This window comes from Alosa sapidissima, chromosome 3, assembly GCF_018492685.1.
Source record: "Alosa sapidissima isolate fAloSap1 chromosome 3, fAloSap1.pri, whole genome shotgun sequence".
In the NCBI taxonomy this organism is placed as follows: Eukaryota; Metazoa; Chordata; class Actinopteri; order Clupeiformes; family Clupeidae; genus Alosa; species Alosa sapidissima.
The window spans coordinates 2348862-2470757 of record NC_055959.1 but is presented as its reverse complement, the minus strand read 5'-3'; the positions used below and the strand labels follow the sequence as shown (position 1 = coordinate 2470757).

Below are 121896 nucleotides of genomic sequence, written 5' to 3'. Positions count from 1 at the left end.
CTACAATATAAGTTTATATAAGTACTACAACAATATAAGTTTATAGTTTATATGAATTCCAAAATATGAAAAAGAAACCTATGACAACCATCACTTTCTCTCTCTCTCTCTCTCTCTGTGTGTGTGTGTGTGTGTGGAGGGTCAATCAAATTCTAGGATTGCCACTGATGTGAATGATCTCACAAATCATACAAACCAAATCAAATTTTAAAAAATCGCAATAGTATTGAAATCAAGATTCTTCACTTGCTATTGGTATTGAAACAATAATGTTGGTATCGTGACAACAGGAGTTGTGGATGTGTCCCCACCAAAGCTGAGACCAAACCTACGCCCTTGCCTGCATCACTGTATGAAACATTACAAAAACATGAAACATGACATAACATAGAACTGTAAATCGTCCGATCATCTAATATTATCAGATATCTAGGCTATATATAACATTTATTTTATATTTGGCCTGTTATGAAATCATGTATTGAACAATTTAGGCACAGCTCAGCTTTAAGAAACTCAAATAGCCTAGATGCATGCTTAGCATTTTGTGAAGGCTACTTTCACAAACTCTTAGTCAGCTGTCCTCTGATTTACCAATATCTAGGCGATATTTGTAACATTTATTTTGTATTTGGCCCGTTATGATAATCATGTGGAACAATTTAAACACATTGTAAAACTTAAAGCCCAAATTTGGAGACATCCATGTATGTCGAACTTTACTGCAAATTCAAAACTGGATTACTCTGGAACGGCTAACTGTACAGGGGACTGCTTTACACCTTTGTGTTCGGTAAGGTCTCCTGTTTATTCTGATATATGGTTTGTCATGTGTTCAAAGAAGGGTTCGTAAAGTATTCCACCGAGATGAATGGGTAGGGAGATCATGGGACGCAACCTTCAGTAGAATGTATGATTAAATTTAATTATATTATTTACTTTTCTCGCGAACCGTTCAACACAGCAATTATCGGCTAACATCGTTTAAAAGCTGAGAAAAAGCTCTTCATGTGATACTTGTGATGTCTGTGTGATGAATAGGCTACTTTGCGAGTAGTTCAACTGAGAATGGGTGAATTTGGACGCACTTTCTTTCTTGCGCTGTCACTTTCTCCACTGCGTAAAAGACTAAATTAATTGTATTTAGCACAGGCTAAATAAAAATCGCTATTAGTAGGACGCAAAGCAGAATATTGAAAGAAGGGGGCACAAAGGCCACCGTGGCCTGTAAACCTCTGATTTTCAAAGGGGCCTCACGGCCAACGCAAGGGGCTACGACGTGGCCGCCGTGAAATTCCTACCCTGCTTCTATTCCAGAGCTGTTCTATTCCATTCCAAAGTGTTCCATTTTATCCCAAAGTGTTCTATTCCATAACAAAGTGTTTATTGTCCAACATGTTGCCATGTTAGAACATTTTCTTTGATTGAAGGCAATGTCCTAATTATGTGTGATGTTTGTGTAAGATATATGTTGTGTGTGTGTGTATTGCCTTGGGTATGAAAGCTTTTGTGTATAGTGACTTGTTGGCCAGAGACACATGGGGTGGGAGGGGTACTGGAGAATGGAATTTGATCTCCTTTCCACTGCCTGAATGTACAGATCTGATAGCTGCTGGAGGCGATGCAGAAGTGTGTTGATATTTACTGTATGAAAAGTCCATGAATAAAATCCTGACAAAGGAGAGACTGGTGTCCTCCACATCTTGGTTTGTAAGCGAACTGCAACGGATCCAGACTCTCTCTCCAACCATAGTGGTGAGTTCTTCTGCAACAACTCTCTCCATGCATTTGCAGAGAATAGAGGTGAGTGCCACAGGTCTGAAATCGTTCAGGGCTTTGGCATGAGGCCTTTTGGGAACAGAAATGATGGTAGTCTCATTCCATTCATTTGAATAGGAAAATAGCTGCCCAAAAACAAGCGGGGAAAACATGGAAATGAAAGATAATCCTCAGGTCCTTAATCCTTCTGGGGGTCAGTTTGGGATATACAAGCTATGAACTAAAACCAGCCATATCTCTGGACTCATCGGGAAGGGGAAGGAAGTAACCTGGTGACTGGCAACGCCACATTTACAGTAATATTCAGAGGATGGCAGTGCATTTAAGTACATATCACCCCCTGTGGGGGCAGTGCCTGACTTAATTTTGGCATGTAAATGTGTAAATGCATATTTGCTCTTTAGGTGGATTTGTCTCATTTGGTTACAGGGAAATTCAGCAGAGTTGCCACAATTAAAATCATATTGGAAAACCACTTGTATTATATTCAGTGTGATGGCCATCATATCACATTGCAGGCAGATGGCAAGCCAGGAAATCTGACGCGCTGTTTGTCCAAAGGCTCTCACCGTAGAGGATGACACAGACATAGCCTGATTTCTCACATAGCTATCAGCAGCGGCCTGGAATGTCTGATATGTCTGCTCTCACCATGTGGTACAGGGAGAGCACCCAGCAATGATGACTACATCACATGAAATGAAAAAAAGCAACAGGCGCGAAAGCACATTGGAAAGTCATCGTGCATTCGAAATCAAAGCTTAAGATAAGCCTGTAGCGTGTATGTCACATGCTTTATCGTACTCCTCCCGGTAAGGTATGGACTTTGTGGTTGTGGCGAGAAAATTATAATAATAAAAAAAAGTAAGAAACACAGATAGTCCTCTGCATGAGTGCACACCACTGTGAGTGATTTACAGTCCTGGGAAATATGGGAGTGCTCTGGTCTATGGTTGTCCCCTACTCTAGAGCCCCCCCTGTCTGCTGAGCCCAACATATGAGGCCATGGTTGTCCCCCCCCCCGTCTTCTGAGCCTTACATAAGAGGCTACACGCTTCATTACATACCAAAGCACAACACGACTTCTCAATCTGCCACAGCGACATGTCCAGTGATGGCAAAATTAGGTCGCAAAAACCAAAAGACAAAAATAACGTTAACGTACGTGTGGTGTGGGTTGTTGCTACATCTCAAGCGAAGAGGCCAAGTGCTTGACCTTTCATGAGGGCTTTTGTGTTAATGCTGTGGGAATTTTTCCCGGTCTCGTTCTGAGGCACTGCGAATGTTTACTGCAACAAAAGGTGATGGGCTTTAATTACACACAACAAGCGTGCAGAATAGCAGCTCTGGCCTGGCAGGGAGAGAAGTGGACAAAGAAGTGTGTGTGTGTGTGTGTGTGCCAACTGTGTTGACTCATTAGGTGGTATAGCGAGAGGCCCTGGAGTGTTGGGGCCGGTGATGCCAACGCGGTTTGTCAGAGTCCCCCCGGAAGCCCACACAGAAACAAATGCCCTGGGGCTGGAGTCGGTGGTGGCAATGGTGGTGTTGAGGACTCCCAGGGACGCGGAGTGTTTGGAGTGGAGGAGGACAAGGGTGGACTTGTGTTAATTGATCACTATCATTGGATCGCAAACAAGCTCAAGTCATAGAGGATCAAAACACAGAGGTCAAACAGCAAGGAGTAAACACTGGGAGTGCGTGAGACAGTCAGCAGTCAGATCCTGAAGTGCACACACACAGCACAACACAGAAAGGCTTCAGGGTGTACCGTCTCTAGAGCCCACACACACACACACACACACACACACACACACACATCCTTATCAAAATACATCAGAAGAAAAAAAAAGCAACAAAACCCAAACATACACACACGCAGACAAGTAGATGCAAATACAAGGGAAAGCCTCAACAAACAGGGTAAAAATAGAATGGCATGAATTAATGACTTGCGTGTGTGTGTGCGCGCGTGCGTGTGTGTGTGTGCGTGGTGGCATAAGTGTATTATGCCACAAATAGTTCTGTACTCAGCATGCCACTATGTTGTGGCTTTGACCTCTAAAGACCTGTCTAAGATCTCTGATCATGTAACATGCCATTAACTTGATGAGGCTGTTCCTCTAAAACATCCTAACCCATTGAGTCCATACTACTCCCTGGATACTTTGACTGAATGAGCTCACCGTGATCTTTTTCTGCAGAAGAATGATTCATAACCAATCATAGCACAGAAATCATAGCATTGCAATACACCATATTCACAATAAAACTCACTGGTATGTGGCTTAGCTTGTTTTCGATAGATAGATAGATAGATAGATAGATAGATACTTTATTGATCCCCAAGGGGAAATTCAAGGGTCTCAGTAGCATACAGACATCACACACAACATGCACTTGCAGCAGAAATGGTAAACATAAGTATAAACATATAACTAAACTCCACTGTACAATAAAGACAGTAGAAGATAAGAAAACTAACAAAACTAAATACTAAATACACTATATAAATTAAATTAAGAAAGTCCAATGTGCTTGAGGGTGATCAAGCATAAGACGCTTGTAGTGACAGGGCCGGGACTGGTAAGGTGCTCAAGAGAGTGAGTGTCATGGTGAAGGTGCAAACAGTAGTCCAACATTAGTCCAACCATAGTCCAACAGTGCAAGAATAAGGTCTAGAGACCAGCATAAATAATATGGACAAATAGGAGAGTAAAGTATAATGTAGACAAGGTAATATAAAAAACTATGTCAGTGCAAGAACAGGTTGAGGTAATAGGGTTATAGCCATTCATTCATTCAGTATTGTAGCAGAATCCTGACCGCAGCCATTGATCATGTGTGCTAATATAGCATGAAAAACAGTGTAGCAGTAAAACAGTAGTGAAAACATTAGGCTGTGGACATTAGTAAAACAGTAGTAAAACAGTAGTAAAGCAGTAGTGGGCAGTCAGTACTCAAACATGGAGAGGGTGGAGAGGCAGACAGACTAAGCAGAGAAGTCTATCTCTCCTCTTCCCTTTAGAGAGGCATTGAACAGTTCAATGGCCCTGGGGACAAATGACTTCCTCAGCCTTTCAGTTGTGCATGGCAGTGAGCGAAGTCTCCAGCTGATCAAGCTCTTTTGCTTTTTGATAGTGCTGTAGAGTGGATGACATTCATTGTCCAAGATGTTGATCAGTTTGTTCAGGGTCCTTTTGTCAGATATTGAAGTGATGCACTCCAGTTCAGCTCCCACTACAGAGCCAGCCTTCCTTACCAGCCTGTCAAGTCGCTCAGCATCCTTCTTCTTTGTGCTTCCTCCCCAGCATACCACTGCATAGAAGAGGACGCTGGCCACAACAGACTGGTAGAACATCCTGAGGAGCTTGCTGCACACATTGAAGGACCGCAGCCTCCTCAGGAAGTACAGCCTGCTCTGTCCTTTCTTGTAGAGTGCATCAGTGTTGGCTGACCAGTCCAGTTTATTGTCCAGGTGGAGACCCAGATACTTGTAGGTGCTTACCACCTCCACATTGACCCCATCAATGGAGACTGGTAGCAGAGCGGGCTAAGACCTGTGGAAATTCACCACCATCTCCTTGGTCTTTGAAGTGTTGAGTTGAAGGTGATTGAGTTTGCACCAATGCACAAAATCCTCCACCAGGCTCCTGTACTCCTCCTCTTGCTCGTCCCTGATACACCCCACAATTGCAGTATCGTCAGAAAACTTCTGCATGTGACATGACTCAGTGTTGTAGCAGAAGTCAGATGTGTACAGGGTGAACAGGACTGGAGAGAGCACAGTTCCCTGTGGCGCTCCGGTGCTGCTGATCACAGTGTCAGAGAGACAGTTCTTCAGTCTGACGAACTGTGGTCGCTCGGTCAGGTAATCTGTAATCCAGGTTATCAGGTGAGCGTCCACACCCATCTGCAAGAGCTTGTCTCCCAGTCTGAGGGGTTGGATGGTGTTAAAAGCACTTGAGAAATCAAAGAACATGATTCTCACAGCACTTTTCCCCTTGTCTAGGTGAGAATGTGTCCTGTGTAAAAGATAAGTGATGGCATCGTCCACGCCCACTTTCTCCTGGTATGCAAACTGTAACGGGTCTAGTGCATGGCGTACCTGGGGTCTGAGCATACCTAAGACCAGCCGCTCCATTGTTTTCATCACATGTGATGTTAGAGCGACAGGCCTGAAGTCATTAAGCTCGCTGGGGTGTGGTGTCTTGGGGACGGGGGTGAGACATGATGTCTTCCACAGTGTTGGAACTTTTCCGAGACGTAGACTCCAGTTGAAGTTCAGCAGCACAGGCCTTGAGCAGCCTTGGACACAGTCTGTCAGGCCCGGCTGCCTGTTTTCGTCAGTCTATGTCTGTGTGCGTAGTGGCAAATTGTATTCTTAGAGTCCTTTAGTTCAATCCTTTTCCATCTAGATTATTCATTCTTGGAAGAGAGCCTTTTTAGCTTGATCAAGACAATTAATTAAACACCATCTCAAAATCATTTCTCAGATGAGATTAGATTATCCAATCATTGTCAGGCTAAACTCCCAAATCTCTTGGGAACATGGCAGATGCATATTGTGATTCTGTATGTGTTCCGTCTCTTTAACATGGGAAGCAGAGAGCAAAGATGGCTGTAGTCTGTCTATGTCGATGCACTGGCCGTGATGAAACCCCAGTGCTTCCAAATTAAGGAAGAATCGAAGACAAGCGGCTCCCTTCAATGTGTTTATGGGAAAAAGAACAGATTCCTTTTGTTGAGAGCAAGACAGAAGCCTTAAATGGGACCCAAAGTAAATAGGGGGATTAATACGGCTGCCTGGACGAGGCTATTTCAATGTTACACATACACTTTTTTTCAGAGTTCACACATTTACTCCTCATCCAAAAAGTCCATTCCGTGTATTAAGTAGACATAACAAATTGTGAGTTCATAAGTCAAAGTTCAGAACTTGGTGCAAGAGTCAGTGCTTTTCATGTCAATGTTGTCTAAAACATTGCTTAAAAACACTTTGTGAGTAAATATGTAGATGCTTTGTCTAGTCTTCCTTGATTTATATTGTGGGTGTTATTCCTGTGTTCTGTGATCTGTAAACAATATTTAATTAATGCTAAACAGTATGGTACATGGTTTGTTTTCCGTCTTTCCTCTTGTGATGTCAGCCTGAGCTCACAGCTGATGGTTGGTTTCCACAGTTACTGTACTGCGCATCTGTAGTGGTAAAATAAGAGGTGGGTAAACTATGAATTCTGTGATCACGGTAAGGTGGGCTGCACTATGTGAATAATAGAGTGTGATTTTTTAATGTTAAAAGTTGCAATTGGTGAATAAACTTTTTTGAGAGGTGGATAAACTTTAATAAGTGGTGGATAAACTCCATTTCTGAAATTTCAGGGGTGGATAAATTATGTTAGCCTCCACTACAGCTCTGTGCGCATCCTTCCGCCAGGTCTCAGTGCCAGTGGTCTCTGGTCTCAGTGCCAGTGGTAACTCGGACAAGCGTTCGCATAGGAGAACCTGATGGAGTCTCGACACCTGTAGTCAGTGATCCGGTAGAAGACAACAACTCACCCCTGGCACTCAAAGCCTCCTGTGTTGTTATGTAAGTGCATGGAGTTCAACTCAGGCTTCAGAGTTGGAATTACATGACATTTATCTTAGGAATGTTACTAGAAAACAGGTGTATTCTTTTACATCTTTTTTCCCTATTTAGAAAGAGAGAGAGAGAGAGAGAGAGAGAGAGAGAGAGAGAGAGAGAGAGAGAGAGTCCCTCTTAGCAGTTACCCATCTTGCCAAAAAGGCTAGTGTTACACTGATAAGTATGACAAAGGGAGTCTTCTTTACTCACGTGCCAAAGTTCATAACAAGCCTGTTCCGTCAAACACATTTAAAATAATTGCTGTCTGACATGTTTCAACAGTTGCTCAACTGCTGTCAAACAAAATATATATGTTTGTCTTTTAGTCCATAACAAGCCTTTTTAAGTACTGTTTTAATCAAACCTTGTGTTTATTAACTGTTCTCATGTATCATCTCATAAACTGAAATGAACTTCATTTTAATTATGGCTATTTTGGGTGATAGCACAGGCATGATGACAGCACATTATATTCTCAATGAACAGTTTGTTTTCTTCATTGTTTATTAGCATGTTGGTACCAATGATCACATTCATGAGATGCAAAGACATTTACATGTTTGTACATGACTTTATTCTCACCATGTTGACAAAATCAACACAAAACAGCACAGGAAGCGAAATGTCTATATACAGCAAAGTCTGTTTTTTCTTTGTTTCTCCATACAGCCTTATTAGATGCCATCAGTACAGGTCTGGGATCAGCTGAAATGTGACATACCCATACAAGGACTGCTAGAGTATAGTGGGGCCATTGAGGGCAGACTGTGGGAAAAGTCTGCAGCGTGCACAAGTTTGGCCACATGAAAGTGGCTCTCTCCATTATAACGTAATGTACAGCAGTGTCCATATTGGGAAAGGAATCCAAAGTCTGCGTTCCAGGCTCTGCATTAATTTGTTGTATTCAGGCGGCGGCCATTGTGTATGTGTAAACCAAAACGTGGCTACAGGGTACGCTGACTATATGCATTTTCACTACCTACAGGCGAATGTATAGAACACAACAATCCTATGGTTTGTGTACCCTGTAGCCATGTTTTGGTTTACAATGGCCGCCCCCTGAATAAGGCGAATTGTGCTGCTGTCTGGCCTTGTAGATATTTATCAACAGGGAAAGGGCATTCATCGACTGGTGAAAAGAGCAAAGGAGAAACATAGGAGAGAGAAAGACAGATAGTGTTGATTGTTCTGATTGGTGCGGTTCCTTGACAGATGCACTGGTGATGTAAATGCGCTAGGTTTGTTGTCTCGTCAATCCACCGGGCGTCATGCGTGCCAGAGGGCAAACAGAACGGCCGGATGCAAATTTGTCTGTTTTAGCACAGATTCTGTGAGACCGCGTGGAATGGGACCATGATCTGTCACGCCAGTCTAACAGGCTATTAGTAGTGGTTATGAGATATACTGATGTCAGAAAGGGAAGTGAGAACTTCAAGGGGAGAAGTTAAGGGCGGGTATAAAATGCATTGACTCACATTCAACCCCCTAGGCCTGAAAGGCATTTGGTGATGGCTTTATGTTTTTTTTTTTTAAATCAACAACAACAACAACAACAAAAATCTCATGATCCACTGATAATCCAGAGATATTACCAAAGTCTTGTGGTGGTCTGTCTCCTTGTTCATAAAAGTGTTACTCTTTTGAAGCCAACAATTAACACATACAATTACCAAGAGTGGCATGAACAAAACTCCCTATTACATGTCATCCATCTATGTCTATAGTGCCTTTAAGGCAGAGGAAAGCTAAAGCACTCAAACTGCACCTCTGAGATCCATGGGCAAGCTCAGGCTTGCTGGGCACGATCAATATTATCCTAGATCCGCTCTGTCACAACACAGGCCAGCAAGCAATAGGTATTCATATGGTCCCCATCACTGATCATTTATACACATCCAAATGCACACACACACATACACACACTCAAGCTTGCTCAGTTACTTCAAAACACAGATGAAGACACTAGCCCTAAATCTCCAACGGCATATGCAAATATCTACATATTTAACAAGTATAAATTAAGGTTGTGCAAATAGCCTTAGAGTAATTGGGAATCATTCTCCGTGCGTGTTTGGTGATGCGTTTCAGGAGGGGAGGAAGGCTGCTCCTCCTCCACTACATATGTTCATAAATAAGGGTCATTTCAGCTCAGAATGCTGCTGGGTTACCCTTCTGAAGACCTTTGACCTTGGTACTGTGTAACAGACTAGGCTCACAGAACAGCAACCACATCTCTCCACCAATCTACTTTTGATCAACTCACTACTGCGTCATTTGTTCAGCTGGATTTGACACAGTAGCCTCCCCTCTCCACTTCAACAGTAGGATTAAAAAAAAAAGAAAGAAATAATGCAGAAGCTCTTGTCAATCAAATATGCCCAACAATCTGCGCTCTGCCTCACCTGTGACCCGATGCAGACCTGACCAGATTGGCACCTGCATGACGCTCCTTTTAGAAGCTGGGATGGTGCCGCTCTTTACTCAGGCCTGTTCTACACCGCGTCCACAAGTGAAGTGCTCTTTTCATGGAGCGTAAAAATAGTTTTAGAAGATTAGTTTTATGCGCTGCTGTCACGTCTGGTGTAGCCAGTTCTATTGATTACAGATAACTGTTGCAGCTAACCTTGCAGCAGACGCTCCGTGAACAGAATGCTTCAGTTACATGTCTGGTGTAACCTCCCTGTCAGGAATGGGATGTGACAAGCTTTCCCACCGAGGCTGTGACCCCAACTCTAGGCGGGCGGGGCCAGGCTAATGCACGAGAGCCCTGACTATTTTTTCTTTCGAGCCTGACTGCTTGGCAAGCACGGTCACCGGTCACGCGTGTTTGCTGTGACGGTCACCGGTCACACGTGTTTGCTGTGACGGTCATCGGTCACACGTGTTTGCTGTGACGGTCATCGGTCACGCGTGTTTGCTGTTACTTCTGTTTTAGCCCCCTGTGGCCTCACACTATTGAGGATCACTGCGATCATTGATGAAATGTGTGCTTGAACTACTACATTTGATCGCACATGAGAGAAAGAGAAACATATCAGACACAAAAAAAATTATAGCACAACACTGCTTGGAGAGCCAGGGATTTGGGTCTGTGTGTGTTCTGGTCTTCTGGATGCATTTGGCATGTCCTATAGTGTTTGTGTGTGGGTAGCCAGGTGCGTTTTTAGATAGGGGTCTGCTTTTGTTTTCACAATAGCAAAAACATACCCCTGGGCTTTTGTCCAGAGCAAATAAAGGCACACATTCAGCATTACTGGCTCAGACCTCCCTCCCCCACTCCACATACGGTGTCAAAACCTCCTCACACAGCGCATACAATACAGCAACAATAAACAGTATATTACAAAATAGAAATGTCCCAGCAATTCATATAGCTAGTCTAAATCAAATGATCCCAGCCAAGCCCCAACCCCTCAAGTGATGGCAATTGATAAGGATGAAAGGAAAGGGGACGACGTGTTAACACTGATTTGTTCGGCCACTCTGGACACACACACTTGAAAGAACATTCTAGGGACTCTTTGCTATGGGGACAGAAAACAGCTGCCGGGGAGATCTGTCAGTCCAGTCCAGTGTCCAGTGCAGTTTCAGTTCAGCACCAAAAGCGTGTGCATGACAGTGGTAACGGTGGTGGTGGGGACCAGAGACCAGAGGTATTAGCAAGTTAGTCCTCTGGCCTGTTCAACTCCACTGCCATCATGTCTCCATCCATCCATTCAAAAATGATCTTTTCAGGCAGGTCTTTTGAGAGCGTCCTCTTCTGTTTTGTTGTCGTTTGTTTTCCCCCTGTTTTGGTGTGTGTTTCTGAACTGTTGATGCATGTTTTAAAATCACTACTACAGCAAGTTGATGAAACATCTACATGTAATGTCACAGGTTTTTTTTTTATAGCTGCAACCATGTTGTCCACATAAGATTTGTTTCTTGATACTGTCAATTATTTTACAGCTTATTTTTTTCAGTCTTCCGCTCTACATTTATATAAATGTGGTAAATGCAGCAGATTCGGACAGCGTCTATTCTGAACAAGCCAGAAGTGTCTGGAGCACGTAACATCTTGGGATGCAAGGATTAACATTCGATGGACACCACTGGACACCAGTGGCCCTGTTCCTCCTGTGAAGACGTGGAGTTGGTAGAGCTTCCTCGGTGCTCTCAAACACACACCCTAATACACAAACACACGCACGCACACACACACACACTCACACACCCTCATACACACAAACACACGTGCACACACACACACACACACACACACACACACACCCTCATACACACAAACACATGCACACACACACACACACACACACCCTCATACACACAAACACAGGCACACACACACACACACACACACACACACACACACACACACACACACACACACATCAACACGCTCGCTTGTGTGTTAGGGGCAACTTGCTCGACCCCTCAGCTCCATCCTCCAGTCACACCCACGGCTGCCTTGGGGCTGGAAGGGAGTTGGAGGAGGTGTGCTTGTGTGATGGTCGAGTAAGCGGTGCAGGTGGACACCCTGCAGATCGCACTACAGGAACACACTTCACCATCCCTCTCTCCTCCCTCACCCCCTCCCCCTCTCAGAGGTTGCTCTCTCTGCTCCCTAGTGGAGGCTCGTGGCACTGCGCCTTGTCCACCAACAGGATATCGTCCTGCAGTGTGCTCTCGCAGACGGTGCGGTCGAAGAGCGATGGCGCCCCTCCTCCAGCCATCCGGCGGTCCATGCCGTTCTGGCAGCCCACCAGCGTGTGCTTCTCCTCGGGCCTGCCGGTCAGCATAGTGCTAGTGGCTGAGGTGGAGATGTTGGTGGTGGTGGTGGTCACGTCGGGGAAGTGCAGGGGCAGCATGGAGGGCTGGGTGACCAGGCTGCCTCCGCGCAGGTGCACCGTGTGGCTGTACGTGTGGCGGTACTCCTCCTCGATGTTCCGGCCCAGCTTCCAGCGCTTCCACTTCTTCAGGATCTCCGACTGCACCTGAGGGCCAGCATTCATGGGGCAGATTGTGTGTTTTAGGACAAGCACTGGGATATTCTCACAATCCACACAACAGATGAGATGATTGATCCTCTGTGAGCTCACGGATGTGTGTGTGAGTCAAACTTAAATATACAACAGGAAACCTCCAGAAACAGGGCATGTCTGAAAGTGACATCATCTTTGGGATAAAGTGTGAGCATGTGTATGGCAAGGGACTCACTCACCTCTTTGTTGACAAAGCAGTATAATATGGCCACAAGTAGACCCTGTGGACACATCAAAGTGTACATGTTAGCAGCACAATGACATTATTATGATACAGGATAATTTCTAACACTACCATGGAGTGCAAATAGCATCAGTGTGGCACAGCAGGAGAGAGGAAGTGATGTCAGGAGAGAGGGAGCAATTGAAGTGTGTCAAAGCTGAAGAGTGCTTGCACATAAAAAATAAACTGATCCAAAACTACTTCAAGAATCTCCATTGAATGCTGCTGTTCAATATTTTAACACTTTCAAACTATTGCCCTGCTATTGCTTTTATATTACCTTGTGTGTTTTAGGTTTTCTTTTTATGCTTTTGTTTATGTAAATCACTTTGAATGACCTCTGTGTATGAAAAGCGCTATATAAAAAAACTTGACTTGACTTGACTTGACAAAACCCCTTGCTTACCCTTGAAAGCACTCTGAAACTGACTAAACCGAAAAACCTGACCAGCAGGACAGAAACGACATTAACACAGCAAGAGCTAGTCTGGCCTCAATAATATGTAGGATAGTAGACTAGGTCAAATTGAAGGAATATTGCTTGAATTCTTCTGCATCTTTTACATCAAACACTAGAGAGCTAAGCTGTGCAGATGGATGTCTAACACATCACATCAAGCCTGATGGAATTGGAGGAACAGTCATTCCCCCACTCTCACTCATCCTGTGCATGAACTCGTCTTCATTGTGGCAATTCTACTCCTGGGATGATGGAAGCTCGACACATTCCATCTGAGCTCCTCTTCAATTCTGCTGCCTATTACTTGGGAAATGAGTCAGGCAAGTCGTGGTGTGTAGTTTTTTTTAGGCTTAATTAGTCCTGACACAATAAAAAAGAATGAATCCGCACCTCGTCTTCTTGTCTGAGCGCAGTGAAAGGGCACGATGAGGAGATCGACCCCCTCGAGCCACATCTTTTTACAGCTCATTGAGCTCGAGCATATGGGGCTGCTTCTTTTTTTAAAAACGACATACTGTCTGCGATTATGACAGCTTTGAACCCTACGTAACCCTGAACTTAGGGATACACGATATTGGATGTCTGCCAATATTCAATGTTTTACCCGATTGACAATATTGATACTGATATATACACATCTTTTTTATTTCCTTTAAGGGTCTCTCATGTACTAGAATAAACTATTCCTCTTATTTTGATAAGGCCTAGTTGTTGCAGATACAGGCATAAAGAGTCATTCACTCTACCCTAAATTAATATAGACACTCTCTTGTGAAAGATAAGCAAATCATTGCAACACAGTGTAGATATAAAGTCTGCAATATGACGTGACATTTTCAAATAAATAATAGATCTCATCCTATTTGATAAAATTTGTATGATGTTTTTTCTGAAACCCTAATAGGTCGTGCTTATTATAGTCTTTATCTGACAGAAATGTTCATACCTGCAAATACGATGATACAATTATTAAGCTGTTAACTACTGACACCAATGTCCTACTGACGATATCTTGCATGCTCACTATGAGACTAGACTTGGTGGACATGGGCATGTGGGAGATTACGTAAGATGGTGGTGATGGTAGCAGTGAGGTGTTGATAGTCACCGCCTGACCTGGAAGGAGCTGAACAAGAGGTCGATGAAGAGTTTGGTGAGGCGCAGTCCTAAGGCGCGATCTGAGGTAGACTCGTCGGTGACGAAAGAGAACAGGACTGGATGGATGCCAAGGAGGGGGATGAGGGTGAGGGTGGACTTAGCCAGTCTGTGGATGAGAGAGGTGTTACAGTCCAGTTATTCAAAAAGCAAACAATTAAAGAAATACACACATACTTCTATGAGTATAAATTACTACATACATTTCTGAATGTAAATAAGACAACATTATATGGAATAGCATGACAAATATGAAATAACAATATTTTTGTGTAGCATTTAAGAATGGCCCTTACCGAAACTTGTAGTCTGAATATCTCATTTGGTGTGCTCTCAGTTTAGATACGAGGATCTTAATGATGTGGATGAATATGAAGAAGTTAATCTGGAGAGAGTAAAGCAAACACAGTCAGACAAAACAGCTTTAGGCATGCTTTCCTGGTGAAGTATGGTGGTGAAGTCAAAATGTTTTGCAAGTGTGCAATTAAAATATGCCATTAGTAAAATGTTTTTCTTTTTACACCACATTCCCATCTGTCCCTAAAATAGTGCTGCAGGGGTGGTAATAGTGAACAGTGATTCCGTAGGATACGTGTTGAGAATGCAGGAACTGAGCTGTGCACTGAGAGGCATCTCAAACACAGGAATTCCTGTGTGATAGGACCTATCAAGATGACCATGGAAAGCATGCGTTACGTAAGGCCTTCACAAGAGGCCGATGTTGATCACCCTGTGAGTGACTTTGTGACTCAGAGTCTGGAGGGAAGCTCTGCTTCCTCGAACCAGCAGTGTCTGTCTCACTGTGCTACTCCAAACTAGAATCACCTCAACCCCAAACGGAGGAAGTGGAAGACATAACTGGGCTTCGATTTGTATACTTCTGTACTTACCATACCTAATGTTCCACTCATATTAGGTATTGTCAGTACAGACGTATGAGAATTGGAACACAGTCATACAGTGATCTTGATTTAGTGCACTCACAACCTACTTTCCACAGGCAATCCATTATGGAGATCTTTTTAATAATGTATTGGATGCTAATGCGAGGGGCAAGCACCAGCTAACTAAGTGTGACGGAGTGAAACAGGGTATAGAGGTTGAGGGTAAGTACTTGAGCAGATCTCTGGGCACCTTCCTACAGTTCAGCTTTAAACACATTATAAACACAACACTCACAGTCATCATCAGAAAGAGAGAGAGAGAGAGAGAGAGAGACATTAAAAAGGCTTGTAAGGAAAGGATTGAGAGGAGAGAAGCAGAAAAGAGAAGAGAAGAGAAGAAAGGAGAGTATCTCCTGTCTCTCACCAGCACTGAGAGAAGTATGGGCGAGCGTATGATCCACCAGTACTCCATGTTTATGTTCTGCTCCCAGCACCTGAAACAAGCAATGATGCAGAGTGTCAACACATTAAAGAGACTCTTTGATTGGATATTTTCTCACATGGTTTGTATAAATGGGTCCACTAACTGTTAAATGGGTCCACTAACCATCCATCCAATTCCGAATAGGAAACAGAGCAGAAGTTTCCCAAACAGAGTAGAAGTTTCCCAAAATGTCTCAAACCACAGCTCCTTCTTCTAAATGTTTTGAGGTCTTCCTCCTGCTCTTACTCCTCAATGTCTCTATCCTACTCTCCCTCCCTCCCTCTCTCTCTCTCTCTTCCTCTCTCCCTCTCTCTCTTTCCCTCTTTCTCTCTTGCTTTATCTCTCTCTGGTAATGGACTCATATTTGTTAAAGTAGCACAAAGTGTGTGGGCAGTCAAGGAGCCTTAATCTGTGTCCACAGGGCCAAGGATCAGACAAAAGCTATGTCATCCAGGGTCAAATTATGAACAAGGAAGAAAAAAGAGCAAGAGGAGAAGCAGCCAGGTTAGCTGGTTGAGGTAGCACACGAGGAAGACTACTCGCTGCTGGGGATGGGGCTGCCTGAGGAAGACCAATAAGCAATGCCTTGGTACAAAATAGACGATCAGCTAAGGTGTATTTGGATTTGTTTGTTGTTCTTGAAAGTCCTTTTTTATTATCATGTACATTTCAACAGTTCTAGGTGTCAGTCCAGTAAAGTCCATAACAGGTGCTGAGGCTTCAGCTACTGTTGGTAAAATGACCAACATTAGCCATGAGATGCTTGCTGAAGGCATTAGTATTGTCCTCTCTTATCTGCTGTTCTTATTCATCCTGTTAGTTTTGTGATGCTTTGTGTGTGTTTTCTGTGTTGATGTGTTTGCCTCTGAAAAGACCCTGGGGACTCTATGCCACAGAGATTGAGGTGCAGAGATACAGTGTAATGCAGCAGGCCAGGCGGGGACATACGCCTGTCCTGATATGAGCCCCGCACAGGAAAAGAGATTACGGGTCGCAAACGGCGACAATTGTGGGATGAAACAAAGTGTTGAGCGCTAAGCTCTGCCCTAGCTGTAGTCGGAGGCGTGTAGGCTATACTACCCCACTCTATTCCACTACCAGGAGTATCACTTGAGCACTAAGCTCTGCCTTAGCTACAGTCGGAGGCATGTATTTCACTCTATTCCACTACCAGGCATAACATTTGCTAGGAGGCCTAAGGATCAGTCTCACGCCAACAAGTGTAATTTGCCACTTCACCAAACTGGCCCAAGCGTGGCCACACTCACACCCACTCTAGTCAATTCATATATTGTCCAATCTGCCGGAGTGCAGGTTAAGAGCGCATACGGAACATGTCACACTTTAGAGTGCTGCCCAGTTGACCGCGGCACCCTTTTAAAAAAGCTGAAATGCCATTGTGCTGTGACCTTATAAGGCAGAGGGTTCCGGAATGTCTTTTCTGGAATATGAGAATTTGACAGTAACAGCTGAGAGGAGAATAAACCCTTGTGGGCACTCGTGCCAAGAAAAATGTTCACAGGTCGATAAATATGTCCGTGTCAGCTGCAATGGCCTGTTCAATAGACTAAATGACATCTTGGGAAGGCCAGACAAGACAGTTAAGTGAGGAACACTTACTCCTCATTCTCATACAGATACTTCACAATCACCCATGGAAACACGAAGATCAGAGGGATGCCTGTCAGCAACAGAGAAAAGCAACATGGCACAGATTAGTCACCTAATCTATTATTACTACTACAACTAATATTACTACTACTGTTACTTCTACTACTACTACTACTACTACTACTGCTACTACTACTACTACTACTACTACTACAACTGTTACTTCTACTACTACTACTACTGCTACTTCTACCACTACTAATACTACTACTACTTCTACTACAACTATTATTATTATTATTAATAATAATAATAATAATAATAATACATTCATATACTTCTTTGAATTGCCAAATGCAGTTCTCTAGGGTGGTCTTAACAAACAAATGAATACAATATCACTTATATCAAAATTAAAATAAACTTTAAATAAGCTGGACATTTAATTAATTTGATCAATAACATGAAAAGGAAGGGGAATTTCTTTCCATCCTTCACTATCCTGCTCACCCCAGCCAATGCACAGGTAGACACCGAAGTAGTTCCTCTCAGTGAGCACCGTGACTACCAGCAGATTGTGCAGGTAGATCCCCTCTACCAGGAGCCAACAGCTGTTAGCCGTGATGCTGTACTGCATCATCACCACGGCAACCCGACAACCAACCGCTGTCTGAAACATGAGCATGGCACAAACATACATGTTACAGGCTACACACTCTTCAACACACTTTAGAAGCAGAGAATAAGAAAGAGTAGAATGAAAATCTTCTGCTAATAGAATTTCCAACCACGAACCTTAAGGGCCTGTGTCAACCAATCACATTTTTTGCGCCGACGGCGGCTATTTTCTATACAAATCCCATGAAGTTCAGTGTTCACAGCGTTCAGCGCCCTCGGCAGAAAAGAGCCCTCGCCGCTGACCATTTTTTTCCGCAGCGCTCAGAGCGCTGAACGTTTAAATTTGTTCAACCAACCGACCAATCAGAACTTAGCAACAATAAACACTTGACTGAAGCGCTCTAAAATTGAGGTTGAAGGCGCTGTCAGCGCAAACATTGGTTGGTTGATTGGTGGACACGGGCCCTAATGATGCTCATTTGGTATCCTATTTCCAGGTTTGACTTGAAATTTAATGAGGGTGCACACTTGCGGGCACATGTAATCCAATTACCATCAGATTCAAGGCTCACTTGGAATGATAATCACTCATATAAACACGTTGATTGGCATAAACTGCCTGAAATCTGATTGAACAGCCATGTAGACACTGAGGGCCAGATGTACGTACATTTGCGAACATAGCGTTATCAGCGCCATGGACACACCGCAGATTACGAACGCTGTCAGACCCAAGTTTCCGTTGTATTTATCAATCGTTCAATCCTTAGTGTAAACTGCGCCTTTCTCTGCTTTTCTCCGCCCATAAACGCAACGTCCACAACGTTTATGAACGTCCACAACTGAATGGCAGCGCCTACATACAACCGCAGTTGAATGAAGTTAACTGATGACAACATTAAAAAGAATCAAACGTTTAGCAATCATGAAATAATACCATACATGATGAGATGTAAACAAGCAGGGAGATAATGAAGATCAGTAGTTCTACTCAAACTACTTGTGCACGTAGGCTATGGAAGATTGGTCAAATCTAGCAAGTAGGAAATGACATGAAAGTGAAAGTAAGACATTCGAAAGGCCAACGAAAGTTAAGGTTGCTTTTGGTAGTACAAATACTTTCACCACAAAAACTGGTGCTCTAAATAGTGATTCTGTTGTCTTTGAAAGGTTCTCTTATTGACGCATTGAACTGCAATTTGGATAAACACCTGCTTTTACAAGGCGGAAGTATTTAGGCGCAGAATAGACGTGCGCTTTCAGGAGCAGTCTTAGTACATACCGCGGAATACATAATTAGGCGCTCTTTACTCTTCCCCTCCCATCTTTTTATGCTAAACTCCCACTTTCCCCTGGATCCTCCCATGAATGCATATGCATGACATGACAAACGTAATCTGCCACTTTCAGCTCCCGTGACAGGCAGATTTTACACGCACATTGCGAAATAAATACGCCTGAAGTGGGTGCAAAAGCGTTAGTACATCTGGCCCTCAATCAGATGCCACAATACACTCCTAGTGTGATTATGTTTAAGTAGCCAAAGCAATTATGATGCCATCTACGAAGATCTAAAACCTATCTATTATTCCACTCTTTGTAATTCAATGGCAGGACTCTACAGTGAGGGTTAACATTAAAATGCAAGTGTTAGGATCAGGGTTACGGTTTAGTCTGGGTCTCTCTGTCAGGGTCAACTGACCTCGTTAGTGACCAGCCAGTCCACTTCGTAATCAGTGTTGATGTCTTGGCCGATGTGGAGGAATGGCCTCTCAATAAAGGCATCTTTGATAAGGATGGACATCGCTCTCAGGATGAAGGAAGCAAAAAGGTTCATGTGAATGTTGTTCCTGGTGCAGTGAAGCTTCCTGTGCACAAAGCCCAATGAAAAATGTGCAGAAAGAAAACAGCTTTGTTCATCTGCTAATTAAAGGGGAACAATGCAACATTTTCAACCAGCCTTGCAAGATCTGCACTAGCGTCCCGTCAAATTGTGAATCAGGAAGTCTTGTGAGAAGTGAGAACGAGCGAGAAACACAAAATGCTTTAGAGCAATTCGACATACACACGCCGCCCTCAAGAATCGGTTAGCCATGCCAGCTAGCTATAAGAACAAGCAGCGATGGCTTCATTTTTTAGATGTACACTACCACAATCCAGCTGAGATTAGTTGCATTGTTTTTTTGTTTTTTTTATCAAACTACAGCTCTTTTGGATAAGTTGCATTGGACTCATTGGGCTTCTACATACTCGACGCACCCGACCGGTAGCGCGACACCGTGACGTCAAAATGACGTAGATCTTGCTGGCATGCCAGGATTTTAGCCAGGTAGCGCGAGGTAGCGCACCACTCATTTTTTTTCAGACGAGCGCGACAAAGCGGAAACAGGAAGATGGACTAGTTCGAGGGCAAGCGAGAGTTGCAGTGTTTTGTTACAGTCGTGAATTTTTAATAGTTTGCTGGATAAGTTAACAAAGTTACCAGCGAGAGTTACAACACATGGAATTAAGAGGAAAGAATAGAAACGATTTATTTTCAAACAAAGGATATCTATTAAGGCCTGAACAAAATCTCTTTCCACTTCAGGAAATTACACAAACTCATCCAGCTGCTAGCTAGCTAGCCAGCTAACTAAACTGTTTAAATTATTAAAATTTCCCTCGGGATGACTAAAGTATCTATCTATATATCCATCTATCTATCTACCTGTGCGCACACCTTGGAAACTAGATGATAATGATGGTGGTAGTTGTGAATAGTAGCAGAGCCCGTCTACGGAGAGCCTTGGCACTTCCTATTAAGCCTCATTGTATCGACATTGGTTGCAGTTCCATTAGAATTCCACTGGGGGGGATCGCGGGTGAGTGCAGGTTGAATGGGGGTCTATGGAGCTAGACGGCTAAATGTATCTCTTTCACCTGCTTGTCGTAGAAGAATCGTAGATTTTATTGTAGTTTATGCAAGTTCAATATAGATTTTAGATCTAAAGTTGAATGAACGAGTACTTATGTCCTTTTCATTTCTTACAGGTTGGGTCGTTGTTGCCCATATCACGCTAGCATTGTGCTAATGAATGACATCATTGACATATTTGAAAGGCTTTTTAGAAGACTTACGTGACTTCAAAAAATATAACAATCAACAGTGTGTATTTTCTTTGCCTCTCCTAGCAAATGCAACATTCAAATTACTACTCAACAAATTATATCCAGAGAAAAGTGGATATTGATGGGTAAAGCTCCATAGACCTCCATGCATTCTGCACTCGCCTGCGAGCGCCCTCAAGTGGAATCTGAGGAGGAACTGCAACCAGTCCAGAAACCGGAAGTAACCAGACAGTGCCAATTCTCTTCCTATTAGACATTCTCTAAAAGTAGCAACCAAAGTCTGAAGTACCATCACAGAGGCTAGATAATAGCAGAGCCCGTTTACATTCTCTGCTACTAGTGTTTCTTAATGCAGCTTCTTCTGCTGTGTAACGTAGTTAGCGTTAATCTTTTCACAACAGCGACACCTCTGTTCATGAGAATATTGCAACTAGTGTCGTGACCACGACGCGCGAGTATAAATGGTTACGGCGCTTCTGTGACGTCACATTGTCGCGCTACCGGTCGGGTGCGTCGAGTATGTGGAACGTAAGGACTAAGACATGGTGCTTCAGGAGTCCCAGAGGATGAAGTGTTACCTGAAAGCCATGAGGATCCCCAATGCCAACACCAGAGCGCCCAGAGACAAGGAGTACCCCACAGTGTACATGGCTCGGAACATACTGAGGATCTTCCCGTGCTGTCATACACACACACACACACACACACATACACGACACAAACACACAGGGAAAGAAAGAGAGAGTGAAAGATAGAGAGAGAGAGAAAGAGAGAGAGAGAGAGAGAGAGAGAGAGAGAGAGAGAGAGAGAAAGGAGTAGAGAAGAGAACAGGGATAAGACAGCACAGAGGAAAGAGAGTGAGAGAGTGAGAGAGAGAGAGAGAGAGAGAGAGAGAGCATAAGTTGATACAGTACATAAACTCAGGTTAAGTGAAAATTGAATGAGGGGACCTCATGTTGTGTTTTCACATAAAATGTCATGAATGGACTTCATGTTGTGTTTTCACATTAAAGGATAATGTCATACCCTCTCGGCCCCGTGCTGGTCATCTTGCTCACACTCGCTTGTGTTCTTCTCTGGCAACCACTGTCCATCAGCACCACACTCCCGATACACAAAGCCATGCCGCACTGCAAATGGACACACAGAGACACCCTTTACAAAAGTCACATGTACTATTTTACAACCTAGTAAACTCTTGTCTAACATTGTTTTTTAACTTCCTAAAGTCACCTAGGACTGTTCTATAACCTAGTAACTATCAGAGCCTAGTCCTCTATCATCTGGGATTGTCCCAGAACCCAGTCATCACTCCTCTTGGCCTGTTCTCTTCATCTAGAACTCTTCCAGAATTTTGTCCACCTAAGTCTGTTCCAACACTGAGTCTAAGACTTGTTCAGCACAAGCTCAAGTTCAAGTTCAAGTTCAAGTAGTTTTATTGTTATTTACTTATAAAATTATTATAAGTAATGAAATTATTAAGCTCAAGAGCCAGCTCAACTTAAAATAATAAATTAAATGGTGCGTATATGTGTGCCTGAGCCTGTTGTAAAGCTAGTAAGGAAAATAAAAAAGTAAAGCTGAAAACATTCTTTTTTTGAAATTCATGTCATCCTTGTCTGACAGACAATCATGCTCGTCAACCAAAGGTACCATGCTCTGCATGCTACCAAATCACATGTGCCCCATCTTATTTGGAAGTAATGTGTAGATGTTTGCCTTCATCCTTGGATTAGTAGATAAAGCAGTTCACATTTCCATGTTATCTTAATTGGTAATGCATTATATAGTGAATCTTGAAGTGAAGCTAAACTTACATCACAAATTCTGTCAGAAAAATCACAATTAAATATTTTCCCCAAATCGTTAAAAGTTAAGAGCTTAGACAGTCATCCAACAAGTCCAGTGGGACTGTACCCTGCAGCTCTTAACATGGTGGATTTAGTAGTGTGAGGAAAAACTTGGTCACCGCACACTCAGTCGGGCCGAAACGTTGGGATACATAAAAGGAAAAAGAGATAGAGTGTGCGGTGACCAAATTTTTCAATTACAATGTCGATAATACCTGTAATCATATAATTAAAATCAACATTAATTTAAATCACAAATTCTGTCGAAGAAAAGTCGCAATTAAATATTTTCCCCAAATCGTTCAGCTGAGCTAAGTAAAGAGCTCAGTCATCAATCAAGTCCAGTGGGACTGTACCCTGCAAAGGTCAACAGCTTCAGCTCCACCACACATGTCCACTCTGCAGGGCTCTTATCTCACTTACCGTCCGAATACCAGGGCAAGTACCAGGGGCAGGCCACACTCACAGTGGTGTTGGGCACTCCGTCCGGCCAGCAGGCATACCTGTCAAATGTTCTGTTGCACACAACACCTGACCACAACAGAAAGGAAGGAGGAGAGTGGTGACAGAGAAAGAGCAAAAGAGAGGGGGGGGGGGGGGGTAAATGCCCATATACAGTATAAGTGCTCTTTTCAATTACCGCCCCTATCTTTCCCATCTTCCCATGCTTTTATCGATTTGTTCACTTTTGTCAAAAGAACTAAAATTCTGCCTATTTTTGGTCTTTGTTTTGTCTTTGCTTGTTATCAGGCTGTATGGTGTCTGTATGGAAGGTTAATGACAAACAGTGTATCCTTTCATCTCTGCTTCAAACATATATGACTCACACAATGCCTTACAGGATAGCTTATCCATTTACATCAGAGAACAGGCTTTCATCTTCAAGCATGCCCCTGCATTAAGACTGGCAGTGAGTCTACGGTGAGGCCCTTTGTGGTGCACTGGTACTGCAGGACTAAGGACTTACCGGTGACTGGAGGGTGTCTGCTGATGTTCTGGATGCACTGGTCCTGATACATGGTCCATTTCTCCAGTAAGATTTTCAACTGTCTAGCAGGAGACACCTGTAAGGGGTACAGGGATGTATGGAAATGCCTAAACGAGCCATATGCATATTCACAAGGTGTGACTAGTGTGACCACCGTGGGCTTGTCAGCTACTTGGTCCTTCTGGCCATTTAATTACTGGCACTGTTCTCACCTCTCCCTGTCCCTTTACATTTCCTCATTTAGGCCCATACCAGCAGAAGGGAAGGGCAGGCGTGCACCCTTTCCTTCTCCTTGTTTTTCATAACACAACACTACTATTTATGCATCCATTCATTCACCTGCATACCGATTACTGACCACTCACTGATATTTTTGTCTAACTGCTTTTGTATTACAGTACTTTTGTTGAATTGGTTAATAAATTCTTAAATTTAAACATGTGTATCCTCCTCTTTTTGTTGCGACCTGGAGCCAGGTCATTACAAAATGGGGGCTCATCTGGGATATCCAGTGTTGTGCGTGAACGAGTTATAAAGTAATAAAGAACTTGAACGTGAATTAGTTCACATATGTGTCATCAGGGGCGCAGCTACCCATTTTTTGAGGGGTATGCAACAACAAATTGGTGCCCCCCCCCCCAAAAAAAAAAAAAAAAACACAAACAACTAAAGTAAAACAAAAGGCCAATAACTTACATCATTTATTAGTGTAAATTATTATTTTTTAAGAAATTCTGCCAATTTGAACTTGAAGTATTGTCAAATGGTGCATTGTCACTTTAAGACTTTAAGAGAGTCTAAACGGTTCTCATAACGTCCTTTTGCCAGCTGTTTATCACAAAGGATAAGGCTGATCCAACTCTAGCCTTTGTTTGCCACATTATCAGCACAATATTAAGCTATTAATATTAGGATTGTTAGGAAATGGAAACATGTAATGAGTTGTTGCTAGCGTGACATTTCTGTTTGCAGTTTGCCATTAAAAGTTCAGTATGAGCATGGTAGCCATCTTAATGGAATAGGTTAATGTTTCAATCGGTAGAAGCTATGCTTAGCAAACGCTAGTCTGTTAACATGAATATTTGCAAGCCTCCAAGCACAGACGTCATACTTTAAATCCTACCTGTTGCTTTTCACCATCCACTTATTTAACTACTGTGCATCCCTTGACATGCCATCTCATTTTCCCTCTTTCTTTTTTTGCTGTATCCATCTTTCATAGACGAAAACTCACTACTGGTACCTGCTCACTCAGCGCTCACGGCGCCCCCACTCCCTTTTCTATGTCAAAATTCTATGATGGAATCTTATGAGATAGGCTAGGGCGCCTACTCTAGCCTGTTAGTCCTCTAAAATGTTATTTAACATTGAGGAAATGCAGAAATGATTTAGAAACGTACAACAGTAACTACATATAGAATATACCAAATATTATTATTATTATTTTTACCATCGCTTTGGCGCCCCCACGGTGCTGCGCCCCTATGCGCCGCATATAGCGCATACCCACTTTTTGCGCCACTGTGTGTCATGAACGGCAGACATCACTGTAAATGAACGTTGGAATTTGTTTTCCATTGAAAACTGAGTAACATCTGTTTTCTCTTTTGAAACGCAACGAGAGAAAGTTCCTCCCTCCTGTATTCTCGCTGGTGCCGCTTAAATCATGTATCACCAGACAGAAATGGTTTTGACATTGTGTGCGCAATGCCTTGCGGGCAACGTAGTGTCCGGCTGAGAATAGTTGAATAGCATACTGGCTTCCGCACAACGTTACCCGTGATGAATTGCAGCAGAGCGGGGTAGGCATAGCAACGCCGCGTAGCAGGCAACGACGAGAGCGCGGAGGGCTGGAGGAGCGAGAGAGAGAGAGAGAGAGACAGAACAATGACGAGAGTGAGAGAAAGCATATAGAACTGGTCTACCTTGTCTGTACTGCTGCAAGTTTCATCACCTGGTAAGAAACCCACAATTGCAGTGACATGAGCAAATGTCTACAATGAGCAGCTTCAAAGAACGTATTGTGATTTCTAGCTCGTAGTGTGAAAAAAAGTATATATTTGAATATCTCACGAAAAAAGTAAAATGAACTGAACTTTGAACTAGTTCAGAATTAAAATTGTGAACTTTGAACGTGAACTGTTCACTTTGAGCATGTATGAACTGAACTTGAACTAGTTCAGAAAAGCTGTGAACTGGCACAACACTGGGGATATCTGAATTCTGTGTGGAAACAAGAGCATCATATGGCTTGGTGCCATGTAGCGTAAATGAGCACAAGATGGCTGGTTGGTTTGGTTGGATGGATAGTTAATGGAATAGTCATTTTTTCGGCCGCAAAGAAATTAACACAAAACAATGCACCCAAGAATACATTATACCATGTTACATATTGCATCATGGAGCTAAATGTGAACTGCCATATTCTGTTGTGTATTTCAGATGAAATGGGTCAGGAAGGCTTCTCATGCCTCATCTAACACTTCAGCAGAGTGCATAACATAACATCATCTGTTCGCTTGTTTTGACTGCGTTTAAATGTGCCACAGTACCCTGCCCCCACTGCCCTCCCCCCCACCCCTGAAACCTTCACATTCCTCAGATTAGCATCACGCTCTAGTTCGATTGCCACGAAGATGCTATGTTTAGATGCACACACGGCCCCTAGCTTTCATCAACCCCCGGCGTTGGCTCTGGGAACACTTGTGTTTGTGTTCTTAACATGGTGGATTTAGCGGCGCTTACAGCATTACAGAGCCACGGCAACAGTGGACCAGACGAAGCTCAGCCCTGCCAGATATAATACTCCTGCCATAGGGCCATTTCATGGGCTCTGAATGTGTTCTCAAGCAGCCACTGCACTGCACTAAGCCTGCTGGAAGTTTGCTAGAATACAATGTCGATCTATGATCATTTAATTATAATCCATGATGACGCAATGTTCTGAACGAAACCCAGAATAGGTAGTAAATTAACAGATGTCTGAAATTGAGCATTCCAAAACATAAGCTTCAGGCCTGTCGCTAGAAGGCAAGCAAACCAAGCAATTGCTTGGGGCCCCGAGCTGGCCAGGGGCCCCAAGACAACGACTGGTTAAGAATTAAATGCAACGACAAACTGTGAGCGCCCCTTTGATAGTCAATGCAGTAAAGTGCAACGACACTGTTACCAATACCGGGATCCCCCTCAAGGGGGCCCCTCTCAGTAGTCACTGACAGCAGCCAGCCCAAGGGGGCAGGCGAATTCCCGGAAGTAGAAGAATCGACGTAGGCTGGAGGGACCACCTCTCTGCTAACTCCCATAGAAGTTCATTCATTCTAGGATTTTTTTGAAATACCATAACTTCATATAACATATATCCTGTGCCGATATTGTAGCTTCTGTGTAATCTACATAAACACTACAAAGGCAAAACAGACTCCATTACCTCGTCCGTAACGTTGGTTATCCGTAAGAAGAATAGTTAGCTTGTTCGGTTGGAGGGAAGCTAGCTTTGATGTAATCTCTCTTTCGCGCCGTAGGGAGATAACCGTATTGTTTGGATAAGAAGCTCAGTCCACCTTACTGTCTATGACGGTAACTCATAAGCAAAACCCATAGATATATCTATGAGCAAAACCTAGCATACACAACCGTATGTTAAGGTAAAGCATTACACAGAGGCAACCTAATAATAATAAAAAAAAGTAAACCTAATTTTTTTTTAAAAACAGCACTAATCATTTCAGAGGTTTTCGATGGATTGACCGTAGGTCGGAAAAGTGGAAAGAAGATTAGCTTCAAGGCTATAACTTTTTTGTTTTGTTTTAGCATGACTGTTTTTGAAGATGATCATGTATGGTAGCTTCAACATTAACACGACTTGGTGAGAATGATAATAATACATAAATAAATGTTTAACTTTGATGACTTTGAAGGCGAAGGAAGTGTGAGAAGAATTTCTGTGTATCTATCATATGAGTTACAAGATTCAGTTCGATGGCTAACGTCACGAAGTTAAGTGTGAGTCTGCGCAGTACTGGGGGGACCAACTGAAAAATCGTTCTATTTGACTCAGTGCCCTCCCATTGAAAACGACGGAGTCTGTTGGTCCATTTCTTTTACTGTCTATGAGCCAGCCAGCCAGGTTTGTGATCTCTGCTGCCGGCAAAATATAAAACCTCGGCAGTCATAATGACCGGAAGCCAGAAAAGAAAGAAGAGAAAGCAAGAGGATGACAAGAAAAAACAAGATAGTGGTAAGTGATAAATTACACTGGATAAAATAGCTCTACTTGTCTTGTACAAATGGTGTAATGTCGCAGCAGGAAGGCTAGCCTAGCAAAAAATGTTTATGTTAACTACATGCCTGACAGTCCATGCTGCTTGTAACAAACTAGAACAGTTAGCGCAACTTTTTTTTCCGAACAGACGGAATATGGTTACATACTGTAATATGTTTATTAACGGGATAAGGAAGACGCAGATCTGTTCCAGAATCACTGTTTATCGTATTTAATGACATAACATTGCTATAGCTTTGTAATAGGTTTTGATGAAAGTGTCATAGCCTCTCTGCTATACTAACTATTCGACCTTGATAATCTATTTACCAAATGGGGGTTAGGAAAACCACACGATAAATTCCGTGCATCAAAGCAGACTGGAACATTCATGTCTAGCAGTATTCATGCACGCCAGCTGTTTACTGTCTTTAAAGCACCTCAAACAGCAGAATGCTTAAATGATATGTTAAGCTACAAGTAGGCCTAGGTCAATGTATAACATTAGCTTGGGATGTTTTTACAGTAAGCATTGGTAGTTGTGAAAGCAGCTGCATCCCTTCTAAATATCAAAATATGGAAATGCTAACATATCTTTTCTTTCTCCCTCAAGGTGCTTTGCTTAAATTTCTCAGCCCTCAGGCTCTTCCTAAGGATACCTCCACTGATGAAGGTAGAGTGAATTTCTCTCACTGAGCTGAGCTGTTAATGACCTTTTCCAATACGCTTGCAGTGAAATGGTCAAACGTACTTCACAGGTAATTTCAGATTTTTTTCAATTATTTTCCCAGGTACACCATCAACTTCATCCTCCATTCATGAGGAAGCTGACATTGGATTTTATGGTACGGTGGTGTTTTTGCAGATGTTCAAAATGTTCAAAACTAATGCACAGTATATATATGCAACAGCAGTATTTGCACTGTCAACATTTTTTATTTATATAAACTGTGGGTGAACTTAAACTGTATGGCTATGCGGTGGTTCCTCTAGGCCTTCATGTCCATTTTGCTTGGGGCCCCCAAATTCCTTGAAACGGCCCTGATAAGCTTAAGTTAAGTTTAAAGTCAAGTTTAAAACTTAAGTTGAGGACTAAAATGAACTTCTATTGATAGTTCTTACAAGCATCACTAGCGGGGTCTCAGTTTAATCCCAGTAAAGTATGAAGTCCTTTCTTCAAAAACAAGTAATTTATTATCATTCTACCCCTCTCATTCTTTGTCTATAAATCACCACTAGTTAACATCTCATGAGTTTATTCTTCCAAGACTTTTAATGTTAGTAATAACATTCTAATTGCATAATTTAAGATGCCACTCTGCAACAACTTTGGTCTGACCCCAGACATACACACAGATGTTTCTTCTTTGATGTTAGCTAAGGAAATCCTGTCATAAAACTGAGAGTATTACTGTAACTGACATATCTCTCCCTGTTGGTACATACAGTATGCATTCGCATGCCATTGTTTGACAGGCTGTGTATGTGTGTGTATATATATATAAGTCTGCCCCTCCCTGTTGGTGCATGTGTGTGAACATGTTCATGTGACAGTAACGTGTGTGTGTGTGTGTGTGTGTGTGTGTGTGTGTGTGTGTGTGCGTGCGTGTGTGTATGTGTGCTTAAGACTCCACTAAGCAAATCCAGTCAAGAGGGTGTGTGTGTCTGTGTCTATGTCTGTGTGTGTGTGTGAGTTTGCATGTATGAGTGTGTGTGTATATGCTGTGTATCCATAGCTCACCTGGATGCTAGAGGAGAGTGTGAGCAGGGTCAGAAGTAGGAAGGCCTGTGACATCCCTTAGTCCTGCAGCTGCCGCCGCTGAGGGGGGGTGAGAGGGGTGTGGGGGCACTCAGCTCATACGAGGGCTTCACCTGGGCTCTCTACGCGGCCTGGACAACACACACAGGGACATGGCCGTCAACACACTCCCCACACATACATGCTCTCTCTCTCTCTCGCTCTCTCTCTCTCTCTCTCTCTCGCTCTCTCATACACATTTTCAGGCACAGTTTGCACACATGCATGGATAATATTTTAATATTTCATGAGCACACACACATGCATACATACATAGCCTACATAACACAGACAGATATCGGAACTCCCCCTATTACCGTCGGTCCCGTATTTCCGCCGTCTTGCGTGTATGTGTCACTTAATATCCATTTCTATACAAACCAAGACAGTGGTTTCCTAAAGAAATGCAAGCACCCACACCATAGGTGTATCTAAATTAGCTATGTACCAAAAATGACATTTTACCGTGACTCGAAGAGCTGTAAACAGTGTTGTAAGGCTGCGTGTACACATCCGCTTGGAGCTCCAGTGGAATTTTAATTTCATGACGAGAATTCTCGGTCTAACCGTTCATGTGCCGTTGAAACGGCGTAAATAGGCGACCCATCAGGCCAGCACTATAACTCTGAGCGTGGTAAACAAAATCGGATATTTCAAGCAGTAAATGCTCCCGTTAAGAACCAAACCAGATTTGGTTCAAATCTACACACGGATGGCTACTGGAAAATGTAAGGTTTATTTAGCAAATGTTATTTTGAATATTTTGTTAAAAAACATTATTGTTTTAGAATTTCCAAACAAAGTGGTGATAATTGGGGGTGTTGGGGGTTACGATACATACTATATATTTGCACACTAACACACACACAAACTCACAAGGAAATGCAAAGTAACTAACATGCATAAATGGTCCTTGTGTTATTTAAATGTACTAGTTCTTAAGAACACTGAACCGCAACATCACCCAAACAACAATTTAAAAAAATGATATATTTGAAGATCAATGTGGACTTGTAGAAAAACCACAAGTATCTCAAACCCAACAGGATGCACTGCTCTCTGTTTCCTGTTTTCAACTCAGTGCAAAATACATCACTGTCTCGTGAGTGAGACACACACACACACACACACACAAACAAACAAACACACACACACATACAGAGTTCAGCAGCTTCTGATGTTTACCCAATTAGAGCACAGCAGAGTTCGGGGGGGGGGGGGGGGTGCTGGGGAATTACAGCACAGAATAGGGGATCATGAAAGTGAAGACTGAGTCCAACATTAAGAGGAAATCCTGTTTATATACACTGAGGAATGGCAGAGCCTTCCTCAAAATTACATATGCATTGCAATGCCGTGTGTGTGTGTGTGTGTGTATGCGTGTATATGTGGGAGTGTGTGTGCATGTGTGTATATTTTTGTGTTTGTGTTTGTGTGTGTGTGTGTGCGTGTGTGTGACCTCTGGTGCTCCTTAACTCATGGTCACTCACCCAGGCATCGATCTCATTCCTCGTCCCTCGCTCCAGCCGATGTCGGAGAACGGAACGAAATCTGAAACGTTTCTGCAAAAAACACCTTTACCATGGAAACATTTTTGGCTAAAACGTTTCAAATTCCATTCTGTTCCAGTCTCTCCTGGCGCAGTCGAGGGCAGGTGGCAAGACACCATATCCTGTTGTCGTTGCTTTTGTTTGTTTGTTGTTTGATTTTGATGTAGGGAGTGACCTTGTGGTGTGTTTTGAGGTACCATTCGCATATACACACAGCAATCAACACACTTCATATCACAACACACCAGTGGTTGGTTGTTAAGAGAAATCCCAAACAAAGGGTTTCAAGCTCAAGCCAGGCTAAGAGGCTGTCAGACTAACCACATGGGGTTGAGTAGGGTTGCGAGAAGCGGCCATCAAACCAATCAGTGTCACATTTGGAAGGCTGGAGTAAAAATAACTCGGTTCATTCACAAGCAGCATATTTTTACTGTGTTGTTATTATTATTCACCCCTGGGATACAGACAGCCAAAGCAACCCAGTGCGTAGACCATGTTCCTCTGGTTCAACTGGTAGAGAAATGGTAAAGCATGGCATTAACAACACCAAATTCATGGACTCAGTTCGCTTTGACTAAATAAATGAATGAATGAATGAAAGAATGAATGCAAGTGAAGATATCAAGGAGGCAGTTGTCAGAAATGGCATTGTTGTTACAGTACATACTGGCCTTGTTGCAAGTTCTATCATACCGTTCACTTCCATGTAGCCAAGTACCCTTTCGAAACAACTTTGTATGCCAATGAAGTGGTGAAAGACAGACTATCAGCACGTTTTCATGGCAGGAATAATGCGTTTTGAATCAGTTTATTGCCCAAATTCTGTTTAAATGTCAATATTCTATTTAATCTGTTTACAAGCAAGTAGAATGTAACATTTTGAGCATATTTCTGTTTACATACAGTAGCAATCAACATCATTCCGAATAAGTCACCGACGCAGCCTACAAATAGGCTTCCAACGTCATGACGTAAATCTCTTTTGGCTACGGATGGGGGGGGTGATGGGGGGTGTGGTGGTCATAATTATGCATATATGAGGATAATGGCAAGTACATTATGCAAAGTTTAGCCTATCTGCTGGGCGAATTTCCATTATACGATCCAGCATATGATGTCCCCATAATTTTAAGAATTCATGTTTCTTTGTCACTAGATCTGACTGCACAGTTCACAGCCCACACCCCTTTCAGTGCACAGAAGCACAGAACACAACCCATGCTCATCCACCCGTCATTAAACATGCTTCACCAAGGCAGAAAGCTTTCTCTGGAGACCATCTTAAATAAATGAAAAAAAGAATAGAATTTCAATGGTGGTTGTCGAGGAGCATATTTGTGTAGGAGGATTTAAATACTCACCATGAGAGAGATGCAGGGCTGCCGCTGGGGTCTCAGACCCTGTGGCCTGTTAGCAGGTTAGGGGTGTGTGTGTGTGTGTGTGTGTGTCCAGCCGGCCAGCAGGACTAGTCATCCCACACATAACCTCACAGAAGCACGCACACACACACGCGCTCTCTGCCAAACACACACACATTTGACACAGTTACACATGTATGCTGATGCTTTCTTTCTCTCTCTCTCTCTCTCTGTCTCTCTCTCTCTCACACACACACACACACACACACACACACATGCCAACGATTCAGTCCAGCGCACATAGCTTAGTTGGCGGCACACTAGCCTACTTAGGACCAGTTTTCGCCTTGCTTGCAGATATCAAGTAGAATGATTAACTAGACACACAGAGAGGGCCTGAAAGGAGAAGCCCTGTGTAAAAGAGCAAAAACAGGGTTTGGGGGTCAATCTTTAAACGCATGTAAAAACACCCTGATGGACACGGCAAGGGCGAGGGTACTGTCATGGATCTGGAGTGACCACTTATTAACTAAAGCAGAGCCTGTGGGTCAAGGACGGCATGGCGGTGTGATGTAACCGACATGGGGAAATAAACTGGCGTAACAGTTCAAGTCCTGCGATGACTCGGGGAGTAAACTGAACAGGTCGAATTTGCTGATTGAAGAGTTACATACAAAGCAGCCTGTTTTTGACACCAGAGGGAAAAAAATATACATGAGGAAAACAACCCGACGCATTGTTAGGTTAAGGGTCAAAATAACTCAAAGTCGTAATGATTTGACAAATTCTCAGTGATCTTATCTTTCACATGCAGTTGGTCAGTATTAAGCTTTAAGACCTGTCTAATATAAATGTGGCACTTATTGCTGACAGGCATCTAAATTGCCCTACTAGAGACCTTACACTGCCATCTGTTCAAACACTAGCGGTAAAGATAGCAGCATTTCTGTAGTTCTTGGAAGCCCTCCATTATCTTCACCATGAGGTGTCCAAACAGAGCTATGTTTGGACGCATTAGCATTAGCAAATTGCTCATTCAACAATTAAACAATTTTGCAGTGATTGGGGACTAGCATTAAAGCACATACAGTATAAATCTATCAGCATTAAAGCATTTGAAATGTGAAGTGAGGTAAGGGTTTAAGTATGGATGTGACATTTGTCGCGACGGAACACACGTAGGCCTAGAGAGCAGTTCTCCATTCACACATTGCATCAGCATGCTCAACAGTACAAGCTGAGTCACAATTTCACTTCACATTTTTAATGTCTCATAAATCATAAATATCTGCCTATGTCTGACAAAGTATGAAACACACATTCCACCCACACAGACAGGCCTAGTGCTAATCCGGTACAGAGTTTTTTTTTTATTTGAGATGTCTTGAAGCCCTGTAGTCTAAATCTATGAGGCTACAAGTGTATTGTTTCACACAGCTATCAGCTGGTCTATATCTAAAGCAATATCTCACACTGTTAGCGACAGCAAAACAGCATTTGTGAACGTCCCCTTGAGACCTTTACACAACAATTCATATTTCATGTCATGTAATGTTAAATGAAACATAATACATTATACAATATATTATGCAATGACATTTCCATAAACCTAGGTTTCATCTGGGTTTGGGTTATGGTTAGGCTTAAAACTCACTGTGACAAATAGCATGTAATCCGAAGGTTGTAAAACATTAGATTGATGCTATTGTCTTGTAGCTAATTATGCAATCAGTTCAGCAAATCTTGACATAGCAGTTATGCTGCTGAGTCGTATCGCATATTCTAGTTTAACAATACATGTCTATATATAGTAAACATTTGCACAGTCTGACAGCTCATCTAACGGCTGTCAACTTGTGTGTTTGCAATTGCACAAAGTGATTAGCGTTTCATCAAATACAAAGGCATAAAAGGCTTTTTTACCACTATCAAAATCAGACAATATTAATATTCAAGTTCACAAATAAACAGTACATACTGTAGCAGTTCTGGGAGCCAAATGACCAGTGGGATAATTGCCTCAGACAGCCAATGTCTCACCTACGTTCTATGTTCTCTATACCTTTGAGCTCTAATGTATGTGTGTGTGTGTGTGTGTGTGTGTGTATGCATGTGTGTGTATTTGTGTGACTTGTGCTGATGTGGTTGCCTATGCACTTTAAACACCCTGGCAAACGTGTGACTTGTGTAATGCGATCTGTCTCTTAAAAGGACCCTATCTCAGGGCTCTCAGTTTGACAGTGCAGCGGCGGGGACAGCAACACGTTAGGCTGCGTTTAGGCCTCCCTCTGAAAGGCCATGCTAATTACAGGTCTGCCACCACCACCGGTCAGTGGCACTAATGGCCAGGGATCACAGCTGATGCAGTTGATGCAGTTAGCGCCATACATGAAGAACACCAACACCTGACAAACTATTACTTCCTATTTAGGCCTGAGCCTGTGGCGGTGCATCTGTTACTGTAATTCCTGCGTGAAGAATTACGGGCCATTTTAAAGTGATAAAACAAAGTGGCCGCTGCACTGATTTTATCCACAAGGCATCAAAGCCTCAACGAGCTGGTGGTCTGTTCTTGAATGACCTCCTGTGTGGGGGTATTTACTGTATCCTCTCTTCTGTACTCAGGGATGGATTACTGCACGGGCCTACCAGACCCAGGGGCCCAAGGGGTCAGGGGGCCCTGAAGCCCAAGCCTTTGCATGGAATCACTGCCTCAATATCAGCAAATTAGGATGTAGGCTATTAATCTGATTGAATTAAAGTATTGGCCATCCCCAAAATGCACCAGAATACAGGAAATCACATCAAACAAATAAAAAAATGTCTGGGGGAGGACCCCCAAATCCCCCCTCCCACATATGCGACAATTAGTGGGGGGCCCTTAATACATCTGGGTCCAGGGGCCTGAAAGTTCATAATCCGTCCATGTCTGTACTGTATCAAAATGTAGGATCTAATTGCTTTAATCCCTTCTGCTCCACAGCATTCTACAACATTGCGTTTTCAAAGTCCTACTCATGCAGCCCCCTCTTTTCACACTTGGCCATCTCTTCTTTCGACAATGTGTGTTTCCCCTGGCTAAACGGATGGGAATAATTACAGCGGCGATAAGTGTACAGGCTCTGTGTGAATAAAGCCAAGAGTACCCGAGTGCAGGGCAATTACGCTGGAGCATGTGTGTTTCAGGAGCGCCAGCTTTTGTTTCAATGTTTGAGAGGGAACGAGAGTGTTTGAGTGGGAGCAGACCAGAGCAAACCTCTTGTGACTCAAGCATAGAGTGCCGTCAGCCAGCACCGTAGCCACAGCTCACAATGGACACGCAAGTACGGTATGAGTGCTGGGGCTTGCATAAAGTAGGATGCTGTGTACAGTATGTGTATGTGTATGTGTGTGTGTGTGTGTGTGTGTGTGTGTGTGGGGGGGGGGGGGTATCCAGAGAATCCAGACGCTCTTGGCTTGGCAAGGCCCCGTGCGATGAAATCACATGGGATTTATGTGTCTGCTGTGGTCCTCCTGACCCTAATGTGCAAAGCTGCGTCACTGTTTGAGGGGAACTATGCCGTGGCTGTAATCCATCGGCTGCCTTACGGTGGTGGGATTGGGAGCGGATGAATATGGAATGTGGGGAATGAGATGATGGGCTCTGACCGGACGGATTCAGGACCAGACTGGTGGCAGCTGTAGAGCAGGCCGAGGAATACACTTGAGCATGCTAGAATCTGCTGTTATGCAATTGCAAGTACATACATTTTAATCTATGTAGCAGGATTTAGGTGAACATCTTCCCTGAAGATATTTGTGATCAATGCCTGCTACAGACAGCAAGTCTGAAGTTAAAATAACTTCTTCTGCTATTCTGTATCTAAAAAGACAGCATTTGGCTCTTGGCAACAAACAGACTAAAAATATGATGCTTGACCATTGCTGACTGGAACTGACTGTCCAAGATGTCACGGAATGGGATGAGAGCAATTTTCACACATCACATCAGCAATCACAGGCTGACACACCGCCGTAACTGACGGCCCCCTACTCCCCCGTGCTTTTTCAGTCACGTCAGAGTAGCTGCTTCTCAATCCTCCGCCTCGGTCACTTAACCGACAACCTTGGCCGCCGTTCCCCGCGGCAACAGACTCGAGTGGTTCCCCCGCGCTACACGGGGATCCAAGCGACTCAGCGGGACAGGCAGCTTCTGAGCTGATAGGAGGGTGAAACAGAGTTGACGGAGACGGACTGTCCTGCCTCTCCTGCTCAGACATTCCTGCTGGCGTGCTGCTGCTGCTGCTGCTGCTGGGTTTGCTGAGGGAGGAATGCTTCGGGGTAAACCAGGCAGTTTCTTATCACCAGCACAGGGAGAGATTCATGATATGGGGTGATATGTTCTGTACATGCAGGTGTGCACTCACACTCACCCTTCCACACATGCATGCACATGCAAGAGAACATCTCATGCACACATACATGAACAGCTTAATAGATAGACAGATGCCTACCTGTGCACACACTACACAAAAACTATGTTGCGCACACACACATATTTTTTTAAGAACTTACAGTACATCATCTGTCATCCTCTCCCAGTTAAAGAAAAATGAACACATACAAAGTAATACAAATGCAGGCACACACAGGCACAACCACACCCCCCCCCCCCCCCCACACACACACACACACACACACTAGAAAACACCCTTTTCCATGAATTTCAATGACCAAGCACAAACAAGAACCATTGTGGGGACTGTGTGTTGGCCCAACAAAGCTCAAACATTGCCCACATTTTTAATCTGCATCAGCTGCATTTAGAAACAAACCACGTCAACCACAGTTATGTGAACCCAATACAGCAGAGCACTCTATCAGCCTGTCCTATGACACTCTATCAGCAAACTCCCTCTGCACAACCCATACTGTCAACAGTGTCCCTGACAAATCTCCCTATCAAACCTCTCAATAACCTCCACCACTGGAGAATGGCCCTCAGGCCATGGATCCCACTCTCTCTGTCTCTCTCTCCCTTCTGTGGCCCTTCTGAGATACAATCAGGACATGTGTTCAATCTTCGTTCTCTTAAATGGCACCATAAATCAATCTTTTCCCACTCAACTCGGCTGCAGCTCAGGCACGTGCAGAGAAGGGGGGCTACAGGGGCTCTAGCACCTGACATTTTGCCCCTTTGATGTCCAAGTGCCCTTTTGACAAGACCCGTTTTTTACTTTTTAAAATGTGTAATACTTCCGCTAGTTCCAACGTGAATATTCGCTAAAATGTATCATTAATAGTTTGTGAAATTAGAAATTTACAAAAATAACAATTTTGTGTGTTAATTGAAATGCCTTGCAGCCACCAACCCGTGACGTCATACATTCAGTGAACTCTCAGAAGGTGCACGCAGGCACAGTGCTGCAGGAGACGTTTGGGAGCACGGTAAGGTCACTTGGCAGTTAGCCTATCTGAACATGCAATAGTATTCAGCTTAGAGATAGAGAATAAAATGTTTAAAGTTGTTTCATGTTTAATGAAGTAGGCTATCAAACCCGTTTTAACCATGTCATGGTCCATCCATTTCAATAAACTGGCAGCTTCGAAAATCTAAGGCTGAACGTTCATAACATATTCTGTTTAGGTTACTAGTAGCTTAGGTTAGTAGACCTAGTTCATAAAACAGAGAAGGCAAACCTTTTCTAAATCGTCATAAGCCGACGACATAGGCTACTGTAGTTGTTTAACTAACCCAACTCCACACGTCGTTCTCTGTTTACAGTAGGCTACATTACGCGTCATTTCACTCAGTGGCACGCACAGCACGTGAATCTGCAAGACACCAGCTTGCTAATGGTGGTAGTTCACTGTGATAAACATTAAAATTATAGCCTGACAAGCCAGACTACGCAATAACATATCCATGCTGCCACTAGGGTGCGTCTAGATTTCTAGGCTATTAAAATCAGCTTTGAATTTAATCAATAAGATGTAGCCTTATAGCCTATGATCTCTGTGTAGACAATAGCCTAATGAAAACTGAAAAGACCTATCTGTCTGTGCCCTGGCTACAGTAGGCCTACAGTACATGCACTCCTATTGAATTTTCAGAACCAAGGAGAGAAATTAGAAAAATGTGTTCCAGCTCTGTCTGCTATTTACACCCATTCTTCTTGATACATAATGAATAAATATAAAAATTTATAAAATGTTTATCAGTACATTAGACTACTTTGCAAATTGCTAAACCATATAATAGCCTGTCCCACCATCATCATTGAAATAGCATAATGCTAGAATTTAAATGCAAAAAAAAAAAAAATGTCCAGCTCAGGTTCAGATGATTAAAGCTTTATAGGCTAGGGAATGTAAAACTTAAGTTCCAGTTTACACCATTCAAATTGTGATATCTTTTCTAGCTTTCGTATGCATTATGTTCTATAAAACATGATATTATATTCTGCAGTGCAAAGATGCCCACTAAAGACACGTTTTAAATAAAGTTAACACGTTTTCTGAAAATTTTGTTCCATGTGCCCTTTTTTTTAAATTTGAGCCCCTGCCCCTTCAAAGGTCTCTGCACGCCCCTGCTGCAGCGAGTTCATGGACGTTCCAAAACATCGAGCTCTGCACCGACCCTGCACTGCATCTTATCACCGTGTCAAACCTATTCACACCTGAGCCAAAGATAGATTGAGACCACACCGCAACACACCACATCACACCACACCACACCCTGTTCAGGAACAGATGCCAGAGCAGGAAACAGGATGACAAGGCAGCGAGATCCATTCACAAACTCTATCTCACTGGCAACAGTGAAAGAGAAACCATGTCAATATTTAGCTCACAGCTGCATTGTGGCAATGGGAGGAGATAGGAGGCGAAGATAGGGAACACAATTGCCCTTTAAACTGATTGCTCTTCATATAATCTTATTGACAATCGCAATGCTTTGTACATGTACCTGAGACGCCAAATGACATTCTTTTATGATAACTGGACAAAGCCGGGCTCCCAAGCCACGCATGGCCATGAACAGGATGTTCTTTTGACATCACTGTCAAAGAGAGGGGAAATGTCCACATATCTAAGCGACACTAAAGACACGGGCTCAATCGAAGCAAACCCATAAACACTGTGTGTGCAGTGTCTGGAAACAGAATTATGTTGGCCAACCATCATTTCTCAGAGCTGAGCAGAGACCCACCAACACTAAGATGGGAGCTTAATGAAGCTTCCTGGTCATGTCACGTCAGATGGCACCATCAGCATTCTACCCTGGCATCTCTCTGGAGCTGCTGGCAAAGTCGTTCCCATCCCCCGGAGGGGCCCAGAGTGGCATTCGCCCAACGAATTCTCATTACCGGAGACATCACCCCAAAGGTGCAATTTAGCATTTTTATTGAACACAAATAAGACAGAGATTTCAAACTGCAAATCACTGGCTGGTGCTGAGTATTTCATGCCCACGACACCAAGGCAGGAGAAAACAGAGCGGATAGGGCAAGTAGAGAGAAGGGGTATAAAGACTGGCATCTAGTTGGGGCAAGTAGAGAGAAATGGTATGCAGACTGACATCTGGTTGGGGCAGGTAGAGAGAAGGGGTATGCAGACTGGCATCTGGTTGGGGCAGGTAGAGAGAAGGGGTATGCAGACTGGCATCTGGTTTTAGATGTCCTGGCTCAGTGCCAGGAGAGTGGACTGGGCACACAGACTGGCGTCGCGTTCCGTCAATGCTGTGCCCGTCTGACGAGGTGGCAGCAGCAGGTGCAGGACAGAAGTGCCTTTCTGCCTGAGTGGGCAGGGTGAGGGTGTATGTGTGTGTGTATATGGAGGGGGGGGGGGTGTTGGTGGGGAAACGTAACTTCTTTCTGCCCAATTTTCCACTGTGTCAGCGCCCATGGATGGCCTTTTCCCGTCAGAGTGGTTGACGCCACGTTACGGAAAACCTCCACTTTGAACAAACTGTCAACACTTAATGTGCTCATCCAAAATCAGAGTTTTTTTTTATTTATCTATCTCAGGGACACAATGGTGGCAGCCAGGAATTGAGCCCACAAGTTTCCTGGCTACTGCCTTGCTCCTTAGTCACTGTTCAGTAAGCTTTTTTAGGCTTGGCTGATCATGTCTGTCTGATCATGGTGGTAATAATGTTTTTCACTTAACTTCAAGGTTTTGGCAAAAAGTGACAGGAAGAAATGTTTGGCTGCATGTAGTGTACGCTGTAAAAAGCTTTTGCTCAGGTGATCAAACGGTCCTCAGGTGAACACCTGATGGTGTTGGCTGACTCCACGCTCCCATCTGAAGAATATACTTTTATCTGCCAGTTAGGTTTTGCAGAAACAAAATTCTACACAACATTTCACGCAAGCACAAAGCATCTTGGGAGAATAACCAAAAAACTGGTGAGCATGTATAATTCAGCTGTTTTAAGATGTCTCTGGCTTCCTGCTCATTCTGAGCACATTCTGTTGCCTCACAACCCAAATTCAAATTAGGCATCTGTAATGCCAATGAATTCAACAAACTGCAAGAAGCAATTCTTCAAACTGTGTGTGGATATGTGTGTGTGAGTGTGTAATTGTGTGTGTGTGTGTGATATATAAAAACATCATTATCATAGAGAGGAAACTGTGCATACGTTTTTTTCAGGTGGTTTCATTTAATTACGTTATGTTGGTTTATTAAGTTTAGTTTATGATTTTATCTCCATAGGAACAATGCAACATTAACAAAACCTTATCACAAACCACTACTAATTGTGGCATGTCCACATAGCAACCATTGCATATGGAGATCAGAGTTCAGTGAGGTTCACTAAATAAAGTATTCACCTCATGGGTCTCGTTAAGTATAGTGCTCTGCTCAACTGGATAACACAACTAATGTACAGTGATTAAATAGCACATACCTAGTGCACAAATGAGACATGGAAGGGTGCATGGTGTACTATCATCTTTCTAGTCATAAATGGAGAGGAAAACAATTAGAAATGTCACCTAAATCCCATTCCCTTTGGTTGTTACATTCGACAGCAACACACACAGCAATTAGTTGCGTTTGTTCTGACGGTGTGGTTACTATGGCCGAGGAGACATGCTCATTGTCTCATGTCATTTCACAGCTTTGATGCTGTCGTGCCATTTGCTGAGCCAATATTTAACCAGCCCTCTCCATAAATCTCATTAAATCTCAACTCTTTAGTGGGGGAAATATGAATGATCAACATGTCAGATGCTTTATCTGTGCAACGAGATAAAGGAGAGGAGTTCGGTGTGTGTGTGCCTGTTTGTGTGTGTGTGTGTGTGTGATTTTGGCCTGCTTATTTTTGCAAGAAAGGTAAGGTTAACCATATTTGATGTCTTCTAATCACATAATTTCTACCATTTGCATTGTGTAATGTTTAGGTTGTCCTAATGTGTCATTACAGTCTTTACAATAACTATGCCAGGTTAGTGCTAGGTAGCACACTAGCGCTACATTTTAAATGACTAGCAAAAATACAGTTGGATTTTTTTTAACCTTGTTTGTTGCGTCAGTTAGTTTAGTTCAGTTCCGGACAGACTAGTAGTATTTTGTCCTGTAATATTTTAGTAGCAGCCTAACGTTATATCCAACTCTACCCCCTTTCCAACGTGTAGCCTAATGGTAACGTACTTGTTTAGGCTAGCAGCTTGTTGACGCCTAGTAGCCTAATGAGCCGCTGGTCTAGGCTTTTTCGCAAATGCAACCCGAAGTGACAAGTGACGAACTGACTTATTTTCAATGACACCTACCACATAAGGGCGAGAAACTGATGTGTGGGCTTATCCTAACAGACAGACCGCACTACTGTTGATACATTTTAACTGTACATTTTCGTGCAAAATAACATTATTTTGGGGCGCATTGAGAAAGGGGGCAAAGTGAAGTGAACTATTTTGCACTCTGTTATGATACTGTCAGGTCTAGGGTAACACTATGGCTAATATATGCAACTTTTCATTTGCAGAATGAGAGAATTTGATGAGAGTGAGGCACTAACAGTTAAGAAAGTGGATGAGGGTTGTAAAACAAATTGGAACTGGTCTTGGTTACAGGTTGAAACGGAGATTGAGGTCAAGACAGCCAAACACAAATTCAAAATGTCAAACTTTTTCAAAAAAATTAAAAAAAAGGGACATGCCAAATGTACTTTCTGCATGAAAGAGATTAATTATGCTAACAAGGGAGTGCATGCTCTGTTGAATCACTGCCAGAGTGCTATACACACAGAGAGAGTGGCTACCATCATATCTACCCAGTGTGGCCCAGCTCATCTGTCAAGACAAGCCAGTTACCAGCCAAAGTCAGGCCCCAGCAGACAGAATAAGGGAAGGAACTGGGACAGTGTATTTTCATATAAAGAACATTTTTGTGTGAATACGGTGAGCCCTGGATGGCAGAGGTGGTGGCAAAATGTAATTATATGGGGCTGCTCTGGGCTGGCAACGGTGACGGTGACAGTGCCAGCAACAGGAGCACTTCCTCTCTTCCCTCCTTCCTCACATTCCTGCACGCGGGTGATGAAAAATTAAACGGGCTTGCTGAGAAGGTTGCAGACAGTGGCAAAGATGGTGTCACATTAGGGACAAAATGACAATACCTTGCTTTCTGCGATGCTAGGAGGAAATGCAGCTCAAAAATGGCTTCAAAGTTTGTCAAATATTAATTTGACAAATACAGCCAAGGTACAAATCCAGTTACTTACTTATTCAATAAACACGGACAAAGCATCCAAACTCATTCACACGAACAGAGACTTGACCTCTAAGTATACTTCTCCCACGTGGATTCACCCTTAGACACAACCTAAGCTAGTTTCCCCCTCTCTCTCCTTCGGCCTCTTCCTCATTCTCGTTCTCAGGCAGACATGCGTCCCACTGATCCAGTTGGAATGCCTGTGTGTGTCTCCCGGGAGCTGGCCCTTCTCTGCTCTGACCTGCACCGACCCAGCACCCACACACAAACACACACACACACACACACAAACACAAGCACGCACACAAACACACACACACACACACAAACACAAGCATGCACACGCACACAAACACGCACGTACGCACGCACACGCGCGCGCGCATGCACGCACGCACGCACGCACACATGCACGCTCCCACGAGCCCCCTTCTCTCCTCTTCCATGAGTTCTTTCCAATGGAGTCCAATAAATAACCACCTCGAGAGCAATCAGGCAGAAAGCCCGGGCCCCCAAACCCACCCCCCTACCGGGCCCTCGCTGAAGACCCTCTCCACCCGCTGATAGAGGCCCTTGCAGGGGCCGCGTGGGTCACAGACTCCCTGTGCTTGCTTATAGTCTGTGTAAACAGATGAAGGTGGAAAAAGGCAAGGGGCGGCGGGCCCTTATGGACAGGACCCAGACACCTCTCATCACCCGCATGGTGGGCGTGACGTGACGTGGCTTGGCGTGGCATGGCGTGGCATGGCGTGCTAGTTTAGGGGCCCGCTTGGCTGCTGGGGCCGCGGTGACTGATTTCACCACTCATCGCCCTGACATTTACAGAGAAAAGTGTGAACTGGGCAAAAGGCCGCTGGTGAGGTTGGTATGGCGCATGCCAATGCCCCCTCTCTCTCGCCACGCTCCCCACATGACATGCAGCAGTGTGTGCCTGTCGTCCCGTCACACACCACCTACAGCAGTTCAGGCATATCACAGGGACGATTACACAACATGACCTTTGGACTGAGGGGTATGGCACAAACACACACACACACACACACACACACATGTACAGTACAGACACACACACAGCCAAAACAGCATACTCAGAACTCAAAATGAGAGCTCAAGAGATTGAGCTTTTGGGTACATGATTCTTTACACACACACATTTGGATGTTTGTACACACTGGGACAGAGCTTAAATGCTAAAGCTGAACCGGTTACCCAGGGCCACAGCACAGTTTAGTGATAGAGAGTTTAAACCTGAATGTTAAGGGCTTTACACTTTAAAACTTTAAACCACCCTCTATCCCTCAGAACTGTTTACACACGTTTTCAAAACTCTGTGTCTATTTTTCAAAACCCCACACACAAAACCAACAATTGCTCACACAAAATGCCTCAAATCTCCAGCAAAATGACACACAACATTCAAAATGTCATAAACACATCTTTAAATCAAACATTCGCCTCACATTGCAAAGACTTTTGTCATAATATGATATTTTGGATACATCATGTACACACTGTGTACACGCTCTTTTGTCTTTCATAGGCTTTATGTATTTCCATACAAGAGTAAAAGTTACGGTATCTACAGAGAGAAGTTGAAATACACAGTTAAAAAATGCAAGCAATATTGAAACCAAAAAATAGTGATTTTTCCCAAATAATTTGCTGTTGCGAATACAGTATTTTACAGCCAACAAGAACAAAGCAAAGCCAAATACAATGACCACCAGATGTACATGGAGTTCTGAAAAAGCTGATTTTGCCTAAGATGGAAATGACTGACTACTATGCTTTTTCCAAAGAAAAGTGTGTGTGTGTGTGTGTTATGTGTGTGTGTGTGTGTGTACAGTATGTGTGTGTGTGGGGGGGGTGGAGCATTGTGTATGTATTCATAGGTCTATAGAAAAATGTATTGAGCTAATGGTAACTTGGGGAGACACAAAAATATAGTAAAAAAGTTTTACTGTACATAAAGTCGACTTTTTGTAGAACATTCCTTTCAAAGTATCTGCATTGGTTCTGAACATTTCAACCGGAAATCCTCTAGGGCCAGACTGAAAGGGTCCATACCTACATATAGAGTATATCTATTCATAGGCCTATACTAAGGCAATGATTGGCCATTGAAAATTAGTGTATGGTTTTGCAGATTTGGTGTGGGGTTATGATGTTTGGAAGACATGTTTAGAAAATTGTGTGACAAGCAAAGATTTAGTGTGTAAGCAGTTGAAAAAAACTGTAAACTTACATCCTAACATAAATTAGGCTTTTCCTAAACTACTTAGAGTAATTCCACCATGGAATGCAGATTACACCATCTAATCCCACCATGGAATGCAGTAGGAAAAGAAGCCAACGAGAGCGAGTGTTGAGTCCCATGTGAACTACCCAAGTGGGCACTGGTTCCAGCGTGAGGAGAGGCCCACGCGCACACACACACACATTCACACACACACACACACACACACACACACACATATACCCACACACACACACACCACACACACACATACCCCCCCCCCCCACACACACACACACCACACACACACATACCCACACATGCGCCATGTGAAGCGCCAGCGCCATGTGAACTAACCGAGTGGGCACTGGTTCCAGCGTGAGGAGAGGCCATCTCAGCTGGCATGCTGCCCTGACTGGTGGACGGAGCAGTGTCCAGCCATGTGCACAGTGGGCAAAAAACCCCAAAAAATAGCTCAGTGACACGAAATGTCAGAATGATTAAGAGTGGCATGCCTCAGCCGTGATCTCAGGAAGAGGGTAAATAATGTATGTTTCCTTTCTTTATAGTACTTGCATCGCATCGCATGTGTCAAATGTTGCGTGATGAGCTGAGAGAAGCAATGAGAGAGGAGGAGAGGGAGGGAGGCACATACAAACACACACACACATAAAGGATGAGAGGTAGATAAATAGATAAACAGGTAAAGAGGGAGAGTGAGTGTACACACTAAAAAAGCAAGAGAAAAAGAGAAAGATGGGACCAAGAGATGAAGAAGAGAGAGAAGAGATGAAAGAGATAGAAGAGAAAGGCATACAATGGAGAGAAGCAGGTTGGACGAAAGACAAAGAGTAGATCATCGCTCACTCGTGTTTGTATTCAAAGCGAATGCCAGCCTAATCCCTACTCTCCGTCTCAAGACCATCTCCTGGCATCTATCAGGCGGGCGTTTGAGCAACCGCAGGAGCGCATCAGGGGCCAGCCCACACCTCAGCGAGCCTACATACCACCTCCCAACATGGGTACAGATCACCCGGAGCAGTGGGTGGGGGCGGAGGGATGGGTGGTGATGAAGATGGAGTAAGTAAACAGCTGCTTCGGCAGCAATGCCATTTGGGAGAACGCGGACAAACTGCAGAGGGGGCATCAACTACGACCCCGAAAACACAAAAGGCTTGAGGTGTTTGAACAGAAAGCTGCAGAAAGCCGCTTTCTCTTTTCACATGCCCACGAAACAGCAGACGAGGCAAAATAGCGGGTCAGAGAGCCTGGTAAACATGGGGAAGGAGGGCACGCAGCCATTACGCCAGCCAGAGAAAACCACGCCACTCCACCCGTAACAGTTATGATAGCTGCCATTAACAGTGATAGAAATAATTCATAGATGCCACTGAGGTATTTCGCCGGAGGCCTCAAGCTGGGAGAGAGACAGATGGCAGCAATGTGCGTGTGAGTGTATGTGTGTGTGAGAGAGAGAGAGTGGGTGTGTGTATGTCTGTGTGAGTGTGTGTGTGTGTGAGAGAGAGAGAGTGGGTATGTGTATGTCTGCGTGAGAGGGTGTGTGTGTGTGTGTGTGTGTGACAGGTCAGCACTGATATATGAGGATATTGCCTCTGGGAGGACACAAGAGCACTGCACAAACACTCAGCGATAAATCTTCTATATGCAAACACTTATAGGCACTTACAGACACTTTTTTATTCCCTCCCTCCTCTCTACCCTTTCTTGTATTTCTCTCTCCATCTTTACTTCTGTCTCTTCCTCTTTCTTCTTTGATCCTCCTTCCTATTTAACACGTTTAGCTCCCTCCCTCTATCCCTGTTTCATCCACTTCTCCTGCTTCCTCTCTTTTCTCGGTTCCTCCCTTCTGACGTTCAACACTTTTGGCTTTCTTGAGCTTGTTCTTTCTCTCCCTCCCACATTAATATAGCGTGTGCACACACACACACACATCCACACACAGTCACACACACACACACGCACACAGTCACACACACACACACAAACACACACACACACAGTCACACACACACACACACACATACTCCATCTTTCTTTTCAATCCTCCCTTCCTCCTCTTCCTCCATCCACTCTCTCCACCTCTCTGGTTTACAGGCTGGTTGGAGTGGTGGATGTGGCGGTGGGGTGGGGTGGGGCAGCGTAGTGGTGGCGGATGGAGGGCAGCAGGGTCTCCAGCTCCCGGATGGCTGCTCAGACACGCCACGCTCCAGTGCTCAGCATCCAGCGCTGTCTTTTCATGAACCCTCATGAAATATGGATGGCCTGGGCAACAGCAGGAACCACTGCTGGGCTCCTCCAGTAGCTCAACCAGCACCAGGGAGAACCAGGGAGGTGGAAACCAGAGATGGAGGAACCAGGGAGAGAACTGGGGAGTGGAGAACCAGGGAGGGGACCGGGGAGTGGAGAACCAGGGAGGGGACCGGGGGGGAGAACCGAGGATGGAAGAACCAGGGAAGTGGAACCAGAGAGAGGAGAACCAGGAATGGAAGAACCAGGGACCAGGGAGGTGGAGGGATGAGGGTGGAGAATATGTTGATGCTCCTGCATCCAACTTCTCTTATACATCCTTCTGTTCAGGAGTGTGTGTGTGTGTGTGTGTGTGTGTGTGTGTGTGTGTGTGTACGTGTTACAGAGGGGTGGTGTGTGGTGGAGTGAGGAGGATGTCGCTGACTGGTGCTCTTACTGTACATCTATCCATCCTTCCGTCTGTGTTGCCCAGGGCAGTCGAAAGAGCACCAGCTGGGTCGGATCCAGAGCTGCACTGTGCGCAGCGGCACAGCTGAAGAAGCTTCCGGAGAAGTCACTTAGATTACAAACAAAGAGCGGTTTCTTGGTGCACTGCGCAGACGGCCACGCATTACTGTCTGTTGAGAGCCTCTCACATAAATGGATTGAGGCCATTTGTCTCTCTTACAGGCCTGGTTTTGACACCCGTACCACCCACATTCTTCTCGTGTGCCTTCTGTTAACACTCAGCCTTATCTTCGTATTTCTCCCTTGGAGTAATGCACATGGACTTTCTTTATCTGCTCCTCACATAGACCCCCCCCTGCCGACGCCTCCTGCCCGCTCTGCTGTCTGACTATCAGTCTGTTATCCCCTTGTCTCCTACTTAGGCCAACACACACACACACACACTTATGACCACCCAGATGCTCATAGCCATAGCAACCCACGCATTAGGCCCAACTTAAGGGGGGGGGGGTGCTCCCACCAGTATTAGGGGTAGAACCAGTGATGAAAGTGGAGTCACGTGCTGGTAACGTTCAGACAGGAAGCTGACGGAGTCGTGCAGTTGCCCTCTGTCCCTCGCGCCCAGCTGGGAGGAAAATGAATGAGTCTTCAGCCAAGCTTATCTAGCAAATTCATCAACTCAACCAGCCACCACACTCATAAAAAGCTCAATGCTGCAACATTTAATCACGCCTCTGTGGTCACCCTTAGTGTTCAGACTGCTTTATGATGCAAAGCATATCTGTGAGAGAATATAATAATGTGCATGAGAGAGCCAGATAGCTGGACCAGAGCCCGTCTACGGAGAGCCTCCCCACTCTATATTAATCCCATACAAACCGAATTTGGCTGCAGTTCACCAGAGTTCACCTAGATGGCGATTGCGGGCGAGTCCAAAATACATGGGGTCCTATGGAACTACATGGCTACATTTATTGTTTTCACCTATTTAACAACTGAAACCCTCAGATTTGATTTTATTTTTCGCAAAATGGATATGGATTATCAATCAAAAGTGAAATAATCCGGGAGTCATGTCCTTTCGTTTTCTTACAGGTTGTGTCGTTGTTGCCCATAACACGCTAGCATTGATGCTATGCTATGCTATGATCATGCTAATGAATGACGTCATTGACACGTTTGAAAGGCTTTTTAGAACAATTAAGTGTCTTTAAAAAATATAATACTCAACCAAGTGTATTGTCTTTGCCTCCCCTTTCGAATACAATATTCAAATTACTTGAAAAAAAATTATATCCCGAGAAAAGTGGATTTTGAGGGGTACAGCTCCGTAGACCTCCATTCATTCTGGACTCGCCCGCGAGCGCCCCTAGATGCAGTACCACACCGGAAGAGTTCCGAGAGTGAAGGTTCTCCCCTAATTAGACATTCTCTGGCTGGACACATACAGTAGGTAGACAGATGGAGAGGGAAAACGAGATGGAGAGAGAGATACCCGGGAGAGGTACAGCGGTCCTCCGGTGAGCTGTCTGGGGTTTCACTGTGTAGCTGTCGCTGAGAACACATGTCTTTTTCTTTCTTAAACTCTTTAAAATACTTGTTTGTTATGTTATTTGTTTTTACAATAATGTAATGTAAATATTAATAATAATTTGCCTATGTGAGTTTTGTTTACAAGGGTTGCAAAATAGTGGCACCTACAGGTCAAACTAGTTAGCTGCATGTGATCAGCCTAACTAATAGCAGTGCAAAATGAGCATGAAGTCCTTTTGGTGTTACGCTGCACACAGAGTTAGGTGTGCCAGAGAAAGAGTGGAAGAGTAAACAGTTATTGTGAGAGCAACTCCTACATTTCTGGTCAGAAGGCGCACACGGTATGTTTGTTTGTGATGTTGTTTTATGAGTGTATTGTAATATAATAGTGCAATGTTTTCTAAGGTCATTAATACTAGTTTAATACGTGAGCAAGATGAATGTTTACTCATGGACTCTTAAGAACATACATATGTACAATATGCTCTTGTGAGAATGTATTATGTATTTTATTTCAGTTTTTCACGGTGTTTAACGGTGTTTTGATGGTGATTGAGTGAGCTTAAGTTGCGAAGAAATGCAATAAAAAAAACGACAAACATCAGTTGAAGCGTACGTTTTAATCTGACCGGAAGAATACGTTTGGGAGCAGCTACACACTGACATTAAAGTATTATAAGAGTCACATCGGGCAGCTGGACTGCAGATAAGCTGAGGTGAGCATGGTTATGAATCAAATGAGAAAAGACAGAAAGAGAGATTAAAAGAGAGAGAGAGAGAGAGCAGGAGTGTGTGTCCTCCTTACTAAGAGGAAGCGCGGAGTGATCATGCATGAGGCAAAGAAGTCTCGAGTGAAAGAGTCTGGAAGGCTCTGTTTGTTTTGGGGCTGAACTAATTAGCCAAGACACGAGCTGCAGCATGCAGCCTGGGCTAAACACAAACACACACTCATACACACACACACACGCATCTTGTGCAAACACACAGAGACACCACACACACACACACACACACTTTCTCTCTCCTACACACACACACAATCAGACAGACACATACATATAAAGACACACACACACGCACACAAACAGACAGACAGACACACACAAACACACACATATCATATTCAGACAGACACACACACTCACACACCTAGTCAGTCCCACACCGTCATGGAGACAGAAACGGAGACGTAGTGAGAGAGCAGAGGAGGAAGAGCACTCCTCCCCATCAGACACATCTCAGTGGCTCACCACTTCATAAACACGCCAAACCCCAGCCAAGCTCCCCACACACTTTCTGTCACCAAGCAATCTACTCAGAAAAAGTCTCCTCTAAGCCCACGCAGATACGTTGGTCCATGAGGTGGAGGGCAATAAAGCTGGGCTTGCAGGGGGATAAGAGCATCAAACATCAGGCAGGAGAAGAGGCAGGTAGGCAGCAGTGGACAGGAGAGGAGAGGAGAGGAGTGGGGAGGGGACCGCTGATCCCTCATGACTGGGGCCGATGTGATCCCGCTCCCAATCCCAGGCGGTTTACGCCAAATCCTGGGCGGGTTTCACACCCAGGGGGCAAAAGGGGAACTCTGAAGTCAGAGATCACTCATGTCACCACCTGAATCATCAGACCCAAACACAGTCAGGGTTACTGTATTTCTCTGTTTCTCTCTCTCTCTCTCTCTCTCACTCCTTATTCTCAGTCAATGCTTTATTAGTGCACCCTCACATCCACAGCACACACACACACACACACACACACACAGACACATTCGAAGAAATAAGAGATATCCTTAGGTAAGACTTAGCCTTTCACATCTGTGTGTGGATACTGGTATAGCGTGAACCGCTGGTGTTGTGTTAGGATTGACATTCAGAAGCCAAACAGAAGCAGGGCAGCATCTGTTTACCCCCAGCAACCCCCCACCCCCCCGCCCGACACACACACACACACACACACACACACACAGTGGAGACAGCACCGAGCGTGGAGGCTGGAGAATCCCAGCAGAGAGACATTCCCTTCACTGTAAGCCCAGGGGCTTTGGCCACATGGCAGACCCAATATATATATATAAATATATATATATAAAAGACATGACACACTGGTATGAAAAAAAAACAGTTCACTGTATGGAAAGAGCACTGACCCGACAGAAAGCAGGGTAGAGACTTTGTAATAGTAAGTAGAGGATATTTGAATACTTGTATAGTAATAATGTATACTGTAGCTACAGTACTAATACATGAATGTAAAAATGATCAAATGAATAACTACTTGTTATCATTATTATTAATAGTTGAGCCAAGCACAACTAAGAAGCAGAACCCAGGACAGCACACAGCACATTCATTCCTGGCTAAAAGAGTAAGAAAATGAATGGAGCGAGAGAGAGAGAGAGAGAGAGAGAGAGAGAGAGAGAGAAAGAAAAGACATGGCTGTATCACTTCTTTACACCTCTCTCCTTCAAGATGTACGGTCAGGAGCAGCACTCTTATTTCTTATGGGAGGGTGCGGGGGCACATAAGTCCAGACAGCGGATCACAGAGTTCCGTGCCGCTAATGCACTGCGTTCTGTTTAGGCCGAGCAATGTTTTTCATTTCCCCTCCGTGTGCACACACCTCTGTTCCCACCACCACCCTTCGCTCCCCACGCCATCGTGTTTTTGCCAGTTCAGTTATTTTTGGGTCGGCCTCTCTGGAGGGCGCGATATAAAGCCCAGTGACACTTGCACTGGCTTACTCCCGCCTGTGTGTGTGTGTGTGTGTGTGTGTGTGTGTGTGTGTGGATGTGGGGATGTGTGTGTGTGTGTGTGTGTGTGTGTGTGTGTGGATATGTGTGTTGCACTGGCTTACTCCCTCACTGTTGCTGTTGCTGCACTGTGATTGCAGGAGGTCCAGTGTCAGGAGGAGCGTGAGTCGGCTTCCCTGCCGTTTTGCGCAACCCTGGTGTTCGGCCTGTGGGTGACTGAGTGACCCCAAGCAGGCCACAAATGGACTGATATCATCACCCATCTCTGACGCAAGCAGACAAGCTGTCTCCCCCCCCACCTCCTCCCCCAATTTGTCGCTCGCCTCCCGTGTCACACATGGAAACTCAATTGACTCCACGGCCACTGCTTCGAGAGACAATCCCCTGAGCCCATGCAGAATGCACATGGTCATGTTTTTTCACTCCTCTCCGTCCGAACCCCCATTCACATTTAAAGCTATAAGCTAATTTACTTGCAGTATGCCTGATGCAATTACTGTCTGCAGGGCTAATGGCTGATGGTCTAGTGTCTGAATATAAATACAGTGGGGGCTAGTACTCTAAAGTCCACTTGGCCGAATCCGGTGTGGCGCTAGCAAGCTCTTTTCAGAGATTAAGATTAACACAGTTGGTAGCAGGGCATGTTGGTCAGGTGCCAGGGGGGACAAGCTTAATGGTGGCCTGGAGAGAACAATAAGCCTTTTACTTAGAGTGGATTTATGAAATAAGCTGTTACCTGTTATTGGTTTAAAGAGGCATTTATGAGATTTCAAATCTAATAATGTAAACGGCATCACACAAAAGCCAAACATGGAATCCGATTATAATGCATTTATTCCTTGCCAAACGTGTTTTACGCAATGTACCCTTATATGTGAAGGCGATCTCAATGCAATTGCTGAGAGGAGAGAACGTTTCAAGAGAAAAGGCTTTTGCACTTAGTGACGCTACACTATAGATTTGGAGGAAAGTAAGGCTTGTTGATGGCAGGCCATGACCTAGCCATCTCTAAAATGACTGCGACAATAGACAGACCACACACACACACACACAGTCAATAAGTAAAGGGATGAAAAGATATTCCTCCTTCTACCTACTACAACGAGTTGAATTACAAATAGAGGATCACTTTTTCTTGTAACATCACTGTATCATGCCTTCACAAAACACAAACCATAACAATCTGTGTTAAAAAGTTATACCTCAAAGTCACAAGACAAGTCAAAAGTATATCTATATATGTACAAGATCAGGTCATTAACTGCTATCTGACAAAGAGTTGAGTTATGTTAATTGCTGTGGGTGCACTACAGATACAGAACACTTACTGAGATTTTAATAAGCATGTCTATCAGTCTATCAGTCACTTTGATGGATTCATGAAGACAGGCGTTTGCTCCACCAGACAGTGCCCTGGGGATATCATCAACTGAATGTAGAGACATTTAGATTTCCACCAGAAATTCTTCTATGTTTCTCTATCAGGTCTGGTTTTCTTCAAAGGCTCCAAAAACCTCTTTGTCTTTCATCTTTACTGCTGTAAAGTCACCTAAATTGTTTGCTCCCTACCAAGTTATTAACCAACTTATGGTTATCCCTATAAGCACAAATATCCACTGATAATACATGAAATAAACCCATACAGTACGTAGGTTTTACATTGTGTTATCAGTCAGTGTAACCCAAAAAAGGACAAAATCCTGCCTAGGGTTTATGGGATTGGAGGAATCTGATAAATCCCAACTAGCCACTAGATTTCTATTTTAGGCATCTAATGAGGACAGGCCCAAGAAAAATCAAATGTCAGATCACCCTACATCCTGTAATGCCTTGTTGACATAAATGAAAGGGTTGATTGGTGATTTTTTTGGTGTTCAAAGACTAGTTCAGGTCTTTAGTTTCAGGGTAATATCAGGTCATTTAACATCAACTAATGGGGGTGATCAAAATAATTAAACATGGGCTTCTACTGTGCATTCCTACTGTAACACACATTATTTCCAGATAAATGGATGCTGTGTGTGTGTGAGAGAGAGAGTGTGTGTGTGTGTGTTTGTATGTGCGCCTGTGTGCATGTTAGAAAGAGAGAGAAAGGAAGAGAGACTCAATACTTCCACTTTTACCAGTTCTCATAGTACAACATGGCCACCTAATTTTCCTCTTAATCGCTGAAGACCTAATAAATGAAAACAAGAGAGTTAAAGGGACCACACTCTAGAGGGCTCTTAATGAAAGCAAATCAATCCTTTAGATTTGACATTTATTCCCAGAATCCCCCTCTCCTATTCCATCCACCCATAGTTAGTCCATTGGTTTACTTTATATCCATGTACAGTATGTATACCTCAATCTACTGTATACCTCAGAGACACTTTTTACCCAGTCTTGTTCTCAAAGGGAATTGTCCTCCACCTTAATCAAAGTCTATTTTCTATTGCCTAAACTGACATTTGAATCCACTCGTGTTGCGCTCAGCGATCCAATTTCAACAGTCAGCTTGTTCAAAACTAGCTCCAACTGTTCTACTGCCTAACCATAGTGAACAATATAGGAAATCTGCAACTTGCCACTGGTCAATGTGATCCCTGCCTTAATCAAAACCTGCTCACTGAAGAGCGGGGATATATAGCTGGGCAATGAGATGTTCCACTTAGACAACCTGCTGTAACAATTGAGATCCAGCCCAATGAAAAGCCCTCAATCTGGCCTGCTTTCTGCTGATGAGTACCAACCACAGGAAGTCCTACTCAGGGCATCTGCATTTGCTTCGTGTTTATCTAAAGTGACCAAGTGAAAGTGACATTGAGTAAAAGGTTGCAACTGCTTGGCATTCATCTAAAGTGACCAGTGACTTTTGCTAAAGTGACACAACAAAAAACTCCAACTCTGAAGGAAGGAGGCACTGTGAATCACACAGGAGGGTGCTCTGTATCAAACAAACAGAGCTCTTCAGGTGTTCAGACTCAGGTCAAGAGGACTGGACGGACAGTGGCTGAGAGACACAAAACAATTTGAGGATGCTTTTGTTTATCTCATCATCAAATGTTTTTTTTATTTGTATTCTCCTCTTGATGCAGTTAATCTGTCCTGTCAGAGGGGGCATTGTGGCATGAAGGCAAGATGACAGATGCTCTTTGACCTCTGGGCAAACCCAGGGGCGGGCAAAGACTGAAGAGAGGATGGATATGCTGATAGAGCACAAGAGAAAGAGAAGGAGAAAGAGAGAGAGAGGAAGACACAGGGTCTGAGATCAACAAACAAGCCAGGAGAAAACATAAGAGAGAGATAAAGCAGAGAGAGAGAGTACGGGAGAGAGAGATAAATACAGAGAGAGATAAAGTGAGAAAAGAAGTGATACAGGGAGAAAGAGAGAGTGCACGAAAGAGAGAAAGACAGAGAGATAGAACCCTCTGGCTTGCATGTGAGCATTCGTGTCCTCATCAGGAGCTCCCATTCCCAGCATGCGTGTGCAGTGTGCATCTTCCCCCTGCTCTCTCTCACCATCTTTCCATCTCTCTCTCCCTTTCTTCCTCTCTCTCTCTCTCTCTCTCTCTCTCTCTGTCTCCTCATTGACTCACACTTAATCCAAGCACACACAAACCTCACCAGACACAAATAGCTTGCGTGCCTCTCTGGTACTTTATTTCATTTCATTCCCCACTGTATCCAATTTAGTTCCCCCAACATCAGGGGCAGAAAGGGTGCGTCGCTTCCTTGCCCCCCGGAGCAGAAACAATTGCCCTGCAGCCCGAGCGAGCAGACACCAGACTTGCAGTCACGTCAGCTGCGTTATTATGTCACGCTGGGTTCACAGCTGCAGTGGTTTGGTGCCCAAATGCCATGAAACTGGCAGTTCTCCTCAAACATCAAACAAGCACATATGCTACTCAAACAAAGTTGTCTGTGCCCTTGTGCAACTAAACAAACTTTTATTTCTTTGTACAACCAGCACTCTATTTTTACTTGTTTGTTTATTTGTGTTTTGCACAATGCTGTTCCCAAAACAGTTGGGACATTGTGTATATGTGAATAATCACAGAATGTGACAATCTACCAATTAGTAAAGCCATATTGCAAAAGGAACATAGACAACATATCAAATGCTGAAACAGACAATCTTATGTGCTATCTCATGTACTATCTCATGTGCTATCTTATGTGCTATCTCATGTGCTATCTCATGTGCTATCTTATGTGCTATCTCATGTGCTATCTTATGAACAATATACGGACATTTTCATTTTTATGCCAGCAACTCATCAAAGTAAGTGGCAACAAAAGGCTGGAAAAGTCAAAAAAAGTATCTCAGAGTATCTCAAAAGTAAAGATACAAGGTATTCATTACCTATACTTTTGGAAATGGGGTTGTATTTAAACAAGATAAACAAGCACATGCACACATACACAAACACAACAAAGAGAGCATTTTACAAAGAAGCAAATGATAGCTGTCAGTACTCAATATTAGGTGAAAGAGCTCGCTTAGTTGAATTCAAAAATCGTAACAGAATTTAACAGAATTTAACAACCACCAATCCAAACACCACTATTCATCTTTGCACTATTTTTGGCTCTATTTTTTATTTATTTTTTGCAATACAGTGACTACAGTTAATTTTTTAGCTTTTAATTTTTTAGTGCAAACAGCGGAAAGCTATTGCATTAGTGGCATAAGAGCCTGCTGACCCTGATTGTAGACACAGGTACAGTAAGGTGATTTCACTGCTGGATGAAATGACCCATTTGAAAAGCCTTTTATTGAATGAGCAGGTGAGCATCAATCATACACTCAAAGGACTATGGAAGCTCTTACACTAACACACACACACACACACACACACACACACACACACACACACACACACACACACACACACACACAGTTGAAAGAGATTTAATAAACTTGGGTTCTGATCTGGTTAGCACAACATGCATAGAACACAGGATGGAATTGACATGAGAACGGAAGTGGATTCAGGCGGAGGAGTCGATGCAAATCGAATACACCATTTACCACCGCCAGCGGTCAGAGGCTTTTTATAGTCACACACGGCCAATTGGACGACGTCTAGAACACACTAAACACCTCCAAATAGCGGCTTCACGTGCAAGCTGTAGTACTTCAAAAGGAGAGTTGGCACATGTGAACACAAGTGAACAGAAGGCTACTTGACCCTTACCTGAACCCCACACGCTTTACTACAATCAAAGCAGCATCAGCCAACATGATTAGCACACTGGCCTGAAACACGTCAGTGCCAAACCATATTAACCTATCAGTCACAACAAGTCAGCACAGCTGTCATGTTCCTTGCACACAGGTGTACCCTTCCACTGGGTAACACTTATTGCATTCTTGTCCAGTGTGTGTGGGTGTGCGCGTGCATGCAACGTGTGTGTGTGTGTGTGTGTGTGTGGGTGTGCGCGTGTGCATGCAACGTGTGTGGGTGTGCGCGTGCATGCAACGTTTGTGTGTGTGTGTGTGCGTGTGTGTGTGTATGCGTGAGTGTGGGTGTGTGTATGCGTGTGTGTGTTAAGGCAGAGAGAGAGAGAGAGAGAGAGAGAGAGAGAGAGAGAGAGAGAGAGTAGTGAAGAGTGCAAAAAAGGAAAAGCATGGGCTCCCTCTATCTCTCCCTTATCGCCACTATGGCATGTCTGCACTAGGGATAGGGGTAGCAGGACTATTGATACTGGGGCTATATATAGGCCCTGTCGCTCCGCTCACTTTCTTTCCCTCTCTCTGTCTCTCTCTCCCTCTCCCTCTTTTTGAGGCTGTACCGGTGGATACATTGGTAGCCAACAGAAGGAGGTCCTCCTTCATCTTTGCTGCATCTCCCTGTGTTATTGGCAACAGTGTGAGATACCAGTCCAACCCTACCCTAACTTCAACCCCACCCTACACTCACTCACTCTGTTCTTCATCCCAGTGGGGTACAGGCCTCTTGTGAGGGTTGGAGTGATATACGGCACTTTGCACTACAAACAATATTGTCGTCGTCAAGCTATACTGAGATAGCATTTATATTGTGAAGGAAATAACTTTATGTATGCATAAAAATATATGACACTAAAATGAAACAAATATTCACGTCGCTCTGTGATCCACGGCATTAGCCCTTCCACCCTGGCTTTCTGCATCTATTGCCAGATGGGTTATTTTGGCACAAAACCCCGATTGGCAAACTGGAGCAGGAGAAAGCAAACAGACCATGAGTGTTGGCTCTCCGAGTGTCACCTCCTTAATGGAAATGGAAACCTAACATAACTGGATATGTCTGATATGGTTCTAAAAGTGTGCAGCAGAGATTTGAAATGTAACATGAATCTGGCATTACACTTTAGTGAATAACAAAACCACTTACACTTTAGAAGCATATTAAATTAAACTATTTTAATAATACACATGCTATATATGCACAAAAGCATGTACTACAAATTTAATTCCAATTACAAATGTAAGATGTTCTTGTGAGTTTGCACCTAATCATATACATCACACACCATGACCAACCATCTCATAATCGTTTTTGAACATGAATTCCTTTCCTTTTCCTTACCATCTACCACAACAACAAGTCTCTAGTCTGCTCTACTCTACTCATCTCTACTCTACTCTACTCTACTCTACTCATCTCTACTCTACTCTACTCTACTCTACTCATCTCTACTCTAGTCTACTCTACTCTACTCTACTCTAGTCTACTCTACTCTACTCTACTCTACTCTAGTCTAGTCTACGTCTCTAGTCTACTCTACAAGTCTCTAGTTCTTATCTTACTCATCTGGGTTTAAAGCAAGTGCCTCACCAGCCCTAGTGCATCATGAGTAATATGGGTATTTCAAATTTGCTTATGGGCCAGGAAGAGACACTGTTTATGTTTTCAAGTAAGGATGAGGTGCTAATGGCTGACTTCTAACCTCAACGTGATGGCAACATTTTACCACCAATGAGTTCCTCAAAGTCTGATATGTCACTGAAACAGTAACATGAATCAGCACAAGACTGCACACAGCCTTTAGCCTTGTCTTTATGCTTAAATGTTTGTGGATCCACAGCATCAGTTGACCCTTGCACTTGATATAACCTCCAAATTCAGGGCATTCTGTGGCCTCCGTAGCTTGACATCACATTAAGTTTCATCTCTCCAAAGCCCTGTTGGCTCTGAACTTAAAGGAAAATTCCGGTATTTAGCACTTTGAGTCCCTTTTCTGGTTTGTTTTGGATGAACTAGAGTGGTGGACACCGAAATTTTGACGATTGGGCCTGTCTCGACTTTTCTGACTCGTTTTGGATCGCCTTTGACTACTCAGAGTGGCTGCCAACAGGCATGCTCAAACATGTCCTAAAACAACCCTTAACGTTCGTTTTCAAAACTGTGCAACTCACCGAGTGGTTAGTGGTGTTCGTTGATTATTAAAATCAAATATATCGGCGCAATGTATGATTTCCAGCCGTCTTATTTGCTATTGTGGAACTATTTTTTCACAACCTCACAACCGCGTATAAACTTCCGCTCAATATTTGAGCCTGAAGCATAGACGGTGGCGCAATAATATCAACGTGCAATGAGTCTTCCAACAGAAATCAATGAGATTTTACAAAATGCCAAATAAAAGACGACAGAAACTGTATTTCGCTACTCTACTTGTTTTGGAACATCAACGAACACCACTTGCACAGTTTTGAAAACGAACGTTAAGGGTTGTTTTATGACATGTTTGAGCATGCCTGTTGGCAGCCACTCTAAGTAGTCAAAGGCAATTCGAAACGAGTCAGAAAAGTCGAGACAGGACCAATCGTCAAAATTTCGGTGTCCACCACTCTAGTTCATCCAAAACAAACCAGAAAAGGGACTCAAAGTGCTAAATACCGGAATTTTCCTTTAATGTAGACTTGTCTCCTGCTTGGTACCACTAAACACAGTGCCGAGTGTGTCTCCATGGAGACAAGTATGACGAGGCAATTATGCTTACAGTAAACTGGCAGAGCTGCAAATAATATGTGATGATGCCCTTCATAGTGCTAAGGAGGAGAGGGAAGCAAGCCCACTGGAGGATTTCCTGAGAGAGCTTCCAAAGAGAGAGAGAGGGCTGCCTGAGAGGCAATCCGCCCCGATCCCCCGTCTCAAGTGTCAAACCGGAGGAACATCATCCAGCCCCTAATAAGCAGACTCACTGTCTTGGATTTGCAGTAAGTTTAAGTTATAAATATGCACTGCCATTACATAAGCTCTGAATATGCACAATGCCTCCTGTCCTTCAGGTCAGATGTGCAAAAAGTTCATTTGTGTGTAAAAACAAAGCTGGGGGGCAGATAAAGAGAGAGAGATAGAGTGAGAGAGAAAAACAGACAGACACACAAACGCTGACAGAACGCTGAAAGCATTAGAAACTAGAAGGGCAGACTTCTGCCAAGGCAAATGCCCTATCTAGTAATGCTAACGAAAGGGAACCTAAATTCATGAATCTGCCCTGGGTTCTTCCTTGACCCATCCACACCAAGTTCTATAAAAATGTTTTTCTGTAATCCTGCTGACAAAAAAAAAAAACAGACAAACAAACCACTCTGAAAACAAAACATTCTTGCCAGCTTCGGTATTCAAAATACACAGAGCTGGGACGGCTGTTTCCAAACCTCTCGTGTATTGTTAACAACAGCTCCTCACAGCCATACCATAACACATGACCTTCAACCACAAATTTAAACTTTTGACTGATATTGCTGAGTTTTTCATTCCATTATGCCTTGGAGTGCTTTTTTAATTGATGATGGAGATGGTAGATGGTTGTGTGCAACTGACTGACAGTGACAAACAATTTCAGTGTGTCCTATACCACAGTTAGACCACAGCCTGCAGTACATATAATACTGAATAGAGCCATGAGCCAAGACAATCCGTTTGATGATAATATACAGGGACCGCGAGGGAGACAATGTAAGCCTTAGTATTTCAGAGGGCGCTGGGATGACTTGATGGTCTTTTGGGCCCCCACTGCCGACTTCAAGGCAGCGCTGCCATACCTAACTAGCCTCGATGACACCAGACCCTTCTCAATTGAGAGTGGGTCTGGGAAAGGTTCATTGACTTATGACTTCCAGCAGGGACGTAACTAGCAGTGAAATTAAACTTAAATTAAACTCTTACCCAATTGTTTCAGAACTGTAGCAATCTTGTATTTTAGATACACTGGAAATGGGCTTCAATGGCCTCAGACCTGCAAAGCAAATCCCAAATTTGCTAAACGTTCCTGTGGGTATTACCAGGCTTATACCTAACCCTAACGCCTTCAAGACAGCGCTGCCTTGAATATTGCTGGGATCCAACTACAAGGCCGTCCAGTTTATGTTAATGACACCTCCACCAATGACTGTGAAATACCCATATAATCACATAGACGCGGTGCCATATGGATGTTTGTGCTTTAGAGTGTTCAAATAAGTCGGTATAGCCTATAAAATGAAGTGCATAAGCCAGAGGTTCGCCACACCTGTTGTTTCATTCCTCAAATCATCGTAGGTTTTTTTTCTGAGCACGTAAAACCTTTCAATGAATTAGGAGGGTCTTCAAAATTCTTGAGGAATCATTGCTTATAGGCATATAGGTGATAACTCACAATAGTGTTAAAAGAAAGTTGACGGGCAAATGGCTTGACAGTGGAATAATCCATGAATTATAATTAGTTTAACGGATATTACGCGGTAAAACGAATTGTCCATATATTTACATTTGCTTCCCCCATACACAGCCCTCAGACTGCTGAGCAAGCGGACACCAAATTCACCAATGTAGGCTACGCGATACGCGGCGAACCAGCGCGAGTCTTTCGGATATAAATGCCTCGTATCGCGGACATTATCATAGAATGATACGAATAGCATGCTTACTGATATAGCCTGCTGCAGTAATGAAAAATACATTAACAATTGACCATTGTTCACACAGCAAAATTATTAAGACGAGGGCGCAAAGCTGCTGTGTCGAGTAGACTCAGAAACTTACAAAATTCAGATTAAATAAGACAAAACTCTTAACTCTACCAATGCACTGGCCAAAATTATGAAAACTAACATGGCAGGGCACTTTATTAAATTAAAAGACAACATGTGATATCATTAAGTTCGATTTGGGTAGCAAAGGGCTATTTCAACAACATTTTTTTTCTATTGGAGTAAGTCTGATCATTTACAGTTTAATAAAGTCCCACAAGGGCCAGGACCATGTCAGGATGCATTTTAATAGATTATGCACCCTATCGTTGATTATTTGCTATGATTGCATATTTGAACTGAACCAAATTACGCTACACATGCAATTTATCAGATCCACGATTTTATTTCAGTACCGAAAACTCTTCACTCCGTTACCCTGTAGCCCACATAGCAATGTTCTTATTTAGACACTTATGATTATTTGAACTGCACATTACTAACCTTGAAAAAACAGCAAACGTAATATACAACTAAAAAACACTTTTACAACGGACAAAGATCGATACCTTGGAAGGCTTGAAGGTGTTCTTGAGTCCTCAATCCCTACTTCGTTCATCTTCTGATGAACGACATGAGAGTGGCTGATGGTGTCCTCGAAGTTCAAACCGTGTAATCCAATACCAAATAGAAAGAACAGAATACATTTAAAGGACAAATGAATAAATGTGCGTCTCCTTCCTGGCCAGAATTGCTGCACCAGACATGCAGTAGGCGCACGAATAAGTTGTGACAGTGGGACGCGCCTTGTGGTGTGGTGCGCGCTGAGCGCAAAGGGGAAATGTCTGTTTGGGTACATGACGTCAACATTGGGATTGAACAACTATCAGACGGGAATGTTTGCTGTTGTGCAGGAGGCGCATGCAAAATACTTTTTATGTTGTTGTTCATATGCCGTTATCTTTGCTGATAAATGGGATATACAGTTTCTTGCTTATTTCAAATAATCAGTCCAAATATATAATCTATGAATAAAACGGAAATAAATTCAATACTACCAGAGGCAACATAAAGTTTATTACAGCCCACGGTGGGCACTGTGATAGGCTTTTTTGTTGCCGTTGTTGATTTTACATTCACCTCTTGTGACTCACCGTTGGGATTCAGACACTGATTCTGACCGTGTACTAGTCCCTGCACTCATAAAACTTGATCCATTTCTCCAAGAATTATTCCAGACCCGGACATCTTACAAGATGCTTTGGGTCTGAATCTCTGTGCTAGCCTGGGGTTGGTTTAGCCTGCATGGGAGGTCTACCATGAATACCATCATTGAGAGTGCTTTAATTAGGTTGCAGGTATAAACATGATGTGAAAGATTGGCTTGAAGAGGTCTGATCTGAGGATAACAAAGCACCACACAGAACACTGCTCCAGCAACAACGGAGACCTTGAGACCTTGTCACTGTAGTGCCAAATCACCACTTCATGAGGTAGACTGGACACAGACTGACTAACACTGCAATTATATGTGTGTAGCCTGAGTGGGTAATTCACTACAGGAGTCTATGCACCCAAACAAATCAATTGGGCCCCTTCCCCTACCGCGGGGGAAATATTTGCATAGCAGCCATGTTGGCTATGATCATCAATTCCAGGCAGTCTTGTACATATTAAACCATCCATGCACATGTGTCACTCACTTTAGTGCACTTGATATTGATACAACGACAAAGAAACCCTTCAACCCTTCATCATATTAGGGTCATGCGCCCGTAATCCCTTACACTCTTTAACCTCTGTCTTAGATAGGCCCACGGCCCTGTTGTTGTCCAAATAAAAACAGTTCTCCAACACACACTCTCTCTCTCTCTCTCTCCCTCCTTCTCTCTGGTTCGACCCCAATCTGACATGTGCTTGTGGTTTCATGGTGGGGGCTGTTGTGACATAGACTGGCACAGTAATGACATCTGTGAGCAGGTCTCGTCTGACCATAGGCATGTGGGGACTTGGGCCCAGGCAGGGTGCACCACACTTGCCCACAGACACAGCATATGAAACATTGTGCGTGTGCCTCGGTCCAGTGAAATGCCAAGCTGAAATAAATCTAGTGGGCATGCATCGCTGACGATCATGGGCGACTGGGTGCACCTCACGTGTGGTATCATACAGTAACATTTTGAGGTAAATGAGCTGGATGACCTGCAAGTTTAGATAAGTTAAGAAGGAACATGACAGAGACAGAACTGATCAACCATTTTTTTTATTATTATTTGTCTTGTTATTGTTCTTTTGTGCCGTCGTAAATAATATTTTAGACTTAAAGCTGTATGCAGCTTTGTCAAACATCAGTTGACCTTGGTTCAATAAAACTTCAAAAGTTGTTTGAGCTTTTCCCCTAAAATCCATTAAACTCTCCCTTTCACTTTTGAAGTTTGCCCTTCAGAGAGGTTCAATGGCCAGACCACTGCAGATAAGCAGACTAAGTGGCTCAGCGGTCACCACCATAGTTTGTCATTGTTGTCTGACTAAGTACTATCTTATACAAGGTCTTCTTCGATGAGCCCGTTTAGATAGTGTTTTTTACTCTAAGGAGAAGTCACCCAACGTATTCCCTACAACTCTTACCCAAGCAACACTCCCTGCTGTCTCTGTTACTCTCACAGAGGTAAAACGTCGCCGATTCTTAGTGCTTAGTTGCATTTAAAGCCACGTCAAGATGTGTTTGCTGAGCACTTTCACACCATTTTTTGTAGGGAACCATATGCTTCTGATTCTTCATGCTTGTCCAGTCAGGTCTGGACCACCACATTTTTGTCTGTCCAGTATGTCCATCTGTTTGGCCTCCACCTCATGTCCACACTGACAAATGGATTCGCACAAACAAAAAATGTGATGAAGTGTCTCTAGTCAAACTGGACGCCACTGTTAGCAGAGCAGCACTTTTAGGTGATAAATGAGAAACAGCAGGCAGACTTGGTTGTTTTGAACTCCACCTTCTGACCAAATGCCAAAGTTTTCTCCTTAGGCCATTGATCATAAAGTTTGAAATAGTGGCACTTGGAGTCAAACATTGCTAGGGAAAAACCAAAATAGACTCCATGTTAGTTCCACTGTCTGTTCACGAGAACAGATTTGAATCAAGAGGATAAACATGGACCAAGTTCAAGCACAGCAAGCACCAGGCCCAAAGCTGAAAGCCAACAGCAGTACCCAAGATGCCGCTGTTTCATCTGTGTAAATAGATCAGTTACGCAGATCACAGAGACCTGTCAATCAAGTTCTGCTGTAAGTCTGAACTACAAGCCAGAGTAGGGTAAATTGAATGTTATCAGTAATCCCTTTTATGCAATAGCTGTTATTTAATCTAATGTGCATGGAGTTCAGTTTTCAGGTATCATCTCTCTGTGGTGAGTGGTTGAATGAACAGGATTGTGTATTGCAGAGGTTGCCAACCTTTTTGGGGCTAAGGCACATCAGAGGTCAAAGCAAAAAATGCCAAGGCACACCGACTTATGATGACTGATTATGAAGCATGTCAGTCATTATTATAGGCTTTAACAGGGGTGTTCATTCTTATTTCCATATGTTTTGTCTATGCCTTGTTCATGAGCTGAGACCACAGTGATAGGCATTTGTTCACATGGTGTTGACAGCGCTGCAGAATAGAGCTGTAGCTTATACTGTAGGCTACTTCATAACAACCACTTTATGGCTATCTAAAACCCTTAAAGGTGCACCGTCGCACCGGTATGACAGGAATGTTGGAAAATGAACATTCTAAAGAATATCTGCAGTTCATTGAATTCAACCAGAGCCATATAGATATTTCTTAGTCCTCGCGATCCATACGTAGGCAGGCCGAGGCCAGGCTATTCTCTGAGTGCACTGTAAAAAAAACAAAAAAAACAGTCATCTTCACACCCAGCCCTGCCGACAAACTGGAGACCAATAAGGGTAAATACGCCGGTCCCCCAAAGTGTGTGTGTGTGTATGTGTGTGTGTGTGTGTGTGTGTCAACATCAAGAAATGTGATGCATCCAACATATGAAAAAACAATGTGGGTGTGCTCTATATATTGCTCATGCTCAAATATGACTCACACACATTCACACACACACACACACACACACACACACACACACACACACACTCACACACACACACACACACACAGAAAGAGAGAGAGAGAGAGATACAGCACAGCATCACACGACACAGCACACTGCACCCTGCTTTAACTGTTCATCTCGTTAGCTCACACCGCTTTGCTGAGCACGCAAATGACTACGGACAGAAGTGGCCTGAGCAGGGGTCCTCTGATGTTACAAAAGCCACAGCCGAAAAAAAGACATTTGCTTCTGCCTGAGGAGGCTCTGGAGACATCTGGTCTTAAAACCAGAAAGAAAGAAACTCCTCAGAACTTTGAACTTTGGGAAACACTGCATTGAAACACACACACACACACACAAAGAGGGGAGAGAAAGAAAGAAAGAAAAAAGAAAGACAGAAAGACAAAAAGAGAGAGAGAGAAAGACTCCTTTTATTGCATTACCTCAAATGCCTGATATACTGTAGCTTAGAGGGGTTGAGATGAAAATACAGAGGCAGTTTTTTTTGCCAGGCACTTAAGGACTTTTGTATGCAGAGTAAGGAAACGGCTTCATCAGTGTCAGGAGGAAGGAAAGGAGCTGTCAGCAGGCCCATTAACAACGAGCCCAGTAGAATAGAGTGGGAGGAGAAGATCCTCTCAGAAGTGGCACTTCTGAAATACAATACGCTGCGTTCTCTTGTTCATCAGGCGCTCGATGGTGTTTTAAGCCCACCGTCGACTTCAAGGCAGCGCTGCGACTGTCGACTTCAAGGCCCCTAACCTTAACCCTTAACCCTAACCCTTGCCTTAAAGTGCCTTCCATGCAGCGCTGCCTTGAAGATGACTTTGGGGGCATGAAACACCAAACAGCTCATCAGGCTCCTTATAATGCAGTAAAGTTATCCAAAATACTCTCTGAAATACAGGGCACACTGCAGTGCAAGCGCTATTTCATTGAAGACGTGACTCTGCTACGTGCTTTGCTAAATCCAATTTGCTTGCTTTGTTGGCTTTTTGCAAAGGCAGGGAGAGGGAGCCATGGTGGGAGGGCCTGGTGATGATTCAACTGAAGAGGAAGACTAAGCTAGAGTCCCCCCCCCCCCCCCCCCGTGTTACATACACCTGTATATACAGTACAGTACACCCAACCAGGTACACCTACATACATTTATATTTTGTTTATTTTTTGAAACAAGCCTGGGATATACACACTTTTCCAAAATATAAAACTACAAAAAATGACCAACCCTTTCGAAAGCAGAAGTACCCCTAGGCTCTTCCAGATAAACATCGGACCGGGGGTGGGCGATCCTACTACGAGACCCAGTAGTCTTAAGCTTCATAAGATAACCAGGTAGCCTAAGACTCATAAGCCTAAACCTGGGGGATCTGTCAGGTGCTAGCTGACATCACAATTTGTTTGTTTTTGTTTTGTTTATTTTCCATGCACACACACACATTTCATTCGTCCTTTTGCTCTCTGCATATTTGGGGGTTAACAAGCAGAGAGGGCACACCTGTGACTTGGCAAGACGATAAAAAGTGTGTTTCATATACAGTTGCGTGCTCCATGTGTTATTCTTATTTACAGGTAGCAGACAGACATGTGTCTTCTAAACTGATTTATGCTGCTGCAGTGCTGTTGCCCTCAAGACCAGCTCTCTTTTAACGTCCTTCTGTGACAAGCTTTTGTCAAACAACCTGCACACTGGCCCCAAATCGGGTCATACCAGAAACATCAGTCATGTAGAAATGCTCCTGCTGGGTGCCTTGACCCCCCCCCCCCCAAATGCACAAACATTTTATCCACATGTAAAAGTATGCTGAAACATGGTGGGGTGGTGTGTGTGTGTGTGTGTACTCCCTGCCTTTAAATCTTTCAGTTGTCAGTGCCTATACAGTGGGCTTGAGTGCACTCCTCAGAGGTAGATGATGTGTGCAATTAGCGCACACCATTGTGAAAAAGCACGCTGCATCACAACATCCAAACCCCCCCCACCCCCACCCCCTCAGACACAATAGGCAGCTCACACAGGCATGGATTCAGTTGCCATTCCTTCTTATTAGGCTGGAGGCTGATGGATTACAGACAAACAGTGAGAATGCGGTGAGCGTTCGTCATGAACGATCGCCAACGTGGCCAAGTCTGGATACACTGGAAGACAGAAGCGTGCCTAATTATTTCCCTGTACAAAACAACATCCAGAATTTCACACATCACATCACATCTTCTGGGCCTAATTTGTCAGATGCACACACAGCCCAACCATTTCCAGAGCCACAGGTGTTTTTGTTTACTAATGTGTGTCTTTTATGCCTGCCTCTTCATGGTAAGCTTCATGGTCCAGCCGTCATGTGTTCGGTTTTTCCATGTGGTATTGATAAAGTGATTAAATGATCCTTGCAAAATTTAAAGACACCCTTAACAAGATTTGCTCTCAAGGTCCCCCTCTGCTTGAGAAGTAATAAGCAGTAATAAACTAAATATGCGTCCTTTTATTTTTATTCGCAACAAAGTATGAACATAACTCTGATGTACTATGGGAATGCATTGTAAAGGATGCCTTTTACCAGTCCTTCCTCCACTCTCTGAGAGGAGAATATCAGTGTGAATGACATATATTCAGACCTACTGTACCCTGTGTTAACTGTCATTCATGACAGGATTTCAGGTCCAGTGGTGGATTTGGGTATGGGCACTGTTGAACGATGCAGGCCATTCTTATCTAAGTTCTTAAGTGGGAAAACAAAGAAGTTCCTAAGAAACACGAAAATATTAGGAACTTCTTATTTTTTTCTTAGGAATCTACTTAAGATGTATGTTAAGAAAATGTCTGTGAATCCGGCCTGTGGGCATCATGTTGGCATCTTATTGGGGAGATGCATGGCAACAAAAACCTATTTTCTATCTTCTATCGCTTCTCATCACTGATACAGTATGTCACTTTGTTGATCAATTAACCTAGTTCGAGTGGGTATCCTGAATCTAGTTTGTGAGTTAGATGCTGTGCTAGACGCTGTGACAAGAAGGTTTAGATCGTATGACTCTTATTTCAATACTCTCAGGTTCCCCAGAAGCCACACTCACCCACCTTCAAACACGACAAATCCCTCAGCCACGCTCACCAACAAGGAGCACCCAAGAGCAACAGGGGCAAGGAAAAACTCCCTTACCAAGGAAGAAACCTTGGGCAGATCCACGGCTCAAGGGGCTAACCCAACTGCCAGGGGTCTTGGTGTGTGTGTTGGGGGGATGACAGGGGAGATGGGATAGTGTGCTGTGTATGTAGGGAGAGGGCAGTGTGCAATATGTGTGTTGGAGAAGCTTCCTCATGAGACAATGTGCTGTGTATTGGGGGGGGGGGGGGGGGGCAACAGTGTGCTGTAAGTATGATGGGGATGTGTGTTGGTGCTGATGAAATAATGTGCTGTGTATGTAGGGGAGAGGGGGGGGCAGTGTACTGCAAGTATGGTGAAGGGACTAACTATTGCAAGCAGAGTACTGTATGTATGATGTATGTGAGTGATGAAGATGTGTGTGTGGGCGGGAGGGGAGTGTAGCAGTGATTGTGTGTGTGTGTGTGTGTGTGTGTAGTGTGCGTGTGGGTAGGTGGGGGCAGTGTGCTGTAAGTATGTAGAGGATGTGTGTTGGAGAAGATCCTGAGGACAATGTGCTGTGTATGTAGGGAGGGGGGGGGGGGCAGTGTGCAGCAAGTAGAGGAGGCTTACTGTAGCAAGCAGTGTGCTGTATGTATGTGAGGTGATGACAGTGATGATGTTAATGTGTGTGTTTTTTGTGGGGGTGTTGGGGATGGGGATGGGGGTGGGGTGGGGGTGGGGGGGGGGGGGCAGAAAGGCTAGGCAATCAAGGATATGGGTAGATGGAGGAGAAATCAAAAATAATAAATAAAAAGTTCTATGGAGATGTGCAAAAGTTGGAGAAAGTCAGATATGTGTGTGTGTGTGTGTGTGTGTGTGTGTGTGTGTGTGTGTGTGTTTTGACGTGTGATGAAATAAGAAAATAATAAAAGGTCTATAGCATAGGGTGAGGGATGTAAAAGTGCTAAAAGTCTTGTGTGTGTGTGTGTGGGGGGGGGGGGGGGGGGGCATGAGTGCTGAGGAGTGAATGAGTGCAAAGTCAGTATAGTGTGAGTTCAGAGTTGGGAAATGTTTGAGAGTGCTGAAGAGTGAATGTGTGCAAAGTCAGTATAGTGTGAGTTCAGAGTTCAGATGGCCTGGGGATAAAAACTTCTCCTGAGTCTCTCAGTTCTGGCTTTGTGACTACATAGGCGTCTTCTTGATTTCAGCGGTAGGAATAATCCATTGTTAGGATGAGAAGAGTCCTTCAGAATCTTTTGGGCTCTTAGGAGTACTCTTCTGGAATAGATATCTTGTAGAGCAGGAAGTTGAGTTCTAATAGTACGTTCAGCTGAGCGCACTACTCTCTGCAGAGTACTACAATCTCTAACTGTGGAGTTCCCATACCAGGTGATGATGCTACCAGTTAGAACACTCTCAACCGCTGAAGTGTAGAAGGCCTTCATGATGGATGTAGAAACTTTGAATTTCCTTAGCTGACGAAGGAAGTAGAGTCGTTGTCTGGACTTCTTCAGAACATATTGAGTGTTAACAGTCCATGTTAGGTCTTCAGTAATGTGGACACCAAGGTATTTAAAACTTGTGACTCTCTCTACAGGTTGCCTGCTGATCATTAGTGGGGTGTAACTGTAGTTCTGCTGCTGCCTTCTGTAATCCACTACCATTTCCTTGGTTTTATTGATATTCAGTGTCAAGCTGTTAGATTGACACCACTGTGCCACCTCATCAACCTGATCCAAGTAGAGCTGTTCATTGTTGTTACTAATCAGGCCCAAGATCACTGTGTCATCTGCAAACTTGATGATGGAGGTATGACTACTGTTGGCTTTGCAGTCATGTGTGTAGATGTTGTACAGCAGTGGACTCAAAACACAGCCTTGGGGAGCACCAGTGCTGATGGTTAATGAGTCAGATGTCAGACCCCCCACTCTAACCACTTGTGAACGGTTGGTGAGGAAGTCAAATATCCAGTGACACAGGGTGGTGTTTAGTCCTAAGGCCTTCATCTTTGTGACCAAGGTGAGAGGTACTATCGTGTTGAATGCTGAACTAAAGTCAATGAACAGCATCCTCACATAATTCCCATTCCCCTCCTCCAGGTGAGTTAAGGTGGTGTGCATGAGGTTTGAGATGGCATCCTCTGTAGACCTGTTGGCTCTGTAAGCAAATTGGAGGGGGTCGAAGGAGGCAGGGAGGGATGAGCATATAATGTTTTTCACAAGCTTCTCAAAACACTTCATCACTGTAGACGTCAGGGCTACTGGGCGGTAGTCATTCAGACATGATGGACTTTTGTTTTTCGGTACTGGAACAATAACAGACTGCTTGAGGCAATGATGTGTTAAAGATATAAGTGAACACAGGAGCTAACTGAGCAGCGCAGGATTTCAAAACCCTGTTAGAAATTCCATCCGGTCCAGCAGCTTTTCTACAATTAACCCTCCTAAAGGCATTGCTCACATCGACCTCAGAGACACAGAAAGGTGCATCCTCATTTGCTTCACATGCTGCAGCTAGTCCAATATAGTCTGTGTTTTTCATGTCAAAGCGAGCATAAAAAGCATTAAGTTCATCAGGGAGGGCTTTACTCACATTCATCATAGGAGGGGACTTTCTTTCAAAGCCAGTGATGGTTCGGAGTCCTTTCCACACTCGTGCTGGATCACCCTCCAAGAAATCAGCTTCAACTTTGTCTCTATAGCGCCGCTTAGCATCTTTAATAGCTCTACGTAAACTATAAGATGCTGCTTTGTAATCCGTCATATCCCCTGAAATAAGCCCAGCATTATAAGTCATGGCGCGTGTCTTTAATGCCGTTCTCACTTCTCTATCCACCCAAGGCTTCTGGTTAGGGAAGCTTCGGATCTTTACAGTTGGGATGATGGAATCAGTTAGCATATTGATGTAACTCAATGATACTTCCGTAAACTCATTGAGTTTACTCATTGAGACTCATTGTTCAAGAGAACTCAAGAGTTCGTCTTGAACATCTCCCAGTCAACGTTGCTAAGGGCGTCCTGTAGCCTGGCTTCCGATTGGTCAGTCCAGCGCTTGACCTCCTTCGTCACTGGGGGGTCCGTCCGACTTCTCTGTTTGTACATAGGCAGTCGGAAAACAGCGGCATGATCTGATTTTCCGAAAGCTGGTAGAGACTTCGCTTTGTAACTGTTCTTCAACTGTGTGTAGCAGTGAGCCAGTGTGTTGTCACCACGTGTAGGGAAGTGATTCAGAAGCACTTATTACAATAAAGAATTATTGATTTTACGCCACTGATTTTACATGCTCAATAGCTAACACACTTATGGTGGGAACAAAGCACGGCTCATCTCAAAGCATAACATATGATACAACCCAGCTCCAAAATTCTTCTAGTCTGCAGGCACAACTAGCTGCTTGATTATCTCAGTTGATCTTGCAAAGGCTTATGTGAAGACAATGAAGTGGTGATACCAAAGTCTTTTTAGGCAAGTCCCTCCACTCGGCGGCCATATTGCAACGCTTTTTGGGCACTTATCGGGCGTCTATTTCGGCAGAAATGCATGTGCGCAAGGCTTCACGACACTAATCTTGCTCTAGCAGCGAGATCACAACACATGATTGGCACGATGTCTTCACAACACACCCCATTATTGGCTCAATGTACTGTATTCACAATACAGCACATGATTGGCTCAATGTATTCACATGTTGACGTTTTGCCGCGGAAGGGGTGTGATATGTGTGGACAACTGCCATAATGGCGTTACAAACTAACTCCATGCATTTCTATGGAGGATATTTTGATAGATAGATAGATACTTTATTGATCCCCAAGGGGAAATTCAAGAGTGCTGTGTCTCCTCATTAGAAAGTCTCTAGTGATACCAAGGGATGTGATCACTTGCCTTCCTGGTTCAGAAGTTCAGTGCGTCACATTGATCTTACATGATGATATTGGATAAATTCGTTGCTGTGGCAAAGTATTAGTTCAGCGTAACAGCATTGTGTTTTAAAGAGGAACATAATTTGGGGCTCAAACTGTGACAACCCCTCTTTTTTGACAGTGCATATGCTTACATGTGATTCAATAAGAAAAAATAAATGCTCAATTGGAATGACTACTCAAACATAATAAGGTTGTGTAACACTGACAAATTGGACAGCCCTGACTTTCCCTTTTTACAGTGTAGAACAAGACCATACGCTGTAGTCATGCTGCACATGTAATCACACTTCTCATGCATGTTGTCTTCTCCCTAATGGGTTTATGATATGAACTGGGGCTGTTCACTGGTGGTTGTTGCGGTGACGTTTATTCCCTTCATTGTAAAGCACTTTGGGTATTCAAAGAGCTATATGAATGTATTATGTTGTTCTGGGTCTTTTGGGGTCGTTCTGGGTCAGACTGAGGAATTCTGGGTCATTCTGGGTTGTTGACTACCCCTCCCCCCTCCCTTTTGTTTCCACATACCTAATTGGATCGTATTTCATTGTGTGTGTATTCCCTCCTGCAACACAAACAAAAAACACTGCAGTTCACACAAGGTCAGGAGTTGTTCTCAGGCTGTGGCAAGAGTGGTGGATCAACGTTTTTGCAATTAAAGCTAATCAGGCCATTTATGATCATGGATCTAATGGGAAGACCATTTCATTACATGAGTACAAACGATTATTGTGAATAACACATAGCCTAAGCAATCTTTAATGCTGCCGCTAAGCCACAGAGCCTTACAGGCAAAAACAGGTTGGCCTCATTGTTAGATTGTAAATGAACCGTGAATGGAATGACTTTGAAAGAATAACTGAGGGCCCACAGTAGCTGAGCTGACTACGTATATGTTCTGCATGGCTTCTGTATTCTCTCTGTAATGACCTATACCTCATTAGATAATCTAATTACCGAGGCAGGAAACAAGGCACTGTTTACATCTGTTATGAACACTATTTATCCAATGAGATCTTTTGCATGTTGAGAGTGTTGCACATGCAGTTTAGATTGCGAGTCCTGGCCTTCATTTACTGGACTGGGATAGGAAAGCATTTGAATAATGTAGTAAATTGCTTTTACAGTGAATGACCTTGACCTTGTATCATGTCCCTAGATAAGTCCCATACCCATGTCTCATGCCATAGCATTCCTTGAGCCCCTCAGCACCGTTCTCCAGTAACATCCCTAGTTAGCTGTTTATTGCTCCACTTTAGACACCAGTGGCAGTAATGGAATGGTAATCGGGAGAATTCCCGGTCGGCCGGTAGTGTTTTGAGGCTGGGTTGATTATTATGATCTGATTCAAAAGGGCATGATGTCACTTTTTTTTTGCAGAGGCCTCCACCCGCCTTTACTGTGCAGTTGCAGCCCCTCACTCTCTCCCCCACAGCCCCCTGCCATGCAGGTATGGTAGCCATGGTAGATTTCCCCCCCTAGAATAGGAGCAGGCCAAGTTGGTTTACACTCCCATCAAAACCATGCCATCATGGAATCATCAAATATTCATCAAAATATGCCATCGATGCTCCTGTGGCTTAATCAACTGTCAACCAACTTTGGCTTAGTATGCTACTTTATATCATAAAATAGTTGTGGCACATAAATAGACTCATAATATACTGGACATTTTAGCCTGGCGAAACAAAGTATTCTCTCTCAGTAACTCTCCCAGCAGCTTAATTTATCATGCATATCTTTGGCATGAGTATGATGGAGATCAGTACATAGGATTAATTTAAGAAAGCAAAAAACGCCAATTGTTTTTGTGGGACAGCACTAAAGTGGAGGCATGTTGATCACAAAGACAAAAGATACATCAGAATGCTCTTCATCTCTGAGGTTATATCTTCACTCAGGCTCACAGCCTGATGCCAAGCTATGGTACAGTCACAATGAACGTTCTAAAGAACATCTGGGTTCATTGAATTCAACATAGAATTTTAGAACCTTGAATTGTTGCAGATCGGAATCTTATGTTAGAATGTTCAAAGCCCCACAGAGGATGCAGGTAGTGAGTGTGCTAACTGGTGCATGCCGGCGCTGTGCTAGAGAGGGAGGCCAGCGGAGTGCCTTCTCCTGGGAGGATGATCTGGGCAGAGAGGCATTCTCATCACCGAGGGTAAAGGCCAATCACAGCGTTATACACTCCTCAACCCACCGTCACCCTCCTCCCCAGAGACCTGGTAATTCATCAATTCCCCAAAGGCTTTGTGTGTGTGTGTGTGTGTGTGTGTGTGTGTGTGTGTGTGTGTGTGTGTGTGTGTGTGTGTGTGTGTGAAGTTAGAGGTGTAGGTAGCAGCATTTTTACCACCATGGGAAATGTCACTTTCTGCTGAATGGGGCCTTCTTGGCTGCTGTGACAGTATAATTCTACATCCTGTTTTTGACCTCAATTCAAATTCAATTCAAATTCAAGAATTGAATTGGAATTTAGGAGTCATTCTCAATTAAATTCAGAATTTTGCAAAAGCCTGCTGTAGAGTACAGCAGGTCTGGGCAGAGGACAGGAGCCATATATAATTAAACACTGGCTGGTAGTTATGAGATAAACATCTTCCTGGAACACGGCCGGTGAGAAGAGGAAGCACACAAGGCTATCCCCACCTGCATTAAGTTCATTTTAAGAGTAAGAGATTACATAAACGTCCTGTATAATTCAGGGTAAACAGACCTGCACTCGACGGAGGGATTCTTGAGCTCTGAGCAAGAGGCTGAAAGCTGAGAAACGGAATGCACTCGCTCCGCGTGCGCGGGAAGCTCTTGAACAGCCGCGCGGCATGTGTATAATCATTTTGAGGGCCGGGGCAGGTGTTTATGTCGCAAGACGGCTGAAAGACAATGGAATCCCGTGGTGTCCTGAAGGCAGAGACTGTAGACCTGGCCTGTGTTCTTGGAGTATAAAAATAACCAGCCGCCCCTCAGCACCGTGCCTGTCATCCGTCAAACGCGGACCAACGACACTCCGCATGTCTCTCTAACCGCATCTGACTTCCATTCCTCTCTGTGTCTTTCATGGTAGTCATCATTCTATTAAAAAACATGACATAGTTATGAAAGAAAAGGCACCTATTACTGTACCAATCGTGTCCCTGTTCCCTCTGACTTTACACACTGTGTGCCATAGGCCTACTGATTTATCCAAAAACCCTCAAAAAAGATGGTTCTGATGTTGTGTGTAAAACGGAAAGCAGTGAACTTGCATTGATTAGGAGTCTCTGCCCAGTGACTCTGTACGACAGAGTTTTTTGTACTGTAGATGTAGTACGCTGTTGCATTGGTTCTGTATTTGTGCTCCCCAGATGACTTGAACCTCTTAAGGAGCCGACCGTTGAGAGGTGTATTGATTTGTTGACCTACTTGTTCCCACTGAAGAGGGATTTGATGTGCTCTCGACACAGCAACGCACTTTGTTATAGGCTATTCACGTGGGTAGCTCAGCAGCAGCCCAGATTTGTCAAATTTTATCCAAGAATGCAACAAATCCTTTTCTCTACATGCACGAATGCTGTCTGTTTTGTACAGCCTACAATACTCACCAGAATATTTAGAAAATACTCTACCAGAACCTCCCCGATTTCATCAACTGAATGTTTTGGAAAATTACAAAGCAAACAGATGTCTTTTTAAGGGGCGATGCTCTCTAAAGAAAAAGTCTGATGAAATGTCTTTTTCAAATATTGGGCCTACTTCCAATCTTCTTGATTTCCTTGAACGTCTGCTCTGAAATTGACCATGCTTTATTGTTCTATATCAAACTTAGCCTACATTCTCTTTACAATAGGGGGACACAAAATGTTTTCTACCCCAATCAGCCTCTCATCACTATCCAAATGAAGTCCCATATTCCTTGCACACATTCAATCTGAAATTTGGATATATGGAATTGACATTTGACAGATTATTGGAGCTTTATATAACCTACAACTGTAAAAGCTTTTACACACTCAACACATTGGTCACTGCACGCAGAGTGTATGACATCACCAAAGCGCTATAAGCAGCACGACACTAGTTGCCTTCTTCAAGGTGAAGAAAGGCTATCACCACCGACTCTGCACACTGTCAAAGAAGCAAAAATTGTGAACAAGAGGACCATCTATCAGTGTCAAGAAAGGTCTGCAGTAGAGCTACTTTGGTTGGAAATGAATCTGTTCATTAGGCCTTTTGCTGAACATTCTTTTTCAATGTACCTGCTAATAGTCGGGGCAGCCGTGGCCCACTGGTTAGCACTTCAGACTTGTAACCGGAGGGTTGCCGGTTTGAACCCCGACCAGTAGGAACGGCTGAAGTGCCCTTGAGCAAGGTACCTAACCCCTCACTGCTCCCCGAGCACTGTTGTAGCAGGCAGCTCACTGCGTCGGGATTAGTGTGTGCTTCACCTCACTGTGTGTTCACTGTGTGCTGAGTGCGTTTCACTAATTCATAGATTGGGATAAATGCAGAGACCAAATTTCCCTCACAGGATCAAAGAGTATATATACTTACTTATACTTACTTAATACAGGGTTGCCAACTTTGGGTGTTTGGCTGGAGTGAGATTTTGTGAAGTCATAGTGCATGTGCGTTAAATTTTTCCCTAAACCAAATTTAAAAAATGTCTGTCCCCTGACTTTTTTGCTATGTACAGTTTAATCCCTGATTTAAGTTTCTTCAAAATGTACAATTAAATTATTGATTGCACTTGAAAACAAGACCAGTGTTTTAAAGCGATGGTTCGGAGTAATTTCAGCCTAGGGTCCTTTGCACCATGACCCCGAGCCAAACACCCTCCCAGAACCTTTTTTCCCTTGGTCGAACCCTGGTCGAGTAGCGCTGTCAGAAACTAATGACGTTCTGCAGTCGTGATGGAATCAACTTTCATCTCGTAAATTACTCCACTAATAATCGACCGTAAACATTTACATAAACATTTGACAATAACCGCACCATCATCAAACATGTTCTGAATGCCTTTTCTAAAAATCTGATACCTTACTGTGATCACAGAATTCATAGTTTACCCACCTCTTATTTTACCACTACATTCCTGGTCTTGAAATATTCACAGGAATCCATAGGAATTAAATATTCATGTTGTTTTATCCAATATTAATTGTGCAGATGTATAGTCCATCTTATACACACGCATGAAGCCAACAAAGAAAATGCAAAAATAGTGCCATGTGTGTAATTTTTCCATTTTGTGTAGTCATTCTACTGTAGGCCTATATCAGAACCTGCACACAATCCAAATAGTCTACAAGAAACCTCAGGAATGCAGACTTTTATTGTCAGCATGCATTTTGGGTAACCAAAAGTCCTATGAGGAGTTTCCATAAGGCATTACAAAACGCATGAGCATACCTTGGCAAATAATGGTCTAAAATACTGATTTTTTTATTTTATATTGATCTACTTTTGCATACAGCTTCGCTGGTGCTAGGGCTCAATTGTGTTTCTAAAATCATATCAAGTGACCTAGAGGGCTGGAATGTAATCGGTTCAGAGATGCTCTCGCAGAAAGAAAAAAACAATATTCTAGGCTCTGTAACTCTGTGCCAGTGCATCCTAAGAAACTACAGGATCTTAACTTTCTAAAGATGTCCAGCATTTGATGGTAGGCCAAAAGAACACACTGCCCTCTGAAGTAGGCAGTGCAATGTTGGGGGAGAAAGCCAATAAATTGCCAAACAGGTTATGGGAAGATTTAAAAAGAGAGACTGGCACTCTTGCACTCTGGTAACATTTGTGTGGTCCAGGTGCTGTTGCATAAAAAATGGTTGTCATTCACAAGACTACTTTTACTTTTACTTTTATACTTTAAGTAAATTTCCATGCCTGTACTTTGTTACTTTTACTTGAGTAAAGAAGTTAAACCAGAGTATTTTATTTAAGTATTTGTACTTCTTCTTGAGTATGGAAAGTGGGTATTTTTGCCATCTCTGCCTAGCAGTGGTAAAAGTAGTCAATTGTTGTTTGTGTCAGAACTAACAGTGCTATGAGACAACCCCATATTCTTGCCACACATGCAGAAGTCTAAGCAGTAACGTTAATCAAGGATATTTGGTTTGCTCACTATCAATCTTTTGACATGATTTGCCAGCCTGAGGTTGGACTAGGACGCAGCTCAACTTTTCAAGGTAGGCTATCTGCTTTTTATCTCTGTTGGTTTATTCAGAGGCAGCCGAGCGATTGATAACTTTACTGTAAGGTTAATGCTATTTATTTTCCAGCAATATACTAGCTTAGCTTGAGCAAAACATCCATCACAATAACTATTTTGGAAAAACATTGATAACGCTAACAGGATCACTCACTGATGATAAAAAAAACGAGTGTAATTGTGACTTAGCCTATTTTCAAAAAGGAATAAATGGCTGATGTTTATTTTGTGTTGTTTCAGATTGACCATGGAGATGACTGAGGAAGACAGCCTGAATATCGATGAACAGTAAAATTAACACAACTTAAACTTTGTCTGGGATTGCACTTCTACAGCATACCTGTCAACACGGGAGAAACCCGTTTTTCCCGGGTTTCTCCCGTGTTTCAAGGTCATCTCCCAGCACCCTCCCGTGTTATTTCTCCCGGAAAACTCCCGTAATTTGCATGGCCATCAAACTTCATTTTAAAATCATTGATGCATTCAGGTTGGCAGATTGTGTATGAAATGCACCCTACACATACACGATCACTTAGTTTCAATTTCAACTGTTTTGTCATCTTGGGTTCCTACACATTTTCCATTTCAAAATTCCATACTTTTTCCATACTCAAATTTCCAAACTTTGCGACATTGCGGCCACATCTGGTTTGGGATAACTCGGTGAAAACAAAAGTATGGACAACTGAAGTGAATTAAAAAATGACACTTAATATTCATTCATTTAGCTGGGTCATTTTTAGTTGTATCTTAGTTGTAGCCTATCATAGTTGTATCTTGACGATGGGGACTGACAGTTAAAGGTAAACTATGCAGTATTGTCAATTTCCTTACCGTTTTCTCGGTTTTTGCTTCTTTTTCGCTGGCTCTGTCATGACGAATGTCTGAGAAACATCACTACCTTTTTCTAGCCAGTGCCTGACGTGTATGTGTATTTGAATGCAGTAAAGCAATTCGTTACACTCGTTATACTTCCTGACACTGAGGCCGTCGGCCCACCGGCCCACAGTTGCAAGGGTGGTTTTTCCGCTCACAGGCGCTAGGGGGAAGCGAGACGGCCACCATTCAACCCGAAAAAAGTCATATAACCATTCCAATGACTCTGAAGCTGTTAAATGAAGGTAAATTAAGCTAAAAAAACTTGCATATTAAGCTAAAAAACCTGCATAGTGTGCCTTTAAGCTACACAACAGTAGGAATGGTTCGTTATGACCTGAGTGAAGTGATTAGTACTGTAGATGCAATAGTCTGGAAACACATATTTCTCCATACCCTTGTTTCTTTTTTCCATACTTGGAAATTACTAAAATCAAATTCCATACTTTTCCAGGTTTTCCCATACTGCGTAGGAACCCTGCATCTAAAACCTGGCAACCCAAAACCCAAATAAGGAAGCGGGTACCTGGTAAGGTAAAAGCAACGACCGAAATGCAGTGTTGAAACATGTGTATGAAACGTATTAAATATGCAAACACAGATCCGGTATAAACACAGAAACCCCCCCCCCCCCCCCCCCGGAAAAAAAATCTCCCGTTTTTGGAAAGCTAAATGTTGACGGGTATGTTCTACAGCCAGATTGTTGAATAAAAAATATTACACGGCTCTTCACAATGCTAGTAGAACGCTCCATTGACTTGAATGGGATTTCCCAAAGTTCTACGGTAAAATAAATTCATGTAATTACCGCTGCAAACATATAATTACCGCTGTCAATGGCAACGGGTTTTGTGCTGCTGATCTTATTACTCCGCAACTAGAGAATGTAATTCCAGGGAATTACGAGTGCATGAAAATGACGCTAGGACAGACAGGGTGGTTGCACAGCTTAATTTAAAAGTTGATAGTTTAAAAGTAGACAGTTTAAAAGTTGAATGTAGATTGGGAGTTGATCACACTAATTGACTGAGAAGCCCAGGCTGCCAAACAGTTGTGGGCAGAGGACTCAATTGGCGCGAGTCATAGCTGATGACCGTTGGATTGGCTGAACAGTTAAATAGTTAGATAGTTTAAATGGTTCAAATATTTCATAGGGAATTATTGTAGTGAGGACTTTTATTTTGAAACAGCTTTGGGCAGAGGAAACAGTTGATGGGAGTCATAGTTGATGACAACTGACAGTTGGAATAGTTGAACAGTTAAAAAGTTGGATAGTTTAAATGGTTAAATAATTTAATAGGGGATTATAGCAGTGAAGACTTATTTTGAAACAGTTGTGGGGAGAGGAAACAGTTGACTGGAGTCAAAGTTGATGACAACTGACTGTTGCTAGAGTAGTTATGGTGGTTGTTATGCTGGTTGCTAGGTTAATTATGTTGGTTGCTAGGTTTTAATGTAATTTGGTTGCTAGGCTGTTGCTAGGGTACTTGAAGTCATTGCTAGGTTGTTGCTAGGGTGTTCATGGTGGCTACTATCAGAAATAAAGGAGTTACTACAGTGGTTTGCTAGTATAGTCATCTTGGTTGCTATGGAAACTGACATAGATGCTTAATTTCAATGGTTGCTAAATTGGTTGCTAGGTAGGTGGTGATTTAATACAGTAGGCTAGAGGCATAGTTGATTATAACTGACAGTTAGAATAGTTGAACAGTTAAATAGTTGGATAGTTAAAATGGTTAAATTATTTAATAGGGAATTATTGTAGTGGAGACTTTTTTTGAAACAGTTGTGGTGGGCAGAGGAAACAGTTGAACAGGATCTGTAGTCTTAAGAGAGCCAGATTGTATGCTTAAAGCCTGAGAAACAGTTGCTGGAGGTGGCCGGAACCATATGGCTCTGGCCGGAACACTTGGCTTAGGATTCTAAGTGCCCTATTGTGATGCCATAATCGCCAATGTTAAGTCTATGGGGAATTTGTTAATAGTTTTTAATTAATAGTTCAAAAAGTATAAAAGTTACAAATATGAAAAATACATTCCACACCTGTCCTAAGTAAGACCTACGTAACACAGTTTGAATGAAGTTTCTACATTAAACGGTTGAAGCCGCATTAAAACGCAGAAAAAGTGTTAGAAGAAAAAAAAAACTAAAAAAGCATTTCCTGAATGAAATACAATGCATGAAAATGCAAAAATATGATGTAAAATATCATACAGAGTAAAAACAAACTATATTGGTTGCTAAGTAGATGAGGTTTAATATAGTTGGAATGACTGAACAGTTAAATAGGTGGATAGTTTAAATGGTTAAATTATTTAGGTAGATAGTTGACGATAACTGACAGTTGGAATGGCTCTAATGTTTGCTAGCAGTTATGCTAACTAGTACTATGTTATAGCTAACCTAGCTAATCATTTTTAGTAGATATGCTAACTATGCTAACTAGCACGCTAACATGTTAAGTATGCTTACCATGTGACTTAGCTAACTTAGCTAATAGTTTTTAGTAGGTATGCTAACTATCTCTAACTAGCATGCTAACTATGTTAACCATGTTACTTAGCTAACCTAGCTAATCATTTTTAAAAGTTATGCTAACTATGCTAACTAGCATGCTAACATGCTAACTATGCTAACCATGTTACTTAGCTAACTTAGCTAATCATTTTTAATAGTTTTGCTAAAAATGCTAACTAGCATGCTAACTATGCTAACCATTTTACTTAGCTAACTTAGCTAATCATTTTTAGTAGTTTTGCTAAAAATGCTAACTAGCATGCTAACATGCTAGTATGCTAACTATGCTAACCATGTGACTTAGCTAACTTAGCTAACTAGCTACAGTGGGTAGGAGTCATAGTTGATGACAAGTAACAGTTACAATGGCTGAACAGTTAAAAAGTTCAGTAGTTTAAAGGGTTAAATTGTTTAACAGTGAAATATTGTAGTGAGGACTTTTATTTTGAAACAGTTTTTGGCAGAGGAAGCAGTTGAACAGGATGTGTAGTCTTAATAGGGCCAGTTTGTATGCTTAAAGCCTGAGACTGGCAGTTGGTCCAGGTGGCCCGAACACCTGCCATAGGATTCTAATTGCTTAACGGCCGTATTGTGATGTCATAATCATAATGTTAAGTCAATGGGGAAATTTTGATAGTTTTTAATTAATAGTTTAAAAAGTATAAAAGTTACAAAGCTGAAAAATACATAGCACCCATGTCCTAAGTAAGACCTACGTAACATAGTTTGAATGAAGTTTCTACGTTAAACGGTTGAAGCTGCATTAAATGCGTTAGAAGAAGAATAAGAACTAGAAAAGCATTTCCTGAAGGAAATACAGTGCATGAAAATGCAAAAATATGATGTAAAATATCATACAGAGTAAAAACAAACTATATTGGTTGCTAAGTAGATGAGGTTTAATATAGTTGGAATGACTGAACAGTTAAATAGGTGGATAGTTTAAATGGTTAAATTATTTAGGTAGATAGTTGACGATAACTGACAGTTGGAATGGCTCTAATGTTTGCTAGCAGTTATGCTAACTATGTTAACAAAGATAATAATGTTAACAAAGTTACTATGCTAACTAGCATGCTAACATGCTAGCATGCTAACTATGCTAACCATGTTACTTAGCTAACTTAGCTAATTGTTTTTAGTAGTTTTGCTAAAAATGCTAACTAGCATGCTAACATGCTAGCGCTAGCATGCTAACTATGCTAACCACGTTACTTAGTTAACATAGCTAATCATTTTTAGCAGTTTTGCTAAAATTGCTAACTAGCATGCTAACATGCTAACATGCTATGCTAACCATATGACTTAGCTAACTTAGCTAATCATTTTAAGCAGTTTTGCTAAAAATGCTAACTAGCATGCTAACATGCTAGCATGCTAACTATGCTAACCATGCTACTTAGCTAACTAGCTACAGTGGGTAGGAGTCATAGTTGATGACAAGTAACAGTTACAATGGCTGAACAGTTAAAAAGTTCAGTAGTTTAAAGGGTTAAATTGTTTAACAGTGAAATATTGTAGTGAGGACTTTTATTTTGAAACAGATTTTGGCAGAGGAAGCAGTTGAACAGGATGTGTAGTCTTAATAGGGCCAGTTTGTATGCTTAAAGCCTGAGACTGGCAGTTGGTCCAGGTGGCCCGAACACCTGCCATAGGATTCTAATTGCTGTGATGTCATAAAGGCCCAATGTTAAGTCAATGGGGAAATTTTGAGTAGTTTTTAATTAATAGTTTAAAAAGTATAAAAGTTACAAAGCTGAAAAATACATAGCACCCATGTCCTAAGTAAGACCTACGTAACATAGTTTGAATGAAGTTTCTACGTTAAACGGTTGAAGCTGCATTAAGTGCGTTAGAAGAAGAAGAAGAAGAAGAACTAGAAAAGCATTTCCTGAAGGAAATACAGTGCATGAAAATGCAAAAATATGATGTAAAATATCATACAGAGTAAAAACAAACTATATTGGTTGCTAAGTAGATGAGGTTTAATATAGTTGGAATGACTGAACAGTTAAATAGGTGGATAGTTTAAATGGTTAAATTATTTAGGTAGATAGTTGACGATAACTGACAGTTGGAATGGCTCTAATGTTTGCTAGCAGTTATACTAACTATGTTAACAAAGATAATAATATTAACAAAGTTACTATGCTAACTAGCATGCTAACACGCTAGCATGCTAACTATGCTAACCACATTACTTAGTTAACTTAGCTAATCGTTTTTAGCAGTTTTGCTAAAAATGCTAATTAGCATGCTAACATGCTAGCATGCTAACTATGCTAACCACATTACTTAGTTAACTTAGCTAATCGTTTTTAGCAGTTTTGCTAAAAATGCTAACTAGCATGCTAACATGCTAACTATGCTAACCATGTGACTTAGCTAACTTAGCTAACTAGCTACAGTGGGTAGGAGTCATAGTTGATGACAAGTAACCAGTTACAATGGCTGAACAGTTAAAAAGTTCAGTAGTTTAAAGGGTTAAATTGTTTAACTCTTTAACTGCCACGGAATTCTAGAATACTGCACCCCCTCACTGCCAGAGCAACATTCTAAATCCCCCAAAAATCTGCTGGATATTGTCAAACTGTGTATAAAGTATCTGTTTTCTGGTTTTACACTACTTTTTGATAGCTACAGTCAAATAACAAAGGATGTTACACCACTGCCTCTATTTAGGGCTCCAAAAACATTGTGTATGTCATTGTGGTCATTACAAACAGCAGTTGCACAATACAATTTGTAATATGTACTAATGAATTATCACCTCAAAAACACACACAATAGATAATATTCATAGGAAGATATGTAATTTAATCAATTAATAATATATTATTACATACTCTAAATATTCACACATCTCATTACATCATTACAAAATGATTGAGTAGCAAACTTATAACATACAACGTGACAAACGGTAGGTGGTTTCAATTCAGATAAATCAGGTAGTCTAACAAACAGTGACATGTTAATCATGTAGTACCATGCATGTCATTATTTATGCTGTTCCTTTGCAATTAAATTCAGGTCCAGAAAGGTTTAGAATGACTAAACATAAACACCCCTGTAGTAAAATTGAACAATAAATATAAATAATAAGTTCTTTTTGGTAATTGAGGGGCAGCCGTGGCCTACTGGTTAGCGCTTTGAACTAACCGGAGGGTTGCCCATTCGAATCCCGACCAGTAGGAACGGCTGAAGTGCCCTTGAGCAAGGTGTGTGCTTCACCTCACTGTATGTTCACTGTGTGCTGAGTGTGTTTCACTAATTCACGGATTGGGATAAATGCAGAGACCAAATTTCCCTCACGGGATCAAAAGAGTATATATACTATTGTATTGGTGACAAACCAAGATACTTTGCACATGACAATTTGCAGATCATAAAAGAAAAAATGTCCACCTGCTGGGGTGTTTTTTTAACATCTGCAAACAGTAAAGGACTGACATAGGTTAAGTTCTTGTGAGCACACTAACAGCAGAGACCAGTGTTGTGCCCGGGGAGCAACCTATATGTGGCCACAATACTCATGTTCTCTGTGATTCATTTCCTATTTTGCCTTTGAAAACACATTGGATTAGATCCATGTTTCATTTGAGTATACAGCTACATGTAATAACTGTTTAAGTGAACAAAAAAGAACTCTGAACATCTTTTGGAAACTAGTGTACTACTAGCCAGCTACTTGCTAGCCAGCTACTATAGCCAGTTCAAGTTTTGTATAGATTTCTAAAAATGAACAGTAAAACCTCTACACTGGTAGAGATTTGAACAAACAATAAATATCAGTTCAAGTTTTGTATGAATTTCTGAAAATGAACAGTAAAACCTCTACACTGGTAGAGATTTGAACAAATAAACAATATCAGTTCAAGTTTTGTATAGATTTCTAAAAACGAACAGCAAGACCTCTACACTGATAGAGATTTGAACAAACAAACAATAAATATCAGTTCAAGTTTTGTATAGATTTCTAAAAATGAACAGGAAAACCTCTGCACTGGTAGAGATTTGAACAAACAATATCAGTTCAAGTTTTGTATAGATTTCTAAAAACGAACAGCAAGACCTCTACACTGGTAGAGATTTGAACAAACAAACAATAAATATCAGTTCAAGTTTTGTATAGATTTCTAAAAATGAACAGTAAAACCTCCACACTGGTAGAGATTTGAACAAACAAACAGTAAATATCAGTTCAAGTTTTGTATAGATTTCTAAAAATGAACAGTAAAACCTCCACACTGGTAGAGATTTGAACAAACTAACAGTAAATATCAGTTCAAGTTTTGTATAGATTTCTAAAAATGAACAGTAACTGATTGGAAGAACTAATCATTTGAACTGATTGAAAGAACTGATCATTTGAACTGATTGAAAGAACTGATAATTTGAACTGATTGAAAGAACTGATCCTTTGAACTGATTGAAAGAAGGCTGATTTAACTGATTGAAAGTGCTCCTAGACAACCTAGGCTGGTAGTGGTGGATGCCTGAGATGGAAGATTCTGAAAAAAAAGGAAAAAAAAACTATATTTAGAGAAGAAAATTCAAACAAAATGGAACATTTTGGCAAATGTCTACATTTATAGTTATTAGCAGTGTAATTTAACGTGCATAAATAACTTTTATATAATCAATAGTAGTAATTATTACATTGTATGAAACAAGGAAAATGCATATCAACATGTGCATATTAAAATTAATGTAATTTACCAGATACTAGCAGATACGCATACTAGATAGCCTACTATAATAAGCAAACAACATCTCACCAGTGTTTGTACACAAGCTTTGTATGGTACATCTCAAAGCAGTCAGTGGGGCACAGTGCAGGGTGGTCTGGACAGGTCTTGCAGAAGAAAGGTGTCTGCTTCCTCCCTCTATGTGCGTCATCTGGACTGCGCTTCCGCGTGGAACAGACTTTGCAGTCCGGACGCGATTTCTCGTGTTGTCCGAGAAAGTGTCGACCAGTGAGACGCACGGGCACTAACGGTGTGCTGATTGGCCTGGGAGGAGGAGTGAGCTCAATTTGCCTCCGTCTCAGTAGCCCCTTCACCACAAGCTCGCGGAATCCAGCCGACTGCATTGTATTGCCACTTTCTTTGTGCAAGATGTAGGCATTCACAAGTGCGACCTCTCGGATATGATGGAACAACCGATGGTACCACTTCATTGCACGGTGTTGGTAGCTGTAATAGGAGCATAGCTGGTCTCCGCGATCTACCCCTCCCATGAAGCGGTTGTAGTCCTCCACGCTCTTTGGCTTGCGCAAAGTTCTGTAGCCATCAGGCCCCTTGCTACGCACTCGTTTGGTGATAACGAGATTGTCGTGCACTGTGGAGAGGACGGTGACTGTGCCAGCATCACGAAAAGACGCAGTTAAAAGTGGACGTTTTTCAAAAAACACAGGGGGATCTGAAGGCCGCAGTTTCAGACCATGGAGTTGAGGGGGCATGCCTTTCCTGTTCACACGAACAGTTCCACACGCGCCGGTGTTTTGCCGGTGGAGCTCTTGGAAAAGAGCGGGTGAGGTGTAGTAGCTGTCAGTATAGAGACTGTGTCCCTTCCCCAAAAGCTTGGCTTCCCTTAGCAAGCCAACAACTGAACTATGGCCAATACCCAGACAGCGATCGTAGTTGAAGGCCCCTCCAGTGTATACGTGCCACAGGTACGTGTAATTACTTGTCGCGTCTGATAGGACAAAATTCTTCAGACCAAACCGGTGTCTTTTATTTGGCACGTACTGACGAAAAAACACCCTTCCACGAAATGAAACCATGGATTCATCAATGGAGAGGTGTTCGTGGGGGTAGTACTCGCTCTGAAAACTCTTCAGGACTAGATCCATAAGTGGGCGGATTTTAAAAAGTGGATCATAACCCGGCTGACCTCTCTCCAACCTCAGAGAGTTGTCATTGAAGTGGATGCAGGAGGACAAGAGCTGAAAGCGGTTGCGTGTCATTACACGGGCGAAATTTGGTGTCAAGCCCAGTGAACTTTGGGTGCTCCAGTAATCAGCGATTTGAGGCTTTCTAGTCAGACCCATGCTGATCTGAATGGCCAAAAACGCCTCCATCTCAGAGCGATCAGTGGGTTTATAGTCACGTAAACGAGAGTGACTCGCTAGCTCGGTGGAAGCTAACGCCTCAGCATAGCGGTTTGTCTCAGCCACCATGAGATCAATGACACAATCGCTAAAAAAGGCTTTAAAAAAAAGGTATGGATCACTACAATCCCAAACTCTCTGCGGACCAGGTCGTGGGTTGGTGTGTACAAAAGGGATCCTCCCATCAGATCGCTTCCTCTCCCCCTCAGTGGCCACCGTCTTGCCTGTCACATCTAGCCACTCCCGCGGGGCGTCTCCCTCACCACAGCCAGTGAAGTCGCCGGCCTCGGTGAAGTTGCCGGCCGCTCCTCCTTCTTCGACTCCCTCCTCGTCCTCCCCTGGACCACACAGGACCCCCTCCAAGTCCTCCTCTCCAAATCCGAAAAACTCCTCATCGCTGTCACTGTCCCAGTTGAAATTAAAACTCTCCTCCATGGTCTATAAATTCACGGTACCGCAATCGCAAACTCTCTCTGTGTGCTAGCTAGATAGCTTGATATTTAGCTGATGCTAATTTGTTTTTTGAAGTTTGTGAATGACGTAATTAGCATATTTGTGAAATATTAACCAATCGTGATCTGTCTAGAACATGTTTACTATCAAATCAACATAGCAACAGCACAGTAACGATGTTTTAATTGGCTACATGTTAGCGCGGCAATGATGATGCTCCTTGGGCGCACATATGCACCCTTGGCATTCTAGAACACACTCATTGTGGGCGCATATATGCACCGTTGGCAGTAAACGGGTTAACAGTGAAATATTGTAGTGAGGACTTTTATTTTGAAACAGTTTTTGGCAGAGGAAGCAGTTGAACAGGATGTGTAGTCTTAATAGGGCCAGTTTGTATGCTTAAAGCCTGAGACTGGCAGTTGGTCCAGGTGGCCCGAACACCTGCCATAGGATTCTAATTGCTGTGATGTCATAAAGGCCCAATGTTAAGTCAATGGGGAAATTTTGAGTAGTTTTTAATTAATAGTTTAAAAAGTATAAAAGTTACAAAGCTGAAAAATACATAGCACCCATGTCCTAAGTAAGACCTACGTAACATAGTTTGAATGAAGTTTCTACGTTAAACGGTTGAAGCTGCATTAAGTGCGTTAGAAGAAGAAGAAGAATAAGAACTAGAAAACGCAATTCCAGGGAATTACCAGTGCATGAAAATGCAAAACATATGGTGTGAAATATATTGTTAAAACAGATGATGTGCTAATTGGCAACCAACATGATGAGGTTTAATATAGTTCAAATCACTGAACTAGGTAGATGAGGTTTAATATAGTTGGTATGACTGAACTAGGTAGATGAGGTTTAATATAGTTGGAATGACTGAACAGTTAAATAGGTGGATAGTTTATATAGTTAAATGATTTGCTTGGTAGATAAGGTATAATATAGTTGGAATGATTGAACGGTTAAATAGGTGGATAATTTAAATAGTTAAATTATTTAGGTAGATAATTGACGATAACTGGCAGTTGGAATGGCCCTAATGTTTGCTAGCAGTTATGCTACTATGTTATCAAAGATAATAATGTTAACCAAGTTTTTTTGCTAAAAAATTTAATTAGCATGCTAGCATGCTAACTATGTTACTTAGCTAACTTAGCTAATCATTTTTAACAGTTTTGCTAACTATGCTAACTAGCATGCTAACATGCTAGCATGCTAACTATGTTAACCATGTTACTTAGCTAACTTAGCTAATAATTTTTAGCAGTTTTGCTAAAAATGCTAACTAGCATGCTAACATGCTAGCATGCTAACCATGTTACTTAGCTAACTTAGTTAATCATTTTTAGCTGTTATGCTAACTATGCTAACTAGCATGCTAACATGCTAACTATGCTAACCATGTTACTTAGCTAACTTAGCTAATCATTTTTAGCAGTTTTTCTAAAAATGCTAACTAGCATGCTAACATGTTAGCATGCTAACTATGCTAACCATGTTACTTAGCTAACTTAGCTAATCATTTTTAGCAGTTTTGTTTAAAATGCTAACAATGCTAACAATGTTAGCAATGCTAACATGCTAACCATGCTAACTAGCTACAGTGGGTAGGAGTCATAGTTGATGACAAGTAACAGTTACAATGGCTGAACAGTTAAAAAGTTCAGTAGTTTAAAGGGTTAAATTGTTTAACAGTGAAATATTGTAGTGAGGACTTTTATTTTGAAACAGTTTTTGGCAGAGGAAGCAGTTGAACAGGATGTGTAGTCTTAATAGGGCCAGTTTGTATGCTTAAAGCCTGAGACTGGCAGTTGGTCCAGGTGGCCCGAACACCTGCCATAGGATTCTAATTGCTTAACGGCCGTATTGTGATGTCATAATCATAATGTTAAGTCAATGGGGAAATTTTGATTCGTTTTTAATTAATAGTTTAAAAAGTATAAAAGTTACAAAGGTGAAAAATACAAAGCCCACATGTCATAAGTAAGACCTACGTAACATAGTTTGAATGAAGTTTCTACGTTAAACGGTTGAAGCTGCATTAAGTGCGTTAGAAGAAGAATAATAACTAGAAAAGCATTTCCTGAAGGAAATACAGTGCATGAAAATGCAAAAATATGATGTAAAATATCATACAGAGTAAAAAGAAACTATATTGGTTGCTAAGTAGATGAGGTTTAATATAGTTGGAATGACTGAACAGTTAAATAGGTGGATAGTTTAAATGGTTAAATTATTTAGGTAGATAGTTGACGATAACTGACAGTTGGAATGGCTCTAATGTTTGCTAGCAGTTATGCTAACTATGTTAACAAAGATAATAATATTAACAAAGTTACTATGCTAACTAGCATGTTAACACGCTAGCATGCTAACTATGCTAACCACGTTACTTAGCTAACTTAGCTAATCATTTTTAGCAGTTTTGCTAAAAATGCTAACTAGCATGCTAATATGTTAGCATGCTAACTATGCTAACCACGTTACTTAGCTAATCATTTTTAGCAGTTTTGCTAAAAATGCTAACTAGCATGCTAATATTTTAGCATGCTAACTATGCTAACCACATTACTTAGCTAACTTAGCTAATAATTTTTGGCAGTTTTGCTAAAAATGCTAACTAGCATGCTAACATGTTAGCATGCTAACTATGCTAACCATGTGACTTAGCTAACTTAGCTAATCATTTTTAGCAGTTTTGCTAAAAATGCTAACTAGCATGCTAACATGCTAGCATGCTAACTATGCTAACCATGCTACTTTGCTAACTTAGCTAACTAGCTACAGTGGGTAGGAGTCATAGTTGATGACAAGTAACAGTTACAATGGCTGAACAGTTAAAAAGTTCAGTAGTTTAAAGGGTTAAATTGTTTAACAGTAAAATATTATAGTGAGGACTTTTATTTTGAAACAGTTTTTGGCAGAGGAAGCAGTTGAACAGGATGTGTAGTCTTAATAGGGCCAGTTTGTATGCTTAAAGCCTGAGACTGGCAGTTGGTCCAGGTGGCCCGAACACCTGCCATAGGATTCTAATTGCTTAACGGCCGTATTGTGATGTCATAATCATAATGTTAAGTCAATGGGGAAATTTTGACTAGTTTTTAATTAATAGTTTAAAAAGTATAAAAGTTACAAAGCTGAAAAATACATAGCACCCATGTCCCAAGTAAGACCTACGTAACATAGTTTGAATGAAGTTTCTACGTTAAACGGTTGAAGCTGCATTAAATGCGTTAGCGGAAGAATAAGAATAAGAACTAGAAAAGCATTTCCTGAAGGAAATACAGTGCATGAAAATGCAAAAATATGATGTAAAATATCATACAGAGTAAAAACAAACTATATTGGTTGCTAAGTAGATGAGGTTTAATATAGTTGGAATGACTGAACAGTTAAATAGGTGGATAGTTTAAATGGTTAAATTATTTAGGTAGATAGTTGACAATAACTGACAGTTGGAATGGCTCTAATGTTTGCTAGCAGTTATGCTAACTATGTTAACAAAGATAATAATGTTAACAAAGTTACTATGCTAACTAGCATGCTAACATGCTAGCATGCTAACTATGCTAACCATGTTACTTAGCTAATCGTTTTTAGTAGTTTTGCTAAAAATGCTAACTAGCATGCTAACATGCTAGCGCTAGCATGCTAACTATGTTAACCACGTTACTTAGCTGACTTAGCTAATCGTTTTTAGCGGTTTTGCTAAAAATGCTAACTAGCATGTTAACTATGCTAACCACGTTACTTAGCTGACTTAGCTAATCATTTTTAGCAGTTTTGCTAAAAATGCTAACTAGCATGCTAACATGCTATCATGCTAACTATGCTAACCATGTGACTTAGCTAACTTAGCTAATCATTTTAAGCAGTTTTGTTAAAAATGCTAACTAGCATGCTAACATGCTAGCATGCTAACTATGCTAACCATGTGACTTAGCTAACTTAGCTAACTTGCTACAGTGGGTAGGAGTCATAGTTGATGACAAGTAACAGTTACAATGGCTGAACAGTTAAAAAGTTCAGTAGTTTAAAGGGTTGAATTGTTTAACAGTGAAATATTGTAGTGAGGACTTTTATTTTGAAACAGTTTTTGGCAGAGGAAGCAGTTGAACAGGATGTGTAGTCTTAATAGGGCCAGTTTGTATGCTTAAAGCCTGAGACTGGCAGTTGGTCCAGGTGGCCCGAACACCTGCCATAGGATTCTAATTGCTTAACGGCCGTATTGTGATGTCATAATCATAATGTTAAGTCAATGGGGAAATTTTGATTAGTTTTTAATTAATAGTTTAAAAAGTATAAAAGTTACAAAGTTGAAAAATACATAGCACCCATGTCCTAAGTAAGACCTACGTAACATAGTTTGAATGAAGTTTCTACGTTAAACGGTTGAAGCTGCATTAAATGCGTTAGAAGAAGAAGAAGAACTAGAAAAGCATTTCCTGAAGGAAATACAGTGCATGAAAATGCAAAAAATATGATGTAAAATATCATACAGAGTAAAAACAAACTATATTGGTTGCTAGGTAGATGAGGTTTAATATAGTTGGAATGACTGAACAGTTAAATAAGTGGATAGTTTAAATGGTTAAATTATTTAGGTAGATAGTTGACGATAACTGACACTTGGAATGGCTCTAATATTTGCTAGCAGTTATGCTAACTATGTTAACAAAGATAATAATGTTAACCAAGTATGCTAACTAGCATGCTAACAATGTTAAAATACTAAGTATGCTAACCATGTGACTTAGCTAACTTAGCTAATCATTTTTAGCAGTTATGCTAACTATGCTAACTAGGATGCTAACATGTTAGCATGCTAACTTTGTTAACCATGTGACTTAGCTTACTTAGCTAATCATTATAAGTAGTTTTGTGAAAAATGCTAACTAGCATGCTAACTATGCTAACCATGTGACTTAGCTAACTTAGCTAATCATTTTTAGCAGTTTTGCTTAAAATGCTAACTAGCATGGTAACATGCTAACTATGTTAACCATGTTACTTAGCTGACTTAGCTCATCATTTTAAGCAGTTTTGCTAAAAATGCTAACTAGCATGCTAACATGCTAGCATGCTAACTATGCTAACAATGTTACTTAGCTAACTTAGCTAATCATTTTTAGCAGTTTTGCTAAAAATGCTAACTAGCATGCTAACATGCTAGCATGCTAACTATGCTAACCATGTGACTTAGCTAACTTAGCTAATCATTTTAAGCAGTTTTGCTAAAAATGCTAACTAGCATGCTAACATGCTAGCATGCTAACTATGCTAACAATGTTACTTAGCTAACTTCGCTAACTAGCTACAGTGGGTAGGAGTCATAGTTGATGACAAGTAACAGTTACAATGGCTGAACAGTTAAAAAGTTCAGTAGTTTAAAGGGTTAAATTGTTTAACAGTAAAATATTATAGTGAGGACTTTTATTTTGACTTTTATTTTTTTTGGCAGAGGAAGCAGTTGAACAGGATGTGTAGTCTTAATAGGGCCAGTTTGTATGCTTAAAGCCTGAGACTGGCAGTTGGTCCAGGTGGCCCGAACACCTGCCATAGGATTCTAATTGCTTAACGGCCGTATTGTGATGTCATAATCATAATGTTAAGTCAATGGGGAAATTTTGATTAGTTTTTAATTAATAGTTTAAAAAGTATAAAAGTTACAAAGCTGAAAAATACATAGCACCCATGTCCCAAGTAAGACCTACGTAACATAGTTTGAATGAAGTTTCTACGTTAAACGGTTGAAGCTGCATTAAATGCGTTAGCGGAAGAATAAGAATAAGAATAAGAAGCCTAGGAAGAACAGTACAGTGCATTTTCATGCACTGTAATAAGAAGAAGCCTAGGAAGAACAGTACAGTGCATTTTCATGCACTGTAATAAGAATAAGAAGAAGCCTAGGAAGAACAGTACAGTGCATTTTCATGCACTGTAATAAGAAGCCTAGGAAGAACAGTACAGTGCATTTTCATGCACTGTAATAAGAAGAAGCCTAGGAAGAACAGTACAGTGCATTTTCATGCACTGTAATAAGAAGAAGAAGCCTAGGAAGAACAGTACAGTGCATTTTCATGCACTGTAATAAGAAGCCTAGGAAGAACAGTACAGTGCATTTTCATGCACTGTAATAAGAAGAAGAAGCCTAGGAAGAACAGTACAGTGCATTTTCATGCACTGTAATAAGAAGAAGCCTAGGAAGAACAGTACAGTGCATTTTCATGCACTGTAATAAGCAGAAGAAGAATAAGAAGCCTAGGAAGAACAGTACAGTGCATTTTCATGCACTGTAATAAGAAGAAGAAGCCTAGGAAGAACAGTACAGTGCATTTTCATGCACTGTAAAAAGCATTTCCTGAAGGAAATACAGTGCATGAAAATGCAATAAGTATGATGTAAAAAATCATACAGAGTAAAAACAAACTATATTGGTTGCTAGGTAGATGAGGTTTAATATAGTTGGAATGACTGAACAGTTAAATAGGTGGATAGTTTATATAGTTAAATGATTTGCTTGGTAGATAAGGTTTAATATAGTTGGAATGATTGAACGGTTAAATAGATGAATAATTTAAATGGTTAAATTATTTAGGTAGATAATTGACGATAACTGACAGTTGGAATGGCTCTAATGTTTGCTAGCAGTTATGCTAACAATGTTATCAAAGATAATAATGTTAACCAAGTTACTTAACTTAGTTAACTTAGCTAATGTTTTCATATTTAGTAGTTATGCTAACTAGCATGCTAACATGCTAGCATGCTAACTATGGTAACCATGTTACTTAGCTAACTTAGCTAATCATTTTTAGCAGTTTTGCTAAAAATGATAACTAGCATGCTAACTATGCTAACCATGTTACTTAGCTAACTTAGCTAATCATTTTTAACAGTTATGCTAACTATGCTAACTAGCATGCTAACATGCTAGCATGCTAACTATGCTAACCATGTTACTTAGCTAACTTAGCTAATCGTTTTTAGCAGTTTTGCTAAAAATGCTAACTAACATGCTAACTATGTTAACCATGTTACTTAGCTAACTTAGCTAATCATTTTTAACAGTTATGCTAACTAGCATGCTAGCATGCTAACTATGCTAACCATGTTACTTAGCTAACTTAGCTAATCGTTTTTAGCAGTTTTGCTAAAAATGCTAACTAACATGCTAACTATGCTAACCATGTTACTTAGCTAATGGATGCAGTTCCACCATAGTTCCACTGGGGGCGATCGCCATGAGTGCAGAATGAATTGGAGTCAATGGAGCTAGACGGCTAAATTTGTCTCTTTCACCTGATTGTCGTTGACAAATCTCAGATTTGATTGTAGTTTGTATAACTTCAACATGGGTTATAGGTCAAAAGTTGAATGAACGAGTACTTATGTCCTTTTGATTTCTTACAGGTTGGGTCGTTGTTGCACATAACACGCTAGCATTGTGCTAATGAATGACGTCATTGACACATTTTAAAGGCTTTTTAGAAAAATATAATACTCAACCAAGTGTATTTTCTTTGCCTCCCCTTTCGAATACAATACTCAAATTACTTGAAAAAAAATTATATCCCGAGAAAAGTGGATTTTGAGGGGTACAGCTCCATAGACCTCCATGCATTCTGCACTCGTGGACGAGCGCCCTCATGTGGAACCACAGAAGGAACTGCAACCAGTTCAGAAACCGGAAGTTTTCCGAGTGGCAGTTCTCCCCTTATTAGACATTCTCTGGTAGGAGTCATAGTTGATGACAAGCAGACAAACAGTTACAATGGCTGAACAGTTGAAAAGTTCAGTAGTTTAAAGGGTTAAATTGTTTAACAGTGAAATATTGTAGTGAGGACTTTTATTTTGAAACAGTTTTTGGCAGAGGAAGCAGTTGAATAGGGTGTGTAGTCTTAATAGGGCCAGTTTGTATGCTTAAAGCCTGAGACTGGCAGTTGATGCAGGTGGCCCGAACACCTGCCATAGGATTCTAATTGCTTAACGGCTCTATTGTGATGTCATCAGCCCATGTTAAGTCTATGGGGAAATTTTGACTAGTTTTTAATTAATAGTTTAAAAAGTATAAAAGTTACAAAGCTGAAAAATACAAAGCCCACATGTCCTAAGTAAGACCTACGTAACATAGTTTGAATGAAGTTTCAACGTTAAACGGTTGAAGCTGCATTAACTGCGTTAGAAGAAGAAGAATAATATTAAAATTCCTAGGAAGAACAGTACAGTGCATTTTCATGCACTGTAATAAGAAGAAGCATAAGAATAAGAAGCCTAGGAAGAACAGTACAGTGCATTTTCATGCACTGTAACTAGAAAAGCATTTCCTGAAGGAAATACAGTGCATGAAAATGCAAAAATATGATGAGTTCATATGGTTAAATTATTTGCTTGGTAGATAAGGTTTAATATAGTTGGAATGACTGAACAGTTAAATAGGTTGATAATTGAAATGGTTAAATTCTTTAGGCAGATAGTTGACGATAACTAACAGTTGGAATGGCTCCAATGTTTGCTAGCAGTTATGCTAACTATGTTAACAAAGATAATAATGTTAACCAAGTTACTATGCTAACTAGCATGTAAACAATGTTAAAATGTTAACTATGCTAACCATATGACTTAGCTAACCTAGCTAATCATTTTATTAGTTATGCTAACTATGCTAACTAACATGCTAACATGCTAATTATGCTAACCATGTGACTTAGCTAACCTAGCTGATCATTTTTAGCAGTTATGCTAACTATGCTAACTAGCATGCTAACATGCTAGCATGCTAACTATTCTAACCATGTGACTTAGTTAACTTAGCTAATCATTTTTAGCAGTTTTGCAAAAAATGCTAACTAGCATGCTAACATGCTAACTACGCTAACCATGTTACTTAGCTAACTTAGCTAATCATTTTTAGCAGTTTTGCTTAAAATGCTAACAATGTTAGCCATGCTAACTATGCTAACCATGCTAACTAGCTACAGTGGGTAGGAGTCATAGTTGATGACAAGTAACAGTTACAATGGCTGAACAGTTAAAACGTTCAGTAGTTTAAAGGGTTAAATTGTTTAACAGTGAAATATTGTAGTGAGTAACTAGCATGCTAACATGCTAACTATGTTAACCATGTTACTTAGCTAACTTAGCTAATAATTTTTAGCAGTTTTGCTAAAAATGCTAAATAACATGCTAACTATGCTAACCATGTTACTTAGCTAATCATTTTTAGCAGTTTTGCTAAAAATGCTAATAATGTTAACATGCTAACTTTGCTAACCATGCTAACTAGCTACTGTGGGTAGGAGTCATAGTTGATGAAAAGTGTTGACAGTTGATGATAAAAGTTGTTGATAGACAGCTAGTGAATGTATATAGTTTAAAAGTTTAAAAGTTGAATGTAGATAGTTTAAAAGTTGTTGATAGACAGCTAGTTTAATAGATAGATAGTTTAATGATAGTTTAAAAGTAGACCGTTTAAAAGTTGAATGTAAAAAGTTTAATGGGTTACATTTTTTAACAGTGGATTATTGTAGTGAGGACTTTTATTTTGAAACAGTTTTGGGCAGAGGAAACAGTTGAATAGGATGTGTAGTCTTAATTGACCCAGATTGTATGCTTAAAGCCTGAGGCTGCAGGTGGCCTGAACACCTGCCATAGGATTCTAATTGCTTAATGGCCGTATTATGATGTCACAATCGGCAATGTTAAGTCTATGGGGATTTTTAAAAAGTTGTTCTTTAATAGTTTAAAAAGTATAAAAGTTTCAAAGTTGAAAAGACATAGCAACCCAATCTGTTTGAAGACCTACGTTACAAAGTTTGAATGAAGTTTCTAAGTTAAACTGTTCAAGAGAAATTGCGTGCGGAAAAAGTGGTAAGCGGAATAATAATAACTAGAAATGTAATTCCAAGGAATTACCAGTGCATGAAAATGCTATGGTTGTGTAAAGTTGTAGTTAAAACAGATAATACAGAGATGGTTACTACAGTGATGCTAGGATAGACATGGTGGTTGCATAGCTCAATAAAAGTTGATAGTTTAAAAGTAGACTGTTTAAAAGCTGAATGTAGATAGTTTAAAAGTTGTTGATAGACAGTAGATAGTTTAAAAGTTGTTGATAGACAGCTAGTTTAATAGATAGTTTAATGATAGTTTAAAAGTAGACCGTTTAAAAGTTGAAGGTAAATAGTTAAAAGTTGTTGACAGACTGGAGTTGAATGAATGTTGATATTCAAATAGTTTAATGGCTGTGCATAGGTAGATATTTTACGATAACTGAAAGTTGGAATGGCTCTAATGTTTGCTAGCAGTTATGCTAAGATTTTTAACTATGCTAACCATGCTACTTAGCTAATGTTTTATAGCAGTGCTAGCAATGCTAACCTGCTAACCATGCTACTTAGCTAATGTTTTATAGCAGTGCTAGCAATGCTAACCTGCTAACCATGCTACTTAGCTAACGTTTTCTAGCAGTTTAATGAATGTTGATATTCAAATAGTTTAATGGCTGTGTATAGGTAGATATTTGACGATAACTGAAAGTTGGAATGGCTCTAATGTTTACTAGCAGTTATGCTAAGATTTGTAATTCTGCTAACCATGCTACTTAGCTAATGTTTTATAGTAGTGCTAACAATGCTAACATGCTAACCATGCTACTTAGCTAACTTAACTAACATTTTCTAATAGTTTTGCTAAACATTTTCTAGCAGTTTTGCTAAACATGCTAACTATGCTAGCAATGTTAACATGCTAACTATGTTAACCATGTGACTTAATTAACCAAGCTTATCATTTTTAATAGTTATGCTAACTAACATGCTAACTATGTTAACCATATTACTTAGCTAACTTAGCTAATCATTTTTAGTAGTTATGCTAACTAGCATGCTAACATGTTAGCATGCTAACTATGCTAACCATGTTACTTAACTAACTTAGCTAATCATTTTTAGCAGTTTTGTTAAAAATGCTAACTAGCATGCTAACTATGCTAACCATGTTACTTAGCTAACTTAGCTAATCATTTTTAAGAGTTATGCTAACTATGCTAACTACACTGGGTGAAAAGGCTCTGAATCAGGGAATATTCATAGTGATATATTTCCTGATATGTGTAATATCAGGAAATATATTGGTTGATATGTTCCTGATATTTTAGTGCCAATTGCCATATCAGGAGCATATCAAAAGTCCTGAATGGGACTGCGACGACATGCAAGATATCCAGACTTCATATTCTCACCTGATATGATCCATGTTTCAAGTATTAGCTACTTATATGACCCCGGACACCTCTTGTTCTTGTTCCCATATACCCCGATATGTCAAACATGGGACTAGGCATATACAGCCCATATACTGCCAGACACAGCTAATTTTGCAGGCATTTATGTGTATGCCTTTATTTGCTTTTCGATAGGCTTTATGCCTTTATTTTTAAAATTAATCATGTGATTTATATATGGTGATTTATGTAATGGTTTTAAATGTGAGAGTACATAACCATCACTGAGCTTATTGTGCATAATATTTCACATTAATTTTACATACACTTAATTACATTATTTACTTACACCTGCTAAATCCCAATGACTTATTTTACTTTACCATGAAAATTCATATACTGTACGACAGGCAATAAAATTTGTTACATGGCCTTTATTGTATTTATCAATCAATATTCAAATCAACATGGCTTTCTCGCCTGCAGTAGGGGGCTTACGCAGTGACACTCGCCCCCTCTCAGTGACCTGCCTCGAGTGAGAACAGAGACTTCTGCTTGACCACAGTGGTTTAAACAGTCCATGGTCTGGGCGGGCAACGTCCTTTAAAACATTTTGGGCCCTTGTCCGTACTCTTCTGGTATAGATGGTAGGGAGAGGTGCTCTGATGGTCCCTTTGGCAGTAAAAGTCAGGTGTCTGTAAAAAGAGAAAGAAAGTATATGTTACAATTGACCCTGTCCGTGAATATAATTAACTCAGCTTGTGTGACAAATAAAAGCAAACCCACAATAGCAGCCTAGACGTCAGGTGCAATAGTTAGAACGGAGATATGTATTACAGTTGTGCTCATAAGTTTACATAACCTTAGCATACACATACATTTAAAAATCATCTGATCTTAATGCCTTAATTAAAAAAAAAAAAAAAAAAAAAAAAAAAGAGAAAAGCCAACCTTTAAGGAACACTTATTTACGATACATTATTCATTCACAAAGAAAATTGCTGTCCTTAAAGGTTGGATTTTTCCTAATTTTTTTAATTAAGGCATTAAGATCAATTTTCAAAAGTATCATACCTAATTGCAACACTGTCTGCAGAAGCTCTTTCCTTCTTGCTTAAACCACCTTTCTGATGCCTAACATAGATCCTCCCCCATCTGACGTGCAGTGCCAGCCTCTGGCTCCAGGCTGGGACTTGCTGGATGGCACCTAAAAAAATAAAACAGCAATTGCTATACATTATGGTATTGTTGATTAAGATAAAAATCAAAACATTAAAAAATAAGTTGGTAAGTCAATCAGGTGTTCAAACTAAAATGATAATTACCTTATGAAGGCACCCTTGCCACCATCACCATCAATGTTAATTATTGATATCAGTTTATTTGTGAGGGTTTCAGTTTCTGTAAATAGAAAATAAGATTTAACTAAATTATGATTATGCTCAGTTTGGCATATATTCAACACATTATTTACATTACCACCAACATAATGGTAAACACGGCTAAACTTCAAAATTCAAGACTATTATTAAAAACGACAATAATGATGATTAGTTCCTGTATTAATGCATTACATTTCACATTTGTCAAACAAATTAGAGTGTGCACAGTGACATAGCCCTCATTCAAAACACACAAACACTTACAGCATGTTGAGGGCAGCAGCCATGGCTTCCAGACATAGTCAAGTAGCATGTAGTAGTAGCAGCAGGACAGACCGACTTTGCCCTGGTCTGTTGATGGAGCCCACTACAGTCATAACAACAAACAGACACATGAAAAAAGGGGATAAACTAAACACAGCAAACAACACAAATACATGCACACACATTATAATGTTATTTGCTATTCTACATGTGTGTGTCTGTCTGTCTGTCTGTCTACCTGGTGAGTGAACTCTTGCGGGATTGAAACTTCTTCTGTATGGAAGTGGCACACATTTGGAATATTCCAGAATGCACTCAGTGTTCTCAGGGAAGCAGTCCTCACAACTCACTGCCTGCAAACAGAGAACAGAGGGAAATTAAGATGAATAAATTGCAATAAGCTTACACATAACGTGAAAAGACTATCACTGAAGCACTAATGCCCTCACATGCATCTTAAATAAACACATGCCTTGGCACAAGTCTAGCCTGGCTAGCGCCACCACTTCTCAATGAGACGTGGTCTGGGAACCAAACGTTCATTTTCTCGTATTTGAAAAAAATGCTCAGATCCGTTTATTGGGTGCCACGGATGTCTATCAAATGAGTCTGCATAGCTCATCATCGTCTTGCTTTCCCCCCTGTTCTGTGATTGGTTCCCTATCTCAGGCGAAAATTTGCTCCATGGTCTCCAGGCTGCCTTAGCAGGGTGAATCAAATCGCGCGCAAGGCAGCATGGGAACACCCAGGCTAATATTTTACATCACAACTTTAGCATTTTCATGCACTGGTAATTCCTTGGAATTGCATTTCTAGTTATTATTCCGCTTACCACTTTTTCCCGCACGCAATTTCTCTTGAACAGTTTAACTTAGAAACTTCATTCAAACTTTGTAACGTAGGTCTTCAAACAGATCGGGTTGCTATGTCTTTTCAACTTTGAAACTTTTATAGCTAACTAGCATGCTAACATGCTAACTATGCTAACCATGCTAGTAAATGCACCAGAATACAGGAAATCACATAAAACAAATTAATTTTTCTGGGGGAGGACTCCCACAATTAGTGGGGGGCCCTTAATACATCTAGGCCCAGGGGCCCGAAAGTTCATAATCCACCCATGCACGCATGTATCAGGCCGGTGTAACGTTGGTAAATCTTCCATTGCACAGAATGATTTTTGTAGCACGTGCAACAAATGACAGTCGAAAGATACAATTACAGTGCTGCTATCAATTTGCTTGGTATAACCACATTTATAGTTTTCTACAAATGCAATCAATCAAATTGGCCTCAATCACTCAACCAACGCTAACGGTAACATTACCTAGGTCCTTATTGATATTAAGATTAACGTACCTGCAGTAAAAACCAAGCATGTCCGATAAACATCCTCAGATTTATTTCGGCTTCAAGAAGAAATGGGAATTACATTTCATGTGAACATGGTCCTATCCTTATTAGACGTTCTCTGCGGTAAACTAGTCCTTGTAGGAAGCGTCCATTGTTTTTCCAACCCACTTTCAACTTCCTACGAAATTACGTCTCACTGCAACGATGCGCCATCTAGTGGACAAACAATTACTTATCGCCAATACTGGAAATGCAGCCATGATGATGATTATGAATATTTGGCTCTTTTAATCCTACCGAATTTGTAATTATGTATCGGCCGTTCTAATACCGATAGTATGTGGGTGCCTGTGTGTGTGTGCGCGTGTGCATGTGTATATGTGTGCACCGCCATCTACAGGCCAATGAGTGTACAGTCACTAAATGTACACAACCTAATTTTTTTTAGACCCCCCCCCCCCCCCATGGATGAAATTCTACAAAACTTGGCATACCCCCAAAGAATGCCAGGTCAATCATACACATAAAATTTGGTGCAGTTCTGAACATCTTAACTGAAGATAGGGGCGATTAAAGCAGAATAATTTAGCATTTTCATTTTTTACCGGGGGGGGGGGGGGTGCAAATCACAAATGAGTTATTATGGGCCAGGTCGATGTGGGCCCTTGAGAGGGGGAAATATTATATAAATCACCGGCGTTGTATACATTATATGACCGACGTTCTATACATTATCCCTTACATAAGACACTTGTGAAAAGGCCACCCCCCCCCCCACCCCACTAGCTTTCTGCTAATGAATGAAGTCAGACGCATTTGAAAGGCTTTTTAGATCAAAGTGACTCAAAATATAAATCTCAGCGGTCTGCATTTTCTCCGCCCCCCCCTTTCGCATGCAACATTCAAATTTCTAGGCAAAAAATTATATCCAGAGAAAAGTGGATTTGAGGGGTATAGCGCCATAGACCTCCATTCATTCTGCACTTATTCGTGAGCGCACTCACGTGGAACCAGAAAAGGAACTGCAACCAGTTCAGAAACCGGAGGTTTCCAGAGTGGCAGTTCCCCCCTTATTAGACATTCTCTGCAATCATACGGAACCATAGACAGATATGGACACAACCTCCTGCTAAATGTCAGCAAGACCAAGGAGATTGTTGTCAACTTTCAGAGAGGCCACAAACAACTGCCACCACTGTCCATCGACGGAGATGCTGTGGAGAGAGTGAGCAGCACAACATTTCTGGGGGTGCACATCAGCGACGACCTCTCCTGGACCACCAACACAGCATCACTGGCGAAGAAAGCCCAGCAGCGCCTCTACTTCTTGCGCAAATTGAAGAAGGCAAGTGCCACGCCTCCTGTCATGACTACATTCTACAGAGGGACCATCGAGAGCATCGTCTCCAGCAGCATCACAGTGTGGGGCGGAAGCTGCACAGATCAGAACAGGAAGACCCTCCAGCGCACTGTTAACACAGCTAAGAGGATCATTGGAGCACCACTCCCCTCCCTGCAGGACATTTACACCACCCGCCTCACCCGCAAAGCACTAATGATTGTCAAGGATACAACCCACCCTGCACACAAACTGTTCAGCCTCCTGCCCTCTGGAAAGCGGTACAGGAGCCTCCGCTCCCGCACCACCAGACTGGCAAGTAGCTTCATCCACCAAGCAATCAGGATGCTGAACACTCTACCCACTCTCCCATCACTGACAGCCCCCCCCCACCCACCAGCCAACCAGGAACCTAGGAAACTAGGATCCTGTCTACCAAACCCCCCCCCCCCCCCCCCAGTTACTTCATGTAACTGTTAAGACTATAGAAATATACAACACAACTACCTCTATTTTTTTTTAATATATGTCCTATATTTCTATTTTGATACATACATGTTCTATATTTCAGTCTTGCACTTTAATTTAATGTTTATTGTCTATGGCTATGTCCATAGTATGTCTATGTCTGTATTTAAAGCATGTCTATGTCTGCATGGGAAAGTAAGAAACGAAATTTCAATTCTTTGTATGACCAGTGCATGTAAAGAAATTGACAATAAAAGCCGACTTGACTTGACTTGACTTGACAGAGTCATCACGTAGACGTCAATCGAGGCGGGTGAAACAAATTTCAACCGTTTCCTGTTGGTCGACGAGGCTTTCTGCGCAGGCTCAGGGGACGTAAATGTAACGTAGGCACATAGTCTGACTCATGTAACTCTTGTGATAGCTGCACCGAGAGATTGGGTATGTAGCCACTTACTTCGTTACCACCATGTCTACATTACTGTTCTAAATGTCCTAGTTGTTCGTAGATAAATGTGATTTAATATAAACAGCACTCGCCACATTCATAGCCTAGGCTACTGTCAATCCATCAAAACTTAGCTGAAATGTTGTGCTCCGATGCTTTCGTTCTTATCCAGAGAATACGGTTATTTTGCTCCTGTGCGACGCTTTCACCCACTCTGGTTGTATGCTTATTACGTCACTTTAGCATTGATTTCGGAAAAAGGTTTATTACTCAGCCGGTAAGTCAGTTACGAGGTTATGACACCAATCACACAATGTTGTATTACTCCAAAAATAGAAAAAGTTCATATAAAGGCTTAAAACACTTCAGCTGTAATGTTATTTGATGTCAAAGTGGCACCAAAATTGAATGGGGTTCAATGGGGATGGCTAGGTGAACTGGTCTACTATTTAGCCTCAGAACCGCCATAGTGTCTACGCTCTCCGAACGTTCACCTGCCCTCTTGCATGGAACTGGGCCAGTTTTAGTCCTTATTGGCACCAGATCCATCAAACGGATCTAGACCAATTTTGGACCGATGTGCGTTTGGACACCGGATCAGGTCCATTATTAGAGCTGGTAAGTCCCGCCCATCCGCTAAACCCCCAGTGGACCTCTAGATTGAAAAATCGTCAATGCAAGTGAATGTGAGAAAATAATTATTTTGTAGTCCTGTTTGTCTGTGATGTTGTCTGAATTTTTAATATAATTTCTCACGTTATGAATATATTGTATGATTCTTCGGCTAGCAGTTATGGAAAAGGAAGGTAGGAATAAACACACATGGTAAGTTAACAAAAATAGTCGAAACATGTCTAGCTTCACTCAACACATTAACACTGATAGTGTGATTGTAAAGTTGTATGGTTCACTGTGTTCAAAGTCTCTTAATAACCCTCTTCATCTCGACCATCTGATGGTTGTTATGGGAAACTAGTTAGCTGTCGTCTAGGAGAAAGTTGTAATCCACAAAGTGCCCTCACACAAAGTTTAACCGCATCAAACTTCTACCCGCTAAATTGTAGCATTCTTTACACGAAAATTTATATTGAAAATTAACAGACAACATATGTTGACATTCATGGCAAAATTCAAACGGGACCAGAAAATAATTATTCTCACATTCACTTAGGTCACCAGATTAGTAGTAGCCTTAAGGCTGCCCGTGACCAGACAGCAATATAGGTTAAGCTTTAAGTAATTTATTGTAAGACAAACGGCAGTAGGCAGTGCAATTCATCAATGAGGCAAAGGAGCTCAACTCTTATTACAAATTTATTAAATTAAATATAAATAAACAGTCAATTTGACTCAAATTCACAGTTAAAATGTACACCAAATACAATACTGTAATAAAACAAGAGACCACAGCCAGTAATACCGCCGCCAGCCACCAGCAGCGCCAGACGCCCCACAGCAGTTCCCACAGTCAGCACCATAGACATAATATACATAGACGCCGCATTGGCTGCTGGAAGCAAGAAATGCGGCCGCCATCTTGGACCTGTCATACTCCTCATTGCGTTGCAGCAGAAAACACAAGATGACAGCACTGTGCAGCATGTTCCTGCTCAAATCGGCGGACCATACTCGGGGGGATTTACTTTTCACAAGTAAGATTTAACATTACCGTACTATTGGTTGTATTTTGTATTTTCGAACAATGTGGCCTGTATCATAGCTACATGTATGACCTTTGCAGCAAAAAAAACCGCGTGAAAATCTGTTCGGTATTCAGTGAGATATGATTAATTAAGTGTGCTGACAGCTCATTGCACCGGCCAAACAGATTACACTGAGTGGAGTGGATGACCGGTCCAAGATGGCGGCTCCAAATCTCGTCAGCGCTAGTAGGGAGCAGCGGTCGATGCGGCGTCTATGTATATTATGTCTATGGTCAGCACAGCACAGCAGTAGACAAACAAGCGAGCGAGCAAGCAAGCAAGCGAGTTAGTAGCTTCGTGTTCACCCGGCTTAGACTAGCCGAGCAGTCATACGCACGGCAACCCACAAATGTTCCAATAGCTCGGTACCTTCCCGTAAGTCCTCCACAGGCTATCAGCTCTCCACCCGATCACCAGCAGCGATGCAATCGCTCAGCTGAAACAAGGGAGACTTTGGGCAGTACGGAGCAAACTACCACTACTAACACACGTTATGTTGTTCGAGGCAAAAAGGAGCTACTCACATTGCCGGGTGCAGACCAAATCTGCCACCCGGAATATAGCTTTTGCGTGGATGCCGAAATCCTGGAACTGCTCTGCTGTGTGTCCGGCTGGGTAGGCCACCTCTGGCTCGGCCACTGTGTCTTTTGCAGTTCTCCGCCTGACTTGATACCTGCTCTGTGTCTGTCGATCCTGCAAATATAGGGAGAAAAACTCCCACACACCTGTTCCCCCTCATTAAATTAAGTAGCCCCCTTCCTATAGGTTCGATTGTGAGTTTTTGAGTCTTTGTTAATTGTCAGTTTGATTTGGGACAGCCGTGACGGGAATATCAAAGTCCACACGTCAAAGCAAAACAAAACACAGCACACAGGACACAAATAAATGCATTAAAACACTACAAACGTGAAACATGATACTATGCACTGTGACACTTGCGTTAATGATTTTTCAACCTAGAGGTCCAGCGGGGTTAGCGGAAGGGGCGGGACTTACCAGGTCTATGCAGATCCGTGCCGGACGTTGTGGTAGATGTAGCCCAGCTGCCTGCCTCCCACCATGTGGTTTTGAACCTTTCATCTTGCACTCACTTGGTAATCAGTGTTGATTAATCTGTGCAAGTTGTGTGGTGTGTGACATAAATGCAAACCATGGCTCCTCCATGGGAACCAAAGCATTTTCGACACTCACTTTCGAGAGTCACTTCAGATGATGTACAACAGCATTAAAAACTCGAACTATTCATTATTTAGCTCTGAAGCAATACTTGCCAAGCACAAAATATAACCAATTTGGAATATATTTCAATAGGATGTCTTGGTGAAAACAGTACAACTTCATAATTATTAATGACACTATTTTTTCCCCTCTAAATTTTCCCACCAGAAATGCTTTTCCTCCAAATATGGTGTTTAACTGAAGTGCATGTATGCCAAGTTGTGTGAGTGTATCTATGCTGTCAGGTTCAAACAACGGGAACATCCATCAAAACTGGAGGTGGTCAAACATGGAGCTACATTTCCTGGAGGCAGATCAAAGCCACAGCAACCACAATGATTGCTCTTTTTTCCCCCCGAGCCACAGTCTCCTGATAGCTCTTCTTCCCTGAGCCACGGTCTCCTGATAGCTTGTGGGGTTTTTTTTTTCGGCAGCAGATATAAGGTTCGGACACACAAGTTCCTACTCGTGTGTGTGGGCGCTACGCTTCTCACCACAGCGTTGGAACATGAGAATTCTGGAAGAGGGACTGAGGGATGCATGCTTGGTCCACTAGCCAGCAGGGCCCTCCTCGGTAAGACATAGGGCCATATCATGACAGTCTAAAGCGCATCGTCACTCGTCAAAAACGTATTCAAATTTAGTAGGATGTCCAGTCCACATTGGGAGTGTTTTCGTTATCAAACGTCGAGCGCATGGCGCAACAAGCTGTTCCTAGGTTTCTTAATCAGTCATGGGTGTGTTTGGGGCGTAACATCATTTAAACCAATGAGAATGACATCTGTCATTCCCTTTAACGGCAAAGAATGCATCGGTATTTTGACAGTCAACGGCGTATTTCAAGGAGTCTGCTTGCAAGATTGTATGGAACAGTCATTCCACTAAACCTTTTTTTTTTGCTTTACTAAAACCTAGCATAGCCTTTATGCGTTTACACTCGTCTATTATTTGAACTCATTGGCAAAGTGAAACTAACTTCACCATGGTGTCAGTCAAAGACAGTTATATGCAGTAAGTTACTTTCACTATTGACTGACAGTGGGTTACCATCGAAAACATAGGCTGGAAAAAGCAACACTTACCCTAATATTTTTCAAATGACTGAATAAAACAACGTTTAAAACAATGTTTATCCTGCAGAGGAGTTGCTTATATCTCCTGATAGTGCGTCTTCAGCTGTGCTCTCGCCTAATCACTTCATTACCGTCATTACCAATTTGCAAATGCATTGTGAGATGTATTTCGTAATACCTTTATTCTAATTATGTTTACCATTGTAGCCTAATCGTGTAATTTCGAATGTTTTGCATGGATGTGCGCTGGTGCGCGTTCATGGAGGATAGAAGGATGGTGCGTTGTGCACCCGCTAATATGACTGTTGACAATGTGCTCTTAAAATAACATATAAACAACTCGCCATAGACTTCTGACCAGGTTTCTCCTGGTCAGTGCCGTAATGTTTTTTAGGTGGTGTACAATAGCGATTTTTAGACAATGTGCCAGGCACAATCCCTAGGTTGTTAATTGCCACACCCCTGGGCGCATTGTTTAAAAAATAAACGTGCAAATTAAGAAAATAAACTTTGCGCCGGGTGGAAAACGACTTTTACGCCATGCGCCAGAGTGCAAGATAGGGCCCATAGAGCATAACAAAAAACGGGTACATCTGAGTGCTCTTACACAACAGGAGCACGCAAGCGAGCCCGCCAGCTGGCTGACATCCACTGAGGGGGTGACAGATAGGGCCAAAAAAGGGAGCCCATGCCAACCTCACCCTGTCCAAAGTGGCACTATTAGATTGCGCGCCATGCCCTGCCCTGAGCCAGAAGAGAACTGATGGACTGGCATGGCTGTGCCAAGAACTCGCTCTGCGGAGTGTTCACCCTAAAAAGCTGGCTGCTACTGTGCTGCCAGCAGTGAGACGTCTTACGTAAAGTGTCTAGAAAACAACATCATGTCAGCAAATCCGCGTTCACCAACATCTCGTTCTAGCCCTTGGAAGTAATGCTTAAACTAGATGTATATATACAGTACATTGACACTTGCCTATAATAATTAAAATGTAGAAGTAAACACGTGAAAACTCTGTCTCGTTCTCTCCTGTTGTCTCTCATTCTTGCTCTCTCACACAAACACACAGTGGAAGAGCAAGAGAGAAAGAGCAGACGTTTATCGTTGAACATCTGGTCACAATCCTCCGAAATATTGGCATTTATCAAGCTGCATCTGTGTGATTTCACAACGCTGCATGGCATCCACTCTGGCCAGGCCTCCACATGCACAACAGCAGTCCTTCTTGTCCTCCTGCACAGAAAGCAAAGTTCAACACGGTGAAGGAGGGAGAGGTTACTGATGTGCAGCATAAAGAATCTGGGCTCTGTCAGAAGAAGACATCTCCCTGTGGCATTCATTACCCCCTGTCCTCAGCATAGAGTCGCACATCCAGGGGCCACTATTTCTCTCCTCACTATCTCTACTCTGATGAATGAATTCACTTCAATGTCACAATCAGGGAGCCTATAGACAAATGTTTGATTTTGTTCATGAAATCCACATAGACTACTGTGACGGTCTGGGGGCTGTGATTCCACTCCTACAGCTAATGTCCCACGGAGTCTACTTATTACAGTGCAGTGCCTCATTGTATGGGTTCTTCACTGCTATGATTTACGGGGGGGGGGGGGGGGGGGGGGGGCATTAGAGGGTTCAGGGACCAGACAAACCTCAAAAGAGCCTAGAAAAGAGAATGGAATGCTCTACATTTCTGCAGAAAATGTTGCAAAATAGTTTGCACCCTGCAAAGAAAAGAAATGTATCCTGGTGATTTGGGAGTGAATTTATAAGTTAATTTGTAATTTGTAATTACAAGAGATTATAGTGCTCACTGAAAAGCGTGAAAAAGAGAACAAATGTTTATGAATGTGACAACTGTTTCTGTGCTCTTTAACCCTTAGAACCCTAAGCTGTTTTTAGGGCATTTTCACTACCTTTATTCATAAGGCTTTATTCTAGTCATTGTAAGTGCCACACACACATATTATATATATTGTGTTTTTCAGCAGAGTGTAGGCTATCCAGATCTGATTATTTTCTTATATTTTGACATGTATCTCACCACAGCAAGCTCATAGCTCTACATGCATTTCATGTGTGTGTAGGGCAGACTGTCCTGAATCGGGCAATATAATTGCCATGTTGGAGGGATACTCTGGGGCTGAGCAATTTACAGTGGTGTGTGAATTACGGAAATATTTTTTTATTATTATTTAGTGATGAAAAATGACCTTTTTGGGCTCCATATCTGTGACATGAACTGATCTGACCTGACTTAACCCGAGTTTGCGTGTTAGCCTGTGTGCCTATGGTGTATGCACTCATAATGATTCTCAACTTTTTACTGCATTGCCATGAACAAAATAAAGGCGAAAAAGCTGTTTCTTTGTTGAACAAATTGGGATGCAATGTGAGCCTTGAATTGGATGCCATGCATCCTCAAAACCGGATTATGAACATGCTTTGCCATAGAGAAACACATGATAGCGTTGGATTATAAACATGCTTTGCCACAAAAACAGGCAAAAACGTGGGGTAAGTCCAGCTATATGAAGTTATTATTTTGCTGTCACTTCGTCTGTTTTATAACCAGAAGGATGTACTTGGTATCAAACGATAGGTCTCTGTCTCCTCTTTCATCTGACATACATGGCATATCTATCCGATCACGGGTCCGCTAGTAATTCAAACGAGAGTAATGGGTATGCAGCGTTGGTTTGTGTACATGACGTTATTATTTTGCAGTCACTTCGTCTGTTTTTATAAGCCAGATGGATCGATATACATGGTACCAATAGATAGCCCTGTGTCCCCTCTTTCATCTGATATGCTTGCCATATCTATGCGATCACGGGTTCGCGAGTAATTCAAACGAGAGTAATGGGTGTGCAGGTGACGCAGAGAAGTATAGGCTGTAAATTTGATGCAATTTGATTTAATTTCATGATTTTTTTTTTATTTTCATACTTGATCGTACAGATCGTTTCTCGTTGGAAAGCCCCACTTCTGCTCTGTCACGCAATAAAGGTTTCATCTCGCTGCGATGAACAGTTCCAGAGCAATGTAACAGAGAAGAAAGGGTGTGTTTTTTGACGCACTCTGCGTCAATCGGGTTCTAAGGGTTAACAGGGTGTACAGCTCTGTTAGTTACAGTTTCTTGATAGTGTATGATAATGGATTGTGTGGAGATAGGCTATGGTGAATGTCAACACTATTATTTTATTCCGACTCCGACTTATTTCTGTGATTTATGCTTCAGTAATATTCAACTTTCTAATCTCGCTGTACGAAACAATTTTCTTTGGCCTTCCCAACCTGCAGGCACTGAGCCCCCGCTGGACAAGCTCCCACCTGCGCTGATTGTTCATACCAACCGTGGCCCCAGATTGCTTCTATTGCTCCCTGACTCAGACTCCCTGTCTGTGCGGAAAACAATTTCTTGGTAACAACCCCCTTCCGCCGGCTAACGAGTCCAGGGCAGATTGGAGATGATAATGACCGTCTGTGACACACCGACACAGCCAGGCTCATTTTCCATCAAATATGAGCCATTTAGCCTTCTGCAGGGGCAGCAGGCTTTATTTTAGGACAACAAGCTTCCACAGGTTAGCAATGACAGGAAATGAATGTCAACACGGAAATAAATATATACACGCATTAAACTGTGTGGGTGTTCTGTGCCTTTGTATGCCTTGTTTGTGGAGCCTGGAACTGCACTCCCCATCCCTCCCCACCCCCTCCCCCTCTCCCAGGTCCCGACAGGGAGAGAAAAGGTAATGGAGGATATTGGCCTCCTAATATACCTGAATACAAACATCACACAGCCTGCGAAGGTGTTAATGGAGCTGGGTCAGCACCCTGCTTCCGTCTCCAGCACCCATCTGGGGGTTGAGGGGTGAGGTGGGAGAGGGGTGAATAAAATATATCCTTGTTGTCATTGTACAATGAAATTTGAAAGTGCATACCCTTTATCTGTCTGAGGTAGGAAGGAGGAAGGAGAGGGGTGAGGTAGAGGTGGGGAGGAGGGAGAGGGGTGAGGTAGAGGTGGGGAGGAGGGAGAGGGAGAGGGGTGAGGTAGAGGTGGGGAGGAGGGAGAGGGGTGAGGTAGAGGTGGGGAGGAGGGAGAGGGAGAGGGGTGAGGTAGAGGTGGGGAGGAGGGAGAGGGGTGAGGTAGAGATGGGGATAGGTGCTCTATTGTATGATGCACTTTAGCAGTAAGTGGTTATGGGTAGGTGATGTTTTCACTGTTTATCACAAGTTTCGGTTTCGTCTTCCCCTCTCATTGCTGATTGGCCTGACATTGTTCTTGTCTGAGGGAAATGGTTATGAACTATGGTGTTCCAGACTAGACTTCCATGAAAGAAGATCTAAGTGGGCGGTGCCAGGCTATCAGCATATGCGTTTGTCAGTGACACTTATAGTCGGGGCTTTAAACCAGAATTTATCCCAATTGGTTCGTTCCGAACAGAAACAGTATTTTCGGTTCAACCCTAAAATTGACGTTTCTGAACCGGTTAGAACAAAAAAAATCCCGAAAAAAAAGTTCCCGAACCGGTTAATAACGGTCCATGTCAGCTGCGGGACATACAAATAAGTAGGCTGATCATTAGGACTTTACAATTATATTATTAGACTACATATTTCTCTATCCTGTCATCAAACATTAAAAAAGCACTATAGGCTACATTATGTAAGCAGCATAACTGTAATTATGACATGCCTACATTTTTTTCAGTATTATACATGAATTAAGGAAAATGTCTGCCATGTTGTTTATTGGCAAACAACTGAACACATATCCATTATACTTCTCTTACATAGCTCAATTGGTGCAAATGACAAATAGGGCAGGCAACATAGCTGTCACTGAGAACTTCAAATGACCAAACCTGGTCAGGGCTCAATCAGTGCACTTGTTTCTCTTATGTCATCAAACAATACAAAACCATAAAGCATTACAGAAGCATCACTGTAGTTCTTACATTTATTCAAAAGCCTATGCAACTCACATAGCTAAATCTGTGGAAATAACTGAAATAACTGAACTATATACATAGCTGCCATTGTGAACATCAATTGGCCAAACCTGGTCAGGGCCAATTAATGTTTAATTCAATTGAGCCTACCATAGTTCAGTGCATTTTTGTCTCTCTTATGTCATCAAACAAATGCCCAAAACCTTGTAAGGGCCCAGAGGGAAATGACAAAAGATTCTGCCTGTACAGGTGGCAGCAAGCTTCTCTATTACATTTCTCCCAACGACCAGAAGTCAACCTCATCGAGTCATATTGTACAGAAATCTTGTAAAAGAATGAAAAAAATAACAGTATTAACCGGTTACCATTATTTTAGATGAACTTCTGTTCCGGAACATAACATTTTTTAAAGTTTCTGGTTTCGTTTCTGTTCCTAGCAAAAAACCAAAAGTTTCTGGTTTTCATTTTCATTCCGTGAACCGGTTCAAAGCAATTGCTTATAGTAAAAGCAGCGAGAGCAAGGGCTTATGGTTAAGTGTTGTTTACGAAGCAGAAGCCTGGATGTCTAGAGGTCATTCCTACGGACCTGTTGTTCCGCTGACCCCGACACTACAGCCCTCAGGCAACATAAGTCTTCTTCCATGGCTCGAGGGTGAACTGCATTTCAGTAAACACAATGACAGCCCCTCCAGGCTGTATTAGAGATGTACCATCGCTTTGGTCAACTCAAGCGCCTTGTGCCCACACATGCTGACTCATAGATGCAAGAGTGCATGTCCCGAGAATGTGTAATGCTCTAAAAAAAAAATACACATGCAAATGCATTGTATGCACATACGCATGTGCATGAATACATCAGCGTACGCAGAAGCACATAATACACACTTAACTTGAAGTTTGCTGCTACTTCTGAGAACTGATGCATTTGAAGTCATTCCTGGAAGTTCACAAGGAGAATTTTCAGGTGTAAGGTGTCCATTAAGGAGCAAATGACACAGAGCATCAGCTTAGATCAACATAGGACTACTGCTCACTACAAGCAAATGGGAGGTGTTTCTGAGAAACTGAGGTTCATTCCCTTCTGGTTCAGACAAGTGAATAATACCATTTTAAATCATAACAAAAAATCCATCTCTCTGGCACGGGCTGTCTCATACACACACACACACAGAGAGAGAGAGAGAGAGAAGGAGGCACACACACACTCTCACATAGACACAGATGCACACACACACACACACACACAAATGGGCACTCTCTTATTTAAAAAATGCCAATGCTGCAAATAAACACAGAGAATCCACTAACCCCTGACCTTGAAGAAGGATTTGTTGCTGCCAACCCTCGAAGCAGTTTGGATTATGAATCACGCTAGTGCCAAAAAATTGGCCATTGCACAAACATTGACATTTTACCCACAATCCACTGCTTACATTTCCCTGTCTCTATGTTTTTCTGTGTGTGAAGACTTGGTCCAGCCCCGGGCATGGTGAGCTTCTTTGGCCCTCCAAAGTGAGGTTAGAGCTTTCAATTTACGACCCCTGATGGGTCATCCATCGGACATACCTCTACCAAATATATAACACATATAACATGAAAGCAACATTCTACCTGTGTGTGTGTGTGTGTGTGTGTGTGTGTGTGTGTGTGTGTGTGTGTGTGTGTGTGTGTGTGTGTGTGTGTGTTTATGTGTATGTGTATGTGTATGTGTGTGTGTGTGTGTGTGTGTGTGTTCGTGTGTGTGTTTGTGTGTGTGGGTGTGTTCATGTGTATGTGTCTGTGTCTGTGTGTGTGTGTGTGTGTGTGTGTGTGTGTTTATGTGTCTGTGTGTGTGCACTGAACTATACACTGTCTTTCCTAAAGAGCTCTGGCTTCTGTCCTGTAGTAACTAGGAGCTTAACATCAGCTACTTCAGACTTTGTTTTATCTCCAAATTTACAGCCACCAGCAGGAAGGAGCCAGGCTCTGGAGTGGAGTTTCAATGCTACAACCAGCTTGTGTCTCTGGCCCGTCCGTGGACATTTTAATGAGATGGTGTCCTAATGCACGAAGATATGCAGCATCAGGGGATCAGATGATAAATCATCAATTAAAACTCAAGAGGGCTTTGGCTACCCTTATCATGTACTTTTCCTCCACTGATATTTTCTCTTCATTGAGTATGCTGAATAGACACTGTGTCTACCTCTGTAGCATTCATACATCTAAAATGTGGCATTTTAATCATGTCCAGGTGTTGTAATATTAATAGCATGTTTTCATGAACCTGGAATCAATTTAAAAGTACTATGTGCTTGGCAATAGCACCCTGATTAATAAATATAATACATGGATACACACTATAATAGCCAACTCGAACCTGGGGATCCTCATCAGGCAAACTCACCTCTGGGCTAATGCTGGTGTATTTTCATAATAAGACAACCAGCAAATATTAAAGGCAAACTAGTTTGAGAGTGCAGGCTGAATCGCAACATCCACTGTACACTAAAAGAGGATGTCCTTTCCTGGTGGACTGTGGAGGTATGCCCACAGAGAAATAAAGAGATAAAGAGAAATAAAGAGAACAGACAACTTTGACTTATTTGTGACAACTTTGACTTATTTGACTTATTTGTGGCGGCCCACCACAATATCAACATTGACCACCACACAATGATTTTCCAGGTTGAACTAAATTGTGCTTAAATTTGGTTAGCATCATAACCACGCTGTGCTAATTTGCTGTGCTAACTGTTGTATTCAAGTTAATTCTGCAAACCAACCACCACAAATGGAATTCAAGTCAAGTCAAGTCAGATTTATTTGTATAGCGCATTTAACATGCACAGAGTGCAAACCAAAGCGCTCCACATATAAGACATTGTCATTGACACAGACTAACAAAGACAATAGATGCCGGACGGAGCGGCGTAGTCGCCAGCGTACCCGTGAATTCAATTCTGTGGGAAACACTGGCAAGGTAGCAAATATACTTACTTACAGCGACAGCCTGACAGTGTTTCCCTGTATTTTTAGAGCTTCATGGCATTAAGAGCCGTCCAAAACAGAAGCCTAGAAGCACAAACCCAGCGCAAGCCCAGCACATTTAGCACACGTGGCCTGTGGCGTGACGTAAACGGCAGAACAAAGCAGGACAAAACAGCAAGGGCAAAGGAAGGTATGTGTGCTTCACAGGATCCACTTTGGAAACCCAAGACAACATCACTCCTCAAGTTAGTCTTTTGACTCCAACCCACATGTTTCCTCCCCCTTCCCACCATGCCACTGAAGAAACACTGCTCGCCGCACCGCAGCTGTGATGTGGAGCCAACAAACATCCTCAACAGTTCACCCAAAAAGTCAAATCAATGAGACAGGAGAGGGTCTGTGTGTGTGTGTGTGTGTGTGTGTGTGTGTGTGTGTGTGTGTGTGTGTGTGTGCGTGCAAGTGTCTGTGTGTGTGCGTGTGTGTGTGTGTGTGTGTGTGTGTGTGCGTGCAAGTGTCTGTGTGTGTGCGTGCAAGTGTCTCTCTCTGTGTGTGTGTGTGTGTGTGTGATACACCTCTACAGGAGGAGTGGTGTAAACACCATGAGAGTGGTTTTCCTGTGAGGGCATTGAGCCCGAGGCTGGCTCTGTGGCACATTAGAGGAGAGGAGTGAGATGAGGAGGGCGGGCAGAGCACAGAAGTCCTGCAGGATGTGATTTCACACATGGGAATAGCTCTTTTGGGTGCGTGTGTGTGTGTGTGTGTGTGTGGTGCCCTGGTCTGCACTTTTATGTATTTCAGCCTGTAACAGGAAGGAATTTTGTATTGAAGTCCACCTTAGCATTTCCACCTAAGCTACGGTTAGCTTAAATTGGATTTTAGTCCTGGGGAATGAAGGCTGCTATTCTAAAAGTAGAACTATCCATCCATGTAATAATTCATGAATATAAAGCAAACTTTTAATTCTCTGCCATTTAATTCCCATTTGTATCTCAAAGACAGCCTAAGAGGACACTATTTAATTAAACTGAGACCATCGTAATGGAGTGCACTGACACCCAGTCAAGCACTGTGAACACTATTATTCATCAGGGAATGTACAAAAGGCACGTCTGCCCATGTCATTATCAGATATCCATGGATCTGTGAGTGTAATAATTGGGCCAAGATCCTCTGAATCATCCCCATCTCCTTTTAAAGTGTTTAAAGAGACTTGTGAGACTTGTGTGTGTGGTCTAGACTCTTCATGGCTGGATAATGTCAGGGTGTTTAGAGCGAGACATACTACACACACACACATATATATATATAAACACACATATATATATATAAACATACACACACACACATGCATATAAACACACATACACACACACATACACACACATATATAAACAAACACACACACTCACACAGATACACCACACACACATGCACATATACCACACACGCAGGACTGGCCCTTAGGGAGTGAGATCCTCTGCGGGGTGTATATCCCAGATGGTGTGACGTGTCATGTGTGTGTGTGTGTGTGTGTGGGAGAACTCTGTGTGTATGGACATGCTTATCATTAGTTACTATAAACAAACATCCTGTGCAAATAACCAAATAGTCTGTGCTCCGCAAAGCCATTGCACATAATTTTTGTCATCTTCAGTGCTGAAGAAAACATGATGAAAATCTGGACATGATGAAAAACACAATATATGGCCCCAGCAGTGGCGCGATTGGCTGGGGCACCTGCACTGTACGCCGGCGACCCGCCCCGTGGTCCTTTCCGGATTCCACCCCGACTCTCTCTCCCACTCACTTCCTGTCATTCTCCACTGTCCTGTCTGATTAAAGGCATAAAAAAAAAAAACACACAATATATTAAATTCACAAATCCATACGATGTACACATACTGGCACACTATGACATGATGCAAAAAATCGTATATTAAATTCACAAATATGGGTATATAAAATTCACAAATCCATACGATGTATACATACTGGCACACTATGCTGGTATACATGTATACATACTGGCACACTATGCTGGCTGTTTCTCTGTTTCTCATCTCGCCCCACATGCTGATGACCGCTGTTGCACTAAGATGAAAGATTGTCATTCTGTTGGCGTTGGCGGACTAGGCGCAGCGGACTCTCATTTGTATGCCAGCATGAGGAATATGGGTCATCCACATAGCCTGAGCAAAGACGATTATGTCATCAAGGGACACACCTCCATGTGATTGGCCACAATGGGATTTGGTTTGAAAGGTATCCGCAAACAGTAAAGGCGATTTGTTGGAATGAAGCGCACACAATGTAAACAGCGGCAGGAGAGGAGGAAAAAGAAAACGGGGCTCTCCAAATGACCCCTGATGTTGTTTGCAGTCTGCAGAGCCGATCCAGTGTTGGGAATCTATCAGGCCGGAGACAGAATTATGGGATGTGGAGGTTGGGATGTCAGGAGTGAAGGATGAGAGTGAGCAAGGGCTGAATGAGGGAGGATTATGTGCTCGTCATTTGTACCAGGTTATGTGCCCGTTATTTGTACCAGTGCCTCCTTTGTGCAAAATTGGCATTACCCAGGAGGGCACACACCTACAGCCACTAATTCTATTTATCAAATAAAAATTCAGATCATATGTATGTTTTCTCAGTTTATCTCTCATTATATTATCCTCTTCATAATAATGACTTAAATTTAATTTAAAAATTAAACTTAAATTAAATTAAAATCCCCTAAAATCTTATGTGCCGTGTTTAAATATACCACTCTCAAGGCATCATGACCTCATCACCATACAGGAATGTCTGAGGGCTTTTTTGTGGTCCTTTACTGTATGCCACACTGTAAAACACACATGACTCACTACTAGCAGATGGTGAATGACAGCTCCTTGTGAGGGAGCAGGGAGATGGAAGGAGGTGTGTGTGTGTGTGTGTGTGCGTGCGTGCGTGTGAGTGAGCGTGTGTGTGTGTGTGAGTGTGTGCGTGTACGTGTGTGTGTGTGTGTATGTGTGTGATTGTGTGTGTGTGAGTGTGTGTGTGTGCATTTGTGTGTGTGTGTGTGTGTGGCTGGGTGGTGGGGGGGGAGCGGGGGGTGTTGGTGGTAAGCGACAAGCAGAAGACTTGGGGCAAATGATGCTGGTTTGCTGTTGCGTAGCATTGAACAAGCACAGCAAATATAGGCGAAAGAGGTGGGGGTGGGTGGGGGTTTTGGGGTGGTTGCAGAACAGGAATCTTGTGGGGCAGGATAAAATAAGAGTGGTGTGCAGCATGTGCTCTGACGATTGTGTAATGTGAATGTCACACATGTTGTCCTCTGCAAAGACTTAGGTTCTCCTGCCAACAAGTAATCACTTACACATAGTTTTCTGCTTTAAACATAGTTGGATAACGTTGTATAGAGCAAAGACTACTATTGCATCACACACACAAACACAGCACGAGTGGAAGAAATGCCCAGCTGCTTGGGTTCAACCATTAACTGGGCAAAAGTGAACAGGGTAAGAGGTTAGTGAACAGGGTAAGAGGTTAGTGAATAGGGTAAGAGGCTAGTGTGGGCGTAGTTTGATCAAATACACCAAATAA

General features: G+C 42.2%; 2 protein-coding genes and 2 long non-coding RNA genes across 7 annotated transcripts; 1 reads left to right on the top strand and 3 right to left on the bottom strand.

Annotated features, from left to right (window-relative positions):
* Positions 1 to 11674: 11674 nt before the first annotated feature.
* gcgra (glucagon receptor a) lies at positions 11675 to 63445 on the bottom strand. Of its 2 annotated transcripts, none has more exons than XM_042087049.1 (14): positions 63221 to 63445; positions 29825 to 29973; positions 23802 to 23898; positions 23258 to 23365; positions 22011 to 22114; positions 21563 to 21663; positions 19579 to 19744; positions 17769 to 17928; positions 17268 to 17328; positions 15588 to 15657; positions 14576 to 14664; positions 14241 to 14388; positions 12621 to 12662; positions 11675 to 12393 (listed from the first exon to the last, which is right to left on the bottom strand). In XM_042087049.1, exons 2-14 carry the CDS (start codon positions 29876 to 29878, stop codon positions 12001 to 12003), a joined length of 1593 nt encoding a protein of 530 aa, XP_041942983.1. In that variant the 5' UTR covers positions 29879 to 29973; positions 63221 to 63445; the 3' UTR covers positions 11675 to 12000. The 2 variants fall into 2 exon arrangements, with proteins under 2 accessions (XP_041942983.1, XP_041942984.1); XM_042087050.1 differs by lacking the exon at positions 63221 to 63445 and adding an exon at positions 61870 to 61903.
* Positions 63446 to 87606: 24161 nt separating this feature from the next.
* On the bottom strand, positions 87607 to 90209 carry LOC121705941 (piggyBac transposable element-derived protein 4-like). The gene is made up of 2 exons (XM_042087332.1): positions 88127 to 90209; positions 87607 to 87859 (listed from the first exon to the last, which is right to left on the bottom strand). Coding segments are annotated over exons 1-2 (1770 nt in total). The 5' UTR covers positions 89896 to 90209; the 3' UTR covers positions 87607 to 87858.
* Positions 90210 to 101559: 11350 nt separating this feature from the next.
* LOC121705977 lies at positions 101560 to 109066 on the bottom strand. Of its 3 annotated transcripts, none has more exons than XR_006030935.1 (6): positions 108467 to 109066; positions 103025 to 103139; positions 102787 to 102889; positions 102466 to 102541; positions 102215 to 102347; positions 101560 to 101835 (listed from the first exon to the last, which is right to left on the bottom strand). It is a non-coding gene; the product is annotated as an uncharacterized LOC121705977 (long non-coding RNA). The 3 variants fall into 3 exon arrangements; XR_006030936.1 differs by having other exon boundaries at positions 108622 to 109066; XR_006030937.1 differs by lacking the exon at positions 108467 to 109066 and adding an exon at positions 103290 to 103329 and having other exon boundaries at positions 103025 to 103208.
* A 4372-nt stretch (positions 109067 to 113438) lies between these two features.
* On the top strand, positions 113439 to 114030 carry LOC121705984. The gene is made up of 2 exons (XR_006030948.1): positions 113439 to 113566; positions 113690 to 114030. It is a non-coding gene; the product is annotated as an uncharacterized LOC121705984 (long non-coding RNA).
* Positions 114031 to 121896: the final 7866 nt, after the last annotated feature.

Bases quoted from the DNA above. Each gene is read 5' to 3' on its own strand.
- gcgra (XM_042087049.1), bottom strand. From the start codon at position 29,878: ATGTCACAGGCCTTCCTACTTCTGACCCTGCTCACACTCTCCTCTAGC. The intron at 15,658-17,267 runs GTAAGTGTTCCT...TGCTTGTTTCAG, and splicing joins TATCTGTATGAGAATGAGGA to GTGCTGGGAGCAGAACATAA. The intron at 14,665-15,587 runs GTGAGAGACAGG...TACTCTCTCCAG, and splicing joins CCATACTTCTCTCAGTGCTG to ATTAACTTCTTCATATTCAT.
- LOC121705941 (XM_042087332.1), bottom strand. From the start codon at position 89,895: ATGGAGGAGAGTTTTAATTTCAACTGGGACAGTGACAGCGATGAGGAG.